Source organism: Mesoplodon densirostris, chromosome X, assembly GCF_025265405.1.
Source record: "Mesoplodon densirostris isolate mMesDen1 chromosome X, mMesDen1 primary haplotype, whole genome shotgun sequence".
NCBI lineage: Eukaryota > Metazoa > Chordata > Mammalia > Artiodactyla > Ziphiidae > Mesoplodon > Mesoplodon densirostris.
The window spans coordinates 4,953,458-5,097,636 of record NC_082681.1 but is presented as its reverse complement, the minus strand read 5'-3'; the positions used below and the strand labels follow the sequence as shown (position 1 = coordinate 5,097,636).

General features: G+C 41.6%; 2 protein-coding genes across 2 annotated transcripts; both read left to right on the top strand.

The window, feature by feature from the left end:
* The first annotated feature begins 51,645 nt into the window (after window positions 1-51,645).
* PASD1 (PAS domain containing repressor 1) lies at window positions 51,646-133,101 on the top strand. The gene is made up of 18 exons (XM_060087960.1): window positions 51,646-51,716; window positions 56,236-56,341; window positions 60,141-60,163; window positions 65,423-65,574; window positions 68,018-68,106; window positions 70,246-70,335; window positions 77,709-77,808; window positions 78,232-78,342; window positions 80,281-80,408; window positions 82,101-82,183; window positions 107,942-108,014; window positions 117,091-117,217; window positions 122,775-122,956; window positions 128,346-128,528; window positions 128,881-129,078; window positions 129,428-129,627; window positions 130,924-131,185; window positions 132,976-133,101. The coding sequence occupies exons 1-18, from the start codon at window positions 51,646-51,648 to the stop codon at window positions 133,099-133,101; spliced, it is 2,304 nt and encodes a 767-aa protein (XP_059943943.1).
* On the top strand, window positions 118,186-119,686 carry LOC132482251 (stAR-related lipid transfer protein 7, mitochondrial-like). The gene has a single exon (XM_060087408.1). It carries the CDS (start codon window positions 118,201-118,203, stop codon window positions 119,086-119,088), a length of 888 nt encoding a protein of 295 aa, XP_059943391.1. The 5' UTR covers window positions 118,186-118,200; the 3' UTR covers window positions 119,089-119,686.
* Window positions 133,102-144,179: the final 11,078 nt, after the last annotated feature.

The following is a 144,179-nucleotide window of genomic DNA, read 5'->3' as shown; positions in this document are numbered from 1 at the left end:
ATAAAATAAAAACCTGTTGTGAAAATCTGTGTGTGTCTCTAAATTCTCTGATGGTTGGGAGGGAAGAAGGGAAGAGGTAAGTGTGTGAGAGACAGGTGGGGTTCTGTGAGGTTGGGGGATAGACAGAAGGTCTACAATTAGCCAGAAATTGAGAATAAGAACCAGGTGAGGTCTGAGAACTTAAGACAAATTTCTCAACACCATCCCCCAGGCAAGGGGATATGGCCTGGTGTTTCTGCATGTGCTTGCAAGGGGTCGGACAGTAGCCACATTACTTCATGGTGGAGATTGCAAGAACCTATGTTAGGTGAAGTGTACCACCCCCCAACCCCCAAAGGCAGAAAGATACATCAAATAATCACCTCTAGGCCACCTACCACTCAGTGGTGGTTGTTGCATCCTACCCTGTCCTATAAGCAGCTAAGGCCTCCAAAAGGATCAAAAGCCTCACTCTACTAAAAGTCATTGACAACACCCCCAAGAAACGAATAGTGTTTGGAGGCTACAAACCCAACACTGATTAGGCCACTTGTTAAGAATACTTGGGATGGAACAGTTGGCTACCAAGGGTGGGGCAGTGGGAATGATTCCTCCCTGGTGCAGGCAATAAAGGGGGCCGTAGTCGGCAGACAATTTTTTAATTAAACTTTTTATTTGTAGATAATTATAAATTCACATGCAGTTGTAAGAAATAATATAGATAGATCTTATGTACCCTTTAGCCAATTTTCCACAATGGTAGCATCTTCCTTCTAAAACTATATAGTACAATGTCACAAGCAGGATTTTGACGTTGATGCAGTTAAGATACAGAATATTTCCTCCAAATGAAGCCTCATGTTGCCATTTTATAGACATTCACTTCTCTCCTGTTATGAATTGGAGTTTTGTGTCCCCCTAAAATTCACATATTGAAGACTTAAATCCCCAATGTGATGGTGTTTGGAGGTGGGGCCTTTGGGAGGTAATTGAGTTTGGATCAGGTCATGGGGTGAAGACCCCATAATGGAATTGGTGCCTTTATAAGAGGATGAGGAGACCCAAGCTTGCTCTGTCTGCCATGTGAGAATACAGCAAGAAAGCATCTGTCTTCAAAGCTGGAAGAGGACCCTCACCATGAGCCAAATCTGCTGGTACCATGAATTTGAATTTCCTAGCCTCCAGAGCTATGAGAAATAAATTTCTGTTAAGCCATCCAGTCTGTGGTATTTTGTTATAGCAGATTGAGCTAACCAATACATCTCCCATACCCACGTCCTCCTCTTTAACCCCTGGCAACCATGAATCTGTTCTCCAATTTATAATTTCATCATTTCAAGAATACTATATAAATGGAATGATACAATATATAAGCATTGGGGATTTTTTTTCACTTAGCATAACTGTCTGAATATTTATCCAGGTTGTTGTGTGTATCAACAGTTCATTTTTTACTGTTGAGTAGTATTCCATGCCATGGATATACCACAGTTTGTTTGCCATTACCTCATTGAAGGACATCTGGGATGTTTCAAGTGTTTCGTTATGGTGAATGAAGCTGCTATGGGAATTCCCTGGTGGTCCAGTGGTTGGGATTCGGGGCTTTCAATGCCAGGGCCAGGTTTGATCCCTGGTTGGGAAACTAATATCTTGCAAGCCACATGGCATGGCCAAAAAAAAAAAAAATTTAAAAAAGCTGCTATGAACATTCATATACAGGTTTTGGAGTGAACAAAAGTTTTCATTTCTCTCAGGTAACTGCACAGGAATCTAACTGCTGGGTTGTGTGATAGTTGCTGGGTTGTGTGATAGTTGCATGTTTAGTTTTTCAATTATTAGACTTTATTTTTTAATAACAGTTTTGGATTTATAGAAAATTGAATACATACTACGTAGGCATCCCACATACTCCCCTCCTTGCCCCCAGTTTCCCATACTATTAACATCTTACATTAATATGGTACACTATTGAAGAAATAATGACTGAAAACTTCCCAAATTTTGTGAAAACATACATTTACAGATTCAAGAAGCCCAATGAATCCCAAGCAATATAAACCCAAAGAAAAGTGTGCCTAAACAAATTGTAATCAAACTGGAAAAAAAAGGCAAAGAAAAAATCTTGAAAATAGCCTGAGAAAAGTGACATATTACTTATGGGGAAACAATCATTTGAATGACTGTGAATTTCTCATCAGGAACCATGGAGGCCAAGATATAGAGTGGAGCAAAATCTTTAAATAGCGCATCCAGAGCCTGTGCTCTGCAATGGGAGAGGCCACAACAGTGAGAGGCCCACATACCGCAAAAAAAAAAAAAAAAAAAAAAAAAAAAAAAAAAAAAAAAAAAAAAAACTTAAAATAGCTGATATAAAAGAATGGTCAACCCTAAATGCTATCCCCAGTGGAAATATTCTCCGGTAATGAATGTGAAATAAAGGCATTAACAGATGAAGGAAAACTAAGACAGCTCATTGCCCACAGACCTGCTCTAAATGACATGCTTGGAGGGACTTCTTAAGATGAAGCTCTTTAAAATATGAATGTCAGTTGAAGCAAAAATTATATCTGGAGGATTTCAATGTATACAATTCATATAATACAATACATATAATAACTACACCATTAGAAAGTACAAAGAGGCCTGTACAGTTGTGTGGCTTCTACATTTTACTTGAAGTCATGTGACACTAACTTTAAGCACACTATAGAAGATTACATGTATACATTATAATCTCTAGAGCCACCATTAAAAAAATAAAAGTTGGACTTCAGGTTTCTGGTTGACATGTAAGGATTTTGGAAGTCACCACATTGTCCTAGCAAGTAAAAAGCTGAACAAACTGAAAAGTCAATCCTTCTTGGATTCTTAGGAGAGAATCCAGGGCAAACCACTGTCCCTAAGATTGGAGAGACAGGCAAATACAGGGAGTTTCAGCTTACTAGGAGAGAGAACCAGTAACTGAAACTGCCATGGGAACCAGTGAGGGGTAGGAAAGATAGAACTGTAATTGCTGCATTGCTGGAGGCTCAGTTCAGGCAACTCTAAGAATTAACTCCAGGGAGACCCAGTCACAGGGTGGAGGGGTGGGGGAGGGAGCGCAATAATGTGAGATCTACCTCCAGGACCTCAATCAGTTCCACAGTAAATATCAGAGAAAAATTCCCTTGTGTTTCTGGTAGGGGGAGGGGAAAAGGAACCATTTTAAAATACACCAGAGCACTCTGTTATTAACAAGGCCTGCTCTTAGCAGACCCTAGTTAACCAGAGCCTAACTGACCTAAGGGCAGGAAAATACCCAACTCCAGTAAACTCTAGCTTTCCATGTGGGAAAAAGGAAATACCCAACTCCAGTGCATTCTAGCCATCCTGTTCCAGTTGTCAGGGAACCGTTGACCAAATGACACCACCTTCTTTGGCCAGGCAGGATGATAACCACTTGCATAAGCTGTCTCACAACAGGAGGTCCTGATAAGGAACATGGTGCTGCTGCCAAAACTTTTCTTTTTTATGGCTGAGTAATATTCCATTGTATATAAATACATACCACATGTTCTTTATTCATCTGTGGATGGACATTTATGCTGCTTCCATGTCTTGGATACTGTAAATAGTGTTGCTATGAACATTGTGGTGCATGTCTCTTTTCAAATCAGAGTTTTAATCTTTTCTGGACATATGCCCAGGAGTGGGATTGCTGGATCATATAGTAGCTCTATTTCTAGTTTTTTAAGGAAACTCCATACTGTTTTCCATGATGGTTGCAGCAATTTACATTCCCACCAACAGTGGGAGTATATAGTAGTGTGTGTATGCTAATCCCAAACTCCTAATTTTATCTCCTCCCCCCCATCCCCTCTGGTAACCATAAGTTTGTTTTCTATGTCTGTGAGTCTATTTTCATTTTGTAAATCAGTTCACAGACTCACAGACATAGGAAACAAACTTAGGGCTTTTTTTTTATATTGAGCTGTATGAGCTGTTAGTATATATTGGAAATTAATCCCTTGTCAGTTGCATCATTTACAAGTTCTTTCTCCCATCCTGTAGATTGGCTTTTTTTTTAACAACTGTATTGGAGTTTCATTTTGTTGATGGTTTCCTTTGCTGTGCAAAGGTTTTCAAGTTTGATTATGTCCCATTTGTTTATTTTTGCTTTTATTTATTTTGCCTTGGGAGACTGATCAAAGAAAAAACTGCTACAATTTATGTCTGAGGATGTTTTGCCTACATTCTCTTCTAGGAGTTTTATGGTGTCATGACCTATATTTAGGTCTTTAAACCATTTCAAGTTTATTTTTGTGTATGGTGTGAGGGAGTGTTCTAAGTTCATTGATTTACGTGTGGCTGTCCAGCTTTCCCAACACCACTTGCTGAAGAGACTGTCTTTTCTCTGTTGTATATTCTTACCTCCTTTGTTGTAGATTAATTGATTGTAGGTGTGTGGGTTTATTGCTGGGCTCTATTCTGTTCCATTGATCTATATGTCTGATTTTGCCTGCATGTGTTTAATATATACCATTTGATGAATTCGGACATATGCATACACCCATGATACCATCAACATAATCAAAGTAATAGATACATTCAACACTTCCCAAAGTTTCTCTGTGTGCTTTCATTTTTGTTTTTTGTGTTTTTTTCTATGTGTGTGGTAAAAACACGTAACATATCTACCCTCAAAATCTTTTGAGTGTACAATAGGGTATTGTTAACTATAGGCACAATGTTGTATAGCAGAGCTCTAGAATGTATTCATCTTGAATAATTGAAACTTTATAACTCATTGAATAAAATCTCCCCATTTACTCTTCCCCCAGCTCCTGACAACCACCATTCTAGTCTCTGCTTCTTTGAGCTTGGCTATTCTAAATGTTTCACACAAATGGAATCATGCAGTATTTGTTCTTCTGTGACTGGCCTATTTCACTTAACATAATGTAAAGAAGAACCATCCTTTACAGTAGCCCAAAATAATGGAATATTTAGGTATAAATCTAAAAAATTATGTGCAGGACCTGTATGCTGAAAACTACAAAATACTTGTGAAAAAAAAGATCTAAATAAATAGAAAGTCATAATGTCTTTGTAAATTGGAAGACTCAATACTGTTAAAATGTCAATTATTGACAAATTGATATATGGGTGATGTCCCCATGAAAAATCACAGCAGTTTTTTTTGTAGACATAAACAAACTTTTTCTAAAATTTATATGGAAAGGCTTTTGAAATAGAAGAGAAAAAGTTTTGGAAAAGAACAAAGTTTGAGGACTCACCCTACCTGATTTTAAGAGTAAGCTACAGTAAAAAAAAAAAAAACAGTGTGATACTGGTAGGGAGATAGATACATAGATCAATGGGAAAAGACTTTAGAAGTTAGAAATTGACCTACACAAATATGGCCAATTGATTTTTGACAAAAACTGCAATGGTAATTCAATAGAGAAAGAATAGCTTTTTCAAAAAATGGTGGCTGTACAATTGCATACCCATGTAAAGAAAAAAAAAAAACCTTAAACCTTGATTTATACCACAAATCTCATACATAAGTTAGCTCAAAATGGATTATATACCTAAATGAAAAGTTTTAAACTATAGGACTTCTAGATGAAAATAAGAAAAAAAATCTGTGTGACCTTAGGTTAGACAAAAAGCTTTTAGATACAATAGCAAAATCATGATCCATAAAATAAAAATTATACTTTATATAAATTAAAAACATTTCCTCTGCAAAAGACACTGTGAAAAGAATGAAAATATAAGCCACAGGCTGGCAGAAAATATTTGCTAATCACATATCTGACAAAGGACTTGTATTTAGAATTTAACAAGAACTCTCAAAAGTCAAAAGTAAGATCAAACAACTCAATAAAAATGGGGAAAAGATTTGAAGAGACATGCCACCAAAGGAGATATAGACAAATAAATACATGAAAAGGTACTCACCATCATTAGTTGGCTTGGAAATGCAATTTAAAGCCACAGTTAGAACCACTACACATCTATTAGAATGACTAGCATTCAAAAATATATAAAAAAGAAAAAACTGACAACCCAAGTGCTGGTGAAGTTGTAAGACTACTAGAAGCCTCATACAATGCTAGTGGGAAGGCAAAATGGTACTGCTACTATGGAAGACATTTTGGCAGTTTTTTTTTTTTTAAGTTAAACATACTCTTCTCATATGACCCAGCAACCTTACTCCTAGGTATTTACCCAAGTGAAATGAAAACCCATGTTCATACAAAAACCTGTACATGAATATTTATAGCAACTTTATTCATAATTGTCAAACAAAAACCGGAAACACTCAAACATCCCTCAACTGGGGAATGGATAAATAAACTGTGACACATCCATTCAATGGAATACTACTTAGTAATAAAAAGAACAAGTGATTGACAGTCACAACAACATGGGTGAATCTCAAATGCATTATGCTGGGTGAAAGAAGCCTGTGTGAAAAGGCTACATACTCTAAGACTTCATTCCTATGACATCCTGGAAATGGCAAAACAATAGGGATGGAGGACAGGTCAGTGGTTGCCAGGGGTTATGTGGGTGGGACAGAAACTTTGATTATGATGGAGTAGCATAAGAGAGCTTTTGGGGGGTTAGTTATGGAACCGTTCTGTGTCTTGGCTATGGTAGTGTGGCATGACTCTGTGCTTGTGGCTGTCAAACTCATCAAACTGTACATCAGAAGAATGGATTTTTCTGAATGTAAATTAGAAAGTTTTTAATTTAAAAAAATATAAACTGGAAAAAATCCCTCCAGGTGTTTTATGGGTAAAAGTTTATGAGGGAGCAAGGGCAGATGTGAGTAGATCAGTTCTCTAAGTTATTTCAATTTTCCACTGAAAGATACAGGTGTACTGGGCCAGGGTATTGACAGAAGAGTTAGATCAGAGTGGACAGATTTGAGAGCTCTAAGTAGGTAGAATAAACAGTGCATGGTGATTGATTAATCATGTGGCAGTGGGAGTGCGATGAGTCTAGAATGACTCCTAGATTTATAGCTTGATAACCAGTCAGTATTGCCATTTATAAAATAGAGAGCAGAAGAGGAAGGCAAAGAATTGGAGGAAGGATACTATGTTCATCTGGGGACATAGGACATGGCAGAACAAGTTCTATCTGTGTATGGATGTCAAGGTAGAGATGGTCAGCAGTGACCTGGACGTTTAGGCTTGGGGCTCAGGGGGAAAAGTCTGGACTAGAGATCAAGATTTGGGAGCCCATCAGCTTGGAAGTATATCACTGGTGTATGCAACATGTTCCTTTCCTGATTTGGCCCTCAGTTGCATTTGACAGTTGACCTCTGCCTCCTTTTTGATGCCCTCCACTCTCTTAAGTTCTGGGACACCTCACCATCCTGATTCTCTTCACATTTCTGTGTCTTTTTCCCAGTTTTCTTTGTGGACTCCTCTTTGTCCATCCAATAACTATTTCTTGAGAACCTACTACATGCAAGGTGTCATACTAGGTGTTGAGGATGCAATACTAAGTAAGAGACAATTTGTGCCCTGAGGACTATATGGTCTAGTGAACTCTTCCTTGGCCTGCCCTTTATTTATTTATTTTTCCTCTTTGCTTTTATTTTATTTTTTTATTGGAGTATAATTGCTTTACAGTGTTGTGTTAGTTTCCACTGTACAATGAAGTGAATCAGCTATATGTATACATATATCCCCTCCCTCTTGGACCTTCCTCCCACCCCACCCATCTAGGTCATCACAGAGCACCAAGCTGAGCTTCCTGTGCTTTATAGCAGGTTCCCACTAGCCATCTATTTTATGCTTCATAGTGTATATATGTCAGTCCTAATGTCCCAATTCGTCCCACCCTCCCCTTCCCCCACAGTGTCCACATGTCCCTTCTCTACGTCTGCGTCTCTATTCCTGACCTGGAAATAGGTTCATCTGTACCATTTTTCTAGATTCCACATATATGCATTAATATATGATTTTTTTTTCTCTTTCTGGCTTCCTTCACTCTGTATGACAGACTCTAGGCCCATCCATGTCTCTACAAATGACCCAATTTCGTTCCTTTTTATGGCTGAGTCATATTCCATTGTATATATGTACCACTCTTCTTTTTTTTTTTTTTTTTTTTTGCTGTACGCGGGCCTCTCACTGCTGTGGCCTCTCCCGTTGCGGAGCACAGGCTCCGGACACACAGGCTCCGTGGCCATGGCTCGCGGACCCAGCCGCTCCGCGGCATGTGGGATCTTCCGGGATAGGGGCACGAACCCGTGTCCCCTGCATCGGCAGGCGGACTCTCAACCACTGCGCCACCAGGGAAGCCCTGTACCACTCTTCTTTATCCATTCCTCTGTTGATGGATATTTAGGTTGATTCCATGTCCTGGCTGTTGTTTTGACCCACCTCCAAGAGTAATGAAAATAATAACAAAGATAAATAAATGTGACCTAATTAAACTTAAAAGCTTTTGCACAGCACAGGAAACCATAAACAAGATGAAAAGACAGCCCTCAGATTTGGTCTGCCCTTTAAATTATGGCATGCCTAGACTCCTGCCCACCACTCTTCCTGGTATCCATACACTGTCCTGCCTGAGCCAGGCCAAATAATTCGCCATGTTTACCCCCCTAGACTTCTTTTTAGACTTTGACTAATTGAGCACTATTTATCCTGAGAATATTTGAACCTGTGCTCCAAGTGGTGGCCTAAGAACAGAATAAATTGATTTCAGCCCTGGTTCTGCCATTCACTGGTTGTGAGACTTCAGTATGTCCCTTGCCCCTCTCTTGGCTTCCAGGCCCTATCTGTCCAAAAAGAGGGCGGTGCTAGGCAGTATCTTTTTAGGACAGGCTGTAATTCTGTTTGCTCAGGCTCTTCTCCAGACCTTTATTTAGCTTGCTCTTATCCTAAAATTCTTTAAACTTTATACCATCTATTATATCTTAGAGCCTGAAGGGCACTTACAATTCCAAGATTCTAGGTTATCTCCCAGATCCTGGGCCTTTGGCCCAGTGTGCAGTCATCTCTTGGCCAAAGTCAGCTCATTCCTTGAGGAAGATATTGGAGCTCCTTCCTTATAACTTTATCAATTAGCACCCCTTGAGCCCCTGATGCCAGCCAACCTGAAACATGTCTGCCTCGCCCTCCCCACCTCCTGCCTGCTTTCTGCCTATCCCCACCTTTCCAAGAATATAGGTATGCCATTGGGAAGGAGTCCTATTCATCACCAAGCATGATATGTCTGTTCTCAGACCCCAGTTCCCACCAGGAACAGCCTTCCTGCCTAAGGTGGAACTTTTAGCCACTTAGGCACAAATACCTTCGGACACATGCTGCTCTGTCCATATGGCACTTAGCTTTTGTAACATCATCTTTAATCCTCTACAAGCTATGTGTACCTTTTTAGTCAGGGCTCCCCAGTCTTCCAGAACCTTTTCTAACAAGGATTTAAGATTTCCATTTTTGTGGAAATCCAGCTGACTTGGTCCACGGTTTGAAATTGCCACCTCAAAGAAGCTCCACTACCAATTTCTGGAGGGTAAAAAGAAGATTTTCATCATACAGGGATGAAAATATTGGGCTCATCTATTCCCCAAGTGGTCTGGGTTCCCAACTGTGGACTACATTATCAACAGCCTCAATTAAAAAGTACCTGCAATGCAGCCCTGTTCTAAATGTATTTAGATCATCCAGTGGAAAGAAGCAAACTAATGGACAAATTAATTCCCCCATCATCAAGTTGTGCTTATTTATTTTCCTGTTTTAGGCGCTAACACCAGAGAAGAGAATATCTGAACCTTGTTATCTCCCCAGCTTGCAGAAATGTCTCCAACCCCCTCTTCCTCCAGGGCGCAAACCATTTTCCCAGGCTTGATGGAGCCACAGGCATGAGCAGAGTTGCCATGCATTTGGGCAACTTCCTGAAGACATAGTACACTCTTTTTTTTTTTTTTTTTTTTTTTTTTTTTGCGGTACGCGGGCCTCTCACTGTTGCGGCCTCTCCCGTTGCGGAGCACAGGCTCCGGACGCACAGGCTCAGCAGCCATGGCTCACAGGCCCAGCTGCTCCACGGCATGTGGGATCCTCCCGGACTGGGGCACGAACCCATGTACCCTGCATCGGCAGGCGGACTCTCAACCACTGCGCCACCAGGGAAGCCCTAATAGTACAGTCTTATTCAGGTCCCAGGTGAAGACTTCTCTGTGTAACTGAGGTTCAAGACTCATTGGCCTTGGAAATTGCTCAGATGGCTTTCACTTCGATTTTTTGCTGCCAGAAAACAAACACGATAAACACCATAAAACCCAATAAGCTTCCCTTTATGTCTTGACTGCCAGGAAGCTGCCAGCAAAGGCCAGTGCTCCATGTAACCCCTGAACCCCTGTCTCCATAGCAGGGAACACCCTCTGCCTTTCTTAGCCTTAACTGCCCCACTGGACACTGTGTTTTGCCTCTAGGTGGCCCCAGAGCATCTAAGATGAAGGGAATGGGGCCTGAATAATAAATCCCTAAGCATTCAAAGGGTCCTCAGGAATCTAGCTCTCAGCCAAGTACATTCAAAGTAGGCTCAAAAGGAGGTTGTCCCTGGCCTTCATGATCTGGCCTCTGTTCACCTTCCAGGCTCATCTTTCTCCAATTTCTCTTCACTCATTCCATTCTGGCCACGTGCTTCTTTTCTTTCTTCCTCTAATGTGCCAAGCTCGGTCCTGTCTTAGGGCCTTCACTCCTGTTATTCCATTTGCTTTGTTCACCCCTCACCCCTGCTACCTGACCATCCTCAATCAACTCTTTGGGTGACTCCTACTCCATCTTTTAGATTTTAACTTCTTAAATATGCTTCTGTCCGAGAGGCTTTCTCTGACCTCCCCAAACTGGATCAGGTTCCCTTTTTATTCTCTCTCATGGCACCCTAAACTCTTCCTTCATAACACCTCTTACAATTTATAATTATTTTAGTAATTTTCTGTTCAATGGATCTCTCCTCCACTAGGCTATAAGATCTAGGAAGTCAGCAACTGTGTTTGGTTTTATTTTCTGCTGTGCTTGCAATTCAGGAAAAAATGTCAGTCCTGGAGGTACATAACCCAGGAGCAACTATTTGTACTTACCCCTACATTACCCAGGCACCCTAGGTACTCAGGGCTCTTGTAGTTCCATTTCAGCCAGAAGGCTTCTTTGTAGGAAAATACGCTCAGCAGGAAACCCCTTTTCTTGTTAAGCAAAGCTACACTGTAACGTTTCAATCAGGTGTCCTCTCTGGCCCTAGCACACTTTTCAAATCTTTTGATCACACAATACCTTGCTTAACCTATTGGTTCTTTCCTTAGCTCAAAGAAGTAGAAATGAAGAATAAGTAATTAACAGATGAGATGACCTGATTTCTTCCCTAGCTTCCCCTTCAGTAATCTCTCAAACAAACTGTGTGAACCAACTGTGTGAACAAGATAGCATCCAAAGAAAGATCATGAGGAGCTGACAAACCTGCACGCGGTGGGGGATGGCAACGACTGACCTCCTATCCCAGTGATTAACTAAGATTACTTCCCTGTCTCCCTTTAAAAACTTCCATGGCTGAGCAGAATCTTCAGAGTTGGTTTTGGGGGGACACAAGTCCGCCTTCTCCCCAGATTTCTGGCATTCTGATTAAAAGCAACTTTCTCTTCTACCAACAACTGCCTCTCAGGTATTGACTTTCCAGTGGCGAGTGGCTGGACCTGAGTTCAGTAACAACAGGAAGACTTTCTCCCTCTGAACTCTGGCTCAGAGGTCAAAAATCCTAGATTCTTTTTCCAGATCTTCTATTTACTAGTTTTGTGCTCCTAAACAAGCCTTTTGCCTCCCTGGGCCTCAGTTTCCACCTATGATAAATGGGAATAGTAATTCTTGTCCTGCTTACCTCACATTACTGGGGTGATTACCAAGTGAGATAAGATATCCTATGGCGCTTTGTAAATAATGATACACTTGTATATGAAAGATAGCTATCGCTATTAATATTTCACCTCAATTGTTACCGTTATTACCATCAAAGATTTCCTCAAAACTCTTCAACACCAAGCATTGTGCAATGCTTTGGGACTCTGGAGCGAGTCAGTTGCTTCCTGTGCAGCCAAAGGAGTTGCTTGTTAGAGAAAGCACATGTACCAGCCCAACCCAGCCTTCTGGAGTAGGTCACACTGTTTTTCTTTCCTGAAATGCTAGATCATAGCAATTTAATGGAGGATGGGGCATTTGGAAGCCACATCTCACTCTTCCTGTGGCAGCATGCTTATAATGGATCCAGGGATGGCCTGCATGGACTCACAGCTCATCCATGATATGCAGAAAGTGGGCAGTGGTCAAATTCCGAGGATGGGTCAAGTCACAAGGGGATTGGGTGTTCATTTGTTACACACAACAGAGACTCCAGGAGACATCTAATCCAAGAAGGGCTACACTCAACCATGCCACACAGTAAAGAGGGATTTGTAGCCCAGGCTTAAGGAGAAAAAAATTAAAGAACACCTAGCAGTTTTCAAGGATCAAAGCCCCTTTGCCCAGCCACAATCCATCCCCTAGGCCTGAGGAATTTTTAGATGGAATAACAAACACCATTTGTAACAGCAGCACCTGTTTGGCTTACGGTGGTCATTTAAATATTTGTTAAACAGAAACCAAATTTCTTTGCAGAATCATAAAGAGTGAGACTTGAAAGAAGCAAGTTACTCTGATTTTCCATAAACAAAAAGAAGCAAATTCCAGAAATTAAAGACTGGGTAATTTTGAAGGCTGGTAGGACATCTGTTCCCAAAGTGAGCTGATTAAAAACTTGCTCTCAGGGGCTTCCCTGGTGGTGCAGTGGTTGAGAGTCCGCCTGCAGATGCAGGGGACACGGATTCGTGCCCCGGTCTGGGAGGATCCCAACATGCCGCGGAGCGGCTGGGCCCGTGAGCCATGGCCGCTGAGCCTGCACGTGCAGAGCCTGTGCTCTGCAACGGGAGAGGCCACAGCAGTGAGAGGCCCGCATACTGAAAAAAAAAAAAAAAAAGAATGTGCCAGAGAGCAGGGAGGAGGGGCTGTTAGGAGAGTCGTGGTGCAGTTGCTGGAGTGGAATGGGGTGAGGGTGGGAGTTAAGGGTTCAGTCAGATGTGTTCTTTAGATGAGTGCTGCCAAAATGCCTGCCCATGGTCCAGTGCTTGCTGTGTGACTGTGTACCACAGGACAATGTGAAGACTTTTTCATTAGTAAAATGTAGTCAAAATGTTTTACTGCAAGATTTTGAATTTTCCTACTTTCCTGATGATAAATACCCATCTTTTTTTGAAACAGTGTTGATTGAGTATATGGGAACTGGACATCTTTTATACGTCCTTAGCTGGCAAGAAGTTGAACCTTACATCACTCCCTCCCCAACTGGCTTGTCATGCCCAGTGGGTGCCTTCTGGAGCATGGCAGATGCCACCTTAGAAAGTACATGGGCAGCAGCAGCGAGAAGAATGGAAGTGAAAGACACACAGCCTAGTGAAGACAGAAGGAAGGGGAAGCAAACTGCAACCAAAATCAAGCTGACAGGAACAAACCAGGGGCTCTCCTGGCCCATGCCTCCATGACACACTGAGGCAAAGAGGGTACAGAGAGCTGGACAAGTTCAGGTAGGACCAGTGCAAGAAAGGGGGCTCATTTTAAATGGAAGAGATTCGTCTGGGTATCAAAAGGATACAGCCATTTAAGGTGTCTGGAAATTCAGAGAGTGTTCAACAAATAGGGGAACCTTTATTTTTAAAAATCTACTAAACCTTAGTAAGAACAGTGGCATGCTCCCTTACCTAACCCCCAGCTCGTTATGTTGGACGCTCAAATTCTCCCAGCTGCAGCTCAGGACCAGTGGGGTCCCTGTGCCCCCAGCTTCCAGGCCAGAGCTAATATTTCTCCCCAGGGGAGGCAGGCTGTCAGCATTTCTTATCCAGCTCCATGTTGTAGAGATTTGGAGCTCAGGGAAGGGGAAGGGACTATTCAAAGAAGCTGGTTCTCTGAAAACATCAATAAAATTGACAAACATTTAGATAAGTAGACCAAGGAAAATGTAAGAAGACTCAAATTACTAAAATCAGGAATGAAAGAAGGACCATCACTACTGATCTGATAGAAATCAAAAAAGATTATAAAGGAGTACTATGAACAATTGTATGCCAACAAATTAGATAGCCAAGATGAGATGGAAACATTCCTAGAAAGACACAAAATATGAAAACTGATTCAAGAAGAAATATGAGATCTAAATAGACCTATAAAAAGTAAATAGATTGAATTTCATAGTTCAAATGATTTCCCACAGTGAATAAACCAGGCCCATATGGCTTCATGGGGTTGAATTCTACTAAATGTTTAAAGGAGAATTAACACCAATCCTTCTTAAACCTCCAAAAAATAGAAGATGAGGGAACGCTTCCCAACGCATTTTATAAGCCGAGTATTACCCTGATACCCAAACCAGACAAATACATAATAAGAAAACTACAGACCAGCATTCTTTGTGAATATTAATGCAAAAAACCTCGACAAAATGGTAGCAAACTGAATCCAGCAACATATAAAAAGGACTATATTCCACCATTAAGCGGGATTTAGACTGGGAATGCAATGCAATGTTGAGATACACACACACTGTGAGATATATATATATATGCACGTATATCTGTGTATTTTCTACACTATTCTAATTTTCTCTGTAGAGTACTTCACAGATTTTATTATATTGTATTGGGTTGGACAAAATGTTCAGGGTTTTCCGGGACTAAATCTGGCCTCAAGTTGCCTGTTTTTGTAAATAAGGTTTTAGTGAGACACGTATGACGTGGCTACACTCATTATTACATATTGCCTATCCTGCTTTTGTGCTACAATGGCAGAGAGGAGTGGTTGAGACAGAGACAGAGACTATATGCAGCCCTCAAAGTCTAAAATATTTACTATCTGGCCCTTTATAGAAAATGTTTGGTAACCCGATATTTTTTCAGAGCAGAAAATTAAATTTCCGAGAAGTTCAATAACCTGCCCAACTCATAGTGCTGTGAATGGGATAGCGTTGAAATTTGGATTCAGGCCACCTGATTCTATGGCCTCATTTTCCTAAAGTGCTTTTGTTATCCCACCATATCCAACAGTGGCCCTTCTGATTTAATGTTTCTTTTCCAAAATTTTGCTATTTCATTTTTTAAAACATTTATTTTATTTATTTATTTTTACTTGGCTGCACCATGTGGCTTGCAGGATCTCAGTTCCCCGACCAGGGATTGAACCTAGGTCACGGCAGTGAGAACCCAGAATCCTAACCACTAGGTCACCAGGGAACTCTCCTATTTTCTTTTTAAAATTAAAAAATTAATTTTTATTTTATTTCATTTTTTAAATGATAACCAAGTCACAAACCAATTTTGCTGTACAGCAGAAATTAAACACAACATTGTAAATAAATTCAGTAAAATTTTAAAAAATATTAAAAGGCATCTATTTACCTCTGAATACTTCTTCACATACATTTCATAGATTTACTATTAAGTGTATTGGTTCTCATTCTTGTACAATCTATAATTTATCATTTATTGCCTATCTGATCTAATTGTTGTGAGTCCTTCTTATTCCTTCAATTTTCAGGTGGATGCAATTACTTCTTAATTAAAATATAAAACTTGTAATATTTTGTCTTCCAGTGAGTATATAGACAGTTTTCCTTGCCTGCAAATGAAAGAATATTTTTTGTCCTATACCTGACTTACTGAGTTGGAGATTTCTTGCCTCTATATAATATATGAGTTTTAAATGTGTTCAGTGTAATATACTTAGAGAAGAGTGCACAAACCATAAGGTACAGATCAGCAAAGTTTCAGAAAGTGAGCAATCATGTAATATCCATTCCAGACCCCTTGCTCTATGAAATCTTTGGTTAATAGTAATAAAAGTATCTAGCTTGTTGTTATTGAAATAGAGTGAAATGGACTGGGTGGTCAAAGTTTAAAATTGTAGGGATTTTTAATATTAAAAAATCCCCTGCCATCCAGTACAGTGCCATGAGAAGAACGCTGGGTTGAGACCGGGGAGAGTTACAGCTTAGTCTCAGCTGTGTCAAGATTCCCTGTGTCACCTGGAGCATGTCCTGTGCCCTCTTTGCTAGTCAAATCCCCTTCTGTAAAATGAGTTGAAACGAGATGCTCACCAAGATGCCTCCAAGCTCCGACCATTCAGAAGTCTAGCAATATTGTCATATGTATTAAGCTATTTGTTATTTGATAGCAGAAAGTTCAGGACTAAAAGAGAAAAACAAAGCTCAGCTGTAAGTAAATATGCCCCCTTTTAAAGTTATTCAAATTCTATTCTACTTCAGAACTGGCCAGAGAAAAATCTAACTGAAGAATTTAGTCATGAAAAGTAGTTTTTAGTCATCTTAAAACAATTTGACAATGTGTATCAAGAGCCATAAGACTTTTCTCGACCTTACAATTAATTCCATTTCTTTGACTCTATTCTAAAGAAATAATTTCATGCACATCATTTCTTTGACATTATTCTAAAGCAATTCTCTCATACACAAAGATGATAATCACATTATAATAGGGAAAAGTAGAAACAACCTAAATGTCCAATAATAGGTGTATGTTTAAATAAACTATGGTATCTCCATATGATATGTTATTATGCAGCCATTAAAGTCAGGTTGTAGACTTTTATTTAATTACATGAGGAAGAAACTTATTGTAATATTAATTTCTAAAAGCAGAATATAAAATTGTATGTGCAACATGATCTCAATTATGTAAAGGAAACATAAATGAAAGGAAATGTACCAAGAGAGAATCATGATTGCTTCTGCCTGATGAGACTGTTTTTTAAACCTGTTCTTCAAACTTTTCATTTTTCTACAAAGACAAGCATTGCTTTTATAATCATAAAAAGAGACAAAGACGATGTATGTTCAATTGTTTCAAAATAATTGGAATAAGGTACTTCACAATGTTTTCTTTCTGATGCATTACTTATAGGGAAAACAATTCCTATTAGTCCCTGTCTTCAAAAAGCACAATGTAAACTCTTCATGCAGTTGCCAAAACAATATTGGGGTAATACTGGTAAAAAGCACAAATGATAACCCCAGAGATATCTCTGTTGATTAGGTGACCCTTTGAAATTACTACATGAAAAGGCCACTCACTCTCTAACAAAAATAACATTTTGTTCATGTCCTCTAATTTCACACAATGAGAGCGTAATTTAAATATATATATTTTTGAAAATTTCAATTTCGTTTGAAGAGGTATTATGTAAATATTTTAAATATTCAATTTAAAGTTCAACACAATGGAATGGCACCTATTTAACAACCAGGCTATTCCACCAGGGGACAAAGACAACTTTCACAAGTTTTAATTGGCAGGGACCTTTTTGCACAGAAAGGTTACCTTCATTTGGATACTCTTTGTATTTCTGTGGCCCTAACTGCCTTAATAGCTCACGAATCAGCTGATGGATCATCTGTCCCCATTTGATAGATACATCCCTCAGATGCAGATCAATCTATTTTGAAGTGAACAAAGGGGCAAGGGTCCTTTCTGAGCTGTTGCAGAGTAGATGAGTCTGGAAATGAATGCTCTGAGGGCCCTTCATGCACCAATGTGCTGCTGACTCATAGGCAGTATGTTCTGTTTGTCCAGCCGTGTGGATGGATGGAGGCACATTCAGCCTGCACATTCTCTTCTCACCTTGGTTTTGGTTCAAGCAGGTGCATTTCCAAAATAGTAACTTGATAGTGTTTGAGTAGTGACCGTTCCCAGGGAAATAGTACACAAGTCCCACTTGTACCTCATTGTTATAGAAGGTACCAACCAACTAAACATCAAGCTTGATCTGGCCCTGATCTCAGCCCATCCATACACTTAGTTGTTGTTTTAGCGCCTGTTTGCCCTCACCCCCCTGCATCACCTCTTCCGTCTGTGTTCTATTCCTACCTTCTAACTCCCAGGGTGACATCTTTCTTTCTCAGTTCAGGACCAGACCCTGGCCTGTCTCTGGTTTGATTCTGCTTTCACTCTTTTGGAAGCTGATGCCAGTTTACCTATGACCCTGACCTCCAGCTCCTTCCCCCTCATCCTCCACAGGGGTCCTGTCTAGAGACTCCCTGCAGAGCTCTCTGCAGAGCTGCCTTCAGACATCTGCTGATATTAGCCCTTCGCGTGTCACCACCGACCACAGCTAAGACTAGTTCAAATAAACAAAGAATTAGAGTTGAAAAGAGATACGTGAATGTTCAGCAACAAACCATCAGGCAACATTATCCAGAAGGGCCATCTAAATTAGAGCTTATTTGACCACAGCAGCAAGGAAGTATACAATTTGAAAACAGTCAAAGGGAATCATTTTCCACTCTTTTGCCTGACACAGAACATTATCCAGTCACCCGGTCCAATGTTGCACACGAATCCGTTTTCAAGTATTAGGTGTGAATAAATAGTTAATTCATTTAACAGAAGTATAAAGGTTAGAGTCCTGTAAGGTGAAGCTGATTGGATCCTATGGAACGTAAAGCCATGAAGTGTAAGGGAATCTGTCCCCAAAGGAGACTTGAACATTTTGGTTAAGGCTCTGTTTTGAAGGGTCCTATTGTTTGGGTGCACTCGGCAGCTTATGTCTTTTCGGATGCTTGTTAGTTTTGAGTGTTCTCTCTCTCTCACAGACCATTAAGTGATTTTTTTTAAACAGTGGGATGCAGGGTGCTAAAACAAGCTGAGTGTGAGTTTCCACCGCTCCTGATGTATCTGTGAGTCTGGGTGATCAACTCATTTCTCAACAGGCAGTGAATATTAGCAAGTTCATTAACAATTTTCAACTAGCTGTGTAAATCCAAGAAGCAGCTAATTGCTTGTTTGCCAGGCAGGGTGGGCCTTGTTCTTTGGTTCTTGGTGATGGAGATAACTGAAACTTGTTTGTATTTTTCCAGCCAGAAGCTATTCCACTTAATTCTTTCAATATGAAAACACTCTGGTTAAAGTATTGAGCAGAATTTAAAGGAATTGTTGAGCCTTCGAAAGTAAAGTATAAACAGAGGGCAATTTTAAGAATTTGTAAATCCTTCCTGGTTCTGAAGTCTTTCCCTGGGGCTGATATTAGGCTGGACTTGATCAGTTTCCTTGAGGGGAAAACACTAAGTTAAGCTCCCCAGGAGACGTTTTTGACTTGACTGGATGTGAGTTTCTTTTATAGTCAAACTTTACAAAGTCTAAATTTATGATAGATCGAGGCAAGAAAGACTGAAGTTTCATATTTGGTAGCTCTCAAGGTGACCTTTGCTAAGTAATGTGTGTGCATGAATTTGCAGGGCAGGGGATGGTAGGGAAGGGACAGAGGTGAACACATCTTAAGGAAAGTAAGTCTTAAAGTAAATTTAAAATCATCCAGTTCCAAGGGAGTAGCATCTTGTTTGCATAGCATTCCTATCTTTTTCTCGGTGCAGACTCCTGGTAATTGTTTTCTCACCTTCACGTGTGTTGCTGGTGAACACAGAAATCAGAAAATTACCCGTCTTTTAAAATATTCTTTAAGCTCAACTTTTGAATGTTTTAGGGCAACTCCCAGCCTCTGCTAGGATTTCTGAGACTTGACTGCATTTTTGAATGACTTTCATGGCTTTTCCAGATTTTTAGAGAGTTAATATGTATATCAATTGCTTTCAGTAATTTCTTTGCAGATTTACTGCAGGGTTAATCAATACACATTTACTTTTTGTGTTCTCGTGGTCTGCCCAACAGTAAAAAGCATTGAACTAGCAGGACTGGTCCCCATTTCTTGCACAATTACCATCTGGGTGGAGAAGTAAGTCTTCGAGAATGTTTATGATCAGAAATCGGTAATTCAATACAAAAACATATGTATGACAGACGATTGATATTAAAAGTCAGAAGAAGGGACCTATATTCAATATCCTATGATAAACCATAATGGAAAAGAATATAACAAAGAATGTATGTATATGTATAACTGAATCACTTTGCTGTACAGAAGAAATTAACACAACATTGTAACTCAACTATACTTCAATTTAAAGAAGAAGTCAGAGAAGAGCAAAAATCACAGCTGGACTAAATGGTTGGGGGGCTTAATTAAACAGGTGAAGCAAGTGAATTTAAAGGAAGTAGAGAATGTGGACACAAAATGAACAGTTATATCAAGCATTGGAAAAATGATGCTCCTTCCGATTTAAAAATAGTTTCTTTTGACTAGAAACTGGAAAGTGGGGTGGGGGTGTGGGGAGAAGTTGAAGAATGGGGCGTTTCACTTGATTAATATGTAAATAGCAATTCCCCCAACCTAAACACCATTGTATGTAAAGTAGCAATTCAAATGTTCACAGGCTATGTATTTCCCCGAGGAAATAGCTCTGAAATGTTGCTGCTGAAATATTTCTGATGAAATATTCCTAATAAAATATGTTGCTTTGTGTATAGTAGTCAATATGTATTTATAAAATTTAGCTGAATTGAGAATTAAAGCCACTAGCTTAATTTGTATGGTTATGAACAAATTAGTGGAGGAAAAAATGGACTCAGCTTCAGAAATATTCAGTAAATAATACTAGGCATGAATTTATTCATTAGGATATAGTTTTTGCTTTTCAGTTAATAAAAGATATAGATGAAGATAATGTATATATAGATTTTTGTTTAATTCATACTCTTATTTGGCAGGTAAACTGTGCCCCAAATATATGGTTTGTCTAAAACACAGCAGGATTTAAAAGAATAATCTGCATGCTAGTCTTAAAAATCAAACATTTTCAAATATATTTGGTTTGATTTCATTCAAAATATTTGAAACTGCATAGTTGAATTAGGAGTTAATGCTGATTAGGAAGTTTAGTGACCATGAAAAGTCAAGTCACCAGAACAAAAAAATTGCCAAAAATACGTCTTGCCTCTAACCAAGGTGTTCATTAACTCTTTTTCCTCTTTATGTCAAAGTAGAAGATTCAGGATGAGAAATGACACAAACATTCAAATTGGCTTTAACTGTTCTCTGAAAATGTCTCAACATGATACCTCATTCAGGCAGCCTTTTAATTTTCCTTATTTATTAAACTCTTCATAACTTCATCTATTTATTTTGTATACTCATTTTACTTTATTTAGTCCTGGAGTCATTCATATAGTGTGTAAAACTATAATGAGTAGCTTTATGTCTACATTTGTGTTCTTTTGGAAATTATGATCAGGAAGGAGATGACTGTGCCATACATGCCACCATATTGTTTTCTGAGGATTGCCGGACTTGCTAGCCTAATGAGTCACCCAATGTTTAGCTACAACACAGAGCTGCAAGATATATTTTATTTCCCCCAACTTTGCATACCTGGGGCTTCCAAATCCTTACTCGAGTTATGCAGGTTTTTTTAGCTCCCTTTCCTTACCTGTTTTTGTTTTGGTTCTTCCTCATTTGGGCCCCCAGCATATATAGAAACATCAGGCATGCATTCATCTACTTCACATTGTTTTTCCTGTTTTTGTTTCACTTTCTGTGAATGTTTTCACATCTTCTCCCATTGGATTTTGTCAATCTTATGGAATCTGTTCACTGCGACAATAAACACAGTCCTAAATTCCATCTCATCTACCCTCAAACGTACATTAATTAGTGTTCTAATTAGATTTTATTCCACATAGTATTCCTCTGCGTGTTTTACAAAATCATATTATAACCTTTCGCTTATGTGTTCTCTTTTTTTAAATTTAGAGCAAAAATTTTTAATTAAAAAAGATGTAATCTAGTTTGAATATAAAATGAGTCCAGAAGTTGCTAAACCTACAATTAGGTAATTGTGAGCACAATTAGCTACCGGCTGTTCGTTGTAAAGTAACAAGAGTTTGCCTGTGTCACTAATTATTTATAGATAAAATTTTGCACTTTGCAATTTTGCAATTAATTACATCATGCAGTTAAATCACGCATGATAATTGGGCATGAAAGGACAAAATGCAAATAGAGAAAACTTAGAAAATGTAGCCCTCATGAAGAAAATATTTTCTAGCTATATAGGAAGATGCGTGTTGAGTAGCCATCTGAAATGCCTTTTTATGAAACTAGTTTTGCAGTTAAGGGGAGAGATTTGCTAGAAAGTCTTTCCCTTTATGCTGTATGTCCTGGCTTCTCCCAGGAATTCCTGGGGACCCAGGACAGGTTTGGGGGTCTCTGAATGCCCTCCTGTTTAGCTCTGCCTGCTGAGCACCCCCGCTCCCTTTCCGCTTCAAATTACAGAAGTCTCTGGGAAGTGACTTGTCATCTCTTCTAATACCCATTTTCCTGATCTGGCTGTAGGCAGCAGGCACTGTTCTAAGCACTGGAGTTACAGCAGTGAACAAAACAAAGTCCCTGCCCTCATGGATCTGACTTTCTAGAGTGGGGAGACAAGATAAATATACAAGTAACTGCACACAATTTTAGGTTGTGATAAATCCTGTCATAAAACAATAAAGTAGGAGAATGGACTAGAGATAGGGAATTGAGGTCTATTTCAGTGGTTGTTGGGAAAGAATTCTTTGAAGAGGTGATATTTGATCAGAGACCAGAAGGAGGTGAGGTAGTGAGTCATGCAGATGTCTTGTGGGAAGAGGTTTCTGAATGTAGAAAGCAAAGGGTAAAGCCCCCAGAGTGAAAACATGTATGGTTCAGTGACCACTAAGAACACCAGTGTGGCTTGAGCAAAGAGGGTGAGGGGAAGAGTAAGATGAGTACAGAAGTCCTTCAGATCAGAGGATTTTGTAGGCTACAGTAAGCACTTCTTTTGGATTTTACCCTGAGGGTCCTGGGAAGTCAAGGGAGAGTTTTGAACTGTACAAGCAAATCACCAAATAGAGAACTTTTTATGGGGCCAGACCCTTGACCTCACCCAACTGCAAGGGAGGCTTGGTCCTAAAGTTCTGGTGACAGAAAAGGAGCATGTTTAACACAACTTATCTTCTGGATTAGTTAACAACTGCTCTACTGTGGCATTACAAATTACCACCAAACCTAGTGGCTTAACACATGTTTATCATCTCATGGTTTCTGTGGGTCAGGTATCCAGGCATAGCTTAGATGCAGTCTCTGCTATAGAGTCTCTAACAAGGCTACCATCATGGTGTTACCTGGGGCTGTAGTCTTATCTGAAGGCTCATCCTAGGAGAGATCTGCTTCCAAGATCACTCACATGGGTAGGTAGCAAAATTCAGTTAACTATAGGTTGTTGGAATGAGGCCTGAGTCCCTCATGACCTGTTGACTGGAGGCATCTCTTGGTTCCTTGTCATGTGTACCTCTCCACAGGGCATCTCACAACATGGCAGCAAACAAGCAAGAGGAGGAGACAGTGACAATGACAAAGAGAAAAAGAGAGAGCTAGTGAGATGAAATTCAAAAATCACAGTCTTTTGCAATCTAATCATAGAAGTGTCATCCCATCATTTTTGCCATATTCTATTAGATAGAAACAAGTTACTGGATCCAGCCCACACTTACTGGGGAGAGGATTACACAGGTCATGAATACTAGCAAGTGGGGGTCAGAAGTTGCCTACCATATCCTTTATCTTCAGGGGGCTCTGATTAGCTTACAGCATCTGCAGTGTGGTTCAGACCAAGGCCCAGCCCAGGCCCAGCATGTGAATAGGAGCTAAGGACCTGGGACAGAGTGAGCTGGAGCAAGTCAAAGGAGAAGATAATATGTTCAAAAGATCTTACAGTATTCAGGAATATTAGCAGTCAGAAAAAAGGAAGTAAGTAACAAGCAGAGCAAAGGGCTGGATTAATAACACTCTTCTGGGCACATTCTCATCATAAGTCTATGCAAAGCCCTGCTTACATTTTTATTTACTTATCTATATCATGTATTCATGCATTCATTCATGCATTCCTTTTTTATTTAAAAAATTTAAAAATTTTTTTTATTCTTTTTGGCCACACCATGCGGCTTGCAGGATCTTAGTTCCCTGACCAGGGATCAAACTCGGGCCCTGGCAGTGAAAGGGCCAAGTCCAAACTACTGGACCACCAGGGAATTCCCCATGCATTCCTTTTTTAAATAACAGATTTATTGTAATATAATTCACATACCACAAATTCACCCATTTAAAGGGTACAATTCCATGGTTTTAGTATATTACAGAGTTGTGTAACCATCACTACAATCTAAGTTTAGAACATTTTCATCACCCGAAAAAGAAATTCCATACCCATTATCAGTCAAGTTCCTTCTCCCCCCACCTCTAGCACCTGGCAACCATTAATTTACTTTCTGTCTCTGTTGATTTGCCTATGCTAGATATCTCATTTAAATGGATTCATACAATATTTGTCCTTTTGTCTGGCTTAGCATGAATCAGTACTTCATTTTTATGGCTAAATAATATTACATTGTATGGATAAAGCACATTTAAAAAATTCGTTCAACAATTGACGGACATTTAGATTTAGACTGGCTGTTATGAATAATGCTGTTATGAACATGTGTGTGCAAGTTGAGATTTTATATATATGTATGCACATATATATACATATAAATACATAAAAACATACCTATGAAAGGAAAATTGCTGGGCCACTGGGTATACTTTTTAACTGAGTAATGCTTGACTGCTCTCTAAATGACTGGCCGTGTTCTGTATTCCGACAGCAAAGCATGAGGATTTCAACAATATCTCAGCTTTGTCAACACTTGGTAATCTTTAGCTTTCTAATTTTTCTGGGCCAACGGGTGATATCACACAGATGTTTTAATTTACATTAATCAATGAGTAGGAACATCTTCTTATATGTTTGCTTTTAGAGTCGCTTCTTTTATAAATGTCTTGGTCCTTTATCCTTTGCCCATTTTCTATTAAGCTTCCTATCTCTTTTGTAATGCTTTAAAAATATTTTTGTAATGCTTTTAAAATATTAGTCTTTGTTGGTTTTAAATATTACAAATATTTTCTCCCAGACTACCATCTGTCTTTTTTTTTTTTTTGGTGTGTTAGTTTCTGCTTTATAACAAAGTGAATCAGTTATACATATACATCTGTTCCCATATCTCTTCCCTCTTGTGTCTCCCTCCCTCCCACCCTCCCTATCCCACCCCTCCAGGTGGTCACAAAGCACCCAGCTGATCTCCCTGTGCTATGCGGCTGCTTCCCACTAGCTATCTACCTTACATTTGGTAGTGTATATATGTCCATGCCTCTCTTTTGCTTTGTCCCAGCTTACCCTTCCCCCTCCCCATATCCTCAAGTCCATTCTCTAGTAGGTCTGTGTCTTTATTCCCGTCTTGCCCCTAGGTTCTTCATGACCATTTTCCTTTTTTAGATTCCATATATATGTGTTAGCATACGGTATTTGTTTTTCTCTTTCTGACTTACTTCACTCTGTATGACAGACTCTAGGTCCATACACCGCACTAGAAATAACTCAATTTCGTTTCTTTTTATGGCTGAGTAATATTCCATGGTATATATATACCACATCTTCTTTATCCGTTCATCTGTTGATGGACACTTAGGTTGCTTCCATGTCCTGGCTATTGTAAATAGAGCTACAATGAACACTGTGGTGGTACATGACTCTTTTTGAATTATGGTTTTCTCAGGGTATATGCCCAGTAGTGGGATTGATGGGTCGTATGGTAGTTCTATTTTTAGTTTTTTAAGGAACCTCCATACTGTTCTCCATGGTGGCTGTACCAATTTACATTCCCACCAACAGTGCAAGAGGGTTCCCTTTTCTCCACACCCTCTCCAGCATTTATTGATTGTAGATTTTTTGATGATGGCCATTCTGGCTGGTGTGAGATGATATCTCATTGTAGTTTTTTTTTTTTTTTTTTTTTTTTTTTTTTTTTTTGCTGTACGCGGGCCTCTCACTGCTGTGGCCTCTCCCGTTGCGGAGCACAGGCTCCGGACACACAGGCTCCGCGGCCATGGCTCGCGGGCCCAGCCGCTCCGCGGCATGTGGGATCTTCCGGGATCGGGGCACGAACCCTAGTCCCCTGCATCGGCAGGCGGACTCTCAACCACTGCGCCACCAGGGAAGCCCTATCTCATTGTAGTTTTGATTTGCATTTCTCTAATGATTAATGATGTTGAGCATCCTTTCATGTGTTTGTTGGCAGTCTGTATATCTTCTTTGGAGAAATGTCTATTTAGGTCTTCTGCCCATTTTTGGATTGGGTTGTTTGTTTTTTTGATATTGAGCTGCATGAGCTGCTGGTAAATTTTGGAGATGAATCCTTTGTCAGTTGCTTCATTTGCAAATATTTTCTCCTATTCTGAGGGTTGTCTTTTCATCTTGTTTATGGTTTCCTTTGCTGTTCAAAAGCTTTGAAGTTTCATTAGGTCCCATTTGTTTATTTTTGTTTTTGTTTCCATTACTTTAGGAGGTGGGTCAAAAAAGATCTTACTGTGATTTATCTCAAAGAGTGTTCTTCCTATATTTCCTCTAAGAGTTTTATAGTGTCTGGTCTTACATTTAGGTCTTTAATCCATTTTGAGTTTATTTTTGTGTGTGGTGTTAGGGAGTGTTCTAATTTCATTATTTTACACACAGCTGTCCAGTTTTCCCAGCACCACTTATTGAAGAGACTGTCTTTTCTCCATTGTATACCCTGGCCTCCTTTGTCATAGATTAGTTGACCATAGGTACATGGGTTTATCTCTGGGCTTTCTATCCTGTTCCATTGACCTATATTTCTGTTTTTGTGCCAGTACTATACTGTCTTTTTTTTTTTTTTAATTTTTATTTATTTATTTATTTATTTATGGCTGTGTTGGGTCTTCATTTCTGTGCCTGGGCTTTCTCTAGTTGCGGCGAGCGGGGGCCACTCTTCATCACGGTGTGCGGGCCTCTCACTGTCGCGGCCTCTCTTGTCACGGAGCACAGGCTCCAGACGCGCAGGCTCAGTAGTTGTGGCTCACGGGCCCAGCTGCTCCGCGGCATGTGGGATCTTCCCAGACCAGGGCTTGAACCCGTGTCCCCTGCATTGGCAGGCAGATTCTCAACCACTGCACCACCAGGGAAGCCCCTATACTGTCTTGATTACTGTAGCTTTGTAGTATAATCTGAAGTCAGGGAGTCTGATTCCTCTAGCTCCATTTTTTTTTCCCCTCAAGACTGCTTTGGCTATTTGTGGTCTTTTGTGTCTCCATACAAATTTTAAGATTTTTTGTTCTAGTTCTGTAAAAAATGCCACTGGTAATTTGACGGGGATTGCATTGAATCTGTAGACTGCTTTGGGTAATAAAGTCATTTTCACAATATTGATTCTTCCAATCCAAGAACATGGTACATCTCTCCATCTGTTCGTGTCATCTTTGATTTCTTTCATCCATGTCTTATAGTTTTCTGAGTACAGGTCTTTTACCTCCTTAGGTAGGTTTATTCCTAGATATTTTATTCTTTTTGTTGCAATGGTAAATGTGAGTGTTTCCTTAATTTCTCTTTCAGATTTTTCTTCATTAGTGTATAGGGATGCAAGAGATTTCTGTGTATTAATTTTGTATCCTGGAATTTTACCAAATCCATTGATTAGCTCTAGTAGTCTTCTGGTGACATCTTTAGGATTCTCTATGTAAAGTATCATGTCATCTGCAAACAGTGACAGTTTTACTTCTTCTTTTCCAACTTGTATTCTTTTTATTTCTTTTTCTTCTCTGATTGTCGTGACTGGGACTTACAAAACTATGTTGAATAATAGTGGTGAGAGTGGACATCCTTGTCTTCGTCCTGATCTTAGAGGAAATGCTTTCAGTTTTTCATCATTGAGAATGATGTTTGCTGTGGGCTTAATTTTAATCTAATCAAGTTAATTAATTTTCACCTTATGTCTTTGGTTTTAGAGTCTTTTTTTTTACATTATTGATAATTGTGTATTGATTTGTAATTACATATACAAGGATACACTCAGACTATTTGTCCAAGATAAATTTCACACACTTGTTTTTCCATCAAGACACCTTTGACTCACAGTTGAATTCTCAGCACTTCCAGTAATGGTCTGGAAAATTAGACTAATTTGCCGTGGGATTCTGTGGGATTACTTCTTTTTTTTTTTTTTTTTTAATTTATTTATTTATTTTTGGCTGTGTTGGGTCCTCGTTTCCGTGCGAGGGCTTTCTCTAGCTGCGGCGAGCGGGGGCCACTCTTCATCGCGGTGCGCGGGCCTCTCACTGTCGCGGCCTCTCCCGTTGCGGAGCACAGGCTCCAGACGTGCAGGCTCAGTAGTTGTGGCTCACGGGCCTAGTTGCTCCGCGGCATGTGGGATCTTCCCAGACCAGGGCTCGAACCCATATCCCCTACACTGGCAGGCAGACTCTCAACCACTGCGCCACCAGGGAAGCCCTTACTTCTTTTTATATATATAAATTTATTTATTTTATTTTTGGCTGCATTGGGTCTTTTTTTTTTTAATTTTATTTTACAAATTTAATCAGTTATACATATACATATGTTCCCATATCCCCTCCCTTTTGCGTCTCCCTCCCACCCTCCCTATCCCACCCCTCCAGGCGGTCACAAAGAACCAGGCTGATCTCCCTGTGCTATGCGGCTGCTTCCCACTAGCTATCTACCTTACGTTTGGTAGTGTATATATGTCCATGCCACTCTTTCACTTTGTCACAGCTTACCCTTCCCCCTCCCCATATCCTCAAGTCCATGCTCTAGTAGGTCTGTGTCTTTATTCCTGTCTTACCCCTATGTTCTTCATGACATTTTTTTTCTTAAATTCCATATATATGTGTCAGCATACGGTATTTGTCTTTCTCTTTCTGACTTACTTCACTCTGTATGACAGACTCTAGGTCCATCCACCTCATTACAAATAGCTCAATTTCATTTCTTTTTATGGCTGAGTAATATTCCATTGTATATATGTGCCACATCTTCTTTACCCATTCATCCGATGATGGACACTTAGGTTGTTTCCATCTCCGGGCTATTGTAAATAGGGCTGCTATGAACATTTTGGTACATGTCTCTTTTTGAATTATGGTTTTCTCAGGGTATATGCCCAGTAGTGGGATTGCTGGGTCATATGGTAGTTCTATTTGTAGTTTTTTAAGGAACCTCCATACCGTTCTCCATAGTGGCTGTACCAATTCACATTCCCACCAGCAGTGCAAGAGTGTTCCCTTTTTTCCACACCCTCTCCAGCATTTATTATTTCTAGATTTTTTGATGATGGCCATTCTGACTGGTGTGAGATGATATCTCATTGTAGTTTTGATTTGCATTTCTCTAATGAGTAAAGATGTTGAGCATCCTTTCATGTGTTTGTTGGCAGTCTGTATATCTTCTGTGGAGAAATGTCTATTTAGGTCTTCTGCCCATTTTTGGAGTGGGTTGTTTGTTTTTTTGCTATTGAGCTGCATGAGCTGCTTATAAATTTTGGAGATTAATCCTTTGTCAGTTGCTTCATTTGCAAATATTTTCTCCCATTCTGAGGGTTGTCTTTTCGTCTTGTTTATGGTTTCCTTTGCTGTGCAAAAACTTTGAAGTTTCATTAGGTCCCATGTGTTTATTTTTGTCTTTATTTCCATTTCTCTAGGAGGTGGGTCAAAAAAGATCTTGCTGTGATTTATGTCATAGAGTGTTCTGCCTATGTTTTCCTCTAGGAGTTTGATAGTGTCTGGCCTTACATTTAGGTCTTTAATCCATTTTGAGCTTATTTTTGTGTATGGTGTTAGGGAGTGATCTAATCTCATACTTTTACATGTCCCTGTCCAGTTTTCCCAACACCACTTATTGAAGAGACTGTCCTTTCTCCACTGTACATTCCTGCCTCCTTTATCAAAGATAAGGTGACCATATGTCCGTGGGTTTATCTCTGGGCTTTCTATCCTGTTCCATTGATCTATATTTCTGTTTTTGTGCCAGTACCATACTGTCTTGATTACTGTAGCTTTGTAGTATAGTCTGAAGTCAGGTCGCCTGATTCCTCCAGCTCCATTTTTCGTTCTCAAGATTGCTTTGGCTATTCGGGGTCTTTTGTGTTTCCATACAAATTGTGAAATTTTTTGTTCTAGTTCTGTGAAAAATGCCATTGGTAGTTTGATAGGGATTGCATTGAATCTGTAGATTGCTTTGGGTAGTAGAGTCATTTTCACAATGTTGATTCTTCCAATCCAAGAACATGGTACATCTCTCCATCTATTTGTATCATCTTTAATTTCTTTCATCAGTGTCTTATAATTTTCTGCATACAGGTCTTTTGTCTCCTTAGGTAGGTTTATTCCTAGATATTTTATTCTTTTTGTTGCAATGGTAAATGGGAGTGTTTCCTTGATTTCACTTTCAGATTTTTCATCATTAGTATATAGGAATGCCAGAGATTTCTGTGCATTAATTTTGTATCCTGCAACTTTACCAAATTCATTGATTAGCTCTAGTAGTTTTCTGGTAGCATCTTTAGGATTCTCTATGTATAGTATCATGTCATCTGCAAACAGTGACAGCTTTACTTCTTCTTTTCCCATTTGGATTCATTTTATTTCCTTTTCTTCTCTGATTGCTGTGGCTAAAACTTCCAAAACTATGTTGAATAAGAGTGGTGAGAGTGGGCAACCTTGTCTTGTTCCTGATCTTAGTGGAAATGGTTTCAGTTTTTCACCATTGAGGACGATGCTGGCTGTGGGTTTGTCATATATGGCCTTTATTATGTTGAGGAAAGTTCCCTCTATGCCTACTTTCTGCAGGGTTTTTATCATAAATGGGTGTTGAATTTTGTCAAAAGCTTTCTCTGCATCTATTGAGATGATCATATGGTTTTTCTCCTTCAGTTTGTTAATATGGTGTATCACGTTGATTGATTTGCGTATATTGAAGAATCCTTGCATTCCTGGAATAAACCCCACTTGATCATGGTGTATGATCCTTTTAATGTGCTGTTGGATTCTGTTTGCTAGTATTTTGTTGAGGATTTTTGCATCTATGTTCATCAGTGATATTGGCCTGTAGTTTTCTTTCTTTGTGACATCCTTGTCTGGTTTTGGTATCAAGGTGATGGTGGCCTCATAGAATGAGTTTGGGAGTGTTCCTCCCTCTGCTATATTTTGGAAGAGTTTGAGAAGGATAGGTGTTAGCTCTTCTCTAAATGCTTGATAGAATTCGCCTGTGAAGCCATCTGGTCCTGGGCTTTTGTTTGTTGGAAGATTTTTAATCACAGTTTCAATTTCAGTGCTTGTGATTGGTCTGTTCATATTTTCTATTTCTTCCTGATTCAGTCTTGGCAGGTTGTGCATTTCTAAGAATTTGTCCATTTCTTCCAGGTTGTCCATTTTATTGGCATAGAGTTGCTTATAGTAATCTCTCATGATCTTTTGTATTTCTGCAGTGTCAGTTGTTACTTCTTTTTCATTTCTAATTCTATTGATTTGAGTCTTCTCCCTTTTTTTCTTGATGAGTCTGGCTAATGGTTTATCAATTTTGTTTATCTTCTCAAAGAACCAGCTTTTAGTTTTATTGATCTTTGCTATCATTTCCTTCATTTCTTTTCCATTTATTTCTGATCTGATTTTTATGATTTCTTTCCTTCTGCTAACTTTGGGGGGTTTTTTTGTTCTTCTTTCTCTAATTGCTTTAGGTGCAAGGTTAGGTTGTTTATTCGAGATGTTTCCTGTTTCTTAAGGTGGGATTGTATTGCCATAAACTTCCCTCTTAGAACTGCTTTTGCTGCATCCCATAGGTTTTGGGTCGTCGTGTCTCCATTGTCATTTGTTTCTAGGTATTTTTTAATTTCCTCTTTGATTTCTTCAGTGATCACTTCGTTATTAAGTAGTGTATTGTTTAGCCTCCATGTGTTTGTATGTTTTACAGCTCTTTTCCTGTAATTGATATCTAGTCTCATAGCATTGTGGTCGGAAAATATACTTGATACAATTTCAATTTTCCTAAATTTACCAAGGCTTGATTTGTGACCCAAGATATGATCTATCCTGGAGAATGTTCCATGAGCACTTGAGAAAAATGTGTATTCTGTTGTTTTTGGATGGAATGTCCTATAAATATCAATTAAGTCCATCTTGTTTAATGTATCCTTTAAAGCTTGTGTTTCCTTATTTATTTTCATTTTGGATGACCTGTCCATTGGTGAAAGTGGGGTGTTAAAGTCCCCTACTATGATTGTGTTACTGTCGATTTCTCCTTTTATGGCTGTTAATATTTCCCTTATGTATTGAGGTGCTCCTATGTTGGGTGCATAAATATTTACAATTGTTATATCTTCTTCTTGGATTGATCCCTTGATCATTATGTAGTGTCCTTCTTTGTCTCTTCTAGTAGTCTTTATTTTAAAGTCTATTTTGTCTGATATGAGAATTGCTACTCCAGCTTTCTTTTGGTTTCCATTTGCATGGAATATCTTTTTCCATCCCCTTACTTTCAGTCTGTATGTGTCTCTAGGTCTGAAGTGGGTCTCTTGTAGACAGCATATATATGGGTCTTGTTTTTGTATCCATTCAGCCAGGCTGTGTCTTTTGGTGGGAGCATTTAGTCCATTTACATTTAAGGTAATTATTGATATGTATGTTCCTATTCCCATTTTCTTAATTGTTTTGGGTTCGTTATTGTAGTTCTTTTCCTTCTGTTGTGTTTCTTGCCTAGAGAAGTTCCTTTAGCATTTGTTGTAAAGCTGGTTTGGTGGTGCTGAACTCTCTCAGCTTTTGCTTGTCTGTAAAGGTTTTAATTTCTCCATCAAATCTGAATGAGATCCTTGCTGGGTAGAGTAATCTTGGTTGCAGGTTTTTCTCCTTCATCACTTTAATTATGTCCTGCCACTCCCTTCTGGCTTGTAGAGTTTCTGCTGAGAGATCAGCTGTTATCCTGATGGGGATTCCCTTGTGTGTTATTTGTTGTTTTTGCCTTGCTGCTTTTAATATGATTTCTTTGTGTTTAATTTTTGACAGTTTGATTAATATGTGTCTTGGTGTATTTCTCCTTGGATTTATTATGTATGGGACTCTCTGTGCCTCCTGGACTTGATTAACTATTTCCTTTCCCATATTAGGGAAGTTTTCAACTATAATCTCTTCAAATATTTTCTCAGTCCCTTTCTTTTTCTCTTCTTCTTCTGGAACCCCTATAATTCGAATGTTGGTGCGTTTAATGTTGTCCCAGAGGTCTCTGAGACTGTCCTCTGTTCTTTTCATTCTTTTTTCTTTATTTTGCTCTGCAGCAGTTATTTCCACTATTTTATCTTCCACCTCACTTATCCGTTCTTCTGCCTCAGTTATTCTGCTATTGATCCCATCTAGAGTATTTTTTATTTCATTTATTGTGTTTTTAATCGATGCTTGATTCATCTTTAGTTCTTCTAGGTCCTTGTTAACTGTTTCTTGCATTTTGTCTATTCTATTTCCAAGATTTTGGATCATCTTTACCATCATTATTCTGAATTCTTTTTCAGGTAGACTGCCTATTACCTCTTCATTTGTTAGGTCTGGTGGGTTTTTATCTTGCTCCTTCTCCTGCTGTGTGTTTTTCTGTCTTCTCATTTTGCTTATGTTACTGTGTTTGGGGTCTCCTTTTTGCAGGCTGCAGGTTCGTAGTTCCCGTTGTTTTTGGTGTCTGTCCCCAGTGGCTAAGGTTGGTTTAGTGGGTTGTGTAGGCTTCTTGGTGGAGGGGACTACTGCCTGTGTTCTGGTGGATGAGGCTGGATCTTGTCTTTCTGGTGGGCAGGTCCACATCTGGTGGTGTGTTTTGGGGTGTCTGCGGACTTTTTATGATTTTAGGCCACCTCTCTGCTAATGGGTGGCGTTGTGTTCCTGTCTTGCTAGTTGTTTGGCATAGGGTGGCCAGCACTGTAGCTTGCTGGTCGTTGAGTGAAGCTAGGTGGTGGTGTTGAGATGGAGATCTCTGGAAGATTTTTGCCGTTTGATATTATGTGGAGCTGGGAGGTCTCTTGTGGACCAGTGTCCTGAAGTTGGCTCTCCCACCTCAGAGGCACAGCACTGACTCCTGGCTCCTCAATTTGGGATGATTTGTTGTCTATTCATGTATTCCACAGATGCAGGGTACATCAAGTTGATTGTGGAGCTTTAATCCGCTGCTTCTGAGGCTGCTGGGAGAGGTTTCCCTTTCTCTTCTTTGTTCTCACAGCTCCTGGGTCTCAGCTTTGGATTTGGCCCCGCCTCTGCGTGTAGGTCGCCGGAGGGCGTCTGTTCTTCGCTCAGACAGGACAGGGTTAAAGGAGCAGCCTCTTCGGGGGCTCTGGCTCACTCAGGCCGGGCGGGAGGGAGGGGCACGGAGTGTGGGGCGAGCCTGCAGCGGCAGAGGTCGGCGTGACGTTGCACCAGCCCGAGGCGCGCCGTGCGTTCTCTCAGGGAAGCTGCCCCTGGATCCCGGGACCCCGGCAGTGGCAGGCTGCACAGGCTCCCGGAAGGGCGGTGTGGACAGTGACCTGCGCTCGCACACAGGCTTCTTGGCGGCGGCAGCAGCAGCCCCAGCGTCCCACGCCCGTCTCTGGGCTCCGCGCTTTCAGCCGCTACTCGCGCCCATCTCTGGAGCTCCTTTACGCGGCGCTCTTAATCCCCTCTCCTCGCGCACCAGGAAACCAAGAGGGAAGAAAAAGTCTCCTGCCTCTTCGGCAGCTCCAGAGTTTTCCCGGACTCCCTCCCGGCTAGCTGTGGCACATTAGCCCCCTTCAGGCTGAGTTCTCGCCGCCAGCCCCAGTCCTCTCGCTGTGCTCTGACCGAAGCCCGAGCCTCAGCTCCAGCGCCGCCTTCCACGGCGGGGGAGCAGACAAGCCTCTCGGGCTGGTGAGTGCCGCTCGGCACCGCTCCTCTGTGCGGGAATCTCTCCGCTTTGCCCTACCCAGGTATGTGGGGAGTTTCTTGCCTTTTGGGAGGTCTGGGGTCTTCTGCCAGCGTTCAGTAGGTGTTCTGTAGGAGTTGTTCCACGTGTAGCTGTATTTCTGGTGTATCTGTGGTTTTAGAGTCTTATTCAAGAAATCCTTCCCTACCTCCAGACAAAATTTATTTTTAGAAATTTCTTCGTTGATGTTACTATTTTTTCCTTTCATAATTATTCTTGAAACAATCTGGAATTATCCTTCATACAAGTTGTTAAATGGGAACATATTTTGATTTTTCTGCTCATAATGAGACAATTTTCCCAGCACCACCTACTAAATAATCTATCCTTTCCCATAAACTGTGATGTCACTTTTATTGTATCCTATAATTCCGTATGTACCTCTGTCTCCCTCTTAACTCTATTCTATTCCAATTGCTACTGAAATTTGATAGTTATTTCTAGCCATGCTTTTAGCTTGGCTCCATTTGCATTCACCTTGGTAATTTTCTTCAGTGCTAGGAAAATAATAACTTTCCTCAAAAAAAGAAAAGAAAGAAAGCCAAGTTTGGAAGACAAACCTGAGAAGAGGCTCAGCTGCTGGATTCAGTGTAACAACCCCTTTGGGGAAGAATTAGGTACACTGTGAAGAATATTCACTCCAGTGTGCCATTAGTTCCAAGGAAGGGCTCCTTGTAGAGCTGAAGGCTCAGTTAGGTTTCCAAGAACTTCCTCACTGTTCTTCATTCTAAAAGGTTTGTGGCAATTCCTTGCCCCATGAGGCAGCCAGGAACTTGTGTTATAAACTGCTATCAATCAAGATCTTTGATGCTGTTCTGAGTAATCCAGTAGGAACCAGGCTTTCTCAAATAGTTTAACTAAATGATGCTTATTGTTAATTTACCCTAGCATCCCATTAGCTTTCCACAGAGATTTTTATTATCCAACATAAATAGTGAGAATGAGGTGGATCTTATTTGAAAGACATGGGGTTAGGGTATATAATTACCTTCAGGTGGTTTCAAATAGAGTATTAGTATATATTTATATTATACTTATTTTTGAATCCTCTAGTTAGCCATTATGACTAGTATCAACTGTGTTTTACAGTGATTTTGTGTCATGTTTAAAATAATCATAAGGATGTATATATATTTTGCTCAAACATTTGATCTCCAGATGAAGCCCACCCTTGGTTTGAGCCAACTGTGGTTCATGATTGTGTGCGAGCAGAATACGATGAGATCTTTGTAGCTGGGCATAATCATCAACTTCCTACCCTTCTCAGTTTCATGTCTGCCATACACACCAGCTCCCACTCCTAGACTTCTATTTTATCATATAAAATTTGTAATCGATATATGATTTACTTATCCTAAAATATACCCTTTAGAAGAGTACACTTTAGTGGTTTTTCAGAGTGTTCAAAAGGTTGTGCAAACATCACCATTATGTAATTCTAGAACATTTTTGTCAGCCCCCCAGGAAACCCCTTACCCATTAGCAGTCATTCCCCATTCTCCTTCCCCCTAGATCCTGGCATCAGTAATCTATTTTCTGTCTCTATGAGTTTGCCTATTCTGGACAGTTCATTCATTATAAATGGAATCTATTTTTATTGTGGTTAAATGCACATAACATAAAATTTCTATCTTAATCATTTTTAAATGTACAGTTCATTAATGTCAAGTACATTCATATTGTTGCATAACTAATCTCTAGGACTGTTTAAATCTTGCAAAACCTAAGTTCTATACCCATAAATGACAATTTTCCATTTCCTCTTTTCTCTAACCTCTGGCTACCAGCCCACCATTCATTCTACTTTCTGTCTATATATATTTGACTACTCTAGGTACCTCATATAAGTGGAGTTATACAGTATATGCTATTTTGGGAGCAGCTTATTTCACTTAGCATAATGTCTTCAAGCTTCATCCATTTTGTATCATCAATTAGTACTTCGTCCATTTTTATGGCCCAATAATATTCCATTTTATGGATATTCCATATTTTGTTTATCAATTCATCAATTGAGTGACATTTGGGTTGTTTCCATTTTTTTGGCTCTTCTGAATAATGCTGTATGAGCATTCCTGTACAAGTTTTTGTATGGACGTATGTTTTCAATTCTCCTGGGCATATACCTAGGAGCTGAACTGCTGGGTCCTATAGTAACTCTATGTTTAACCTTTTGAGGAACTGCCAGACTGTTTTCCAATGTGGCTATATTGACATTCCCACCAGCAGGGCATGAAGGTTCCAATTTCTCCACATCCTTGACAATATTTCCTCACCCACCACCCACCCTCATAATTTCTGATCCAACCCAGGGCAGAGGGAGCCAGATGAGAGGGGACTATAGCTGTTCCCAAGGTATACTGACAAGAAGGCCAGTAATTGGATCAAAAAATTTTTTTAAACAAGAACTCTTCGTTTTCTATTTTTTTTTAAAGCTCATTCTGAACCCTCAGTTTTTGACTGATTACAATCATCAGGTGATTGTACTGCTGGAGGTAGGCTGGGTGGAGCCAGTCCACTCTGGGTTTGAATGCCAGTTCTATCTCTTGGGACTAGTTATTTAACTTTCCTGGGTCTGTTTCTGTCTTCTGTAAAGAGAGGTCAAATCACACTTACATGAAATGTATGTGAAAGAATCTACACACATCTGGTGCAAAATAGGTACACAGTAAATCTCCATTTATTTGTTTTTTGATTGAATGTTAAAATCTTTTAAAAATTGAATGTTTACTAAAATTTCCTTTGATTTCAGCCCTTGGGTATTTCTTGTTGAGGTCTGCTGGTTTTTCATGACAGGTAACACAGAGAAAGTGGTGAATACTCGGGTGGCTTTTCTGGAGAGAAGAACATTTGGTTGATGTTTTAAAAAGGAGGGACATGAAACCCTTACACATTTCAGTATTTTTGAAGCTTCATGGCCTGAGACGAGCTGTGCACCTTAAGCGGCTACAGTTGTCACAGTAAGTGGTGTTTTCTTTCCATAGCAACGGAAGCCACAAATAATTACACAAATGCTGAAAAAAAAAAAGAAAAAAAAGACCAGAGGGCAAAAGATTGCCTCGCTCACAGTCTTTAGGTGAGGATGTTTTCTCCTACGAAGTCATCTTAGGTTCTGCACCAGAAGCCTGTGCTTTTGGTTTCAGCTGCCCCAGGATGGCTCGGACAGTAGTAACTACTTCAGAACAGAAAGGAGTAGAGTCCCAGGGCTCTTTACTTGGGGTGGGGAAGTCAGCTCTAGGGTCTTTATCAGCCACCTTAAAAAGATGGAAGAGGTCAGTGATGGCCCAACCTTCCTGAGGTCTCCCATAAAAAGAGAACTGAGCAAAAAGGCTGGAACTAGGGTGAGCAAGGGAGGTGCCTAGGGCACAAAATTTAAGGAGGCACTCAGTCTCAGGGTTGTGGAAGACTACATGGGCTGTTTGGAGATATGAAAGGTGGGACTCTGAGGCTGCTCAGAGGAGAAATTTATCTGACCTATGTAGCATGAAATCACAAATTAAATTCACCCCCGCACCCCGCCCTGTCCTGTTCCTCTACCACACATGGGCTTGATGCTGTAAACCCCCATGGGATCTCTGGTCTCTGGAGTTGCAGACGGTTGTGGTGGAATGGAAGAGTGTCAGACTTGAGAAGCTTTGGGCAGGTGAACAATGTGGCACGGCTAGCACAGAGGTAGTACCACTGCAGGAACCAGGAAGCTGGAAAGGAGTCCTCGGGCTAGATTGGGGAGGCAAAGACAAACTAACATCTATCAAGTCCAGTATTTGTCAAACAAAGGGAAGCCCCCCTCTCTCTGCAAGCCCCAGCCACTGGTTTGGATGGCTAGAGAGGCCAGAGAAAACCAGGACAGCTAAAGAACCATTGTCATGGTCTAGCACCAAGGTCTACACTAGGGGTCAGAACAATGACCAAGATTCTCAACTGAAACTGACTTGAATGCACTGGAATGGGAGGTGTCTTGTGCCCACTATATTTATTTCTTTACCAAAGAAGTTACTGAAAAACTGCGTATAGTTTGGAAGGCAGCTTTTGCCAGAGACCCCTTTCTTTTCTTTCCTTTTTTTTGGTTTGGAAAAAACAAACAAAGACAAATGAACCAATGAACAAAACTTGTTTGCTTTTATTTTTGGCTTCTTTATTTTTAAAAAAGAAAGGTTGATCTTAAGAAATTGGGATAGCAACTCATCCTGTCATGTGAAGTCCAGGCCACCTGTAACTCCCCCAAATCCCTGACCACTTGGCCATACATGGGCATGCACACACCACGTACCCATACGAGAGTCCTCTTAGATTCCGATAAGAGGAAAAGATGGTGTCAGTGGCACAGAGCTGGGGACTCTCTGGTCACCTTGAACCAGAGTGTTCCCTGTTGCAGATGTCCCAGAAACATGCCCTTCTATTCTTTCTTTTGTTTTCTTTTAAACTAGATTATCAGTTTATTATAAAAGGATATAATTCAGGAACAGCCAGATGGAAGGGATACATAGGACAGGTATGTGGGAAGGGGGACCTCCTTGGTTAAGTTTATTTCTAAGTATTTTATTCTTTGTGAGGCTGTTGTAAATGGAATTGTTTTCTGTTATGTCTTCTTAAATTGACTCTTTTATTATTATGAAATGTTACTCTTTATCTCTGGTAGTATTACTTGCTCTGCAGTCTACATTGTCTAATATGAATATAGCCACTCCATTTTTCTTATGACTAGAATTTGCATGGTATCTAGTTTTTCATCCTTTAACTTTAAACTGCTCTTCATCTTTGTGTCTAATTGTCTTTCCTGTAGAAAAGAGTAGAGGTCAGCCTCGATTTATTTCTCCAGTCTGACAATCCTAATCTTTTAATTGAGGTTTTTAGACTATTTTCATTTAATGTAATTACTGATATGCTTCTGTTTAAGTCTATCTTTCTATTTGTTGGGGATTTATGAAGAGCTTTAGAAGCCCGTTCATCCTCTGTTTCAAAGCAACCTTTTTGTAGGGGCAAAATACATGTGGGCATGATAAAGTGGCAGCAGCCCAGGCTTGCCGTCTGGGCACAGCTGAGCTCTAGCCCTCAGATTCTGCACTATCCTTCTCATGGGATTCAATGGGCCTCAGTGTCCTCAGTTAGAAAGTGATGGGCTGGGGCCGGGCCACCTAGGAGGCCAGCCTGGATATGCCAGCATCACCAAGGCAGGAGCCCCAGCAAGTTCCCTACTCACACCCACCCACATCATTGTAGGAGCCTTTTGGGAGCTTCACGAACACTCTGTAGGTTGAAGAACATAGGTAATGTCAATGTTCTAAACTGATTCTTTAAGTTGGAAGTAGAGGAAGAGGGAAGCATGTTTGTTTGAGCTCTCTGAGAACATATTTTAACATCTTTTTGTTTTCTTTTTAGTTAATGATCTCCCAGAAGGAACCATTATTTTTTTCAGGGTTCCAATGTCAAAACATGTCTTTCCATAGTTCGTCACATCAAAATATTTAGTAAAAGTTATAGCAAAGTTATATGTATATAAGATATATATATATAATATATAATAAATATCGTGTATATAGTAAGATCACCTATGTATATGTATATAATAAGATTATATATATATCTTCTAACTGTTGTGGAGTGAGGACAGAAAAGTAGCCATTAAAACTGGGATGGGGGCCTCCCTGGTGGCGCAAGTGGTTGAGAGTCCGCCTGCCGATGCAGGGGATACGGGTTCGTGCCCCGGTCTGGGAGGATCCCATATGCCGCGGAGCGGCTGGGCCCGTGAGCCATGGCCGCTGAGCCTGCACGTCCGGAACCTGTGCTCCGCAACGGGGGAGGCCACAACAGTGAGAGGCCCGCATACTGCAAAAAAAAAAAAAAAAAAAAAAAAAAACAAAAAAAACAAAAAAAACTGGGATGGTATTAGAGGAGGTGAGGACGGGATTGGGCCTTCCTCAATAGCCAGGAATGAGGGAAGCCAACAGCATCCCTGCCATGGGAATGATGTGACATGAACACTTTTTAGAGGCCACTCTGGCTGCTGGGGGGAGAACAGTTTGGAGGGGCCGAGAGCGTGGGTAGTGAGGACTCTAGTCAAGAGTGCAGGTTAGAGCTGACGCCGTCGTGGACTTAAACAGGGCTAGTGATGGGGGAGGACAGTTCACGCACCTTTTTCGCCTAAAGAGCATTTTTAGCACCAGAAAGTATGACTCTGTTTTTGGAATTTTTGCACGGTTGTTGTCCAGAGCAACAACCATGCTCTATAGGAGGGGCCTGGCATCTAGAAGCAGATCTTTTTTCAGGCACATACTCCTGGATTAATGGAGAATGTTGTACATAACAAAATAGCGGCCATCCACTTTCTATTTGATGGATAGAATGGAAAAGCATAAGGATATTAAGGGAAGATCCTTCCAGAATTCCTTGATGGATTTTTAAAACTTCAAAATGAATTAAAATAGCACTCCTTAAATTCCTCTCATGTGTTTATCATTGAATTTTCCGAAAAGTAAAATAGACCATAATTCATTAAGGTATACTACTCTATATTCATATCATACCAGGAAAAATGGGGGACTTTTAATGGAATCTCAAATCACACACTGATCAGTGTATTTCAGATGTAGTAGAAATATTACCACAGCTCCACAAAATGGCCTCTGAATGAACTGGAGATGGACGAGTGTGTGGGTGTCCTTACAAGCCAGGAGTGACTTGATGTCGGTTTTGTACAAGCGCCTTCTCTTTTCCCTTAAGCGATGTGAAAATGAGATACTTATCTCCTTTGGGGATGAAACAAAGAACCAGCAGTTTGATGACCACACAGAGATAAAACCTTACATCACTTGTTTTTTTTTTTTTTTTGTCTTCCAGAGAAATTCTTTGGAGACTCCATGGAATTTGGGGGCTTGCTATAGAAGCCACTCATGGCTGTCCTTTCTTTGCAGAGGAGTGCTTACCTAATGTCTGATATCAACTGGTCCCCTGTGAGAAAGACCAGAGATAAGGTGGTACCTCCAAGCAAGACCAGTGGAAGTTCCTCAAATCCTGAATGCTGTGTCCAGGGGGGATGGAAGCCCTCCCTGGTTTGGTGAGCATTCTATTGTGATTCCTGATGGTAATTACAGCCGCACTGACCAGGGCCTCCTTCCTCCTAGGCCCTGTGCCAGGCACTCTGCATGCATCATCCCATCAAATCCTCCCAACTCTATGAGGCAGGTATTATTTATTATTGGGCCTGCCATGGCTTCAGAGATGTTAATTACCTTCTCCAGGACCGGCCAGGATTTATACTCAAGCCCAAGCTCTTCCTGCTCTGCTACTGCTAATCTCTCTGCTTTGGGGGGCGAGTTATGCCTCGTTTCCAAGGAAGCCTGGCTGATGGTTATTAGGATTAATGCATTTAATAATCGCTCTCTTTTGAATGTTGTCTCTGACAACTCAGCACTAATTGCATAATTAAAGTTAATTAATGCTAATGATGTGCTCTACAAATGACAAGCATTACATACCTATATGCTATCATTACCCCCTTGCATGCAGTCTGCCACTGAAAGAATCCATTTATTTAAGGATAAAAAGAACATGAAAGTTGGTGAAGATGGGACCTGACCTTTCTGCCCCCCTTGCAGCATTGTGCTTTAGGACTTGGGAAGTGTTACATAAATGCCTGCCTCACTAAGCATCTTTTTGCTCTATTGTTTCCTGGTTCTTGCAGATGTAATGCCATGCTGAAGCTTTTAAACTAAATAATTAGAGTTTGTAGTGCTTGAAAGGTGTAATACAGCTACAAATCAGAATGGTCTACTTAAAATACACTTCGGGAGGACTCATGCTGTTTCAAAATTAGTCCCTCCTGAAACTGAGTTCAGGAGCTTCTTTCTAAACTCCATAACCGTTCAGGATTTTTATCTTTAATTTTAGCATGGAGAAAAGAATACATCCAAAGACTACTCCACAGAGCGGTGCATCCCACCTCCCCGAGTTTTAATGAGATATGATTGACAAATTAAAAATACATATTTAAGGTGTACCACGTGATTTTTTATTTTATTTTATTTTTTTCCGGTACGCGGGCCTCTCACTGTTGTGGCCTCTCCCGTTGCGGAGCACAGGCTCCGGACGCGCAGGCTCAGCGGCCATGGCACACGGGCCCAGTCGCTCCGCGGGACGTGAGATCTTCCCGGACTGGGACACAAACCCGCGTCCTCTACATCGGCAGGCAGACTCTCAACCCCTGCGCCACCAGGGAAGCCCCCACGGGATGTTTTGATATGTGTATACATTGTGAAATGATTGAGTGATCCAGTTTTTTGTTTGTTTGTTTGTGGGTTTTTTTTGTTTTTTGTTTTGTTTTTGCTGCACCCTGCTTGGCTTGTGGGCTCTTTGTTCCCTAACCAGGGATGGAACCCGGGGCTTGGTGGTGAAAGCGCAGGGTCCTAACTACTGGCCTGCCAGGGAATTCCCTTCAGTGATCCAGTTTTTTTTTTTTTTTGCGGTACATGGGCCTCTCACTGTTGTGGCCTCTCCCGTTGTGGAGCACAGGCTCCGGACGCGCAGGCTCAGCGGCCATGGCTCACGGGCCCAGCCGCTCCGCGGCATGTGGGATCTTCCCGGACCGGGGCACGAACCCATGTGCCCTGCATCGGCAGGCGGATTTTTAACCACTGCGCCACCAGGGAAGCCCCCAGTGATCCAGTTTTGAAATCAGAAGGATTGCATTGGAGATAGAAAGCTCTGGAGAACTTTTTTGTGGCATATCCTCCTTGTCTGAGGGGCAAGGGTTGTCACTATTATGAATTAAGTTTAATATTAGTGGTGTTAAATTCATAATTTCTTTGTTCATCGAGCACTGCATGCTGGGTCTGGATTAAAGTTGGGTACCCATCTTTCAACTCACTGAAGGTCCTTTTCACTTGTCACAAAATTGGCCAGCTTGAGAAAACATCTAGTGGTAAATCTTTCCTCAGGCAGGGTTATTCGATTCTGGAGGGGCTGACTGAGGGAGGCTGTGAAATTGTCTTCCCTAGAGAGTCTTTAGAAACAGACTAGATGCATTAGATAACGTAATAAAGGGCAACTGGGCAAAACTCTGCTGGGAGTCTCTCCAGAGAAAGGCAGGAAATGAGCGCAGATGGGGGAGGGTGGAAGAAACTTTTGACCTTTGAATGGCCGCGCTTTTAGCAGGTAAAATGCAACCTTCATTAGTTGCTCTACCTCTGACCTCTCGGGGTTCTAGGCACAGCTCAGCCCACCCTGCAGAGCAGTGAGCGGCGAGCAGCGAGTCGAGCGGTGAGTGGCGAATGGCGTCAACCGGTCAGGACTGAATACTCGACACTTAGCTACGGACGAGATTTTAGTTCCTCTCCAGGTACAGCAGCCCTTTTGATTAGGAGAGATGTGAGCTTGTTTAGTTCCACTTTGGAGCCCAGATTAGACCTGAAAAGCCTCCATCTTCTGGCTCCACGCCCCTCATCCGGCACTACTTGGTGGGAATCCGGGTATCCAGGAAGGGCGGAGCGTTCCGCCCCTCAGGCCCCCAAAAGGCCTCTGGGACCCAACAGCCAAGAGCCCCCGCCTTGCACCCTGGGAGTTTCACTTGGGAACCTTTAGTGACGACTGGAGGCCACGGAGGAGCTTCGAGGGCTCCCCGTGCCCACCTCTTATATAAACCCCTGGCTCTCAGCTCCCTGCGCACGGTGGAGACTTCGGACAGGTTGAGTGCGGTGGGCTGGGACCTTGCTGGTGAGGGCTGCTCTAGCGGAATGCACCTTGAGTGGCGGGGATACCATTTTGTCCCGTGCTGTGTGAACCTCTTGGAGAGACGTCTCCCCTGGGCCTTCGTCTTCCTGAGCACCCCGGCAGGGAGGGCTGGTTGGGAGGCCCACGGGGTGCCTCGGTGTGAAGCCAGGCATTTTGAGGCTTCCATGTAGCAGACATTACAGGTGTCATGGCAGGAGGCACTCTTTGATTCCTCTGCAGAAACTTCGACAAAGTTCCCAGCATCAGCCTAAACTTCAGAAACAGATTTTTGAGTAAGGAACAAAGCCAGAGGCTCTCCTGGGCTCTCCTGGCTCTCTGATGGACCCGGTGGGCCTCCATTAGCACAGTGGAGGGGGTATGGAAAGCAAGAGACCAGCCTGCTGTAGTAGACCAAGCAGTTGGTCTGCTGGGAGGCTGTACACTTTCTGGTTCTGAGGGCCGCTTTGCAAGGGTAGCTTTTCGAAGGAGCCACTTGAGGGTTTTGTTTGCTTGTTTTTGTGAGTTTTTTAATATTAAAAATTTAAATATTCTATCATTTAAGTGTTTTTTTAGAGATTGAAGTACAGTTAATTTATAATATTGTGTTAGTTTCGTGTTTACGGTGTAGTAATTCATTATTTTTGCAGATTATATTCCTTTATAGGTTATTGCAAGATAATGGGTATAAGTTGCTGTCCTATACAGTACATACTGTTGCTTATCTATTTTATACCTAGTAGTTTGCATCTGTTAATCCCATACCCCTAATTTGCCTCTCTACCCTCCTCTTTCCCCTTTGGCAACCTCTAGTTTGTTTTTCTGTCTCTGTGAGTCTGTTTCTGGTTTTTTTTTTTTTTTTTTTTTTTTTTTTTGCGGTACGCGGGCCTCTCACTGTTGTGGCCTCTCCCGTTGTGGAGCACAGGCTCCGGACGCGCAGGCTCAGCAGCCATGGCTCACGGGCCCAGCCGCTCCGTGGCACGCGGGATCCTCCCAGACCAGGGCACGAACCCGCGTCCCCCGCATCGCCAGGCGAACTCTCAACCACTGTGCCACCAGGGAAGCCCTGACCCATGACTTTGAAAGTACTTGGGCCAGTGTGGCCAGGTGGGAGAGGCCTCTGGGCTTAGTGATGAGAAGGCCTGGGTACCGACCCTCTCATCAGTCAGTCAGTACACAGGGAGATACCTGCCTCTGAGCATGGGCCTGGCACTTGCGGGGAGAGGAGGGAACTGGACCCTTCCATCTGCCAAGAGCAGGCTAAGCTGGAAACAAGACCCAGAATCGTCGAGGTTTCTGTGGACTCTTGGCATCTCTTGATGGCTCTGGTGTGGGAAAACTGAGTCATGTCTACCTGCTCTACCCATAAAAACTGCTCTGTCTGTCATGCCCTGGTCACTTGGGCTATGTCTGAATGTTGATAGGTGCCAGCTACGTGTGGCAAAGGTTCCCACTGGGTTTTCAAGGTGATAATCCCAGAACATCAGTCTCTTGAAAGACAAGAGGTAAATAATTGTCAGGTTTTGTAACAGAGCACATAAACCTCCTTTGAAGTTGGCCTCCCTGTTTAGGCTCTGCAAAGAAATTTTACATTTTCCCTTTGTCCTTTATCAAGAGCTTAAGATCTCTGGCAGGCTTTTCCTAAACACCACATAAATATTAAACTGACTTACAAATATTGTTTATGAGAAACAGAATATTGTTCTTGCTGTTTGATATATATTTTTGGGTATGTGTCTTGACTTGAGTCTAGCTAATGTCCCACTAGGGAAGGATGCTTTGGAGGTTGATGAGTTTTTCGTCTGATTCTATTTCTAACTATTACGTGGACTATTTAAGTAACAGGTTGTTCTTTAACTATACAGTGTGCATGACCACTAATAAATGTGCCCCATATTTAAATATACAAGTGGTACCTTTGGGAGGGCAGAGAGCTAAGGGCAGTCAGCCTTTCGTATGCTAATACCTGAGATCAAGGCATACTAGATAGTACTCAATCAAGCCATAATATTTAGCTTTGGAAATTAAAGCATAAATTCATGAATTTGATTAGCATTCTTCTCTCTGCATTATATATTTAACCATAATATATGCATGCACCAATGTTCCAAGATTTTTCCTTTTTGTTTTTAATTTTTGGCAATGTATCTTTTACTTCCTACAGTATTTGTTGAATTTGTGAAGGCTGTTGTTTTTTGGGACAAAACCAAGAGGTTTTGAACTCCCAGTGTGTCTTCTTGTTGCTTGTCCCCTTATTAATGTAAACCTTAGACTTTCCATGGAGCTGCTCCTCCTTTATGGTATCTGATGCTCCTCAGAGAGACCTTATGGGTTCGTGGTGTTAGGGCTTAGCACCATTTTACAGGTGCTCAGAGAGGCCAGGTGACTTGCCTAAGGACACACAGCTACTGCAGAACGGGGACTGGATTCTAAGCATTCTGACTTCAAGAATGTTGATTTCCACTTTTTTTCTACTTTTTATTGAAGCATAGTTGATTTACAATATTCTGTAAGTTTTGGGTGACAACACAGTGATTCAACATTTTTATTGATTATACTCCATTTAATGTTCTTATAAAATATTGGCTATATTCCCTGTGCTGTACCTTGTAGCTTATTTATTTTATACATAGTAGTTTGTACCTCTTAATTCCCTACCTCTTTTTTGCCCCTCCCCCCTTCCCTCTCCCCACTGCTAGCTACTAGCTTGTTCTCTATACTTGTGAGTCTGTTTCTGTATTGTTATCTTCACTAGTTTGTTGTGTTTTTTAGATTCCACATGTAAGTGATATCATCCAGTATTTGTCTTTCTCTGTCTGACTTATGTCCCTAAGCATAATACCCTCCAGGTGCAGGAGTGAGCAAGCTTGTGTGCACACTGTTCATGAGTGGAGTCTAGGTCTCCTGCAGCCCCTGTTGTAAGTGCCACTGGTTTTCATACTAGCTAAGAGGTCTTCGAACTGCTCACTCACCGGGGGGCATCTCTGAGCCCATGATATCCCCCTCTTCTCCTGTGTCCCCCAGTAGGGGAGTGGGTCCTGACCTGCTCGCTTCTCTTCCCTTCCTACCTGACTTCGTGTGGCTATTTGTAGCCTTAGTTGTAGAAGGGTATTTCTGCCAGTCTCCTGTTTGTTTTCAGTGAGGATTGCTTTTCATGTAAATGTAACTTTGATGTGTTTGCGAAGGGAGGTGAGCTCCAATCTGCATCCTCCTACTCCACCATCTTCCTCCTGTCTGATTTCCATTATTTTTGCAACCTTGTTAAGCCACTTGAGTAATAATTTTTAAAGCGTGGATTAAAGCAAGTTTTTTTTTTTTTTTGGCTTGCTATATACTCTAACTTCAGGTCTCCCATTTGGGGGAATGAACTTGTAAGTCCGTTGCTTCTTCATTGAAAGCAATAAATATATTCCTTAGTCTAGGCATAAGTTGTGAAAGCTTCACTATGCTTCCCAGGCTGGGTCAAGACCACTTTTAAGCATTCCTGGGTACCATGCAGACAGAACTTAGTCAAGGCTGTTTATTCTTTGCCTTCTCTAGTATCGGCTCTGTTTCCTGATCTTCTCAGGAAACCTAGGTGCGAGCTCTGCTGTATAGCATGGACCACACAGCGCTTTGAAATGAGGAAGCTTTAAAGTCACAGGCAAGAGTTTGACTGGGAAGTTGAAGGTCGGTCTGCAGGAACAGATTGTACTTTGAGGTGAAATTCACAAACAAAGGCAATCAACATGAAGAATCTGGAAACTCCCAGTGCGAGCTGTTTCATTTTTCTGTGCAGTCCACAAGAAACAAGTGGAAACTTTTTGTGTAAGGTTCCAGCATATGTGATCCCAGAAGGTATTTGAAGTGTATTGCGCATGGGAGGATATTGCAGCTGTCAGCGAGGGCATTCGCAGAGCTTCCCTTTAACGTGGCTGTATCTTAACCATAAATTCGGAGAAAAGGAAATGTGCGAGAGTGGAGCCGGGAGGAGGGTGTTTGGCGTGGGCACAGCCAAGAGTCAGCAACAATGAGGGAGATCATTTTAAGTGAGGAGGTCCACAGTTTTTCATTCAGGAAATGGAAGGTTACTTTGGCCCCTCTTTCTTTCTTTTTTTTTTTTTTTTTAAAGAAGATGTTGTGGGTAGGAGTTTAGTAATTTATTTATTTATTTCTGCTGTGTTAGGTCTTCGTTTCTGTGCGAGGGCTTTCTCTAGTTGCGGCAAGTGGGGGCCACTCTTCATCGCGGTGCGTGGGCCTCTCACCATCACGGCCTCTCTCGTTGCGGAGCACAGGCTCCAGACGTGCAGGCTCAGTAGTTGTGGCCCATGGGCCCAGTTGCCCCGCGGCATGTGGGATCCTCCCAGACCAGGGCTCGAACCCGTGTCCCCTGCATTAGCAGGCAGATTCTCAACCACTGTGCCACCAGGGAAGCCCCTGGCCCCTCTTTCTAATTTGAGAACTGTGTAGCTAATAAACTGAGAAAATTTTTAGTAAAGTGGTATGTATATATTTTAATCTTTTATGTGATAGTGGCACATAATTCATATATAGATCTTAAATTATTTTTGTTGTATATGGGTTTTCATTATTGAATATGGCCCCTTTTAAAGAAAATGTTCAACAGCTTCTGGGAGACAATTTCCCTGCTTTATTGGGTAAGGCAGCCTAGGGTACACAGAAGAATGGAACAGAATTCAGGAAAACTGGGGAATTACCTTAAGGTAAGGGGGTTAAGATAACTTAGGAGAAACCACTTCAATTTGAAAGGGCTTATTTGTTAGTTGAAAAATAGGGATCAGTTAGACTTGCCCTGAGAACAAACTGTATTTACAGAATTTTCAGAGCTACATTAAAAAGACTGGAAAGAAATCATCTGAAATGGCAGTATTTGCCTCTGAGTGGTAGAATTGTTTGCGTTGAGTCTCCATTCTGTTTTGTAAATTTCACACTCTCAAAAGGAAGAAAACAAAAATCAATTTCTTTAAAAAAAATGAAATCGCAAAAGAAACCAGAAACCTGGCTCTTTCCCAGCGTTCTAATAGGAAATGATTATAGATTTCTATGAAACTGTCGAAGGGGCTTCACGGTGCTGAAAGGTTTTTGATCTCTTTAGGAAGTATTGTAGGGCATGGCTTTGCCGGAGCTCCCAGCTCCCTCAGCCCCTTTCCTCTGTGGAGGTCAGGCTCCAGGACCTTTGTCTTGAGTGGTGAGCGCCCAACATGCAGCCAGGAGCACTAGCAGTACGCACTCCCTCATGGAGCACCTTTTGGGTCTGAGGCTGACAGTTGTCCTGCCTCTTATTGGGTAAGCCCTCAGCCTGTGGGCTGCCAGCTGCCTGAGTGTTACCAAAAGGAGACGGTTCATTCATTCTTTCACTGTGGATTGTCAGCTGAATAAAGCGGCCCACCACAGCCTGGGGGACAAAAGCTCTCCATTAGGATTACACTGCCAGGTTGGAGAATGGCTCTTTCAACGCTGCAAGGCCTCAAATAGGGGCTGTACTCAGCAGACCACCTTTATGCAAATCCCTCTTCTTTGTCCAAAGGCCCCCGTGACAGAGGCCAGCTAAGCCTTTCTGGGCAGATAGGCTTTGTGCAGGGCTGGGAGGGAGATCACCCAGGTTAGGTGTTTCCAGGAAGAAAAGCAGATAGAACTGGTTTTGTAAAATGCTAGTACTAATAAATTGAATGTGTCTGTTGTTCCCAGTTCTCTCCTGGTTTCTTTCCTGATCCTGGACTTCCTCCTAATTGTCCGGGGTGGAGAAGCTGCTTGGTCTGTGCTCCTTGCTTGCTTGGGCTCTCTTCTCCTGGCTGCTGCTCACTCCCTCTATTCTTCTCATTGAATATTTCCAAGGTTTTATCTTCCCCTCCTCAGGTCACTTCCTTGGGGCACTATAGTGATGGGTCGAATTTCAAATATTCTTCATGTGCCTCTCGTAGAATAGACTAGAAGAGATCGCCAAGTCATGTGTCCAACTATTGCTCTTATCTACGTGGTCGAATCGATAATTCTTATCAAATAGAGGGTGGGTTTTCCTACATGTTTCATTGATGCCTAAACAAGCAAGAGAACCCACAGCTGGTGAATTTTCTCTCCAGACTCTTCCATAACCCAGTTTCCCTCTAGTAAAGGACACCTTTGGCCTTGTGACCTTCAGCCTCTTGAGCCCCCGCTGCCCCCAGGCCCATAACGGCAGTATCACATCTGCCTTGTAACCCATTATTTGTCTCTTCTCATTTTTGTCTGCCTCCTTTATGCCATGTCTGAAATCTGTCCTGTCTTGCAACTTTCTTCTGTTCCTTCAGCAGACCTGCTAAACTCATGGCTTTCCTCAGCCTGTCTGCTTCAGCCCCTGGTATCATCTCTCTTAAAGTTGCTTTGATTGTATTAGTCCCTTCTCAGAAATTTGCTGTAGTGCCCAACTAGCTTACAAATTAAATTAAAATGTTTAACATCTTCAGTTAGAGAACCCAGCCTGTCTGACCACATCAATTTCCCCATTTGATTCCTGTACTTTTCAATATTCCACCTTCTCAATTTTTTATTTTCATTTAGTTTTGGCTGCGTTGGGTCTTCGTTGCTGTGCACGGGCTTTCTCTGGTTGTAGCGAGCGGGGGCTACTCTTCGTTGCAGTGCGCGGGCTTCTCATCGCAGTGGCTTCCCTTGTTGCGGAGCACGGGCTCTAGGCGCATGGGCTTCAGTAGTTGTGGCACACGGGCTCAGTAGTTGTGGCAGGCGGGCTTCAGTAGTTGTGGTTTGTGGGCTCTAGAGCGCAGGCTCAGTAGTTGTGGCACATGGGCTTAGTTGCTCCACAGCATGTGGGATCTTCTGGGACCAGGGCTCAAACCCGTGTTCCCTGCATTGGCAGGTAGATTCTCATCCACTGCACCACCAGGGAAGTCCCGAGATACACTTTTAGATCTGACTTTGTTTCTCTACGGATCTGGGTTTGCCTTTGTTTGTTTTCTGTTTCTTGTTTTTTGTTTAACTCATCTGTCTTTTAGGAACAGGATTAGCTGGGTGAGAGGCGTTCAGCAACGTTTGGCTGCTCATCAGCATTTTGGCAGTTAGGACTCGGTGCTTTTTCATTCATTTATTCATTCAACAAGCATATATGCAGCATGCATTTTCTACCAGGAACAGTGAGGGGTACCCGGAAATACAACAATGGACACAGTTGACCTGGCCCTGTCCTCAGAAGAGGCCAAAAAATATGCAGAGAATGAGCCTCAGCTTCGGTCTGGGAAAGAGTGGACGTGTGACCTGTGTAGATGTGTGTGTGCCTGTGCTATTGGGCTCATTTCCTTCATTGCTGCCTTCCCCCACCACCTCGCCCAGTCCAGTGCCCAGGTCTGTGCAGGGAGAGCCTGATGAAAGAATTTGTGTTCAAGAAAAGAAAAGCCACTCATTAGGGACACCCCAAAGGAATCAGGAAGTCTGATCCTGTTTCTGGATCTCATTTGCAGCGTGACTTTGCCACTTGCCATTCTGGGCTTATTTGGCACTGTACATGGTACATGAACTACATAATCCACTCTAGTTTAATTTCCATTCTTGATTTTATCCATTGGAAAATTATGTTTCCTTCAGATGGATGAATAAGTGATGAGATATAATCTTATGAGTTGTAATTTTTTTAACATCTTTATTGGAGTATAATTGCTTTACAACGGTGTGTTAGTTTCTGCTTTATAAAAAGAGTGAATCAGTTATACATATACACATATCTCCATATCTCCTCCCTCTTGCATCTCCCTCCCTCCCACCCTCCCTATCCCACCCCTCCAGGTGGTCACAAAGCACCCAGCTGATCTCCCTGTGCTATGCAGCTGCTTCCCACTAGCCATCTACCTTACGTTTGGTAGTGTATATATGTCCATGCCTCTCTCTCACTTTGTCCCAGCTTACCCTTCCCCCTCCCCGTATCCTCAGGTCCATTCTCTAGTAGGTCTCTGTCTTTATTCCCGTCTTGCCCCTAGGTTCTTCATGACCATTTTTTGATTTTGTTTTTTAGATTCCACATATATGTGTTAGCATACGGTATTTGTTTTACCCTTTCTGACTTACTTCACTCTGTATGACAGACTCTAGGTCCATCCACCTCACTAGAAATAACTCAATTTCATTTCTTTTTATGGCTGAGTAATATTCCATTGTATATATGTGCCACATCTTCTTTATCCATTCATCTGTTAATGGATACTTAGGTTGCTTCCATGTCCTGGCTATTGTAAATAGAGCTACAATGAACACTGTGGTGGTACATGACTCTTTTTGAATTATGGTTTTCTCAGGGTATATGCCCAGTAGTGGGATTGATGGGTCGTATGGTAGTTCTATTTTTAGTTTTTTTAAGGAACCTCCATACTGTTCTCCATAGTGGCTGCATCAATTTACATTCCCACCAGCAGTGCAAGAGTGTTCCCTTTTCTCCACACCCTCTCCAGCATTTATTGATTGTAGATTTTTTGATGATGGCCATTCTGACCTGTGTGAGCTAATATCTCTTTGTACTTTTGACTGACATTTCTCTAATGATTAATGATGTTGAACATCCTTTCATGTGTTTGTTGACCATCTGTATATCTTCTTTGGAGAAATGTCTATTTAGGTCTTCTGCCCATTTTTGGATTGGGTTGTTTGTTTTTTTGATATTGAGCTGCATGAGCTGCTTGTAAATTTTGGAGATGAATCCTTTGTCAGTTGCTTCATTTGCAAATATTTTCTCCCATTCTAGGGGTTGCCTTTTCGTCTTGTCTATGGTTTCCTTTGCTGTGCAAAAGCTGTTAAGTTTCATTAGGTCCCATTTGTTTATTTTTGTTTTTATTTCCATTTCTCTAGGAGGTGGGTCAAAAAGGATCTTGCTGTGATTTATGTCATAGAGTGTTCTGCCTATGTTCTCCTCTAAGCTTTTGATAGTGTCTGGCCTTACATTTAGGTCTTTAAAGCATTTTGAGTTTATTTTTCTGTATGGTGTTAGGGAGTGTTCTAATTTCATTCTTTTACATGTAGCTGTCCAATTTCTCCATCACCACTTATTGAACAGGCTGTCTTTTCTCCACTGTATATTCTTGCCTCCTTTATCAAAGATAAGGTGACCATATGTGCGTGGGTTTATCTCTGGGCTTTCTATCCTGTTCCACTGATATATGTTTCTGTTTTTGTGCCAGTACCATTCTGTCCTGATTACTGTAGCTTAGTTGAAAATAAACAAATGTTGTAACCTCAGTAATAGCCAAAGATGCATTCACCCCTATATTCTGCTTTTTTTCAGACCCTCTCTGGTTTTCTTTAAAATTCCATATAAACATTTAAAGTGATGTTTACTTGAGCCAACCACTTTCTGGCCATTATTGTGTGGAGGAGGCCACAGGGGCTTCCTTGTCTCTGTCAGCCTCGCTGAGCTGACTGACAGACTGGCAGGGGGCTGGGTGGAGGAAGCTCAGCGCAGTTCTGGCTGCTGCTGAAGTAGGACTAAATCTGCGTGACTAGCTCACGAGGCCTCCCAGCGACTGCCTGGGATTCAGGCAGCCCCGCAGAGAGGGCAGTTTTTCCTTGGTGATAGGGCACTTACTAGTTAACTTCAGCCCCTTTGGGGGTGTGGAAGGGTGAAGATGTGCTCGCTCTCTCGCTCGCTCTCTCTCTCTCTGTGAAAAACAATATTTTTCATGATTGCATTTGGTATTACCAGAACCGCTGGTGACATTTTCTGCTCATTCTCCCCAGTGATGCCCCTAACCTCCTCTTCTTCCACTGCCCTTTCTGTGATACGTTTAGTACCCTTGCTCTTCTCCCTCTTCTAATTCATTCCAGCCACTTGACTGCTGTCCTTTTTCCTCAGGGAACCTCCCCCATCCCTGCCCACAGCTTCTTTACTTAGTTAATCTTTACATTATGGTCCAAGACTTCAAGAACTTTTTCTGGCCAATATCCTTAGTGCCTCTTGTCCTCCTTGGTGCCCAGAAAAACTCCGAGCAAGGGTCAATCTCTTCATCCCCGCCTCCATTCCTACAGATGGGCAGCTGCACACTGCAGGAGGGAATGAGGCTTCTGTGCAGCTCGGTACCACTACAGAGTCAGGCTCTTCCGCCTCATGTTGCTGTTGATGAGGACATCCATTAGGTGTCCTGATGCCCTGACTCTATACCCAGACCTGAGACACCACTTGTCCATGGCATGTTAGATTTACCCAGCTTGATCTCAAGGTTCTCTCCTTCTTGCCCCAACAAGTGGCATCAAGAAACCTCCCTGTATTGCCAATTTTTTGCCATTGCTTCCCTCTCTGAGAAGAATGGAACTTCTTCAAAGTCCTTTAGATTTCTTTCTTTCTCTTTTTTCCCCGACCAGGATCGAACCCGTGCCCCCTGTAGTGGAAGTCTTAACCACTGGACCACCAGGGAAGTCCCAGTCCTGTAGATTTTATCCTGCTGCTAATACCTTTAATTAAAGCTACAACTTATTGAGTGGCTACCATGTGCCACTTTATATATATATCAACTTAATTCTTATAAAAACCTTGACATGTCAGTATTATATTCCAGATTTTACAGTTGAGATACTCGAGACTCATAAAGGTTAAGGAACTCACCAAAGGTCACACAATTATAAAGAGGTAGAATTGGAATTTGAACCCAGGTCCACTTGATTCCAAAGCCCAGACTCTTCACTGTTCAACACTGACTCTCATATTATTTTTGAAAGGTGTTTCTTAATTTTGAATGCTACACATACTAATTAGAGCAAACTTTAAACATGCAAAAAATGTTTTAACCTTCCAAAGTTCCATCACCCAAGGACACCTCTGAATGTTTTTGCCCCCAGTCCCATTTTTACACAGTATTTTATTTCTTCATTCATATATCATGCTTTAAATGATTGGGCTGATATAGTATATACAATATTGTTATCTTTTCCAGCTAATACTATAACAATTATTTTTTCATAAGACAGATTCTTCACAAACATGCTTTCCAGTGGACTCTGCATTGATTAAAAAAAATATGAAAAATCTACTGGGGAGTGTCACAAATGCTGAGACTTTCCATGAAATAAGGAATGTAATCTTAGGAGGAGAAGGATAAAGGGAGCTTGGACTCCTAGTTCTGGGCAAATGTTACTCTATTTCAAATTGCAGAATGCAACAAGTGTAGATATTTCACATGGAACTTCATTAAAATTCAAATATATAAATCCTCAGGCAGAACAGGCAAAGGTGGCTGAGTTCCTGTATCTGTCTGAACTGTGGGAGAATTTGTTGGAAAGGCCATCAACCTTGAGATATGTAAGTAAATTTGTTACATTACAGTGTTGTAGGCTTTGTTCTAAGGCTTTCTGCTCCCCTAGGTTTGCAGCCAGAGAGTCATGCTCTTGCTACTCTGGTGCTTGTTAGCCCATTTTCTCTGCTTTGGCAGCTGCAGAGTGTAGCAACTCTGAGACTCTTGAAAGTAGTGCAGGGATGATGGAAGATTGAACACACACGGGGACTAGCTGAGTCCTGCAGTAGTTCTCAGGATGTGTTCACTTTAATTCTAATTCAGGATTAAACTTTTAGTGTCGTTTAGTCTTGAAGTATTTGTACTGGGAGACGATGGCACATGTTATGTGTGTCACATAAGCCCCAGACATGGCCCCTGCAATATGTTTTCAAGAGCATTAGCAGCAGAAGCCCAGATTTGATCAGCAAGTCACTTGTATCCAGAGGTGAATACTGCAACGGAGCCTGAACTGTGAGTATGTTAATTTATTTGGTTCTGGCAGGTATGAGACTGAGAAACTGAGTGAAGATTCCTTTGACTGTGAATTTTATCCCAACAGAACATTGATAACCTATGCCATCATAATTGTCACACTAGAAAGTATCTGCGTAAGTGATTCCCAACCACAGAGAGCTGATCATAACCCATCTATTCAGTGTGCTTTCTTGTGAACTAAAAATATGTGTGTATGTGTGTGTACACACACACACACACACTCACACCAGAAAATTGAAAGTGCCTTGCCTTCCCAAAAGAAGAAATCTTTGCAAGCATGACCTGCTTGAGTTTTGACCTTTATATTATACTTTAGGAATAAAATTTGATGAGGTTTTAGGTTATTTCCCATTGATTTTGGAAAAAGGCACTCACACTCTGCTATTCTGAATGAAATAATTGTTACTTTGCATAGGAAGGCTGGCTACTTCTGGCCTGAGAACTTTTAATTAACTGTATTCTTTTTTTAGTCTTTGTATGTTCTCCCCCTCCCCCAGACCCGTGTAAGTTTTTAAGTCTTTGTTTTAGAATGAATTACTGAGTGGAACAGGCCAGTAATTAACAGGTGTCTGTGCTGACCCTGTCCAATGGATAAGGAAAGTCGTTAGATATTTAGTGGCGTGAGCTTTTTAAAAATAATGATTAACATTTATTTAGTACTCAGCATTTATCACTATGCCAAAGTGATTTACATACTCATTTAACCTTTACAACAAGCCTATGAAAGTGGGTACTATTATTATCCCCATTTTCCAAACAAGGAGATTGAAACTTAGTTTAACTTGCCTAATCAATGGTGGAGCCAGTATCAAATCCTGCCCCTTATACTTTATATAATCTGAGAATTTATTTGGAGGTTCTGGCAGGAGAATTTAATGGTGTGTTTTGAGTGTCTTCTCTGTGTAGAGCTGGGTGCTGTTGGAAATAGCAAAGACATATAAGGCGTGACGCTTGTATTTAAATAGCTTGCAAACAAATTTTGTTGCCTCAGTATACAGAAAGGACTATATTAAAACACACACACACACACACACTCCATGGTAGAAATTTCAAAAGTATAATGCTTCTTTTGTTACAAATCAAATTTCAATTTATGCATCGATCTGTTCCTAATGGGTCTCTTCTGTCCTGTTTTTCTCTACTTATGCTTTGCACCATTATCCATTTACCTAAGCACTACATAGCTTTACAAGAAGCCTTGATGTCTAGTAGAGCACATCCTTGTACATTGTTGTTCTTCAAAATTATTGTGGATATTTCTGACTTTTTGCTTTCCATGGGAATTTTGTAATTAACTTTTGAAGTTATATAGAAAACCAAACCCAAAGCAAAATATCTACTGAGTTTTGATCAGTTATGTTAATTTGTAGATTAGTTGGGGAGATCGGATAAATTTATGATATTGGGATTTCTGTCCAGGGATATGACCTACCTTTCCATTCATTTAGATCTTCTTTTATATTCATCAATAAAGACATTATTTTCTGTGAAATAATTTTGCACATTTTTGTTAAATTAACTACTAAGCACTATATAGTTTCTTTTCTATATGAAGAAACATAAATGTAATTTTAGAACATGAAAAAGTGATTTGAGCAATTATATAGATTTGACTTTTCTTGATGGAAATATATGATACCATAAATATGCATAATTCAATTTTAATACATTACAATTAGATTATTGAAGTTTGGGGAATTAAAAGTTAATATTATCATTCAGTTAGAAATATTGTCTAATTTTCTTTGTTTAAACCTTTTCCAAAGGTTTCTTCTTTGACTCAGAAATGATTTAGAAGTGTGTTATTTAATTTCCAAATATTTGGGGGTTTTCCAGAGATTTATTTATTTATTATTGATTTCCTTTTTTTGTTTGTTTTTATAAATTTATTTATTTATTTTTGGCTGCATTGGGTCTTTGTTGCTGCACGCGGGCTTTCTTTAGTTGTGGTGAATTGGGGACTACTCTTTTTTTTTTTTTTTTTTTTTTTTTTTTTTTTTTTTTTTTTTGCTGTACGCGGGCCTCTCACTGCTGTGGCCTCTCCCGTTGCGGAGCACAGGCTCCGGACACACAGGTCCCGCGGCCATGGCTCGCGGGCCCAGCCGCTCCGCGGCACGTGGGATCCTCCGGGATCGGGGCACGAACCCGTGTCCCCTGCATCGGCAGGCGGACTCTCAACCACTGCGCCACCAGGGAGGCCCGGGGACTACTCTTCATTGTGGTGCACGGGCTTCTTACTTGGTGGCTTCTGTTGTTGCGGAGCGCAGGGTCTAGGTGCATGGGCTTCAGTAGTTGCAGCACGCAGGCTCAGTAGTTGTGGCTCGCAGGCTCTAGAGCACAGGCTCAGTATTGTGGCACATGGGCTTAGTTGCTCCGCAGCATGTGGGATCTTCCCAGACCAGGGATCAAACCTGTGTCCCCTGCATTGGCAAGCGGATTCTCAACCACTGTGCCACCAGGGAAGCCCTACTATTGATTTGTAATTTAATTGTTTTCATCAGAGAACATAATCTGTATGATTTTAATGCTTTAAATTTACTAAAACTGGTCTTATGGCCCAGCACATTTTGAATCACTATTTCTGTTACAAATTGAATGGAAAATGTGTGTTTTACAGTTGCTGGGTGTAGTATTCTGTCAACAAATGGGGCCAAGTTTGTTGGCACTATAGTAAGTCTTCAATATCCTTAATTATTTTCTGTTTACTTGTTCTACTGATTACTGATAGAAGAGAGTGAACTCACCAGCTGTAATTGTGGGTTTGTTTATTTCTTCTTTCAGTTCTTCATTTTGAAACTTTATAATTAGGTGTATACCTATTTTGGATTGTTTTGTCTTCTTGATTGACTCCTTTATCATTATGAAAATGATAAAGGAGTCAGGTCAATCTTTTTCTCTAGGAACATTCTTTACCTGGAATCTTTGATACTAATTAGCCACTCAAGCTTTACATCATTAGGGTTACATAGCATATATGTTTCTAATCTTTTACTTGCAAGCTATCTGGGTCTTTATAATTAAAGTGAGTATCCTGTAGACAAGATAGTTGGTCTTACTTTTATACCCACTTTTAACAATCCTAGGCTCTACATTTGTGCCTTTAGTCCACTGACAGTTAATATAGTTATTAATATGGTGAGGTTTAAATCTACCATCTTGCTATATGTTTTCTGTTTGTCTCATTTGATCTTTGTTTTCTTTGTCTTTTTCTGCTTTCTTTTGGATGAAGTGAGTAATTAGTATTCCATTTTATCTATTTTGATTTATAATCTATATCTCAGGTGAGTTTTATTTGTTGCTCTAGGCAATTTATAGTATACATCTTTAATTTATTACTGTCTCTGTGAATTAATATTGTGCCACTTCATGTATAATGTAAGAACCTTGCAACAGGAGATTTTTGTTTTCCATCCTCCTGTTTTCTATGTTATTATTGTCATAGGTTTGATGTCTACATGTATTATAAAGCTTACAGTTCTTTGCTTTTATTTCAGTTATCTTTTAAAGAAATTAAAGATAAAAAATTTATTTTTATTCACATATATATTATTTCCAGTGCTTTTCATTTCTTTATATAGATCTGAGTTTCTATCTGGCATCATTTTCCTTCTACCCGAAGTCCTTCCTTAACATTTCTGGTAGTGCTAGTATGCTGGCCTTGACTTCTTCCAGATTTTATTCATCTGAAGATGTCTTTATTTTACCTTCAATTTCTTTGAAGGGTATATTTTTGCTGGATATAGAATTCTGGGTTGATCTCTGCCCCCCAGAACTTTAAAGATGTTTAGTTTTCTTTCGGCTTGGGTTATTCTGATAAGGAGTCAGACAGAGGACATTCTTCCCTACTCTGTATTAAATGTATCTTTTATTTCTGTTTGCTTTTAAGATTTTCTCTTTGTAATTGATTTTCAGCAATTTGTTTACGATGTGCCTTGGTAAGTTTTTCATTGTGTTTATTTTCTTGGATTCATTGAGCTTGAATATATGAGTTTATATTTTTCATCCAGTATGGGAAAAAGATTGGCCATTATTCAAATATTATTTTTCTTGCCCCTTCTGGGAATCTAGTTACATATATTTTAGATTGCCTGATACTACCCCATACCAAAGCTCTGTTAATTTTTTCAGTCTTTTTCCTACACTCTGCTGGATGAAACTCAAATGACTTCCAGCCATGTGTAAGCTGTGATTGTTATTTAGTTTTGGATTTATTGTATTTGTTCCTGGTAGTTATTCTTTGACTGGTCTTGGAGAGTGTCACCTTGCTCGGGCAAGCTTAGTATTCAGCCAAAGGTTCAAGAGAATGGATATTCAGATTTCTGGAGGATTCTACCCCACCCCCACCCCCACAGGTTCTTTCTTTCTGGTGTTCTGCTCCACAAATTCCCTCCATCTTGGCCTTCCTGAACTCTTATTTCTGTCTCCTAATTTTAGCGAGACTGCTGTGCTCTGCTTAGGATTCTGCTCCCTGAACCATGGTCTGGATGTAACTTTAGGTAGGGCTGCTCTCATTTTTGTTCTTACCTCAGTGATCACAGTCTTGAGCCGCCTACTGTACAGTGTATCCGAATAGGTATTTCCTATGATTTGTCCAGTTTCTTAGCTGTTCATGGTAAGAAGACTAGTCCCATATCAGTTATTTCATGGCCATAAGCAGTAGTCCCTATAAATTTTGGTTGTTATTGTATCTTTAAAAATATTTTCTAATTTTGGTTGCCAGTATATAGAAACAAAATTAATTTTTAAATATTTTTCTTGTATACAGTAACCTTGCTGAACTATTTAATTATTTCTAGTAAATTGCAGAATCTCTTGGATTTTCTATGTAGATAATTATAGTATTCATGACTGAGGACGGTTTTATTTTTCCTTTCCAAGAGTAATTCACTTTATTTTTTTATATTAATGCATTCGTTTGTACCTTCAGCACTATATATTAAATATTTTAGCAACCACTCTTGTTTTTTTTTCCTGAATGTAAAGAAATCTTTAATGTTCCACCTTTAAGTATGTTTTTAGTTGATTCCCTTTACCGGGTTAAGAAAGTTCCTGTCTATACCTAATCTGTTAAGAATATTTTTTAAAGTCATATATGTATGTTGAATTATATCAAATGCATTTTCTGCATCTACTGAGGTGATCACATTCTTTTTCTCTTTTTGTCTGATACGTTGAATTATATTTTTTCTAATGTGAGATTATCCTGGTATTTCTGGAATTAGCCCAAATTTTTAAATACTATGCTGATTTGGGTTTGATAATTTTATTTAGAATTTTGAATATGAATCACAAATAAAATTGGCTTATAACATTTTCCCTTTTTCCCATTTTCCCTTCCCAGCTTCCCTTTTCTGGTCTGGTATAAAGAATATACTAGCAGTATAAAATGAGTTGGGTGGGTGGCTTCCCTCTTTATCTGTTTTCTGGCATAATTTGCATGTAATAGGAGATACCTGTTATTTAAATATTTGGAAGCATCCATTTGTGAAAACATTGGGGCTGTTTTGTTCGAGTTTGGTTAGGTTATTATTCTGTGGATAAATTTTTAATTACTGAATTTCTTTCCATTTATAGGATTTATTCAAATTTTCTTTGTATTATTAAATAGGTTTGGGTAAAATACATTTTTTTCTAGGAAAAACTCCATTCTGTCTCTGTTTTCAAATGTGTGGGCACAGAGTTGATAATACTGCTTTTACCATCTCTCTTATTCATAGGTATGCATTTTTCATTCCAAAATGTATCTTCTCCCTTATTTTTTGATCTGGTTATAACAATGTTTTTTGAAAATTTTATTTTAGAAACATATTTTAAAAATCTATTATTTTTTATTGCATCATTTTTTGGTCCTATGTTTATTATTTCCTTGCTTCTCCTTTCTTTAGCTTTACCCTTATTTTTACAATTTGTTTTGATGACTGTTTAGCTCATTTACTTTTATTTTTATTTTCTGATAAGCATTCATGCGTATAAATTCCTTGGTACTGCTTTAGGTGCATTTTAGAGGTTTTAATATGTAGTATTCTTGCAGATCTTCATTTCTGAATATTTTCTGATTTCTAAAGCTATTTAGGAAATGTTGTTGTCATTGCTATTGTTTTAAGTATTCAAGTGTAGAGCATTTTATATTATCTTTTTATTCTTGATGTGTAATGCAATTGCATTAGGGCCAGAGCAGATGGTCTGTATGATACTATTCTTTGGTATTAATCTGTTTTATTGCCTAGAATGGCCTAGCTGTCTGTCTTTCGTGTTCTGAAATTTTGCTATGATGTTTCTAAATGTGGTTTTATTTTAGTTTATCCAAATTGGGTCACATTTTACATTCTGGAAAAATTTCAGCTATTGGCTCTTTACTGCCTGTCTCCCATTCTTACTAGTCTTTTCATATGGAACTCCTATTAGATATATTAGGCCTTTCTATTCTGTCCTTCATGTTTCATAACCTCTTGTTTCATATTTTCCATTTCATTATCTCTCTGTAAAGGCAATATGGTAAATTTCCTCATATCTGTATTTCACTGACTAATTTTCTCATCTGGTTTGTCTTAATATATTGCTTAATCCATCCTTTTGAAATTAATTTCATTGAACATGTCTTTACAGAATTTCTCTTTTATTCTTTTTTACGTCTACCTGGTCTTTTCCCATATTTTCAGTACCATCTATTTTGTTTTAAATATTTTTAAACAATTATTTTATAATGGCTTTCAGATATTTTAATTATCTGAAGTTCTTGGAGGTCTCATACTGCTGGAGGGGAAGGGAGTATATGTGTGTGTCCTAATTCTAGCATATGGTAGATTGGTTTCTTTATTTTATTTTATTTTTTATTGAAGTATGGTTGATTTACAATGCTGTGTTAGTTTCAGGTGTACAACAAAGTGACTCAGTTTATATATATATATATATATATATATATATATATATATATATATATATATATACACACTTCTCAGATTCATTTTCCTTATAGGTTATTCCAAAATATTGAGTATCGTTCCCTGTGCTATATAGTAGGTCCCTTTGGGCTATCTATTTTATATATAGTAATGCATATATGTTAATCCCAAACTCCTAATTTCTCCCTTGGTAGATTGTTTTCTTATGTATTTTCTAATTTTGGATGGTGAGCTCATCTTCAGCCGGTGCCTTATCTGTGGAAGTTCTGTGGAACCTGGCTTTAGAGAGTCTCCCTCCGGAATGGGTTTGTCTTTGCTTCTCCTGGAACCCTGAGGTTTACCCAGTCTAATAACACCCCATTTTTTCCCACCCCGAGAATATGCTGAGACAGACAAACTTCCTTGTTTTCTTCCTTTGTTGGTGGGACAATTCTTTAAATGAAATTGTAGCCCCTGGGAGTCTGGGCTATACCTAGGGAGGGGGTGGTAAGTTTTAGTTTCAATTCCCTGCTTGGATTCTCCTTCACCAAAGAGGGCATTTAATGCCCAAGCTCCCCTGTTGCATAGCTATGCTTCCCCATCCCCACAGCATCACAGGTTGGTGTACTAACCAGCTTGTTCTCAGGATCTTCCCAGTGTTTGACCCCTGAGCTTTCTCTTACTTCCTTGCGAGCATTTAAAGATGTTTGCTATGTTTTAAGGGTTCCTTCTTATTTAACACACATGTATTTGAATGTCATTGGCTTCTACCTTGAGGTTTTGACCTTGAGGTGATGTGCGAGTCTAATTATACAATCCAAAGGAGAGGACTGTGGTGATTTCAAGGTCATTTTTATATGCCAAGGATTTCTGTGATATCAACGATAAATGCAGATTTTTGTCTATTGTGACATGATATTGTAGCTAGATCTGAAGCTTTCAACGTACATCTGTCTTTGTTTCACTGTGTTCTTGGAATCAGTGGAAGTTAAAGGAATCTAAGGGTATGCAATTAAACCTACAAATACTTGACTTTGGGATTAAGTTATGTAGCTTCACAGAGTGTTTTTGTAACTTTTTCAAATATATTCATTTGTAATGTTATTGTGACAGACATTCATCGAGGATCACACAATAAAGCAAGTCTTCAACATCTACATAACGTATGAGAAGGTTATTGGTATTTAGTGAAATTCTATCTTTAAAAGAAGTAGGCATTCCTTGAGGGAAAGGTGCTATGCAATTGAGAATTTTGATTAGTCTTATTGCTTTATGTGATTCATCATAGACTGATTTCTTAGTAAAATGTGGCTCCACCTTGATTTCAGAATTCTTTGTTACAGCACTGAATAATGGATGAGGATGGGAAAAAGAAAAAGAAGAGGTATGAATTCCTAACTGACTGATATTTCCATCAAAGCCCTCTCCCCTGCCCTCCGTTCCTATTTCACATCTAGCAAAATTCTCCTTCCTTGGGGAAACCTGACTGTCTGGCGGGTGTTCCATAACCCCAGCCCCAACTCTATTATAATACTGTGTACACTACCTATGTCCTGACAGCCTCCCTTATCAAACTGTGTCCTCCATGCCTTGAACAGTGGCTGCCCAGAGCTGACACTGAATAAATGGTTTATAGTCCCTGATCGGTTGAGAAACCTGTTTGGGGGCCTTGGCTTGCCTAGAGTTGAAATTCATTTACATTTGAGAAGATAAATTACCGTATTTTTCCAGTTCGAGAATCTAAAGTAAATTCCAGTCTACTGATCAAAAAGTTTTGGTCAGAATTTTTCAGAATGGTCTGTGTTTTTTTAAAGGTAAAAAATAAAATCTCAATTAGCATTTCATTGCTCAGCCTTCTCTCTGAGAAGGATCATTGGCTTTTAGAGAGCCTCTTGAATAATTATAGATCATTTAGAAACAATTGTATTTAATCAGAGGTACTCTTGAAAAAGCAGGTAAGAATGTATGGTGGAACAAAGGCCCACCATTACATTCAAATTATTTTGGATTTATTTTATATAATTCATAGGCCACTGTGCCAGACACTGTGTGGGCTTTGGTATGGGAGACATGGAGACAGATACCCTCAAGGACCTCACAGTCTGAGGGAGATGAGATTGGCTTTCATTTTCTTATTTTAATATTGACAGTTTTTGTTGTTCTATGAGTTATCAAGGGACCAGATTTTTGCTCAGATGTTGACATTAACATCTCCCTTTCTCTCTTCTTATTTCTCCCCATCCATTATCCATCATCTGAATTCCTAGCCCTACCCTTATTATTAATAACCTTGATTGTTGTTTTGTCAATTAGGGATGCACCTGATGTATCTGAAAATAAAGCGAAGGACTCCGTCAGGATCTTCACAGCACTGCGTGCTATGCTGCAAAGTCATGGTTATCCTGTGAAAGGAGGCAAAGCTAAAACATCGCAGAGTGCTGCTGCCCTTTCACAGAAGAAGAGAGGTTGGAACTGAGCACCCCGACCCATCCTTATAGCTGTGGGTGGGACAGCTGGGTCTCTCCCTTTACCTCAAACATCTCCAGGAGGGATTAATGACGAGATGATCTCCTGAGGCACCTTCTGATACATGGCTATTTATTTTCTCTCTGTTCATAAGTTTGTTATAGTCAATGCTGAAAATATTATTGAGGTTCATGCAAAAGTAGAAAAAGGAAATGAGAATTAGTAGAAGTATTCTGGGCAATAACAATGCAAATTTCTGTATCTTAGGCACTTGAAGGCATATGATAAATTTTTCGAAGGGAAACAGGACCCCAAGGGTGTCAAACAGTACCTGTAATATTTAAGTAGATTTAACTCAAAACATCTGAGCAGGTTATACCCATAGCATGTAACCATGCTGTAAAGAGCTCTTACCTAAAAAAATGTTTTCTTGACCAGATGATACCTTCAGCTGTTGCCTTATTTTTGTGCCGTCTTCACAGCAGAGCTTTTTGAAGTGATTGTATAGACCCTGTGTCCACTTCCTCACGCCCATTCTTTCCTCAACCCACTTCACTGAGGCTGGAGCTCCCACCAGTCCAGGACAACTACTTTTGTCAGGAATAGCAGTGGCCTCCACATTGCTGAATTCTTTGGTCCCTTAACTGTCCTCATCTTTCCTGATATTTCAAAAACATTGGACAGGTGACCACTCCCTCCTTCTTGAAGCATTTTTCTCTTGGCTTCCAGGATAACTGCATAACTTGATTCTGGTTTCTCTCCTAACTCATTGGCCATTCCTTCTCTCTCTTTCTCTGTCTCTGTCTCTCTCTCTCTCTCTTTTGCATCCCCTATTTCCCTCTTCAACTTCTAATCATTGATGTGCCCCAGGGCTCAGTCCTAGGACCTTTTCTCTTCAATATCTACACTCATTTTCCAGCCCCTTAATTCGAAGGGCTACCTGGATGTCAGTGCCCCCCCACTTTTTAAATCTATCTGTAGCACTGACCTCCTCCCTGAGCTCCATACTTGAGAATCATACTCATTATTAAATCAGCAAGAGAGTTTCCTCTGTGACTTCTTTGCTTGGATATCTAACAGGAAAGTTAATATGGCTTTTCAGGACCTCTTGATTCCTCTCCACTCCATTACCTCTCACACCCCCAGCCTTGGTTCTCCCAATTTCAGTAACAGGTACTACCATTCTTCTAGCTGCTCAAGATAAAAATGTAGATGTCATTCTTGTGTCCTCCACCCCCTCAACCAATCCATCAGCAAATCCTTTTGGCTTTACCTCTAAAATATATCTCAAATCCATTCACTCTGCCCACTTCCATAGCCTTGGTGTACCAACCTAATCCAGGCCATCATCATCTGTTCCTTTCAGAGAAGCTTTCCAGCGAGACTCCCTTGCTTCTACTCTTGTTCCCCAATTTGACCTATTTTTCACAAACAACCATAGTGACCTTTTAAAAACATACGTCACTCTCTTGCTTAAAAGCACGTCCTGTTCCACTCAGAATATTGCCAACTCCATACCATGTACCCTACATAATCTGGTCCTGCCCATCTCTCAGACTTAATTTCCTACTGCTCTATCCCTTGGTCACCCTACCGTAGCCCCTTTGACCTCCTATCTCCCTTTGTACTTACTGCTTCCTCTGTCTGAGATGCTTTTTTGGTCCCAGGTCTCTAACATTTTTGTGAGGAGAAGAAACGAACGTTTATTGACATACATTAAAATAACTGGAGACTGGAGGGCTGTGTTTAGTGAGGTCCCTGAGTTACTGAAGTTAGGGGTGTGGGTGGGATTGGGGGAGGTGGAGAGGGGCAGATGTTGATAGCAAAGTCTCTGAATGAGCACAGGAGCCGGAACACTGCTCATTGGGAAAACCAGAAAACATTGAAGAATGGAGAAGGTTGTGTGAGAGATAGAACATTGTCAGCAGCTTTGGAGAGTTACAAGATATGACTTAAAGATTTTCTAGTTAAGGGGCCTTGCTAAAGCTTAATTCGATGAAACTAAATCATGGAATTCCTTATTTTCGCTACGGATTGAGGAGATTTTAGATGTCTGAATACACCTAGAGCATTCGACACAGCCTGTACCTTATCTGGTTTATTATGAATACTGGGTTTTGATAGAATTCCGAAGACTTAAAGAAGTCAAGAAAAGAAAAGAATTGGGGGTTGAAAATCATAATGTTGTTAGAGAGGTCATCATGTAGATGAGTAGAAATTCAGGTGGATGATCTTCAAGGTCTTTTTCAATTCTGAACACTTCTTTGTTTATGATAATTTATAAGCAATTAGTTAGTCTACTTCAGGTCCTTCATTAGCACTCAGCATTTTCTCATGAGAGTCGTTTCCATAAAATTAATTATAACTTTGAAAAATCTAACACCCATAAGCTAATCATTTTAATGTGACAGTTTTTTATCCTTTCTTCCTTTTTCTAAAAAGGCAAAGTCAATCCAGAAGCCTCTAGAGAGAAATCTAATTGGATTCCATCACTTCCTAGCTATGAAGAGTTCAACCAGGTGGTGCTACAAGTAAGAGGGAGTTTGTTCTTTGATTACTTCATATGTAGAATACGTGCAATAGAAGATAAAGAATAGTGGTTTTTCAAAGTGTGGATAGGAGACCATGCATTCAGAATTACCTAGGGAGCTTGGTAAAAATACAGGTTCCTGGGACCCACCTTAAACTGTCTGAATTGGAATCTCAATCCTGGTAGGGCCAGGAGACTTCATGTCTAACACACTGCCCAGATGCTTCTTATGCCAAATGAACCCACTGATCTTGAGTGACAACACAAATGAAAAACTCTTTCTATAGCTTAGTGGCAAGTTAAGTAATTATCTGGTAGAGTCATTCAACACAGGTTGCTAGACTCTACTGAATAAGGCTTTTAAGTCCTTATTTTTTTCCTCAGTGACATGAGGAAACATGTTCATGGTTTCTATCTCCAATGGAACTGGTAAGTTTCACTGAGTTCAAAGGCCACAAACTAAAGCCCGAATGACCATGGTCTTTCTTTTGAGTGAGACAGACAGGGATATGAATTGTGCCTTTATCGCTTACTCGTTATGCATCCTTGAGAGAATTACTATTACTAAGATAACTTGATTTCTTTCTCTGTAAAATATCTCTGTTTCACAGAGTTGTCATGAGAATAAAGGGAACATGTGTGAAATGTCTAGTTCACTTTTTCACTCTCTTCTCTGTGTCATTTAATTTCTCTTATTTTCCATCCCTTTGTCTCCTTGTGTTGCAGTCTGAGTCACTTCTTCAGCTGTGTCTTCCAGTTCAAAAATTGTCTTTCCAGCTATGTTCTAACTTGCTATTTAACCTACATATTGAGTTTTTATTTTGATGATATTATTTCTAGACATTTTGTTTATTTTTCACATCTGCCTAGTCAGTTATGAGTCTTCCTCCTTCATTATATTTTCAATACCCTTTTAAAATTTATTTAAGCATATTAAACATGCTTATTTTATAGTATATCCGTGATATTTCCAGTATCTGCACATTTAAAATCTGATTCTGCATTTTATTATTTATACTGCCTCTTGTTCACGATGTTTCATTTTTTCCTGGTTGTTAATCATTCATTGCAATCTCATGTTATTTGGGAATTTATCTGCATGAATTCTTTGAGGGCTTTAAAATCATTCTCTAGAGATGATTTCAACTTCTTTTTACTAGATATCTGGGGTCAGGACCATGTGAAAGTAAATAATAGGCTTGGAGTGTTGAGGGCTACACAGGTAGTTTGTGAATTCCAGCTCCGAATCTGTGTGAGTGTAGGCTTCTGTTTGTAATTCCCAGATAACACTCGTTTTTCTTTTCCTTTTCTAGTCTGAGTGGAAGCTGAGGCAGGATGGGCAGGTTGTGAATCCCCTGGCTTCCTTTGCCGGATAAGATCTTTCTATTTTGTCTGCTGAGAGTGTTACCCTTTGGGAGGCCTGGCTTTATGCAGGAGTTTCTGATTTCACCCCCGACCTTGTGCGGGCCCAAGCTTTGCTTTCTGTCCCCCCAGCTCTATGCCATCAGTGTTGTGTAGATATTCCCAAGGCATATGCAAGCTCTGATATCCCCTTACCTCTAATTCTCATGTTCTAGTCATTTCTGATGTCAGATCATTTCCCTTACTTTACCATAAGCTTGGCCCTGTTTTGAAATACAAGTTTTAATATATTTTAATCATCATTTTAGGTATTCTCTACCAGGAGGCATTTGTCTGGATATCTAATCCTTTATATAGTAGGGAAGTGATGACAATACCCATATTTATAAATAGATGACTAAACTAACCACAAACGAAAATGCCCTCCAAAATAGCCGTACAGTTTTTAAAATTAATTTTGAATTAAATATGAAACAACCTACACACGGAAATGAATCTTCATAGCTTGTGTTGGAGAGTTTTGTGTTAATTGGTTATACATTGAAATTTGTCTTAAGTGACACATCATTTGATAAACATCTCATGCTTAAGGTTAAGTAGATTCTGTGTAGGAGGCAGAATAATGGAATTTTAATTAAGTCTGTGCCTGCTTTATTGATATTTAAGGACCACAATACACTTTCAGTGTGTGATCATAATTATTTATGCATTTAGAAATAAAGCTATCATTTTATTATTGTTCCACTATTTAATTACATTATTATTCTCTCTTCATTAGTCATTAGATGGCTTTATGATAATAGTGAGCACAGATGGAGTGATAATTTTCGTGACTGACAACATCTCTTCTCTCCTTGGCCATTTACCAGTAAGTTCTCCCAGCTTTTGGGAAAGGATCATTCGCTTTGTCGTTTAGGGGTTCATTATTTGTTTTCAGCAGCGTATAACTCATCAGAGAAGACATTCTCAGTGTTGTCAAAACGTGCACCTGTTTTACTGTCCTCTCCATTGGTTTCAGTTTTAAAGCTATGAAAACAAACTCTGATATAAGGTAGTGAAACGGTGTGTGTGCATTGGTGTGTGGTTTGTAAACTGCCCCTGAAGGAGAGCTCCAAAGAAGACTCGGGATAATTCCCATGGTGACTACTTTGCAAGACAGCCCTCACAAGATGGATGTGTTTGATTTTGTACATTTCTTGAGTCCACCACATACTAATTAAACAATGAATGTCATGATTTGGTCATGCTGGCTCATGACATCCATTTCCAGGTCTGATTTGCTTTTTGTTTCTTTATATTGAAGAACAAACCCGGATCTCATTTGGAAAAAATTTAGAAATGATTGCCTACTTTAGCAATGTTGTAAATATTGCTGGAGAGACCTACACATGAGTTATAGTCAGAGTCTCTGATGTTCAAATTAGTCACTCATTCCTGAGCCCTTTGGTGTCACTATATCCCTCTCAGGAAAGCTTTCTGTATCTTCCTAGCACCATTGACTTAGAATATATGACTTCCTAAAATTTTTCTGGATCTTCAGGCTGGACACCTACCAGATATATCACTTAAACATGAAAGTACTGCATACCTTCATATTGCATGCATGCCTGTGTGTGAAGAGGGGCTGTGTAGAGTACATCCACCACCACTACTCTTGAATCTCTGTCACTTGGCTGGTTGTGTTAAACGTATCTGGATTGTTGCTTTCATTGCATATTTCTCATTCCACAGAGTTGTCTTAAGAACTTGACCCACACACAGATCTATAGCACTCAAGTTTGAAACACGTAAATGAATAGAAGTTTTGTTTAATTATTATTTAGTTAAGTTAGAAGAGGATTAGGAGCTTATCCCACTAGTTATGCTGTTCCAGCCAGCATGTTCTATGGCCCACTTGGAAACTCAGAGAGCTTTTCTGCTCTTTTCTTTTTATTTAAAGATACTAAGGTCCATTTCTTCATTTCTCATTCTCTTCCTTTCTTTTAGAAAGCAGTTTGGATTTCCAAATTCAGCTTATATTTATAGAATACCAAAACAGCTGAATAAAATGCAAATATTAGAGATATTCATTGCATTGGACCTCAGAGGAGTTATATCATAGGAGAATGGTCTTATTAAATGCACATTAAATGAAAGAATGTAGTAGTATAATCCATTACACATTAAATGTTGTTATAGTGAAGACCACAAAACTACCCAAATTCTTGAGGTATTTGACATTATTTAAACCAAACTGACCATTGACTGAGACTGGTGACTTTTCTCTGAGGATCCACACATGAAGATTTTTCACAGCAATGGTGTTAGTTATATCATTTTCCTTGATTCTTTATGTATTTTGGTTCAGAGTTTTCACTCTTAAGAGACTCTTCCACCCTTCAACATTTGAAGTAACACACAGACACACAGACACACACACACAGTCATCCTAAGGTAGAGGTGTCTGGGACATGGGTTTGAACTGTTAATCTTAAACCATGGACTTGATAACCTGAGACTGGTGTACTTAAAAATAAAGCTATAACTATTATTGATACATCTGTAAGTAAGGCATTAAATGGGAATGAATTTATATATTCTTTTAAAACAGGGTTGAAAAGGACTATACCTGAGGCACAATTTCACACTTTTCCTCATTAAATCCTAACTTGTAATTTTTAACAACATGCAATTTTTCCCAGGCTTTGACTAAAAATTTCATTTTATAAGTCACCCATCTTATATTTATATGCAAACCAAACCATTTCTAGAGTATCTGCCTGGCTCCAGGAATCTACAGTTTCATTAAAAATCAAGGAACCTCTGTCTGATGGGCAACTCTAAGCCAATAGGATGGTGAGGTGGAAAGAACTTGGTCTTTGGAGTCAAATAATCTGGAGATTAAAATTTAACTCTCACTCACTAACGACAGGAGCTTTAGTTTCTCATCTGTCAATAGGGGACAGTATTACTTAGAGAGTGACCGGAGGTGGGATATTACAAATGGTGTGGTTAGTGTCATTGATCAGGTGACATTTAGACAGATACTTGAATGGAGTGAGTATGTGAGTCATGCAGATAAGTGTGTTTCAAGTAGAAACAAACGCAAGTGAGAAGTCTACTTGGTGTGAAAAGCTATGGTAAAGAGGCCACTGGGACGGGAGTGCTGTGAGTAAAAAGTAAAGTGGTAGGAGGTGATGGGGTCAGAGCAGTAACAGAGGTCCACCTTGTTTAGGGCCATTTGCCTTTTCCTCTGAGATGGGAGGATACTATTCGGAGCAGATGCAGGAAATGATCTGAACTTGTTTTATCAGGATCACTCTGGGTCTTGTATTAAGAATAGGCTATGGGGCTTCCCTGGTGGCGCAGTGGTTGAGAGTCCGCCTGCCGATGCAGGGAACACAGGTTCGTGCCCCGGTCCGGGAAGATCCCACATGCCGCGGAGCGGCTGGGCCCATGAGCCATGGCCGCTGAGCCTGCGCTTCCGGAGCCTGTGCTCCGCAATGGGAGAGGCCACAGCAGTGAGAGGCCCGTGTACCACAAAAAAAAAACAAAAAAAAAAGAATAGGCTATGGGGGTAGGCATGGAAGTGGGAAGTCACTTGGAAAGCTGTTACAATAGTCCAGGCAATAGATGGTGATGGATTGCATTAAGGTGGATGTGGAAGTAGTCAGTGTTTTGTAGGTGAAATAAGTTTTGCAGATGGATTGGATAGGGGGTGTGACCAAAAGATGGGAGGAGTCCAAATTATGACGTTACAAAACACACCATGACTGAAATGATGGCTGTTATCATCATCGTGGTATTACACTTATGTCTGAAATCTGGCACCACATTTTCCCAAGCATTTTGTACCTCTTGTTAAGGTATTATTTTATACTTTGCATCAGAATTGTCTGCGCATGTGTTGTCTGCCCTCTGAACTATGCGTTCATTGAAATTAGAATGAACATGTCAGGTTCATTTTTTAAAACTCTCATAAGTTTCAGCAAAAAAATAATAAATTAATTCATGTAGAATGTCCAAAATGCAGAAACTGGCCCAGTAGCAAATTGGCTGCTCTTGGTGCAAATTGGATTCAAGGTAGCTATGTTGTAGTGGAAGGAACAATGGATATGGAATTAGATGGAGCTGGGTGTGAATCTCATCTCTGAACTTGTGACCTCTCAATAATCGGACAAGCCTTCGTTTTGTCATGAATTCAATAGAGGAGAATTCTTCCTCTCACAGGAGATTAGGTGAGCTAGTTCGTGTGAGCACACCTAGCATAATGTTCTGGCATGAAGCAGTTGTTAATCAAGTGTTAGGTGAAGGAATAAATGAGTGGTCTCCACTGACCAGAGATAACTTGGTTTGGTACCTAAAGTGTATTTTTTATAACTAAATCAATAAAAGCATTTTTATTGAAAAAGTTAAAAGTTGAATGAAAAATACCTTTTTCGGGAAGTCAGTTTCTTACTATGTGACTTTCATTGTCAAAATCTGTTGCCTGGCACTTCCCTGGCAGTCCAGTGGTTAAGACTCCATGCTTCCACTATAGGGGACAAGGGTTCAATCCCTGGTCGGGGAACTAAGATCCCACGTGCTGTGTGGTGTGGCCAAGAAAAAAAATCTATTGACTATTAATTTCATGTTTTCTTTGCTAAATTAGGGTTACATTTCTGCCCTGAATTGAGCCAAGACTTCTCTTGATTGAGACAGGATCCATCTGCTAATTTGAGCGTTGGCCAACTCGTAGGCTGGCTTCTACAAATGGGCCATAAAAATATATTTGTGTATTTTGACTGTAGATTATTAATATTAATCAATTAAAAATCATTTGAATTTGTGGTTCATCAACCAAAGCCATAATTAAGCTACAAAGAGTACTTTGTTTATTATTTTGTTCCTATCATATTAAAAACTCATTACTTAAAGGCTGATATTCAGTTTATTCATGTGTCACCACACTTCAACTACGTGGTACAGTATTATTCACCCATTCAACTAATATTTATTGGGTGCTCACTTGTGCCAAGCTGTGTTCTAGGTGTTGAGGATGTAGCAGTGAATAAGACGGCCAAAGTCTCTGTTCTAATGCAACTTACATTTTATTGTGGGAGACAGATAATAAATAGGTAAACATATACATGTGACTATGATGTCAGGTAATGATAAGTGGTATGAAAAAAAGGCAGGAAGATAATGTCAGGGAATTGATGCTATTTAAAATACTTTTGAGTAGAGACTTGAATGAAGTAAGGGAGAAAGTCATTGCAAATATCTGGGAAAGAGTGTTTCACATTGAATGAAGAGCAAGCTTAAGGGCCCCAGGATGACTGTTTGCTTGCTGTATTTGAACATGAGCAAGGAGTTCAGTGTACTTGGAATGCAGTGAGCAAGAGGGAGAGTAGGAGAGGCTAAGGTCAATAGGCAGCAAAGAGCCAGAGCATAGAGCTGTCAAGGACGTTGGAAGTATACTTTGTCTTTCACTCTGAATCACTTGGGTAGCCAGTGGAAAATGTTGAGCAGAGGAATAACTTGATCTGACTTAAGTTTTAAATTGATGACTCTAGCTGCTCTGTGGAGAATGGAGTGGGAGCAAGGGTGTGGCAAAGATAGATGCAGGGAGACCACTGAAGGCTATTGCAGGATCCAGGATAAGAATGATGGCTTAAACCAAGTGCTGAGAAGTGGACCGATTCTATATGTATTTTGAAGGTAGAACCAACAGAGTTTGCTGATGGACTGCATTTGGGGCTTGAGAGAAAAAAGGCAAGTAAAGGACAAGCATGTGGGTAAATGGTGGTGCCATTTACTGAATTGGGGAAGATTGAGAGAAGAGCATGTTTGTGAGGGGAAAATATCTGGTGCACTTGTTTTGGATGTCTTTTTATTTTTATTTTATTTTTTAAAATTTATTTTATTTTTGGCTGCATTGGGTCTTTGTTGCTGTGCGCAGGCTTTCTCTAGTGGCGGCGAAAGGGAGCTACTCTTCATTGCAGTGCACGGGCTTCTCATTGCAGTGGCTTCTCTTGTTGCAGAGCACAGGCTCTAGTCGCGTGGGCTTCAGTAGTTGTGGCTCATGGGCTCTAGAGCGCAGGCTCAGTAGTTGTGGTGCACAGGCTTAGTTGCTCCGCAGCATGTGGGATCTTCCCAGACCAGGGATCGAACCCGTGTCCCCTGCATTGTCAGGTGGACTCTTAACCACTGTGCCAGCAGGGAAGCCCTATTTTGGATGTCTTAAAATTGAAATCCTATCAGACATCCAAGTTTAGTTATCAAGGTGAGTTCAGGGAGAAGTCTGGACTGGAGGTGAGAAGTTGGTAGTCATTAACAGTTAGATGGTATTTGATGAGGTGGAACTGGAAGGACACCACAAGAGACAGGATAGTAAGAGAAGAGGTCCAGTGACCAGGCTCTGAGCACTCTTGTGCCAAGTGGCCAGGAAGAGGAGAAAGATCTAGCAAAGAAACTGTGAAGGAGTAGCCTTTGAAGCAGAAGGATATCCATATGTGTATGGTGTCCTGGAAGCCAAGTAAACAAAGTATTTCAAGCATGAAGGAGAGGTCAGTTGTATCAAATGCTGAGATGTTAGGCAAGATGAGGGTTAAAATCGACTATTGAATTTGGCAATATGACATCATTGGTAACCAGAACAGTGAAGTGGTTAGGGTAAAAATCTGACTAGTGTGGTTTTAAGGGAGAGTGAGAGGTGAAGAAATGAGAGACAGCAAGTATAGTTCCTTTCAATGATTTTTGTTCTAAAGTGGACCAGAAAAGTAGTTAGAGATGGAGGAGAGGATGTAGTGTCAAGGAAGATTTTGGATTTTTGTGTTGTTCCTGTTTTGCTCGGTGCTTTGTGACCGCCTGGAGGGGTGGGATGGGGAGGGTGGGAGGGAGGGAGATGCATGAGGGAAGGGATGTGGGAACAGATGTATATGTATGACTGATTCACTTTGTTATAAAGCAGAAACTAATAAAAAAATTTAAAAAAAGATGACATATTATAGCATCTCTGATTTAGCATTTGTGTGCTAAGGGAAAGACCCAGCAGAAAGGAAAAGCTTGAAGATGTGGGGGGTAGGGGGAGAATTTCTGAAATGATGTCCTTGAATAGTCAACAGAGGATGAAGGACAATGCACTAGACTTAGGTAGAAGCTTATTTGGTGCAATAGGAGAGAAAGCAGGTCTCTGGCCACAGGAGCAGATAGGTCGGTAACATTTGGTGCAGGGAGATATTGACATTTCCTTCTCCCTTTTTTTTTTCTTTTTTTTTTTTTTTTGCGGTACGCGGGCCTCTCACTGTTGTGGCCTCTCCCATTGTGGAGCACAGGCTCCAGACGCGCAGGCTCAGCGGCCATGGCTCATGGGCCCATGTGGGATCTTCCCGGACCAGGGCACGAACCCGCGTCCCCTGCATCGGCAGGTGGACTCCCAACCACTGCGCCACCAGGGAAGCCCTCCCTTTGTTTTTAATTGAAATAAGAAATGAGATCCCAGCTGAATATGAGGAGGGTGGCAGGGGAAGGGGCGGTTTCACAGGTTTGAAGGAGGAGAAGGCAAGAAATAGTCATATTGAAGAGTAGAAGAGTGAATTATCTAGGGAAATGTGGAATGATTTCTAGGCAGAGCTGAGTGCCCATTTAAAATAATACACAGTATGGGTGTGGGGTTTTCTCCATACACATTCAGTTGCTTGGGGGAAGGTACGGGGTAGATGAAGAGTTGAAATTAAGCAGAGGTGGGACTTCCCCAGGCAAATAAGAGCTCATGGCAGTGATTAGAATGATTGACTATGGCATCTGAACTGGGTAAGGAGGGATGTGACAATTTGAAGGAGATAATGTTCAGTGAAAATGGGATGCGAATGGAGTGGAGGTCTCAGTGGGTGGGATAGTTGTTGGAGAGGTGGGGTACTTGCATGAGCACACTGGAAAGGTAGGTGGTGATGGTCATAGAATGGGGTAATGTGAATTGGCACTTTAGAAGTCTAACAGGTCTGACTGTAAGATGGCTGACATGGGGCAGATGATAAGCTTTTTTTTTAATTTTCTTATTTATTTATTACTTTTTAAAACATCTTTATTAGAGTCTAATTGCTTTACAATGGTGTGTCAGTTTCTGCTTTATAACAAAGTGAATCAGTTATACATATACATATGTCCCCATATGTCTTCCCTCTTGCATCTCCCTCCCAGATGATAAGCTTAAGTAAGGAGACAGAGGAAGTAAATATAGTAGTACAGATAACAAAATTTATTCCCTCTTTCCCTCTTCAGGGTGACATCATGGGTAAAAAATTATTAAGCCTTCTGCCTGATGAAGAGAAAAATGAAGTCTCCCAAAAGATTGCTGTCCAACTTTCTTTGTCAAACTCAGGTACAGACTGTTTGTTTCAAATAGTAAGTTCTTAGATTTTAAGAGACAGATACCAATCACTTAGAGGAATAATAAAGACATTTCACAAATTATATTTCTAGTATGAAAAAATCTCTCCTCTATTAAATCTTTTTTTTTATATTAGTTTCTGCTTTATAACAAATTAAATCTTGTTCTTAATCACGAACCCTGATTATTTCAGCTTTTGTATAATTGTATTAGTGTTCTATAAATTATGTTCTAGCTGATACCCCACTCTACAGATACAACATAGATAACTGTGCAAGTGGTAATGTTCATGAAAAGAAAAAAAATATTTTTGTAAAATCTAGTCTAAATAAGACAATAATCATATGAAAGAATCCTGCAGAATATAGTTAAGTACAAATGTAAGCACATTTTGTATCTGTTTTCTTTTAGTAGAAAAACATATTGATTTTTGCTGTCATTTAAAAAGAGGAGGTGCTGAACATGGTAGCAGCCCTGCTTATGAATATGTGAAATTCATCCTGAGTATAAAAGATATTTCTAGTGGTAAGCAAAACAGTTTTTAATCTTATCTAGATGAAGTTCATGAATTATGCAGCCCTTCATTGGTAATATAAATGGCTTTCTACTATTGGTACTCTCACACTCTCTCCTACTCCTATGATCACAGGTTTTGGTGGACCACAGACATTAATTAGACTTTAAAAAATTAATAGCAGAATTTACAAGGCGGGGTTATATGGTAACATGGTGGACTGATCTGATAAGGATGGCTCTTTCCTTCTACAAAAAACAAGGAAATTATTGTTAAAACACAATCTAGAAGTTTATTGCATAGCCAGTGTTAAAAGAAAGGGAAATCCATGGGTGCTAGAAATTAAAGGATAAAGTACAAGACCCAGTGATAAGAGGGAGCTGATTTTGTGCTGGGCCTAAGTGAGTCTTAAATCATACATCGGCTCCATTGGCTGGGGTCTGGAGTTCTAACACTCATTCAAGGACCAACACATAAAAGCCAGAGACTTAAAATGATCAGTAAAATTCTGTCCACTGGCCTAGAGGAAGAGTAAGCTTGTTATCTCTCTCAGAGTTTAAATGGAAAAAATGTGTCATTTACAGGAAATCAAAACCCAAATCTGTGTGTCTTACATGTGGATATGGGATCTGAATTTGTAATTTTTAAGGTTTCAGGAACCACAAGCTGATAAGTTAACATAAACACTGATTTGGGGCCATTAAAAGATCAAGGGCTTGAATCAAAGGTAAATAGCCCAACAAATATGTGAAAAGATGCTCCAACTCACTAGGAAGCAAAGAATGAAAAGTTCAAAAACCAATGAGTAGCACTGTACACACATCAAAATGTAAACAATTAGGAGTGTGAATAATACCAAATATTGGTGAGGATGTGAGAAATGAAAACACTAATACGGTGTCGAGAGGAATGTAAACTCATGAAGCCGTCCTGGAAAACAGAATTAACTGAAGTCAATTATCTTGTAACTCAGCAATCCTATCGCTGGGTGGAAATATCGCAGAGGCGAAGTTGCAGAGAGATCTGTGTCTAAGGGGACGTTCTATGTATGTCATAGTGTTGTTCATGGTAGGAGGGAGGAATGATGCACAGCCTAGGTGTGCATCATTAGGGGAATGGACAAGTAAAATCTGGGGAAATATACAATATGGAAAACTTTGTAGTAGTCAAAAGCAGTGAACTCTAGATATACATAGTACAACATGGTTAGACCTTAAAACCGTATTGTTGATTGACAAACAGATGAGATCTATAGCACAGTGCCACTTTTGTAAATTGTAAAAGCATATAGCACATAGAACCAGACTACATGTTGTACAAAGTTATATATTAAATGTGGTAGATGACAGTGGGTACCTGTGGGTGGGGAAGGGACAGAGAGAAGAAAAAAGTAAAACCAAGAGTGGGAATTTTATCTGTGTTCATAATATGCCATGAACTAAGAATATAATTAACTCAGTTCTTTGCCAGTGAGGTCTAAAGATTTAACAAATGAATGAATGGGTAAATAAATAATGAAAATTAGCTCACACATGGTTGTCTGATATCTTTGTCACGTGCCTTTGGAAACCAAAGGTCAAATAACTTTAAAAAAACTTGACTATATACACACACAAATTATACACACATTTTTGATACCCACATGGTCTATGTAAAGAAGGGGAGCTGAACTTTTTTGGAGACTGAAATGTCCATTCACAGGGTAAGAACAGAAGACTGACAATCACCCTGAACTCACAATTATTTCTCAGTAATTACTTCATGTTTTGGTGGAGACTAGGGTGGGGAGGGTGACTGGGAAGGAAGACAGAAAAAACTGGTGGTTCAGAATTCTGAAAATTGTCAGTGGGTTGGCAAATGGCACACTGATACGGTAGGTGCCCATCCTCTTGTGTAATTGCCCCACCTTTCTATTAGATTGTCACATGTGTGTCTCTTGTCTCCCTTAGAGCCTTTGGTGCTCTTCTCTAGCTCCTTCCCCAACCAGTCCTGTGAGTCGTCTGCCACAAATCTTTCTTTGGAGGATCGGTTTTATCTGGTGGGGACCGTTTGTATCCTCAGGACTGAAACTCTAAGGGTGAGTATGTTGTGTGTGTGCCTCCCCCATTGTGACCATGTGGGCTTCCTTTAAAGGGACATGTCCCCTTTGGTCTCTCAGCCACTGCACGGCACTGCTAAAGCACCTGATGTGTGCAGAGGGTTGTGTTAGGATACGTGAATGAGAAAAGATCAGCTCCTGTGTTTCAGAAGTTGAACATCTGAGTGGAGATCTGGACATACCCAGAAGAGATGCACACTCATTGACAAATGGTTTTGATATAATATTAAACAGGTATACAGGGGCTGCGGGTTGGGACATAGTAAGAGAAGAAGTGACCATTTTGGCAGGTGGATAAAGAAAGGCTTCTCTCACCAGGTGAGAATGGAAGCAGGTGGAGCTGTGTGAGAGGTGATAGGGGTTGGACTAGGACTGCAGTAACAGAGAGAGAAGCTCACCGATTTGGGTGACATTTTGGAGGTAGAGCCCTAAGTCCTTGCTGATGCATTGGAAGTGGGTGGGAGAAGACAGAGAAAGGACTCAAGGATGACTCAGCTTTTAGGCCCGAGTAGCTCAGTGGATAGAAGTGCCACCAACTGACTTGAACAAGACTGGGACAGTGTGGATTGGGCAAATGAGGTGGAGGGCATGGGGACAAAATCAGAAGGTCTGTGTGAGCCCTGTTAATATTGTGATGAAGTTGTAACACACAACACATTCAACTGCCTTACAAGAGATGCCTCTGGATCCATATTTCACATCCTTCCTTACTAGCTACAGGACCTTACCTAAGTCACTTACATCTTTTAGCCTTAGTTTCTTTTTCTATAAATGGTGATAATAGCACCTCCTTGAGGGTTGTTGTGAAGCACAAATAAGACAGCACCCCGTATCACTCAGTAAGTATGAGCCCTTACAGTCATGATCATTGTCATTATTATCATTATTATTGTTATCATTACGATCCAGAGAGGGCAAAAGACCTGCTTTACTTTTCCTCTCAAGTTTAAAATCTGGGCTTTAACTGACCACATTTCAGAAGCTGTGAAGGACCCCTTTACATCCAATTTTAGAATAGTGATCTATGTCATCATTTTTCCAAATTTAAGACAGTAAGAAAATTGGTCGAGAGAAAATCAGCTGAAGGAAGTTGCTGGGTCTGATGGCCCCACTCAGTATCCCTCTCCGGCAACTCTCTGGGATTTGAGCTCTCATATCTGCCATGAGAAGGCAGACATCCCATCTAGAGGATCACCCCCCAAATCTTCCTCCTCTGAGAAAGAAGTCTCATTTGACACACCACCCTCACCCTAGGCCCCCTCTTAGCACAGGGATCTCTATTTGTGATCTATGCCAGTTTTTCTCTGGGTTTCTGGGATATTTGTTCTATACTAGTGGTCATTTTAGAGAACAAATCTTGTGAGAAAAGAGGGCTTTTTGGAGGAAGATTTTGTTCACAGGGTGGCTGTGTAACAGTGGAAGGGAAGTGAACTCAAGAATTCAACTTTGAAATGGACCTACTTTGATCCTGCATGTACTGGCTGTACGTGCTTGACCAAATCATTCTATCTCTAGAATCCTCAGTTTTCACATCTGTAAAATCAAGTGCCTTTCTCACACTGGTGTACAGATGAGTTGGATTTTCAAATTTACTACATCCTACACAAATATGTCAGGTATTTTTACTCTATAAGTACATTTTAAGTATCTAAAATGCCACTTTTTCTGCAGGACCTTTTCATTGTAAAGGAGTCCGGTGAAGATGTTCTGCTGGCCCCAGATTCGGATGAGGAGCATCAACCTGTGGACCACAGGTGAGAGGCTAATGTTGACATGAGTAATGGAGACCTAGGGCACAGTTTCATCAAACAAAACTGAAACAAGACAAATCACTATGAATATTTTTCCTTCAAAATTAAAATAAAAAAAACAAACAACTGAATCCAGATGAGCAATCTACTAGTTTGAATTTCCTTTCCCAGCTAGTATAATTCATATTTTTCTAACTGAATATAAATACAAGTGATTGGCTTTCTATAAAAGAAATGAAGCAATAAATAGAGCAACCTTAACTGACACAGACATTTAATTACTTTCAAATTAAGACAATACGTTTACAAACAGACTTGATTGCTTCCTTTTCTTGAAACACTTTAAATGGTAGAAGAACAAATAAGCATTGTGGTAACTGCTATTATGCAGGTGTCCCTCTTTTTTTGTGAATCTAATCTATAACATTTGTTTGTTAGCAAATTTTCAGAGAACAAAGTGAGTAATTCCATTATTTTGAGTGGGAAGAAACAAAAATGCATTCCTAACCCACAGGAAAATGCCAACTTGCTAGGTATCACTAAAACCCCTTAATACGACTATTTAATAATCTACCAAGAATTTCTACAGAATAGAAATTACTTTAGTACTATCTAGTCATTGCATATTTGATACTCATTAGTAGGTATTTTGTATGTAGTAAGCCATAATAGTAGACACTGCTCAGTGTAGAATATTGAGAATGGATTACATTTTCCTTCTATATTACAGTGTACATGGATATGTAAATAAATAACAAAACAATACATTAAAGATGAGCACTAGATGCCAGTAATACTTAGCAAAATAAAATAAACTAGATGATGTTTTGAGAGGCTTCTTCTGATTGAAGGCATGTTTGTGTGAGGTCTGGTGGGAGGAGGAAGCTGGAGGCTGTGCTGTCTGTCACTGGAGGCTATGGGGGGACGAGGTAAGGAAGAAAGAGCTGGTGGAGAAATGAGTTAAACAGGAAATGTCTGAGTTTCATCTGTGTCTGGATCTGAGGAACAGGGGAGAATCTTCCCTTCCTGGCAGGAGAGCTCAGAGGTGTTTGGCTAAGAACCGTTGTCTGAAGCTACACACAGAGCCATGGGATGCAAAACAGAGCTTGAGGTGGCAGTCTGTTTGCATTCCCTTTGCTGGGTGCACTACAGCTCTTGCTAACACGAGACCGAGTTTGTAATTGTGTGTTGAGTGTCACATGTCTGCTCGTGCCACCATCACACTCACTTGCACCGGCAAGATTTTTTTTGCAGAATCTCAATTTCTTGTAAATATTCACCATTGTATTTGTGGTTCATAGGAGTTAGGGACATGTGCACCACCAAGCTTAAGACTAATAGCCATTCAGCTCTCTTAATGTGCTTTATCATTCCCAATGGTTCTTGTAGTGTGTGCGCTTCTTTGGGCCTCTTAGGCTTACCCATTTCCATTATTAGTTCCTCTACTTTATTAGAAGACCTTTTATTGAATAAGGTGAGAGAGAGACATCTATAAAACATAACGTGTTTAAGCAACGTGAACTCTAGGCACTATTCTGTGAGAATACCTGAGGTACAATAGCAGCCCACCATATCCTTTTCACCCAGGAGCACATGACTTAAACATATTCTTGCATGCAACCTAAAACAGATTTGTTTAGTAGGTTTGTGTAGTGAATTTTGTGTAAATTAGCAGATAATTATAGCAAATCTTCAGAGAGTGAGAGTTCAGAGACAGAGGAGACCTACATTTTATTTTTAAGTAGAACTTAATTGGATGAAAAATATTCTGATGCAGAAAAGAGCCAGTTACTACATCTGTGCCACTTGGTCTTCACACAATACAAGAAAAGTGTTTTCTTAAGGCTTAAAATCATATCCTTTCTAATATAGTAAGAAACTATCATTATTGGGTGAATGCACTACAATTTTATATATTTTAAGACTTTCATAAAATAGTCCTAGTTTTCTTCAAATATTAGGCAATGGATTGTTTATCATGTAGACAGTAACATGGAAAAATGACACTTAGGAAACAACTGATGGATTTGATGAAGAAAATTCTGTTTAATTCCAGCCCCCTTCTCTTCCCTTTTATATCCCTCTGCTCTCCTCAACACCATGGCCGCTGTTCTGGCTCCAACGACCTCAGCTCTCACATGATGGATTGTTGGTGGACCTGACTCGTCCACTAGTCTGAGGTCCATAAAGGAGGGCCAGTCAGCCTCATCCCTGTCTAACACAGATCTTGACATTGAGCAGGGAGAAATGAACATCTGCTCAGGGACTGATTGATTGATCCTATCAAAATGGTAATCCATTCCATGCCATGAGACCTCGCAAACATAGTGCAGTATTGTTATAGCTCAGTGCAAACCAATATTGCATTATTTTTTTTCATAGACTTACTCCTTGTCTTCAGGATATTTTCAGATAACAAGAAGAAGAGATTGTGGCATGTTGGATATTAGTTTGTAGGCACCCTGAGCAGTCATTGATAACCTGGCTCCCATTTTACAGTCTGAGGGATGGTTAAAAAAGTAATCAGGCACAAAGGTCATAGGGACCTAGAGCTCCCCAGATGCTTCTGGAACTTTCCTTGGTAATTCTCAATGTTCTTTGAAAGGGAAGAAGCATCCTGCTAAGAGGCTTGAAAGTTTTGTCTGTGCCTATGAAAGAAACACAAAGAGGGGAAGTTAAAATGTTTAAAAGAAAGGGTAGGATGTCCTGTCCTTGCATGTTTCAGATTTGAGGCTAAAGAACCTTTCATTTCAGGAGAGGGACTCAACAGCTGGGTTTTCCATTAGAGCCAGAGATGCACTGGAGTAGAAGGTCTTGCTTGAACATAGAAAGAAGTAAGGAACACTTCAGAGTTGGTGAGGAGCAGGCACAGAATTGAATACCTCAGAGTCCTTTCCCATCTTCCTACTGCTAGAGTCAGAGGAAGCAGCGAGCTACTCTTAGTTTGTATGTATAAGTGAGGCCCAGAGTTCTGTCACAGCATCATCTTAATAGAATTGCATCCTGTACTTTATTCTTCATGATGCGATTTCATGTTTATTGGCTTACTCTCCACAAATCAACAACATAGATTTTAGACCCATTGTAAAGATGAAAAAGTGCAGTCACAGAGGATGTATGATTTCCCCAAAGTTACCCAGTTGGTTAAGTAGTAGAGCTGGAATTGGGACCCAGATTATCCTGGGCTCGTTTCTCTTAGGACATCAGTTTCAGGAGCTGTGGCTGGTAGGGGATTCCAAGGAGAAAACTCAAGAAGTCTTTGGGAAGTACTTGATTGGGGATGTTAATGTGAGAAAACTTGTTTTTTCTTTAATTTCATCTTAAATGTAAGGAGAAGAGAAGAATTATTAGGGAAGGCAATTACACTGATTAGCCCTAACACTTTTTACAAAGATAGTATCTTTTCACCCAAAAGTAGAGTAGACAATACTGGAAAATCAAATGGCAGGTATTTCCGAGAGTTCTAGTAGCTCTTACCTTTGTTTGCAGTCTTTAGAAACTGCTACAGAGTTGGTCCCCCGGGAGGAGACTCCACCCATCAGCAACTGCACCGAAAAGAATGTTCCTGGCTAATTCCCCTTTCAGCTTGTTTCAGAGAAGCGTTATCTTGTACAAAAGTGTGAGGAGAATTTTGCAAAGATGCACAGTGGTCCTCATTAGTGAGGTTTTGTTGTATGGAGCCTTGGTACTATTCTGTACTGACTTCATCCCTTATGTCTGCATCATCTAGACCAGGGGGAGGGCCCTGTACCTCACTGTATAACATGCCATTTGGTTTGGTTTCTCTAGCACTAGATATTTAGCTTGCCCAGTCTCATCACTCCAGCCCAATGAAACTTATTCATACAGCAAATATTTAACACCTACTATGTGGGAGTTTGTGTTCTAGGCTCTGAGGATACAGCAGTGAACAAAAGTCCTTATCTTCCTGGGAAGCTTATATTCTAGTGGAGGAGAAAGAAAATCAATCAATAGACCAAAATAGGTTAAATGGTGAGGAGGACCGAAGGAAAATATTAAGCATTGAAGAGAGATAGGGAAGGTTGTAGGGGAAATTAAATTGTATTAGGTTTTGCCATATGCAATTGACATTTTTTTTTTGTTTAAGAGATGGTGCAGGGCTTCCCTGGTGGCGCAGTGGTTGAGAGTCCGCCTGCCGATGCAGGGGACACGGGTTCATGCCCCGATCCCGGAAGATCCCACATGCCGCGGAGCGGCTGGGCCCGCGAGCCATGTCCGCGGAGCCTGTGTGTCTGGAGCCTGTGCTCCGCAACGGGAGAGGCCACAGCAGTGAGAGGCCCGCGTACAGCAAAAAAAAAAAAAAAAAAAAGAGAGATGGTGCAATATTGGCAATTTCCAATGGTCAACATGATAGGGTGGCCAGCTAAGGCCTCAACAAGAAGGTGACTTTTTAGTTAACACCTGAAAGGAGTGGAGGAGCAAGCCTTGTGGATTTGGGAGGAAATATTCCAGACAGAAGGAAGAGCAGATGCAAAGTCCCTGAGGCAGGAGCACATTGGGTATGTTTGAGAAGCCAGTGTGGCTGGAGCAGGTTCAGCAGTGGACGACTAGTAGGAGAGGGGGGCAGAGAGGATTGGAGGATTAGAACCCACAGAACTTGGGGAGGACTCCAGCCAAGACGGCGAAAGCTGCTTTTCGGGAGGAACTGGGAGCACACCAGCTCACCCCTGCACTGGTGGAGTAGCCCGGAGACAGCCTTGTTAAGAGTCATCCACCATGAACCAAAACATGGGATTGGGATTTTTAAAGCTACAATATTTGTTTTTGTTTTTTTCTTAGCTTGGCCAATTATAGGCTGTGTAATCTTAGAGAAGCCTCATTAAGTCTTTTGCTCTTTATCTATAAATGGTGAGGATAATTACTGCAGAATGTGCATGACCATGAAATCAGGAAATGAGATCTATCTGTTTTGATAAGTAAATGAAAACTATATGCTTTGTAAAGTACTATACAAACTCAAGTTATTATCAGTTAGGAAGTACTTCCAAATTATAGAATAGTTACAGTTTTTGTTTGAATAGTTAAAATTTAAACTGTACTCAATCCTGGGAATTCCCTGGTGGTCCAGTGGTTAGGACTCCATGTTTTCACTGCCAAGGGCCCAGGTTCAATCCCTAGTCGGGGAACTAAGATCCCATAAGCCATGTGGCCAAAAAAGCAAACAAACAAAAAACCAAAAAAAGTACTTAATCCTTACTGAGCTATAAAGACATTATTAAGTGCAAAGGGCCACCTGTGAACCCGGCTTACGGACATGATTCGAAGTCTATATTTGGTGATTTCTTCAATACTCTTACTACTTTTCTGTTAATTTAAGGTTGTTCTCCTTTTCTGTTTCAAGCCAGCATCTTTAAACCTCCATCATTATGAGACGGTTCTGTATTCATTAACACCCAAATTGTTCCATGAAAAGTGTCTATGCCTCCTCTCTGGGTGGAGGAGGTGTGACCCAGTCTAAAGGTGATGGAATTCTCAGCTTGGAGGCTGCATGCAGTCAGATGATTCTGGGCCCTCACACCCACCTGGGAGGCGGGCTGACAGATAAGGAAAGGAGTTGGGGATTTCCAGCAGCCTGGTGTCAAAGGAAATAGCCCCTGAGCTATTTAACTTGTCCTATTGTTATGTTCAGGGTCTGGTCCTTAAGAAGGGCAGACATAAAACAAAAGACAGAAGAAGGGGTGCAGTCTCAGGATTCCGGGGTTTTAGATTTCATCGTGTTTCTCTGACCTCTAGCCAACCGGTATCCCATCTTCAACTACATAACAAATTATTTTGATCATCTAAAAGCATAAAATCATTAGACAGTCTTATTAGATTTACGATTGATAAGAGCAGTTTCAATGTTAATATTTTTATTTATTTATTTATTTGTTTGTTTGTTTGTTTGTTTGTTTATTTATGGCTGTGTTGGGTCTTTGGGTCTTTGTTGCTGTGCGCGGGCTTTCTCTAGTTGCGGCGAGCGGGGACTACCCTTCGTTGCGGTGCGAGGGCTTCTCATCGTAGTGGCTTCTCTTCTTGCGGAACATGGGCTCTAGGTGCGTGGGCTTCAGTAGTTGTGGCTCATGGGCTCTAGAGCGCAGGCTCCATAGTTGTGGCACATGGACTTAGTTGCTCCATGGCATGTGGGATCTTCCTGGACCAGGGCGCGAACCCATGTCCCCTGCATTGGCAGGCGGATTATTAACCACTGTGCCACCAGGTAAGTCCCTCAAAGTTAATATATTTTGAAAAGCTCAAAGTAAGTTTTGTACTCCAAACTCATGGAAGCAACCCTGAAATCACTGAGGGTTTAGACCCTAATGAAAAGAAGGCTAATAAATATCAAAGTTTAGAAAAATCTGGGTTGAATTATCTGAGTATTAGCCTATTTAGGAAAAGTAGTTTTGGAGAAATATGCTGGCAGCTGCTTGTTCTACTCAGACAATTAACAATGTAATATTTTTCCCTGATGGTATGCATTTGTCATCCTGTAATGAAGATGTCAGGCTGTGTATTAGGTATCTGAAGAAGTGGTATAGGATCCTGCTCTCTTTCAACTTAATACTTTTTGCTTTATCTTTTTTTAAAATTGAAGTATAGTTGATTTACAAGGTTGTGTTAGTTTCAGGTGTACAGCAAAGTGATTCAGTTATGCATATATACGTATATATTCTTTTTCATTATAGGTTATTACAATATACTGAGTAGAGTTCCCTCTGCTATACAGTAGGTCCTTGTTGGTTATCTATTTTCTATACAGTAGTGTGTATATGTTACTCAAACTCCTAATGCTTTACCTTTTTTTAAATCCCAGGATATTCTTTTGCTTTAGCTCCATTAAATGTATTTTTTTAACTTTTAAACTTTTTATTTGAGTCTGACAGGAACTACCATATGCATCCTCCTTTACTCACAACTGTTTACATTTTGCCCCATTTGCTTTATCATTATCCTCTCCTTCTCTTTCCCCTCTGTCCCACTTCTGCACTCCCTTTCCTGTCTCTCCCGTCTCCTCTCCTCCCCTCTCACCCCTTTTTCTCCCTTCTCTTCTTTCTCTCTCTCCTCCCCTCTGCCTGATTCATTCATTCATTATTTATTCATTTGTCTATTCAGTGGATTTTAATCTTTTGCTATTATTATTTATTTCAATGCTCTGATTGTCCTAGCATCGACCAGTGACAGCCCCTTCTGTCTGGCTCTTGTGTCATTTTGATACTTCACACCATTCTTGGAACATTCCTTCCTTTCTGGCACTATGTGATGTTCCAGGTTCGTTTTGTACTATCTCCACCTCAGCCATGAAATCAGCTTATTCTCTAAGACTTAGTCAAAGGGGAATCCTGGCTTCCTTAAGGGCAGCTATTTAGAAACTCTCCGTGCTACTTGTACTCATTGCTACTGATTTGTTACTGCTTATAGGTGCTTTTTGAACTGGGAAACAAATACACACACAATACACATATTGTATACATAGGCATAAAGATCTATATCTATATTTATTTCCATATCTACCCATCTATATGTATGTATACCTTTGTGTATGTGTCTGTATCAAATAATACATGCCATGACTTCATACCGATACCTCCAATCCTGAGCCAGCACTACAAGGTTCATTCCAGTCTTCCCGTTTCCACTTTTGCAACACTCTTCTCCACTAGTCAGAGAGGCCTGGGCTCATTATCCTCCATATATTTACTTATTTGCTCAAATCAGGGATGCACAGAGAGTAATTGTAGGGTTGCCATGTCATGTCATTGTGGAAAGCAAACCTCCTCAATTAAGTTCATATTACTTCCATTTTTTAAGGTGAAACTTACACATAATGAAAGGCACAGATCTTAAGTATATTTGACAAATGCATAAACCCATGGGACCCACATTCCTATCAAGACATACAGTATTTTCAACACACTAGATAGCTGTTTTGTACCCCTTCCCTGTTATCCCCACACTTAGAGGCAACCCCCGTTCTGATGTTTTTAACCATAGATTAATTTTTCCTTTACTAGAATGTCATAAAAATGGAACCATATAATATATAGTCTGTTGAGTCTGCCCTTTTAAACTCGGCATAATGTCCCTGAGATGCATCATGTCACATGTATCAGTAGTTCATTCCCTTTTGTTGCTGAGGAATATTCTGTTCTATGGATAGACTATAATTTGTTAGGCATTTTTCTTTCAATGAACATTTATGTCTAGTTTGTGGTTACCATGAATAAAGCTGCAATGAACATTCTTTTACAAGTATGTTTGTGGACACATATTTTCATTTTTAAGTTATTAAACACATTTGTTCAATTATACAGTAAAATTAATTTGTTTTCTCTTGGTGTACCATTCTGTATTTTCTAATGCATGCATTGATTTGTGTAACCATGAACGTAGTCAAGATAAAGACCAGTTCCGTCACACCTCCATAAGTTCCTCATGCTGTCCCTTTATAGTCAGTCTTATCTCACCTCACCCTTAACCCCTGTCAACCACTAATTTATTCTGAAGCCCTATAGTTTTGTCTTTTTGAGAATATCATATAGAGTCATACAGTGTATAATCTTTCAAGATTGGCTTCTTTCCCTTAGCATAATTCCTTTGAGATTCATCTGAGTTGTTGCATCAATAACTGTGTATTGTTGAGTGGCATTTTGTTGTATGGATGTCTCACAGTTTAGTCATTCACCTGTTGAGGGACATCAGAGTTGTTGATGGGTTTTGGCAATTATTAATAAAGCTGCTATAAACATTCGTGGACGAGTTTTTGGTGTGGATGTACGTTTTTATTTCACTTTTTCAGGGTATTGAATTATGCTTTTAACTTGCATTCCAGGACTTCCCTGGCGGTCCAGTGGTTAAGACTCCACGCTTCCACTGCAGGGGGCATGGGTATGATCCCTGGTCGGGGAATTAAGATATTGTATGCCACACGGAGTGGCCGAACAAACAAACAAAGAAACAAAAACACTAACTCGCATTCCACTAATGACTAAAGATGTTGAGTATCTTTTCATCATTTGAATGTTCAAATGTCTTGCCTATTTTCAAAATTATGTTGTTTGTTTTCTTATTATTGAGTTTTGAGAATTCTTTGTATATTCTGGATACAAGTCTTTTGTCAGATATTTAATGTGTGAGTACTTTCTCTAGTCTGTAGCTTCTTTTTTCATTCTATTAACAGTGTTCTTTTGCACAACAAAAGTTTTTAATTTTGAAGGAGGATAATTTTACCATTTTTTTTCCTTTGATGGATTCTGCCGTGTCATGGTGCCATGTCTAAGAATTAACTGCCAAACCGAACGTCACATAGATTTTATCCTATTTTTTTCTAAAAGTTTTATACTTTTATATTTGGGTCTATGATCCATTTTGCATTCATATTTTTATAAAGTGTGAGTTTTAGGTTGAAGTTCATATTTTTTAGCATATGGATGACCAATTGTTCCAAAACCATTTGTTGAAATATGATCTTGTCCCTCTTCTACTCAAAAGCTTTCAATGGTTTCCCCTCGCTCTTAGAAGAAAATCCATAGTCCTTTTGTATGATCTGTAAGATATGCTGCTCTCATGCCTGTCTAGTCCTCAGATCTCATTTTGTGCCACACTCCCTCTTATCTATCCTGCTCCAGATGCACTGGCCTCTTGTCCTCTGTGAATTCTCCAAGCTCTTTTCCAGTGCAGTGCCTGTGCACATGCTTAGGTCCTCAACCTGAAACACTCTTCAACTCTGCTGTCACGTGGTTGGCATGATGCTCTCCTAGGTCCATTTTGAGTTCTCTTCCCATGGCACCCTGCCCTTTTACTTCGTCATGCTTTTTGCAATTTGTAAATGTATAGTTATCTTTGGACTATTTGTTCATTGTCTGGATCCCCCATGAAACTATAAACTCCACAAGGCTGCGTTCTCCGTGTCCAGCACTGTGCCTGCCCTCAAAACTTACTGCCTTGTGTGGAGATGGACAAGTAAACCAGAAACGATAATAAAGTCACCATTCCATGGAAATGCTGTCGAACACCTTTCACTGTACCTCCATTCCTGTTTTCTGCATGAACTAAAATGTCTTTTCCCTCTGTGCTTTGTATGCTCACACCCTCCTCACCATTCAGGAACCAGTTCATTCCTCCTCTCAGAAGTCCTTCCTGCCACCCAGGTTGGAAGAGCTCTCCCCTCTCTACTTTCTACTTTCCTACTGACACTCTCCACTTTGCCTTGCAATCACAGGGACTGGCTTAGCTCTTCTTCTAGAGAATCAAAAGCTCCAAGAGGGAAGTATCCAAATTGCATTCAGCTTGTGTCTCCCTCAGTTCAGAGAATAGGTCATCTTCTCCAGTTAACTCACTTTCTGATTTCTGGGAGACAAGCGTGTGATAGGCCATGTGTCCATCTGGCCACTAGAAGCTAAGGGGTCTAATTTGCAGGATGAAAAAGGAAAAGGAGGCCCAAGTTAAAGTCATATCTCATATCTACACAACCAACACTTAGGCCACCAGTGCTTTAATAAGCAGCAAAGACACATAAAAAGTTTTTTTTCTTTAACGTGTGTTGGGACTTGACTGATTTCTGTTGCTTTATTTCCACAACTGGCTCAGTACTAGTCCTATAAAAGTGACAGAAGGAACACACAGAATGTCACCTTTGAGAAATGACTGAGAGAGTGGATTTTAAAGTAGGAAGATTGGGATGCCAAATAAAACAAGGCTGTTTGGCAAAACCTTACCATGAACATGTCCCCAGGCCCGGCCTTCTGGAGCCACTGGCTGTATTAAAAAAAAGTTGGTCCTGCTCTGTTTTGAGATGTAGAAATGTTATGTGTGTTTCCTTCCTTTGAAGTGCTGTGTCAAGGGAGTCATTTTGACTGAACAGTGATGAACTTCAATTTTTTTAAATTAATTAATTTATTTTTGACTGTGTTGGGTCTTCATTGCTGCGCATTGGCTTTCTCTAGTTGCGGCGAGCGGGGGCTACTCTTCGGTGTGGTGCGTGAGCTTCTCACTGCGGTGGCTTCTCTTGTTGCAGAGCACAGGCTCTAGGTGTGCGAGCCTCAGTAGTTGTGGCACATGGGCTCAGTAGTTGTGGTGCACAGGCTTAATTGCTTCACGGCATGTGGGATCTTCCAGATCAGGGCTCAAACCTGTGTCCCCTGCACTGCCAGGTGGATTCTTAACCACTGCGCCACCAGGGAAGCCCTGATGAACTTCAATTTCTAAAAAAGTTTTTAGAACATTTCACGCTGGAAGAAATATTTGATAGTAGATCAAAATTTTTGATCATCAAATATTTGATAATATGAAAATAATGACATCTGCAAGTAAATATGGTAGCAGATGAACTATAAAAACACACCTGAGCTGTCAGTTCTAGTGTTTCAAATACTTTGGTCTCTTGGAGTAGGAGATACATCCGTATAGAACACTCTGTCCTCTACTGAAAGGCTTGGCCTAAAAGGCTTATTAGTTAGTGGGAACAGAGCAAACTCTCTTTATATCTTACCACACAGTGCTTAGTATAGTCTCTAGTCTGATTTATGCATTTCTCCTGGAATGAATTTTCCACAAATATATGATGGAAAACTGTAGCCTTGACATTCATTCTGCCTATGAATGTCTTTAGTGTTAGCAGCTGGCATTCAGGCTGGGTTCCAGGCATGCTCCAGTGACTCACCAACCAACACTATATGTCACCTTCTCTACCTTTGAAAGAGGATCAGACCACAGAACACTAATCAGATTCTAAAGGTGCCTTCTTATTTGCTTAATATTTCTACAGTGTTCAGAAGAGGCCAATAACAGCAATATTCTTTTCAAGATGATAAAATCTTGCAAAAAATATTTTGGTAATTGATAGCCTACCATTATTTTCATAGCAATAGGGTTTTTGTTTGATTGGTGTTTGTCTGTTTTCTCTTGATTCTTTGGCATCAGAACACTTCTCATCATAGACTACTTGCCCTTTGAGGTGTACAGGGGACATGAGACTAGGATTCTTACTGTGTTGATGATTTGTATTACTTTCGAAGTGTTATGAATGCTATGCATTTCTTGTTTTTCCATTCTGGTGAGGAAATACCACTGAGTGCCATTAGATGTTTTTCCTCTTTTGATGTGTTTGTGGAAAACTGGCGTAACCAAAAAAGCACATTAAAGAAGTTCAAACTGGCCCTTTAGAGAGTGATGTTTTCTATGAAATGGATGGAGTAAGCCTCTGGTGGAAACTTCCCCATTTGGACTCCATCCTTTGTAAAACATCGAAATATATGAGGGTTGGAGCATTTGAGTTTTGTTCCTTTTTAGTTGTGTATGAGTAGTGTTTTGAAGCAAGTCTGTTAACATATAACTAAGACAGGGATTGAGTTTTCTTAGCTGTGTGATAAAAGTAATTACCTACCAGATAATTTTAAAAGCGACTCCATATTTTAAATAGTTTAAACTCAACATTTTGTTTTAAATCTTCATAATCCAATATGTAACATCATCTGGACTATTCTATATAAGTTCAGTTATATATCAGCTTAGATATATTAGCTTCAGATCAGATATATATCAGCCCACACAAACAGTACGATTTTTAAAGCCCCAGGAATCTATGTCCATGGCTTGAGCAGGAAGAATGGAAGGTGCTATTGGTAAAGTACATTTGGCTTGCAGACCTGATGTCATCCTCTAATGGGCACCAATCCTCTCTGCACTTTGGTCAGGGAGCAGTGAGGGATGTGGTGCTCATAGTAGGGAGTCTGAGAGAAGAGCCGAGTATTTCCCAAGCCACCTTATTTCATTTTCTGCCTATCTCCCAACACACACACACACACACACACACACACACACACACACACACACACACACACACACACACACACACACACACACACACACACACACACACACACACACACACACACACACACACACACACACACACACACACACACACACACACACACACACACACACACACACACACACACACACCCCAAACATTCTCCTGCTTTACCCTTTTTGACCCTGGAGTAATGGGTCAGAAAATGCATATTCTTTTTGCCAGAGCTTGAATCTAAAAACTGCCAGAGGCTTTAATATCGGATAGTCAACAGTATGAATTTCTCTACTGAAGAAGAGTCTGGTAGATTCAGATAATGCACTCCTTCTATTCAGAATATCTGAATAAGATATTATATTTTACCCTTCCCATCAAAAAAAGAAAGAAAGAAAACCTTTTTGAGACTGAAAATGATCATTTAATCCAAAAATATTTCTGGAAGCAGCCACTCAGAAAGTGTTTGTATATTCAAATGCTAAAATGCTTTTTTTTTTTTAAAGGGAGGGTGGATTTGTTGTCTATTTGTTAGCAGGAAACTATAATCTTTAACAATTTCAGATCCTTCAAGATCTTTCCCAAGTGAGAATAGACCGGGCTTCTTTGATGGGACTCTGAGTTTTCCACTGGCTTCCATAGTCATTGGGGGAAAAGAAATCCTTTACCTACTTGTGTTTTTTGAAATTGTGATGTGTTTATTCAGTGTCTTTCATTTGGGAGAAGTCATGACCAGCTCCAGGTGAATTCGTCAAAAACAAGTTCTTAAAAAGCTTTCTGCTAAATGGTCAATTTGTCCAGTGGCGAAATTGCAAAAAATTAATTTATCCAAAAATAATCCATAGAATGACCAATGTAAAAAATTTACCCAAATTTATTGATTCATCAAAAAGCATGTCTTAAGAAGTACTCCTCCTGAATGTATTTCAAAGATTGAAAACATTTTTCTGAAAGGGACCAGATAGTAAATATTTTAGGCTTTATAGACTACATAAAGTCTCTGTAGCATATTCTTTGTTTGTTTTACAACCTTTTTAAAAAGTAAACATCATTCTTACCTCGTACAAAACCAGGCTGCTGTCAGTTTTGGCTCACAGGCTGAGCCCTTATATATTCAAATAATTTGTATTTTTTCATATGAATGTTATTCTTAATTATATGCAATGACTACATTCTTGAATATATTCAATGACTATATCCTTGTGTTGATCTAAAACAAACAGATGGCCAGATGTTTCTCCAGCAAAGATGCGTTTATTTGGGATCAGCACTGAATTGCAGTCAGGGTCTGCAACCATGACTAGTCACATGCAAGTCCCTGCATATCAAGGAAAGGGGAGCACATTTCTAGAGAGGAAAAGGAAGTTGGGAGGGCCATAGTAAACATAGTCCATGGCTTCTCATTGGCTGAGTCCTTGCCAGGAAATAAAAGTCTATTCCTTTCAGTCTGGTGGCACAAGGGTTGGTTAGCAGTACTTCATAGAGGCCTTTCCAGCAAGGTTGAAGAAAGTTCTTCTGGAGTTGTCTTTTCTAAAAGATAAAATCTCCACATTGCAAAGTATAATGCTTAAGGTCTTCATTTCCCAAAGGTGCATGGTAAAAAGATTGCTTGAACAAAACATGGATATTTTTAATGGAAACAACTAGGCCTTTGCAATTTTGGAATATCTCTCCTTTTATCCATTGTGAGTTAGAAGAAGCAAGAGTCAAGTGCATTGGGTGCCCTGTGACTATCTCAAAGGGTGAGAGTTTATATTTCCAAAAGGGATGGATCTGAGATTTAGAAGGACCAGCAGTAGTGCTTGTGGCCAAGGTATTTAGAGGGCCTCTACATATTTTGCCAGTTGAGTCTTAATAATGCTATTAGTGCATTGGACTAAACCAAAAGATTGAAGGTGGTAAGCAGAGACAGTGTTGTAAAACCAGCCAAACAGCACAGACTTGTCAAAGCACCTGGCCAGTAAAATGGGTTCCCCAATCACTATGAAGTTCAAGAGGAGTTTTCCAGGTAAGGATAATCTTTTCCAAAAGAACATAAGCCACCGAGATAGGAGTAGCCTATCTTCAAGGGAAGGCTTTAGTCCAGTGTGAAAACATGCAGACCATGCCTAAAACATGTTTATATCCATCAGATGGAGAAAGTTGTGTGAAATCCGTTTGCCAGACCTCGAATGGTCTGTTAGGCAGTTTAAAATGTCCAGGAGCAGTACGAACAGACTTAGAACAAGTGGGATAAGTGATGTGTAGGCACTTTTTGTGACCTTATTGATGTTTCTCCACCAATATTGGTTCATGAAGACTTATCATTTTGTTATTAGACCAGTTATTTAATCCATGTACAGTGGTGAGCAGTGGGAATTTTAGAGTCTCCAGTAGGACTGGGTCATTATTTGGTCCAAACCCAGAGCTTTCTCTTTTTATTAAACCAGCAACTGTTGAATTTCCAATCTTGTCTTTCCTTTTCTGAGGCCAATTTTGGGGCTTCTCTAGCCAGTTTTTCTAAACTATCATTTGGGGAAACATCCCTTTGAACCATGACAGAGGTTTGGCTGCTGTTGGTCCCTTGAACGGCGGCAGTCCTTGCAGAAATATCAGCAAGCTGATTTCTCTTAGCTTCCAGAGAGTCAAGTTCAGAATGCCCCAGAATCTTAATAATAGCTAAACTGACAGGTAAAAGTATTGCAGTGACAGTGATGGCTCTAAGGCAAGGGGTGTATCCCTGTGACTCAGGGTCCACTTGCTGTGGGTTACTGGTCATCCCATGTTTTGGGGTGAGTTCCCCAAGGGCATTCCCTTCCTTTTCATATAAAACAAGGAAAAAAGGGAATCTGGTAATTGGGATGCCCAAGGGCAGGTGGATTCATCAGACTCTAAGGCTTTGAAGGCTGTGCCATCCAGTTCATCCCATAAAATTGTGTCGGGGTTGTTATTGTTTAGTAATACATCCAGAGGTTTGACCATAAGGGAGAAATCTGGAATTCAATTTCGGCAATAACCGACTAGGCTGTGAAAACCTCACAGTTGGTGCTTAGTTTTGGGTTTGAGGAAACTTAGGACACCATGAAGTCTAGCTGGATCTAGGTGTAACCCTTGTTCTGATATGAGATGTCCTAAATATCAAACTGGGCAAACTGTAATTTTTCTCTGGCGCCTTATGTACCTTTAAGGCTAAAAGCTTTACAAGTGGATGGTGTCTTCCTGTGAGGAGGCTTGAGAAGGAGAATAAAGAAGCAAATCATCCATATAGTGCAATGAAGTAGAACCTTTAAGGAAATTCATATCATCCAGGTCGGCCTTCAGGATCTGTGAGCAATAAGGACTCTCAGTAAAACCTGAGGTGTTACTGTCCAGGTGAATTGTTTCTCTTCCCCAGCGAAGGCAAAAAGGTATTGGCTAGCTTCATCAACTGGAACACTAAAGAATGCACTGCATAAATCAATTATAGTAAAGAATTTACTTCTGGTAGGAATGTATGTTAGTAATGTATGAGGGTTAGGAACAACAGGGTGTCAAGGGATAACAGTGTAGTCTATTGCTGGGAGATCCTGGACAAACCTCCACCCTCAGCCATTAGGTTTTCTCACTGGTGAAATGGGAGTGTTACAGGGGCTAGAACAAGGGATAATGAGGCCTTGAGCCTTGTAAGCTTCTATTATGGGCTCTATGCCTTCACTGGGGTTCTTTACTTATAGGATATTGGTTAATTCTGAGAAGAGGTTTTGAGGGGTCTATTTTAATTTTGATGGGAGGTGTGCTGTGAATTTTGCCAACATCAGTTGGAGATTTTGCCCATAAAGAAAGTGGTAGCTGATTCAACAGGGATAAATGATCAGTGTTTCCAGAATCTATTTTATTATCATCAGAGATGAAAAATAAAAGATGCCAAAGGGTCATTTAATTCATCTGGTGAGTTACTTTGATGACCGCTATCAATTTCTAGAATTATTTCCCCCTTTTGTGAGACAGAAATTCTAGCATGATACTTCCCTAAGAGGTCTCAGCCTAGTAAATGGATAGGAGCAGAGGAACTAAGGAGAAAAGAGTATGTATCTCTCAAAGGGCCTAAACAAAAGGGAATCAATTCAGAGACAGGAACCTCTTGAGGTTCATTAGAGACACCCACTATTTGAATTGTTTTAGTACTCTGAAGCAGGGGCTGTTTTACAGCAGTGGACTTGAGCACTGAGAGTGTGGCTCCGGTGTCCATTAGGACTGGAAGAGATTCACTCCTCATCTGGAGAAATATTTCTCAAAGATGATTAAAAGGCCTCCCTCTTTTTTTTTTTTTTTTTTTTTGGTGGCACGCGGGCCTGTCACCGGTACGCGGGCCTCTCACTGTTGTGGCCTCTCCCATTGTGGAGCACAGGTTCAGTGGCCATGGCTCACTGGGCCCAGCCGCTCCGCGGCATGTGGGATCTTCCCGGACCAGGGCGCGAACCTGTGTCCCCTGCATCATCACGCAGACTCTCAACCACTGCGCCACCAGGGAAGCCCAAAAGGCCTCCCTCTTAATGGGATTAGGAAGAGCCCCTGTAGTTAGTTCCTCAGAGCCCATCACTGGGGGTTAGGAGAGCATTGAAAAGGCTGGTTAGAGGGCTAAAGGTGCCTAAAATGCTTAAATTTGTAACAATCTGTTTTCTAGTGTCCTGGCCCTTTTCAATAATAGCAGAAACTAGGAGGGTTTTGGTTTCATTTAGGAGCCTTCATTTACTTAAGTTGAAGATTAAGAATTTTGGTGGCCTTCGTTTTAGGTGAGTTATTTTAGAGTGTGAGAGAGCTGGTTTGCCAGATTAATTAAATCTGGAGTGGACATAGTTTTGCATTCCATCCTGGTCCTTTTTACTAGAAGGAAAACGTCCCAGTTCAGTCCATTGATAAACATAGAATTAAAAGCTACCCAGGTGGAATTGACATCTGAAGGAAGACAAGAATTTGTTTTTAATAATCTGATATAATATTCATGAACAGGTTTGTCATATTTTTGTGTTCATGCCTGAATTTTGTTCCAATAAACAGGCTTTAGCAAAGCCCTAGGAATTGCTCACAAAGTTGCCTAGTGATTGCCTGCGCCTGAGCATATAATAAGTCAGTGGGTTGGTCTCCCCATTGTAATTCTAGAGACCTTTCAGGATTTTCCCCATTAGTGGTTTTCATCTAGTGTGGGGCCTGGCCTTTACAGACAAGCATATGAACTAGCTCATGTAAGCAGAGAAACCAGGTTGATAAGTTTGAATGACTATATTAAATTCTTCAGAAAATCTGTGAGGATCTTTGGTTACTTTGGGAAGGTCTTTGACTATGGCTCACAGTTCAGCTTTTTTTTTTTTTAGATGTTGGGGGTAGGAGTTTATTTATTTATTTATTTATTTATTTTTGCTGTGTTGGGTCTTAGTTTCTGTGCGAGGGCTTTCTCTAGTTGTGGCAAGTGGGGGCCACTCTTCATCACAGTGCGCGGGCCTCTACTATCGTGGCCTCTCTTGTTGCGGAGCACAGGCTCCAGATGCGCAGGCTCAGTAGTTGTGGCTCACGGGCCTAGTTGCTCTGCGGCATGTGGGATCCTCCCAGACCAGGGCTCGAACCTGTGTCCCTGCATTAGCAGGCAGATTCTCAACCACTGCGCCACCAGGGAAGCCCTCACAGTTCAGCTTTAGTCCAAGGAATATGAGAAATAAATGATTTAAGCCTTTGTATCCTCAGAAGGCTTAACTTTAAAGGGACAGGTCCTGACAAGTTCAGAGGAGAAGAGAGTGGAGAGAGTTTCAGAGAAAAGGGAAAGTTTGGTGGGAGAACTGGTATGGGAGATTTGAAGGTATAGAGGAGGCGTAGGTGGTGTAGAAGGGAAGGAGGAAGATGGCGCTGGAACTGAGGCTATGAGGAAGTGAGGGAGAGAGACAAGATGGTACCAAGGCAGAACCTAAGACAAAGAAGCCAAGGAAGAAGAGTCCAAGGCTTAGGGAGCCATTTTATCTGTCCATAATCCTTTGTTTGCCTCAGTTAATCTTAAAATCTTATTTTGCAGAGAGGCAATTTTAGACTCCTGATCATACTGGGAAGCCTCAAAATACCAATCAAAATCAGCATTCCACTCAGTCCTGGAAAAGTTTTGAGCTACTATAGTCCAATTCAGTTTTAAGGAAATTAAGTTTGGGGATTTCAAAAGTTCCCCATCATGGCCATGGATATTCTAAATTGCCTTTGGTCAGGTCAGTCCATTCAGTTAGAAATGTGCATGAGGAAGGACCAAAGGTTTTTCAACATAAAACGGGCCAGAATCCCTGTCGGCGGGGGGTGCCCACAAAATACTTAGATAACTGGGACCCATTTCCTAGAGGTTTTTCCTCTAAAGAACAGTTTTCAAACAGCTAAACAGCTTACAGCACAAATGGCTCAATGCATACAGCTTGCAAGCGAATCCCAGCCAATCTTAAAGAAATAGCTTGGTTTTGGAGGAGCCATGCTGAAGGTTTTTTTTTTTTTAAAGCCAGTCTCCAGAAGACAGCCCTTTCAAAGGAATAGGCTGAAGGCTGAACTGGCACAGTTTTATTTGAAGCAGCCCCTTCCTGATGGAATTGGGCCAAAAGCATTTTCATTGATTAGCTCTAGTAGTTTTCTGGTAGCATCTTTAGGATTCTCTATGTATAGTATCATGTCATCTGCAAACAGTGACAGCTTTACTTCTTCTTTTCCGATTTGGATTCCTTTTATTTCCTTTTCTTCTGATTGCTGTGGCTAAAACTTCCAAAACTATGTTGAATAATAGTGCTGAGAGTGGGCAACCTTGTCTTGTTCCTGATCTTAGTGGAAATGGTTTCAGTTTTTCACCATTGAGGAGGATGTTGGCTGTGGGTTTGTCATATATGGTCTTTATTATGTTGAGGAAAGTTCCCTCTATGCCTACTTTCGGCAGGATTTTTATCATAAATGGGTGTTGAATTTTGTCGAAAGCTTTCTCTGCATCTATTGAGATGATCATATGGTTTTTCTCCTTCAATTTGTTAATATGGTGTATCACGTTGATTGATTTGTGTATATTGAAGAATCCTTGCATTCCTGGAATAAACCCCACTTGATCATGGTGTATGATCCTTTTAATGTGCTGTTGGATTCTGTTTGCTAGTATTCTGTTGAGGACTTTTGCATCTATGTTCATCAGTGATACTGGCCTGTAGTCTTCTGTTTTTTGTGACATATTTGTCTGGTTTTGGTATCAGGGTGATGGTGGCCTCGTAGAATGAGTTTGGGAGTGTTCCTCCCTCTGCTATATTTTGGAAGAGTTTGAGAAGGATAGGTGTTAGCTCTTCTCTAAATGTTTGATAGAATTCGCCTGTGAAGCCATCTGGTTCTGGGCTTTTGTTTGTTGGAAGATTTTTAATCACAGTTTCAATTTCAGTGCTTGTGATTGGTCTGTTCATATTTTCTATTTCTTCCTGATTCAGTCTTGGCAGGTTGTGCATTTCTAAGAATTTGTCCATTTCTTCCAGGTTGTCCATTTTATTGGCATAGTGTTACTTGTAGTAATCTCTCATGATCTTTTGTATTTCGGCAGTGTCAGTTGTTACTTCTCCTTTTTCATTTCTAATTCTATTGATTTGAGTCTTCTTCCTTTTTTTTCTTGATGAGTCTGGCTAATGGTTTATCAATTTTGTTTATATTCTCAAAGAACCAGCCTTTAATTTTATTGATCTTTGCTATTGTTTCCTTCATTTGTTTTTCATTTATTTCTGATCTGATCTTTATGATTTCTTTCCTTCTGCTAACTTTGGGGGGTTTTTTTGTTCTTCTTTCTCTAATTGCTTTAGGTGCAAGTTTAGGTTGTTTATTTGAGGTGTTTCCTGTTTCTTAAGGTAGGATTGTATTGCTATAAACTTCCCTCTTAGAACTGCTTTTGCTGCATCCCATAGGTTTTGGGTCGTCGTGTCTCCATTGTCATTTGTTTCTAGGTATTTTTTTTTTATTTCCTCTTTGATTTCTTCAGTGATCACTTGGTTATTAAGTAGTGTATTGTTTAGCCTCCATGGTTGAAGCAATCTGATCTCAAGATCAGACCTAAGTGCCAAACGAATACTCGCATACAGAACAAGGCCTTTACCAGAAAAATGAAAACTTAATGAAGATACTGAATACAGCCTGGAGAGCTTCAAACGCAAAGAGGGTGTGAACCCAGATCCAGGAGAAAGACATACTTTCAAACTCCAGGGTTGGTGAGAAAAACAGTGAACAACAATGGGCTCAATGTAGGTACCACACCGGCTTGCTCACCAGTCCTGGAGCCGTTGTGAGTATTCTCTGGTCCCTGCAAGAGCAAGCAAAGTGTTGACCTGAGACAACTAGACAGCCAGATGTTTCTCCAGCAAAGATGCATTTGTTTGGGATCAGCAGAGAATTGCAGTTTGGGGTCTGCAACCATGACTAGCCACTTAGAAACCCCTGCACGGCAAGGGAAGGAGAACCCTTTTATAGAGGGGAAAAAGGAGTTGGGGTGGTTACAGTAAACAAAGAGTCCATGGCTTTTCTTTGGTTGAGTCCTTGCCAGGAAATAAAAGGAGTCTTTCTTCGTCTTGTGCTCTGTTGTTGTCACAGGATGTGAGTGCGCCCCCACCTTCTTGTTTCCCAACTCTACTTAAATGACCTTTCGTTTATTAATTTTTTACAGACCTTATACATTATTCACCTTATGGAGCTTTATTTTCCTCATCTGTAAAGTGGGAATTAAAACAACACACATACCACTGACTTACTTTAGTATCCAGAAAGATAATATGTGTGAGATACCTACCACATGATAGGAACTCAGTAAATGATGATATCTCCCCTGCCAGTCAGAGGTGAGATTGGTGGTGGGTAAGGAGTAGGGTTACTTAACAGTTACCTTACGATAACTGAAGGTGATGGATGAGCACTCACTTCAAGTTATTGATTTTCTGAACTGATCAAAATCATCTCCTTTGCCTATCTGCCTTTGGATAAGGTTCCTGAAATAAACTAGTTAAGTCTTCGGATCATGTAAGTCTATTAAGATGACATTTTCCAATGATTTCTTTACTGAAAGAAGCTATATTAAAAGAGAAGAAATATTTTAAAAGCAGAGTAGGGCTCCCCTGGTGGCACAGTGGTTGAGAGTCCGCCTGCCGATGCAGGGGACACGGGTTCGTGCCCTGGTCCGGGAAGATCCCACATGCCGCGGAGCGGCTGGGCCCGTGAGCCATTGCCGCTGAGCCTGCGTGTCCGGAGCCTGTGCTCTGCAACGGGAGAGACCACGACAGTAAGAGGCCCGCGTACAGCAAAAAAAAAAAAAAAAAAAAAAAAAAAAAGCAGAGTAGTTATTTTTCAATAGGGGGGATCAGTTTGTACATTCATTCAGGGGGTATTGACAAGAGTGAATTGTATGCAGAGCCCTGTAGCCATAAAACACCCCTCTTCCTCCCTCCATCCCTGCCCAAAGGAGAGTACAGGTCTAGGTGGTGGATAGCAATATCAACTCTTGATCCCAGTCTGCTTACATGAGCACTGGAGAGTCTGCTGCTTGGCTCTGAAGGAATAAATGATAGCACATGCAGAATTCATCTCTGAGGAACACATTTTCTCGAGAAGAGAATTAAAGTCGTAGAAGAACCATTTTGAAGCAAATTACAGTATTATACGTCCTAAATCATATATTTAAGTGGAGAAGAAACTTAGAGGAATGGAGCGATCAAAGGGAGAATGGCTAATGAGGGCGTTTGAGAGGCTCATGTTGGACGGTACAGATTACCAAGCACTTTTTTCCAAACACTATTTTATCTTTACAAGACACCTACAAGGTGTGTATTATGAGTCTCACTTTAAGCACTGGGAAACTGGGGCTCAGGGAAGTTAAGAGGCTTGCTCTAGGTCTCACAGCTAGGAAGTGTGAGAGCTGAAGTTTGAGCCCAAGTGTGTGACCCCCAAATTCTCTCCATCTTCCATGGCAACTCTGACATACTAGGCACAATGATGGGGGCTTGGAAGAACAGGAGGCCATTTCAGGCATGATCCCTAAGGAACCACTTAAGTGCATAGTGACTCTTGGGGACAGGTAGGCTCTGGAGATGCTAGTACTAATGCAGTTGCCAGGGATGGCTGAGATGCAGTTGGGCCTGAAGGAAAAAAGGATACCTATAACTTGACTCAAGATTTCACATTTCAGACGTGGGGTGGTAGTGGGTTTCTTCTGTGAGCCTACGGAGTAGCTTTGGTTAGAATAATCTTAAAAATTAGCTCCTTAAACTTTGGTCACAGCCTGTAACCAAGAAGGGAAATCTGATTTGCCTTTCTTCCATTGCTTCAGATTAGATCATCTCGGCTGTAAATTAAACAAGCAGAGACATTTAGGATTATATTTTTACTGTCATCAGTTTCTTGACTCTGTGCCACAACTGTTCAAAACACACCTTAGTTTGTGCCTCATTGATGTATGAAAGGACAGTATTCATTGGGGCGTCTTTTTCATATTTACAGTTTCATTTATATAGCAAGTAGAAGTAGATGCTTTTCTGAGCCAAGAACAGCCTTCCATTAAAGTAATTCAGCAGTGTTGACTACTTTACCAATGAATATCAAACCTTGGGGAAAGATTCAAAAAGAGTAAAAAACATTAAGGGCCCAATTTAAGAGTAACATTTTGAGATTTTACATAATGAGACAGAGGTACTTTTCTTCGTAAAATTAGAAACTGTTCTTTTCATGTAAATATAGCTAGGAAAGTGTTCTTTGATCGTTTTCTTTCTTTTCGAGAATTAACTGATGCAAATTGGAAAAGGAAAGTTCTGTTTGTATCCATTCCTAACCAAAGACCAGCAATGGATGTGACTGCAAACCCTCTATTTTATACATGCATAGACTGGTTAGGTATGAAAGAGTCCTCAATACTTTTCATTAACAATGTATGTGTTTATTGGTTATTTGTACATTCTGATTTTAAGTCAAATATTTGCCATCTATATTGACACCTAGAGGAGTATGAAATGTAAAGTCATGGAAGAACTTGGAAAATTTTGCTTTTCTTTATTTTATATTTTCAGTATTCAAGCCAGTGGATTTAAAGCAAAACCTAATTGCCTCATAATGTTTTCTTGTCAAAGTTAGCGTCTTGTCCAGTAACACCCACTGCATCCTTTGATATAACACTGTTCAATAGAACATTTTGTGATGACAGAAATGCTCTTTAATCTGTTCTGTTTAATACAGTAGCCACTGGCCATATATAGCTATGGAGCACTTAAAATATGTCTGCTGTGACTGAAAAAGTAAATTTTAAATTTTATTTAATTATGATTTTAATTTAGCCACATGTAGTTAGTGGGTACCATATTAGACATTCATTCACATGCTGCTTATCTCAGGCATAAAGATATTTAGTATTTAGAAGTCAATATGGAGTCATTTAATTGCTCTTAAGGAACAGATGGAAACCTCAGCTGGTCTTTGAAAATAATTGTGTCAAGCTGAGCAGGCCTGGGATGAGGGATGTGCAAATATTTTAATGAACTAACTGGTCAGTTTGTTTATTCCTTTATGCACTCAGCAGATATTCATGAAAACACCTAGTAAGTGCTCTTCACTGTGGTAGGTGCTGGGGATACAAGAGGTTCAAAGGAAGTGCACCGCCTTCAAGAAATACACCAGGTAGAAAAGGCAGACAGAAAGTAATAACAAACTTTCATACAAATCAGAAGAGAGTTGAGAAAGAGGGAAAAGTCAAAGATAACTACCATACGACCCAGCAATCCCACTACTGGGCATATACCCTGACAAAACCATAATTCAAAAAGAGTCACGTACCACAATGTTCATAGCAGCTCTATTTACAATAGCCAGGACATGGAAACAACCTAAGTGTCCATCAACAGATGAATGGATAAAGAAGATGTGGCACATATATACAATGGAATATTACTCAGCCATAAAAAGAAATGAAATTGAGTTATTTGTAGTGAGGTGGATGGACCTAGAGTCTGTCATACAGAGTGAAGTAAGTCAGAAAGAGAAAAATAAGTATCGTATATTAACACATATATGTGGAATGTAGAAAAACGGTACAGATGAACTGGTTTGCAAGGCAGAAATAGAGACACAGATGTAGAGAACAAACGTTTGGACACCAAGGGGGGAAAGTGACTGGGGGTGGTGGTGGTGGGATGAAATGGGAGATTGGGATTGACATATATACACTAATATATATAAAATAGATAACTAATAAGAACCTGCTGTATAAAAAATAAAGAAATAAAATTCAAAATTCAAAAAAAAAACATCATTCTAATGAGGGTCCAAATGATTTACTTTATTATCGATATGGTGCAGAACAACTCTCTCTGTAGGAAAAGTGACACGTCAAAGATTGATGATGTTATGTATTAATAAAAATAAAACAGATTTTTCTTTCTTATTTGAACTGTTAAAAACCAAATTTTAACTGAGTAAATTTGAAAATTGAATTGGCTTTATTAGGCTATTCATGAATTGGGCAGTGTCCCATCTAGCAACGGGAAGAGTGCTCCAAGGGGTTGTACAGAATGGAAGGTTTTTATAGGAAGAGGGGTGGGGCCAGGGAGTTATTAGCAAAAGAAAAGAAAGGATTATTTTTAGGCTAGGACATCTTTTGGGGGAGAAGAGTAATGTCAAGAGTTTAATCCTGCAGGTTGCCTCTTCTTCCCTTGGGGGATAGAGAGGACCCATGTGACAGATTACTTACTTGGTTCTGACCAGGAAATTCCAGACTATAAATAAGATTACGTTTGTGGTGAAGGTTGAAACTACAGTTAAGTTAGGTAGGTATTAAATCTGGGTTTGGTATCATGGACTTTAGCACAAGTGATGCCATTTGGGGCCTATGGTTTTTCTCTTTAACAGAACCTCATTTTTATTGTATTATAGAGAATTTAGATTTAAATGGCAAGTGAGATGTGTTTACCATCTCTCTTTTCACTTATTTATAGAAGTGTTCAAGGCCAAAGAAGAAGTTCTAGAATGGAACACCTGCATGCCGAACCTGATGCTCCTGCCTCAGAAGTACGTACACTGAGTACATAGAGTAAAAGCTTGGACCCTTATTCCCATAATGTTGATTCTTTAGTAAATGTGTGCTGCCAAGGTGGGGGAAGAAAACAAATTTCCCTTTACGCTTCTAGGTTCTTGGCTGAGATGCCCCTGTAATTAAAAGACAGGATTAACAGGAGAAAAACAAACAGATGTTTAATAACATGTACATCTCCTTGTATACGTGGGAGAGACCCCAGAATACTGCATAACTCTCCAAAATGGCTCAAGCTACCAGCTTAAATGCCATTTTCAGCTAAAGATAAAAGAAGATGTTGGGGGCGGGGAGTCAGTTGTGGGGAAGCTTGCTATGCAGATTTGAGTCCTGGCTTTCTGCATTGATAAGAGCTCCTAGAAATTTCGACTCATCCTTTTCTTCCCGGTGCAAAGAGGAAGACACACTTACAAGTGGAAGTATCTCTTACAGTAGAGTAACTTCCGTTGGTTTTCAGAGCTTCTCCTCTGTCTGCTGTTTCTTAAGCATAACCAGCTCGAAATAATCCTTATGCCAAGGAGGCATATTTTGGGGTGGCAAATTCAGCTTTCCTTGTCCTACATAGGTTTTAATTTCAAGAAATATCCCATATGGGCATAGCACCTGAGCGGTGTTACACAGTTGCCTTTTTGTAGCCATTTCTTATTGGGAGCCAGTAATGGCCATGCTTAGAATGATCCCTGTAGTAGCTTTAAAAAGAATTAAGCTGTGCTGTACGCCAGACATTGTTCAAGGTATTTTTGACTTGTGAGTGCATTTTGAAATGAGAGGTTAGTGACCTGCCTGCTACTGTAGGCTATGTGAGTAGACCCATGAGATGGCAGAGTCATTTGCCCATTATGGGCAGAACCCAATTCCTAATTAATCTGGATTGTCCTCCATCCTTTCCTTTTCTTTTTTATAAACTTATTTATTTATTTATTTTTGGCTGTGTTGGGTCTTCGTTGCTGTGCACGGGCTTCTCATTGTGGTGGCTTCTCCTGTTGTGGAGCACGGGCTCTAGGCACGCGAGCTTCAGTAGTTGTGGCACGTGGGCTCAGTAGTTGTGGCTCGCAGGCTCTAGAGCGCAGGCTCAGTAATTGTGGTGCATGGGCCTAGTTGCTCCGTGGCATGTGGGATCTTCCCAGACCAGGGCTCGAACCCATGTCCCCTGCATTGGCAGGTGGATTCTTAACCACTGCACCACCAGGGAAGTCCTGCCTCCATCTTTTTCTTAAGCCATTAAATGTATCATCCAATTATCCATTCACCAGACGTTCCTCTAGAGAATCCTATAGGGATACACATTAATAGAAATATGACACCTGGTTCTGCCCTCAATGATCTAAATTCTAGTCTGGGAGATAAGTTCAAACTGCAAGAAAAACAGATATAGAAGAACAGAAAAAGCATCCTAGGAAACCTTCCCAATGGATAGTCTTTCACCTTACCTGCCATTCCATGGGTGCATGCAACATAGCTGCTAGGCTGGTTCGCTGTGGTGGTGACAGTACTACTGAGAGAAAAGATGACCTAGACATCAGAAGATAAGGGTTCAATTCCTGATTCAGCCATTTACCAATTATGTGACTGGGGGAATGTTATTTTACCATGGAGAGCCTCAGTTTCATTATCTGTAAAATGGGAGTGGTAATAATCTCTGCCAGGCTACCTCATAAAGATATATGATAATGCTCAAAGGAACCTCATTTATTAATATATTGTCTGTATTCATGCAATAGAATGAAACTTCTGTGAGAGCAAGGGTTCTCTTGTTCATCAGCATATCACCAAATACCTTGAACAGGGCTGGCCACACATAGTAGGTGCTTATAATAAATATTAGATGCACAAATGAATATTGTATGTTAAAGCACTCTATTATTTTTATAGCACTCTTTAAATGTCTGGTAAAGGGATTTCAAGAGCAGTATCAACAGGTTGGATGTGTAGACTCTCACTTTGGTTTTCAGTCTTCCATGTGATTTTGCTTGAAAGGATTTTCATGTTCCGTGGACTATGCAGGTATTTAAGTTCTTCTGTAACATGGAGATGCTGTGAACACATATTTTCAATATGAAGTGCTGATTTTTCTATTGTATTTTCCAACTCTTGCTCATTCAACAAGCTACTTCTGTGTAGATAAAACTTCCTCCCTTCTGAAGACGTACCTCTGCTTAATCTAGCATTCTGTTCAAGACAGTAGGAAACAGTGAGGAAATTAGGTAGAAGAAGGTTAATTTAAATAGAGCAGTGCTCTGTTTACACACAAACTAATTTTCAGCTATGCTAGGAAAAAAGGCCAAGGCATCCATATAGCTCTGGCCATCAGTCCGACATCTACACAGCTGACAGCAAGACTTCATCAGTCAGTCAACAGATATTTACCCAGGATCTGTAGTGTGCTATGTGTGAAGAATCCATTCCTTCAACTTAATGTTCTGAGGAAAGTTGGATTAAAAAAATTCTCCCTTTATAAAATTTATAAAACCTAAGTAATTTTAACATTGAAAGGTAAGTTTTTTAAAAGAAATTCATAATCTTATCACAATGGCACAGTTGCTATTTAATTTTGCTAATTTCCATTCAGTCTACCATCACATCTGTTTTTTACTTAGTTATAATGATAGCTTGCCTGCTACTCCATTCCCTTTGGTTTTCACTTATCACTAAATTCTACCTTTGTACAGTCCCAAGTTTAATCATTTCAGTAACTGTACAATATACTATGGAATTGGGGGACTTCTGTTTCCAATTAAGATGGAGTGACAGGGACCAGATTGACTTTTCTGCCCAAAACAGCCAAAAATAAAAGACAAAAATATATGAAATAACAGCTTTCAAGATAATGGACATCAGGCAACAAAGGACAGGGACTCTTAAGAGATGGGAAACGAATGAAATGAGCCCTACAATTGCCCTAGCTTATACCTAGTGAGTTTTCAGGCCATGTAGCCAAGAGGGAGAACACACAGGGATCCCAGTGGAATTCCTGAGCTGAGGAGATTGACATGAGACTAGGTAGTCTAAAGTTGCTAGCAGAGTACCAGAGGGGAGAGGGCTGCATGGGTAGAGGATGCCAGGGATCTGTGAGGAGAAAGAACCACCCAAGAGGATTAGAGGGAACAGTGCCAACATTCATACAGGGCTGGTGGTACTTCCTGTTCTACCAGCCACACTAGAAATCCTCATAATACTCAGGACATGAGGTATAAATGTACACAGAAAGGTCTTGCCTTAGTTATAGGGAAAAATTAGCCCTAGGCTAACTATTGCTCTGGTTCTGACTATCACATCATTAAGGCAAGACCAAAGGGATCAAATCAAGTAATTTAACTACATTCCAGAACAAAGATGAAGAATGTTTATAGGAATGCAAAATTATCCAATACCCCTAGAAGGTAAAATTAACAATATTTGGCATTCAGTCAAAGATTACCAGGCATTCAAAAAAAGCAATAATAATATGTAACTCTTATTGAAGAGAAAGCCCAATCAATAGGAACTCACCCAGATCAAACACAGGTTTTAGAATTAGTGGACAGGAATATTAACATATGTGTTACGTATGTTCAAAATTTTAAGTAGAGACATGGAAGATGGGGAAAAACCTCAAGTTGAAATTTGAGCAGTGAAAACAACACCAGATGGGACTGATGGCAGATTAAACATTGCAGATTTAGTAGATTGGGGGATTTAAAGACAAAGCAATAGAAATTCTCCAAAATTAAAAAAGTTTTAAAAGAACAAGCAAAAAGAAAAGAGCATCAATTAGCTGTCAGAAACTCTTCAAGTGGCGAAATATATGTGTAAATGGAGTCTCCAAAGTGTAGAGGGAAGTACAGAAATATTTGAAATAATAATGGCCAGAGAATTGTCCACGTTTGATAAAAGCTATAAACCCAGAGATTCAAGGATCTCAACTAAACCTAAGCAAAAGAAACATGAAGAAAACCACACAAAGCATACACTGGCCCCTGCCAGGGATCATCATATTTTGATCTGTCACCTGTTACTATGGACAATGCTGTATTCAAAAAAAGGCATGTTCTGTTGAGAACAGCTGTTAACTGGCAAGGAGTTGAGAACAAGGCAATGTATTGAGAACAAAGTTCTTTCCACAAAACCACCATTTGAACAGCAGTGGCTTTAAGTAGTAGCATCAATGCCAATCCAAAACAAATTCTTCCTAATTGACTCTGTCCCAAATACTTTATTTTAAATGATGAGTTTAGGTGACTCGTGCTGCCAGCTTCTGACATTCTGTCATCCATCCCTAGAGATCTGTTGTTCCTGGACTGTGTTGCACTACGCAGGCATTTTGGCAAAATTGGAGCTTGTACATTATCAGGTTGCTTTTACACTCATATCTATTGTGCCTGGAGCTGGTAGGCTGTTTTGTAGAAGGAGCTGGCTTTGAGCATGTACCAGGGGCTGGGTGGGGCAGGAGAGCCATAGTATATATCAGACTCAGAAGCACTCTGCCCAAGCTGATTATGTGTTAATGAGGAGGACAGGACAAACCTGAGTTAGGGAGCAATCATGAAAGCATCTTCCGTTGATTTTACACCTACTGCGTGCTAAGCACTTAATCGTGTTCATTCAACAGATACTTATTTTATCCAGAAAGTGGTCTAAGAAGGTCAGCCCTAACTCAGTCTAGGGGTGTTTGGAGTGGGGGGTAACATGGTACTTAGGATTAAGTTTTATTGAGGACTTACGTGTCAAGCATTGGGCTAGGTGCTTGACCCCCACGATAACTCTACGAGGCGTTATTATTCCAGTTTTACAGATGGTGAATCTTGGATTCTTGCTGTTGAAAAACTTGCCCAAAGTTACATAATAAGTGGCAGAGCCCAGATTAAAACCAAGGCCTGTCTGGTCCCAATATCTATGCCCTTCCTACACAGTGAAGCATCTGCCTTCAAATCAAAGGTCTTTGTTTTCTCATATTGTCCTATTCTTTGTTTTATGACTTCCTTTTCTTTATATTTTTGAATATTTTAAACATACCTATTTTAAAGGCCATTTTAGATTCATTTATTAATTCATTGACCAAATATTTATTCAGTACCTACTTTGTAACATACACTGTTTTAGGTGAGGGGAGTAGATACATCAGTTAACAAAACTGAAAAATTCCTGTTCTAGAGGAGCTTACATTCCAACAGGAGGAGATACACTTACATAATACACTTACATAAACAAGATAAGTATAGTAAATAAACAAATCATATATTAGAAGGTGAGAAGAGCTATTGAAGAAAGTAGAGTAGGAAGCAAAGGGTTGGAATGCAACAGATGAGGGAGTGCAGTGTTAAGTATGAGCAAAGATTGAAGGAGGTGAGAAAGCTAGCCATGAAGATATCTGGGGGAAAATTCAAGGAGAGGGGAAACCAGTGCAAGGCCTTGAGGTGGAAGTGTGCCTGGTATTTAGAGGAATAGCTGGAGCAGAGTGACCAAAAGTGAGAGTAGGTACGGATGAAGTCAGAGATGTCATGGCAGTCGGGTCAAGTAGGGCCTTGGAAGCCATTGTATGGATTTTGGATTTTACTCTAAATGAAATGGGGAGCCATTGGAGAGTTATGAGCAGAAGAATGATGTGATATGCTTGGTTTATTAAAAAGAGTCACTATGTTGAGAATAGGCTGTGGGGAGCAGAGGCAAAAGTGGAAGCTGGGAGCCTAGTTAGGAGGTTATCTCAGCAATCCAAGTGAGAGATGATGACGATGGCTTGCACCAGGGTAGTAACAGTGGAAATTGTGAGAAGTGGTCTCTTTGTAGATATATTTTGAAGATAGAGCCCTTGGATTTGCTGACATCAGATGAAATGTGTGAGAAAGAGAGAGAGAAGTTAGGGATGACTTTAAGGTGCTTGACCTGAGCAACTGGTATTGCATTAACTTTGAAAACTGTGGGAAGAATTTGAAGGCTTAGGAGTGTTTGTTGGGAGGTGTAATACAGGGTCTCCGCTCTGAAAATGTTTGAGAAGCCTACTACATAGTTAATTGGAAATGCAGAGCTGGCCTGGAGATAAGGATATGGGAATCATCAACACGGATGGTCTTAAAGCTAAAAGCTTGGATGAAGTGACCAAGGGAGGAAGTAAAGATAGAGATAAGGACAAAGGACTAAGCTTGGAGCACCCCCAACGTTAAGAGATCAGACAGAAGAGAAGGACTCAGCCATGGAGACTTGAGAGGGAGAGACCAGTGAGGTAAGAGGTAAGCCAAGTGAAGAAAATATTTCCAGGAGGAGGGAATGATGACGGTGCCAAACACTGCTGATATATTAGGTAGGTTGATGACTCAGAAGTGACCATTAGATTTAGGACCTGGAAGCCACTGCTGACTTTGAGAAAAGTTTTGGTGGAGTATAGATGGGGGCAGGGAGATAACATCTGATTGAGTAGGTTTAGGAGAGGATAGTGGAACTGGAGATGTTGAGGACTTCCCTTTGAGACGTTTTGCTGTCAAGGGAGTCACATAAACAGAGCAGTAGGTGGAGAAGAGGTGGGATCCAGAGAGAATTTTTAAAATTTATTTTTATCTTGTTTTGGCTTAGTTTTATTTTATTGTATTTTATTATTATTATTATTATTATTGCTACACTGTGTGGCCTGTGGGATCCTAGTTCCCCAACCAGGAATCGATCCCGGGCCCTTGGCAGTGAAAGCGCCGAGTCCTAACCACTGGCCCACCAGGGAATTCTCCAGAGAGAATTTTTTTTACCCTATTTTTAAAGAAAATTTATTTTATTGCCATAAGAGTCATAACATGAGATCTACCCTCTTAACAAATTTTAAGTATACCTTATTGTTGACTATAGGTACAATGTTGTCCAGTAGACCTCTACTCTCTAGAGCTTATTCATCGTGCTTTTGATCATTCCTATGACTTTTAATTTATTTCTGTCCTTTTTTTTTAAAGGAGTGCATTTGTAAAATTCTATTCTATTTTACCTAGGGTTTTTCCCATGGCTATTCAATCTGTCATCTGACTGCAAGCCCTATGGCACTTTTTTTTTTCCAAAAAGTAAAATGCAAGCATCTCTTAAAAATTAGGCAGAGCACTTTTGACATTAAGCTAATCAAGGGGAAAATGTGAAAATTGGGGGACATACTTCTGGAGTGCCGCCCCCACAATGTACACTCCCTTCTAGGTCACAAGAGCATCAGATATTGGAGGCTGCATTGGAAGCCTGCTCTGTGTCTAGCCTCAAAGGCCATGCTTCTCTTTAAAATCCTTTAGAGTATTGTTCATGGAAACTGTTACGGAGTAAAAGTGAATCCAAAACTCCTATTGAACTTGTAAAAGCTTATTGATTGCCTTCCTGCCCCCATGTATGCATGTTCATTTCATCTTTCTTTTTAGCATCTAGCTGCCTCTCTTGAAAGACTGTCTTCAGGCCTTCATCCTAATTGTATTTTAAACTGGAATCTTTTAGCTTTCAAAATAGTTTCTTCGCGTTGTTTTTTTCCCAAGCCATTTACTATTACTGCACATGATTCCATCAGTTGAGATCATTTAAGCTCACTACATTTATATTGATGGGCTAAAAATTATGAATGCACAAAAATGGACATCTTTTTTTTTTTTTTTTTTTTTTTTTGTCTTTTTGTGGTATGCGGGCCTCTCACTGTTGTGGCCTCTCCCGTTGCGGAGCACAGGCTCCGGATGCGCAGGCCCAGCGGCCATGGCTCACGGGCCCAGCCGCTCCGCGGCATATGGGATCCTCCCAGACCGGGGCACGAACCTGTATCCCCTGCATCGGCAGGCGGACTCTTAACCACTGCGCCACCAGGGAGGCCCCAAAAATGGACATCTTAACACCCAAGTATATACATTTCTATTGAAAATCATCCAGGAAGCAAGGAGCTAGTGATTAAATTGACATATGGCTATGATAAAGAGCAGAAGCAAGAAGACAGAGAAAGAGAGGTCATATCCTATCTCAATGAATACCACCCCAGCAGAATATCTTTCTAAATAATGAAAAGATTGCCACATCCCCAGAAACATATTGCTTATTTTGAAGAGTACAAAGCACAGTGTACTTGAACAGTGAAGTTGCACAATTTCCTGAAGTTCAAATGCTGGGATTTGATCTGGATGAAAGTGCTCCAACAAACAGCTTCCTTAAGGAAAAATGAGCATGAGTCTATGTCTTAATCCAGTCCCAAACAAACAAACACACAAACAAACAATTTTTTGGCAGAGATGTACAAGATTTCACTGATAAACCAGGTATTTAAATTTCATATGAGCAGTGAGCCCCAGCCTATTCAGAAAGGATCCAGTTGTTACAGAAATGGAACTGCATCACTAAATGGGAATATAATGTATATGGTTTAAAGCAACAAATGGCTTAAATTGAGGTACTAGGGTTAGGGAAAGTGGTGCTGAGTTTGAAGTCACTGGATTACATCACTCACTCTGCTCCTAACTTGCTGTATGTGCTTCTCCTCTTTGACACTATCAAATGGGGAAGTTGCACTAGAAGCTCCCAAGGGCCACTTCCATCTCTCTGCTACTATATATTAAAGGTACTTTTGCTACTAATACTTTCAACTTTAATTTGTGTAAAAAACATGAAGTGGTTAAACAGCCCCCAATCATCCTCTCCTTTCTCTAAGCCTAGCCTGTACGTGCAGGACCTCTAGAAAAATGGCCCCATCAGTGGGGGTAGTTCTCCTACAGCCTTCCCACTTCTCTGAACCGGCATGCTACCAACACCTCTGCAGTGCATATATATATATATATAGCCACGGCCTTTGGTTGGCACACATTTTTCTTATGCTTGTGCTTTTAGCACATCTATACCGTATTTCTCTTCTGAGTTTTGACGTTGGATAGCATGTGGCACCCATAATCTTTGCTTGTTGTTATCTTCCAGCAATTTTTTTCAAGTACGTGTTTCATGATGGTTTTGTGTTAGGTATTCAATTTATTGAAACAATCTTAGAAATGAAGTGAAATGCATCAAAGTTTGTGTTCTGCCAGTTTCTTGTTGTTTTATATATCTTTGTCGCCAAATTGAAATGTCATCTTCTCCGTCCCTTTTGGAAATTCATAGGGTCAAGTTGGTGGTGTAGAGGTTGACCAGTATGGATCACAAGAATTTGTTCGTGTCATTAAAAGAAAGTCTGTTATACATTATGACTCCAGCACATCCACCTCGGAAACCATACCTGAATTGCCAGGTGGGTACATTTGGACATTTGGATGGGGACTCTCAGAAGAAAAATACTGGCCTACAGAGTAGTTACAGTTTTTCAAATGAAGATAATGTTCTATTTATAATGGTGTGAACTTGCAAGAGTGATTTCTAACTTCCTTCATCTTCTGTAAATTTTTTGAGATGATGATGTGAGAGCAGTGAAAATGAATATCTTCTCAATGGTTCAAGTGCTTGGGAAGGGTATTATTCTCTCCCACTTAATTTTTTAAAGTTTTTATTGAAATATAATATGTGGAATCTAAAAAAATGATACAAATTAACTTATTTACAAAACAGAAATGGACTCACAGACATAGAAAACAAACTTATGGTTACCACCGGGGACTGGGGGAAGAGAGAAATTAGGAGTATGGGATTAACTGATAAGACACCACTATATATAAAATAGATAAATAACAAGGACTTACTGTATAGCATAGAGAGCTATACTCAATACCTTGCAATAACCTATAATGGAAAAGAATCTGTATATATACATATACATATGCATATATATATAAATTATATACATGTAAATTAGATATATATATATATATATAATAACTGAATCACTTTGCTTTACACCTGAAACTAACAAAACATTGTAAATCTCCCATTTAATTTTAATCTAAAGATTGGTGCTAGATCTCAGTCCTAGGAGGAGTAGCATCTTATCTTCTCATACTTGTGCAGCCTCTTCTGCTATGGTATAGTAGTTGCAGTCCAAAGAAACCTCTTGTTTTTTAAAAACTGTACTATACAAAGAATTCTTAGTAAAGGGCGAAGTGATAGTCTCTCAAAAACAGTGATACTTACTACAGGAGTTTCAATATTAAAGACATTTCATAAATATAATTGTATAAAAAATACAAAACCTAAAGCAGTGGTGGGGAGAGCTCGCACCGCATCCTCCTTGGTCGCCTCTGGCACCAGCTGCATGGACTCCCAGGCCATGCCTCTGCCTTGATGGCGGCACTTTCCGGCGCGTTCGTGTGGGACGAGGAGAGGATCCAGGAGGAGGAGTTGCAGAGATCCATTGATGAGATGAAACGGTTGGAGGAAATGTCAAGTACATTTCGGAGCTCTGGAGTTGACCACCACCCTCCAGAACCAAAATCCCAAACAGAAAGGGATGAAGATTCAGGAGGCAAAGAGCACCTGTGGGAAATGGGGATGGATAAGAAACACTTCAAGCTGTGGCGGCGCCCCATTACAGGCACCCCCCTTTACCAGTACAGAGTTTTTGGAACCTACACAGATGTGACACCTCGGCAGTTCTTCAGTGTTCAGCTGGATACAGAGTATAGAAAAAAGTGGGACGCCCTGGTGATCAAGCTGGAAGTGATCGAGAGGGATGTGGTGAGTGGTTCTGAGGTTCTTCACTGGGTAACCCATTTTCCTTATCCAATGTACTCATGGGATTATGTTTATGTTTGGCGGTATAGTGTGGATGAGGAAAACAACGTGATGGTGTTGGTGTCACGGGCCGTGGAGCACCCTAGTGTGCCAGAGTCTCCAGACTTTGTAAGGGTCACATCATATGAATCCCAAATGGTTATCCGTCCCCACAAGTCATTTGATGAAAATGCCTTTGACTACTTGCTGACGTACAGTGACAATCCCCAGACGGTGTTTCCTCGCTACTGTGTGTGTTGGATGGTTTCCAGTGGCATGCCAGATTTCCTGGAGAAGCTGCACATGGCCACTCTGAAAGCCAAGAACATGGAGATCAAAGTAAAGGACTATACCTCATCTAAGCCTCTGGAAGTGGGTAGTGAAACCAAGGCCACCGCCCCATCTTCTGAGCAGAAGAGCGAGGGTAGCTGTGGCCCTGCCCGGATTGAGTACGCCTGAAGGACTTTCAGATAAGCAGGGACAGGCTGCTTCTAGCCCCGTCTCCGTGTCTTATCACTCACTCTGTTGCAGAACAAACAGGACGTGTATTTGAAGGTGTCTGCTGTAACCACCAGTGCAAGATAATTCAATACTGGTGTCTGGTCTTGTTCAGAGCCCTACTACACTTTATTAAAACAGAAGAAGGAGGCATCCGAGGGGGCATCGTCATATTCTCAGGCCAAGCATTTGGAAATTTGGTGTTTCGCTGAGCTAATCTGGAACAAGCCTCTCACCTCAGGCCAGAGGGGACAACATCTTTTACTTCCTCTGTGTGGTTTCCTCTGCCCACATTCCATTCTCAGCCTCGGTTCTGCAGCACTCTGGGTTTCCTTCGGTTCTGAAGGTCCAGCTGGCCCACCTGGACGGTTGCGTCTTCAGTGAGGGATAGTGGGGGGTGCTCTTGCTCACAGTCCTGGTGTTGAGTGGGTGTGAACTGTTGCTTGGCAGTGTAAGTGCCTTGTCCTCACCTTCTCCTGTCTTTAGGGACATAAAGTTTGTACCAAGAAATATCACTCTTGGCCTCCCGTTCACACCCCATTGACTCCCTCTACCCAGAGCAGTTTCCTTTGAGTTGACCAGTTCTTCTGTATTCGTGTGCTGTATTCATCTGGGTCGTTGCCTCCTCCCGCAGGCCGTTTACCAAGAACACTGGGGAGATGGTGGCTCTCTGTATCATCAGTGGTTGCTTTTTATTTTTTTTTTTTGGCTGTGTTGGGTCTTCATTGCGGTACACAGGCTTTTCATTATGGTGGCTTCTCTTGTTGTGGAGTATGGGCTGTAGGCACGTGGGCTCAGGAGTTGTGGTGCACGGACTTAGTTGCTCCGCAGCATGTGGGACCTTCCCAGACCAGGGATCGAACCCGTGTCGCCTTCACTGGCAGGCGGATTCTTAACCACTGCACCACCAGGGAAGTCCCCTCATCAGTGTTTTTGATGGGGTCAGTGGAGATGCTCGACACATTACACTTTAGCTCTGTTTTTTTTTTTTAACTTTGTGTTAAAAAGTGGGAATTGAGGAGTTGAATAGGATTTTTCCATAGTCTGTATAGAAAACACCATTTTGATTGAGGCCTAATTTTTCACACTTCAGGTTTGACTGGATGCTGAGCATTTGCCCATCCTGGAAGGCTAAAGGCAGAGGAGTGGGGACTGGGTGCCTCCCTTGGAGCTCTCAGAGCTGTAGACAAGCTGTATGAACAGATAGATGGAACCTTGTCCCAAGTGCTAATATAAAGGGGGATGTGGTTTATGTGACCCTCTTGTCCCTCTGAAAAGCTTTTCCTCCTCTTCCAAGCTAAAATAAGAGCAAACTATGCTGTTCAGATAAAGTCACAACCAGATGGGATCAGTCTGACTGGAGAATCGGGAACAGCTTTCAAATCCTCCTCCGTCCCCTTATTTCTTAGAATTTGAATGACCAGATTGCTCCCCACCCCACTCGCTACCCTTTTGCGTTGTTGAAAGGGGAGCTAAACCTGAGACAAACTTTAAGCCCCTCGACCTTTCTGTTGCCTAAGTACTGTGCCAAGGAAATGCCTGCCCTGGTGTTTAAAGTCTTGTGTTCTCTGCGTCATTGGCAGATCAGGGAGATGCATCAGGCAGTCCCAGCTTCTTTTCGTTGATCATGTCTCTTTCCTCATCCCCAGGACCTGACAGACCAGGAAGAGTCCCTCGGTTATGCTGGAAGTTAGCGCCTGTGATTGTTGGGACGTGGGTGGTGTGGACGAGTGGTGTGAGTGCACATGTGATAAGGGGCTGGGCGTTGCCCATATGCTTTTTGGCAATTTGACTCTGCACTTGGGGCTGGTCTCTACAGTTACTTATGTCATTGTAACGATTTCACTCCTGTGACACTTTTATCAAATGTGTGAATAAATACATAAAGATTGGTATGAAAAAAATAAATAAAGCAGTGGTGGATACATAATGCAAATCATGTCCTCCAATTAGCTGACCTTATCATACTTGTATTGTGGAATGTCCACATATAGAAGTAATGCTTCTATTTTTGAAATATTCTAGTTAACAGTTCTTCCATTATTGCTGTCAGTCTCAAAGCTTTGTTTAAAAAATCCTTTCAAAACAAAATGGGGACAAAGTCCATGAACCCATTATTGTGATTTCAAAAATGTATAAGAGCAATTTACTTTACACACAGTAAAATCCACTCTTTGGGGTGTGCAGTTCTTGACAAAGAGTCATACATCCATCACCACAGTACCAAACAGAACAGTTATGTCACCCCCTAAATTCCTTTGTGCTGCCTCTTTGAACTCAAACTCTGTCCCCCATCCTCTGGCAACCATTGATCTGCATTCCATCTCTGCTTTCCTTTTATCAGAATGTCATGTAAATGGAATCATACAATGTCTAGCCTTTTTTGGTCTGGCTTTGTTAAAAAATAAATTTAAGATTCATACATGTGTGAATCAATGGTTCATTCCTTTTTTCTTGCTGAGTAGTACTTAATCTTATGAATGCACTACAGTGTTTTCTGTGTGTGTGTGTGTGTTTCTTTTTTTTAACTCATTCATCTGAAGAAGGACATCTGGGTTGTTTCCAAGTTTTTGGTGATTATAAATAAAGCTACTGTAAACATTTGCATAGAGGATTTTCGTGTGCCTATATATTTTTAATTCATTTGGGTAAATTCCTGGAAGTGGGACTACTGGGTCATATGGGAAGTGAGTGTGAAGAGAACTGCCAAACTCTTTTCTGAAATGATTCTATAATTTTGCATTATTCAAATAATGTTCTCCACTTTGCTTTTTGTGGCTGCCGAAGGAAAGTCATGTCACAACACCTCCAAGAGCGCTTCAGGCACTCCCAAGATCCCACATTCTGGGGAACCTAGTTTTACAGAAGTGATTTATGACTAGGTTTGATTTGGTTTTATCAGTTGGAAGGTACCAAATTCCAGAAGCAGAGCCAAAAGAACTTTTATAAAGAAAAGACACTTAACACGAATGGGTTGGGTGCCTGCTTATGCTTGGATGGATGGAGGTAAAGTGAGACATTCCCTTCTTTTACTTCATTTTCAAATATGAACAGATTTTTTTAACAAATTTTTTAAATTAATTAATTTATTTATTTTTGGCTGTGCTGGGTCTTCGTCGCTGCACACAGGCTTTCTCTAGTTGTGGCGAGTGGGGGCTGCTCTTCATTGCAGTGCACGGGCTTCTCACTACAGTGGCTTCTCTTGTGTGGATGGAGCACAGGCTCTATGTGCACAGGCTTCAGTAGTTGCAGCACGTGGGCTCATTAGTTGTGGCACACAGGCCCAGTAGTTGTGGCTCGTGGGCTCTAGAGCACTGGCTCAGTAGTTGTGGCGCATGGGCTTAGTTGCTCCGCAGCATGTGGGATCTTCCCGGACCAGGGCTCGAACCCATGTCCCTTGCATTGGCAGGCGGATTCTTAACCACTGCGCCACCAGAAAAGTCCCTCAAATATGAACAGATTTTTAAGTAGTGTTCTGTATTACTCCTGGTACCTGGCACACCTAATCATTAATATGGAATAAAACTGGACTTTCCTGTTTTTATAATTTATAACAGGAAATAAACAGAGAAATTTGTGTAATCTGTTTGATAGCGTTAGTACTTTTGCTTTTTTCATCATGAATTCCACTGTCTTTTCTTCCTCAGCAACACCATCTTTGCTGAGCTTTGAATTCAGACGTGAGGTGGGACATATGGAGCAGGTGGACCAGATGGGTGAGATGGAGCAGGTGGATGAGGAGGAAGAGGTGGACGAGGTGGACCAGGTACACCAGGAGGACGAGGAGACCCTCTCGTCCCAGAGTGTCACTACTGACATCACTGATGAGGTATCTCCGGGAGCCTTGCTCCACATATTTGTCTGAACCACTAACCTGCAAAGCCCGTCTTACTGTGAAATATGCAAAGACACTTTGTGCTTGAAAGAAAGTTCAAGCCAAATAGGAAGCTTAACTATTAAGAAAAGGCCCTATTTTTAAGAGCTGTGCTCATCACCTGTGAGGGGATGCTAACTATCCCATGGGAGGATGACTTTCCTGCCTACCCATACCAACACTTCCCCACCATGAGCTAGGTTTCTGCAATGGAATTGTTATTAGGTTAGAAGCATCCCTTTCAGAATGTTAGATATATCCAACCTTCAACTGTCAGCACCAATGTATGGTTCAAGGCCAAATCAAAACAGTTGGATTAACTATTGTGTTGCTCTTCTACCCCCAAATTTGTGTACATAATCACAGATTTGGGTGATCGTCTTTTATATTAGACAGGATTATTATAATCAGGATTGGCAACCGAGATAATGAGTTTATGGTCTGTTATGTGGAATTGTATGCATTAATTACCAAGCCTTAGACGAGGCTCTTCATTCCTAATGCCAAAGGCATCCTTTTCTAATGAGAAGAAATGAGGGCTGGAAAACAGTTGTTTGAGTTTGGCCCCAGTACTGTGACCTTGGCACATCTCTGAGCCTCAGTTTCTCCAACTTGAAACGGTCTGCTTGCCTTGCAGGGATGTTTAGACTGCTATGAAAATTCTTTGAAGTATTTAAAAGAAAATTTCTGTAGAAATACATTTGTCTTTATGTCTCTATCATGCTGAAAAGTTGTAGTTCCCCTTTCACTGTTGATAGGTTCCTCTTCTCCTTCTAATTAATTTATATTTAAACTTTAGATATAACTTTAGTTTAAAATAGTCAAAATAACCAGCAATGAGTGTGTGTAGCCTGGCTCTGCATGTGAGAGTGTAATAGGCTTGTTTCTGGGCGCCATGGATTGACAGACTGGAGTGTACCCAGAAGATTGAGAGCAGGGTGGAGAGGGGCTGGAAAATGTCACATGGTCTTTAGTGGAACGCACTGGAGAAGGGAGACTGGGAGGGACAGGACAGCTTGATCCAAATAGCTGCAGGGCCGTCCTGCTCATTAAGTGGAAGATATGTCTCCAGTGGATCAAACTGTGGCAAAGAGCGAGCAGCTCAGGGCGGGCAGCTTTCTTGCTCCCTTCAAGGAAGTCCTTCTAGATGCTCCCTCCTGGGGAGGTTCCCTCCCCAGGTGGTGAACCCCCTCCCCTTCAGTGGAAAGGTTTGAGCCAAGGCTTGGTAGCTCATCTGCCAGGGACAGCAGAGAAAAGATTCCTACCTGGAGAAGTGAGGGTAGATGTGATGACTTGTAAGGTTTGTCTCTTCCAGTCCTGAGTTAAGAGATTTTCTTTTGTCTAATGAATGCCTGCTTTCTTAGAGGAAGATAGACACTATATTGTGAAAGAAGGACAATTGGGCAATTTTCAATGGATTAAAAATAACATATAACTTTTTACTACAAATGAGAAAAAAACAACTTGAATGTTTTTTTTCTCTCTCTAATAACTCAGCTGTATGTTTCCACTAACCATAAATAGGTTGAAGGACCACAGTCTATCTTCTTTTTGTCTTTAGCGATTGCCATGTGTATGTACCTTTTTCTCATCATTAATATGGGGATTGTGGGTTGGGACTGTGGCTCTCTCATCTTGTTATACACAGAGTGTCTAGCACAGATCAAGGCAAGCAACCGTTGTTTCTAGGTCCTACTTACAGCTCTGACAGCTCTTTTCCAAGAATCTCACCTCTTTGCTGTCTCCCTCAGCCAGTCAGTTGAGAAGTCCTATCCACTTCCTTAATTTCTCTAAAATGTGTCCCTGCATTTGGACTTTTAAGTTGTCTTTTTTTTACTTCCAGTTTTATTGAGATGCAGTTGGCATACAGCACTGTAAAAGTTTAAGGTGTGCAGCATAATGAGTTGACTTAAATACATCATGAAGTAATTACCACAATGAATGTAGTGAACATCCATCATCTCACATAGATACACAATTAAGGAAATAGAAAAAACTTTTTCCTTGTAATAAGAGGCCTTAGGATTTACTCTCCTAACACCTTTCATATATAACGGACAGCAGTGTTCATTATATTCATCATGTTGTACATTCCATTGTAGAACTTACTTATCTTTAACTTGGAGTTTGTATCTTTTGACTGCCTTCATCCAGTTTCCCCACCCACCCCCTTACCCACCTGTGATAACCACAAATCTGTTTTCTTTTTTTACGAGTTTGTTTCTTTGTTTGTTTTTGAAGTGTAATAGACCTACAACACTATGTTAGTTCCTGGTACACAACACAGTGATTTGATATTTCTATAAATTTCAAAATCATCACCACAATAAGTCTAGTTACCATCTGTCACCATAGAAATATATAATTATTGACTGTGTTCCGCACACTGTACTTTTCATACCCGTGACTCATTTATTTTGCAGCTGGAAGTTTGTACTTCTTAGTCTCCTCACCTTCTCCTCTAATCCCCCACTCCCCTCCCCTCTGGCAACCAACTGTTTGGTCTCTGTATCTATGACTCTGTTTCAGTTTTGTCTTATTTGTTCATTTGTTTTGTTTTTTAGATTCCACATTTAGCGAAATCAATGTATTTGTGTCTCTCTGTCCTGACTTATTTAACTTAGCTTTAAACACTGTAGGCCCATCCATGTTGCTGCAAATGGCAAAATTTCATTCTTTTTTATGGCTGAGTAATATTACAGTTGTATATACGCTCCATCTTTATTCATTTATCTGTCAGTGGGCACTTAGGTTGCTTCCATATCTTGGCTATTGGAAATAATGCTGCAGTGAACATAGAGGTACCTATATCTTTTCAAATTACTGTGTTTCTTTCCTTCGGATAAATACCCAGGAATGGAATTTCTGGATCTTATGGTAGTTTCACTTTTAATTTTTTGAGGAATCTCCATACTGTTTTCCATAGTGGCTGCACCAATATACATTCCCACCAACAGTGCAGGAGGGTTCCCTTTTCTCCACACTCTCACCAACACTTTGGTTATTTGTTGTATTTTTGATGATAGCCATTCTCACAGGTGTGAGGTGGTATCTCATTGTGGTTTTGATTTGCATTTCTCTGAAAATTAGTGATGCTGAGCATATTTTCATGTGCCTGTTGGCGATCTGTATGTTTTCTTTGGAAAAATATCTATTCATATCCTCTGCCCATTTGGGGGTTGTTTGTTTGCTGTTTTTTTTTTAACATCTTTATTGGAGTATAATTGCTGTATAATGGTGTGTCAGTTTCTGCTATATAACAAAGTGAATCAGCTATATATATACATATATCCCCATATCCCCTCCCTCTTGCGTCTCCCTCCCACCCTCCCTATCGCACACCTCTAGGTGGTCACAAAGCACCGAGCTGATCTCCCTGTGCTATGCGGCTGCTTCCCACTAGCTATCTATTTAACATTTGGTAGTGTATATATGTACATGCCACCCTCTCACTTCGTCCCAGATTACCCTTCCCCCTCCCCGTGTCCTCAAGTCCATTCTCTATTAGGTCTGCGTCTTTATTTCTGTCCTGCCTCTAGGTTCTTCAGAACCATTTTTTTTAAGATTCCATATATATGTGTTAGCATACAATATTTGTTTTTCTCTTTCTGACTTACTTCACTCTGTATGACAGACTCTAAGTTCATCCACCTCACTACAAATAGCTCAATTTTGTTTCTTTTTATGGCTAAGTAATATTCCATTGTGTATATGTGCCACACTTCTTTATAGATTCATCTGTCGATGAACACTTAGGTTGCTTCCATGTCCTGGCTATTGTAAATAGAGCTGCAGTGAACATTGTGGTACATGTCTCTTTTTGAATTATGGTTTTCTCAGGGTATATGCACAGTAGTGGGATTGCTGGGTCATATGGTAGTTCTATTTGTAGTTTTTTAAGGAACCTCCATACTGTTCTCCATAGTGGCTGTACCAATTCACATTCCCACCAGCAGTGCAAGAGTGTTCCCCTTTCTCCACACCCTCTCCAGCATTTATTGTTTCTAGATTTTTTGATGATGGCCATTCTGACTGGTGTGAGATGATATCTCATTGTAGTTCTGATTTGCATTTCTCTAATGATTAATGATGTTGAGCATTCTTTCATGTGTTTGTTGGCAACCTGTATATCTTCTTTGGAAAAATGTCTATTTAGGTCACCCACCCTAGGGGTATGGGTCTTGACTATCCTGTGTCTCCATCCCTGCCACCCATCTCTTGATGGTTCCTTCTTTATATATGTAGCTGTGGAAGATCTTTTCTGCTGGTCTTCAAGTCTTCTGATCAACAGTTGCTCTGTAGACAGTTGTAATTTTGGTGTGCCCATGGTAGAAGGTGAGCTCAGTGTCTTCCTACTCTGCCATCTTGGACACTCCCCTGACCCTTCCTTTCTGTTTCCTGTCTCTGATCTGTTTTAGGCCCCTGTTATCTCTACCTTGAATTACCTCTACAGCCTCCTAACTAGCTTCTCTCTGACTCTAAACTTACTTCCTCCTGTCAGTTCATCTTCCACACAGCTGCCAGAAGGCATGTTGTACAACATTGATGTGAGCATGTTACTTCCCCAATCAGATTTGTGTTTTAGAACACTCCTCCTGGAAGCAGTGCAAGTTGGCTGATGAATAAAATTCAAGTTCCCCGGCCACCTAAATGTGTATGGTTTGCACAATGCTCTTTTCCTGGCTTCCCTTCCACATGTGATTTGCCTCATCCTTCCTTTCCAGCCAATCCGAAGCATTAGTTTGTCCTCCAACACATTCTCTAATTTTATCAACCAGTACATTTGTTTATTTCCAGATCTGAGGCTGGTACTCAAGTTAAAATTAAATTTCTAGGGCCAAGCAGAGAGTATTCCAAGTACTATGGTTGTGTATGGACAGTACCTACTTGATCAGGGATTGTGAAAATCGGATCTGTGAATTCTGTACAGTGCTTGGACGAGTGCCTGGAATAAAGGAAGTGCCAGTTGAGCATCCTTCTTCTTCCTGCATTGCTAGCAGAGGCATCGATAGGTGTTTCCCCATGTCTCGTTTGTGATCTGACCTGTTTCACTCTGACTCTTTCACTAAGGAATTTGAGAAGGTTACTTCATGTCGCTGGGCCAATTCCACAGCTTTATGTTTAGGGGGAAAATTAGAGTAAATGATCCCCGTAATCCATTTCTGATACAGAATTTCTGGATTCCCTAACCACTTCTTTAAACTTTCTAGTAGTGAATGAAATCAGGGTTGGAGTGTCATTTTTTTCATTCTCAGTATTTAAAAACTTGGAAATAAAACAATATGGTAGAATTTGGAGAACCCAATGGCCCTGTGTATGAACCATAAGTGATTCCTTCCCACAGTCACTATGCCTACCGCCATCCATCATACAGTACATCATCAGACGGGAGCGGAAGCTGAGGAAGAAGTTCTGGGAGCATCTGGGGAAGATGGCGCAGCTGCTGCAGAGTGAGATCCAGAGCCAGAGCCAAGTGCTGGAAATATTGAAGGAGGAGCTCCAGGAAGTGCAGGATTCCAAGTTGCATGTCAGAGACCAGTTCTATGTAAGTGGCAGAAGGGAGAGGAGAAAGGGACCTTGACAGTCTTCAAGGAGTTAGTCAATAGGGCCTGCTAATAGTAACAGCTGCTGCCTCCAGGGCAGCATGGGACATCTGGAATGATCTTCAGCAGGGACTTATGGCTTTGCCCCTTTTCTCTTGGCTGCAAGAGCTGAGATGGGCCCAGCCAGGCCCTGGCAGTGGCAGATGTGGCTCATGTACAGCCAAGGCTTCCTGTGGGCTGGCCTGTAGGCAGTCTTGCTCCATGACCAGCATGTCTTGTGCCCTAAGGAAAGCTGTGGCCTCAGAATAAGACCTTTGTGGTACTGTGTCCTTACAGATGCAGCCGTTTACCTCACGCCACATTCACAGTCCTGACCCCCAGTCTTTGGAGCCAGTGCCCAAGAAACAACGCATTGAGCCGATGAACAGGCCCTTCCCAGACCACAGGGAGGCCAAGCATTTCTGTGGTTCATGTTCATCCCACTGCTTCCAATTTCCTGAGGAGCTTGAGGAGCCCTGTGACGCCTCTTCCCAGGTATAGAAAGCCTGTTTCATCTGTGTAGCTGAAAGGCGATTCATTTTCATGAAAATGTGTGCTCAGCTGTTTCTCCTTGTGGGGTCAGTGGCTACCCAGTTGGCTGCAATTCGTTTGCCTGAGATAAAAAAATATCCTGGCTAACCAGACCTGGACACACATGCACATGTGCATGTACATATGTGCTGCACCGCAGCTTCTCACAGCCGGGAGCACGACTGCAGCTCGTGCCCAAACAAGCAGACAGTCACCCAGAGAGGCGGCATTGCTGTTGTCTTCCACCTTGGGAGAATGGAGTGTTTGTGTTCCATTTCTGAGAGGCTCTGTTATGTCTTTTCTTTTGACACAGCAGCCCGCTCAGGAGGTGGTGCAATACATGCAACAGCAGGAGAGGCTGCAGGAGCAGTCAGAGCAGCATAATGTTACTGTGGAAAACCCTGTGCTGCAAATACTCCTGCCATGCGAACCTGGTCAATTAGTAGCTGAGCAACAGCTCTCCAGCAGCTCTCATGGTGAAAACCCTTGGGGCCAGGAAGACAGGAGTCATAGGTAAGGAGTGCATGGAATGGTAATAAGGGTTGAGGTCACTGCTTTCCTCTCGTGGCTGGACACCATACCTGAAACCATGGGTGACTTGCCCACGGGCACCAAAAGTCCCCTCAGCCCAAGCAGTGTGCTCCCACTCATCCTGCTCTGTGGCCACTGAACCCCGCCTCCACAGGCATGGTGCATAGCCGAGCATGCCTTGATGGAACAGAGGCATCTCCGTGAAAATAAGAGGACTAGATCAGGAAGTCTCCAAGCTAGGGAATTAGCATGGCACTCTTGAAATCACTTGACTCACCCACCCAAGCCGAGTCTCACAGCACAGGGTGTCTATAGTAAAGTCTTGAGTGTCCCCAGGTGAATGACTCCTGGCTCCTTCTTCCACTTCCCTGGGATCTGGTGGTCACAGTAGACCAGGTGAAGGGGTCTGCAGGGCACTGACGAGCTCTATGGGGGAAGCAGGTGTGAAAGAATTGCTAGATTGCCATTGGATGCCTAAAGAGCCAAGAACACAGAAGGACCAAGTCCTGGGAGGCAGTATGAGCACATGAACACATTTTCTGCTCAGGGATAAAATTTTTGGTCCCAAGTGCCAGAAAAAGAAGGTTCTGCTCAGCAATGAAGTGTTGTGTAGCACATTCTTGGCACCCAATAACTATTTTTGAATGAATGCCAGTTCTCTGAGCGGGTCTCCCAGAGCTCTCTGAGCGGGTCTCCCAGAGCTCTCTGGATGTTCTTCTGCATTCCTTTAGGATCAGTGTCCCTGACATGTGGGGTGGGTTAGTGCCATGTTTCCCACTGGCCTGATGATCCAAATCAACCTGAAGAGGTTGTTAACAGTACAGATTCAGAGTTTGGGATGATGCTCAAAAATCTCTGTTTATCACACGACCTCCAGGTTTAGGGTGATAGAGGGAGCCCTGGACTTAGAGAAGGAGAACAGACCTTGCAGGCTCCTCTCGGCCATGAGCTCCTTCAGTGACGAAGGGCAAGTTCCTGAATTCGGGGTAGGTGAAACGACACAAGGCCACAGAAGTTACCATCGTGGAAGAACCAGGACTGTCCACGTAATAGAAATAAAACCACTTGATATAAATGACTAATTTTTCTTAATATTTACATTTGCTTTACTTTGGCAAATTGAGACTTATTCGGGCCAAAGTGAGAGTCCAAGCAAATGAATCCTGATTTAGCCACTCGAAGCAAATGTTGCTTGAGCACCTAGTGATGAGCAAGACAGTGTCTCCTGGGCCATCGTTTCTAGACCCGTGTCACTGTAACATGTTTCTTCTCTTACAGTTTTCTTCCTGAGGACCAGCAGGGTCCCTGCCTGAATCCAATGCTCTTGGTACATAACCAAAGCTCTGAGATGATTTCTTCTACCACCATCCCTCAGTTTCAGATAAGTTCTGACCCAAACTTAGTCACGCTGCGGATCCCAGAGTGTTTTATCCAACTTCAGCAACAGCCACAAGACCCACAGCATCACGCTTACCTCCAAGTTAATTCTTGGCCTTCCAGTGAGCAGGCCTCCCTGCAGGACCAAGTTACCTGGATCCAGGTATACACCCCCTTCTCCTCTGCCCCCCGGCCAAGGTCAGGAAGTTCTGCACCGAGGCTGGACCCTTCCCCATATGTTCCGTGTGTGAAATCCACACTTCAAAGCTCAAAGAAATCTGAGGGTGGGTACCCACATGGGGTAGCAGTCACGCCTGAGCAAAAAGATTCTCTAGGCTTCCATGAAAAAGTGAGCTGTCCTCGGTGATATTAAAAGCAATCAGATTTGGAAACCTCTCACAAATATGTTTCCTGGGCAAAATGAGTCCTGCCATATGCTGAGCTCAATGCCCCAGCCCAGACCCCTTTCTGAACTTCTGGATCTTTAGTTGTGCTACAAAATCCAAGGCCTGGTGTGGCATGTTTCCTTGTACTGATAATAAACCAGGAGTCCTTCCACTGAATGACTGTGCAAGGTATCCATCCATGGGGTGCCCCGTATTTGGCAGGGCAGACCCCACCTTGGGGACCATCTGTCTTGGCTGTGTTGCTAGGGCAGTGGCGGGAGCTGGTCCAGATGGCAGTCACATAGCAGGTTTTACTTCCCAGGTACACTCCCAGCAGACCCCTTGGGGACCACAAACTCTCAATCTGCCTAACAGCATTTACAAAGGGTGTTTGGATTCTGGCTTCAGAAATCTTAATAGAACTTAACCTCTTTTAAAAAAAAACTAACAACAAGAAAAAAAACAGTAAACTAAGGCAGAATGAAGGGGATTGGATGTTTTAAATGTCTATGATTAACTTCATATAGACCCTTTGACCAGCTGGGCCACCAGCCCTCCAGAAAGTTGGCCCATTAAAGGGACTGCCCACACGAAGACATCAGATGGTCAGTGAATCCTGTGGTTCACTTACCAAGCCGGGCTCTGGTGAGAGCCTTCCTCATGCCTGCTCTCAAGGCACTTACCCTCTGGACGGGCCCTGAGAGGCAGAGCAAGCTGAGCAGATGTCCCAGGGAAGTGGGGAAGGGAGGACCCCGCGAGGTTACACAGATGGGAGAATGCAGTGGACCAGCCAAAGGTAGGACTGTGTTGGAGGCTCCCTGTCCACGAGACTTAGGGGCTCCCCACACCCTGCTCTGGTTCGTCTTCTCCATGCTCTGGACCCTCCCTCTCCCCGGGTCCCCAGACACCTTTGGCTTCTGCCCACAGTGCAGCCCTGCTCCTTCTGTCTCCTCTACCTTCTCCTCCACCCTCTTGAGTTCCACTTGTTGAAACCTTATATCACCTTCAAAACCCAGCCCAAGGGGTCCCTTTTTCTCCAGCAGAAAAGATTCACACAGCCCACTCCTTGGAACACCATCTGTGTGTCTGTCCTGCCTCCCCTGTCCACAGCCCAGAGTGCATTGTTACCTCTCTCTGTCTCATTGCTCTAGTGAGCCTGGTAGCTGCCAGTCAGGCTCAGTGTGGAAGTCACCTAGCCTGAGCAGAATGGTGAGGGCCAAAGGTAGGGGCAGGGAGAGACCTTTTAAGGCCTCGGCTGGCCATGGCTGGTAGGGAACTGGACCGGGAGGCCAGACACGGGGCCCAGTAGCCTTAGGCATTCAGACAAGTTTGGGAGAGCCCAGGACTGCTTCTGCTGGCCTTTAAGGCAAGATGCCATTTGGAGAGAGAAACGGGGGTGATCCCATTTCCTCAGCTCCAACTTCTACCGGCACCTTGCAGGTTTGTGTTCCAAAGACTTGCTTCTCACTGGCTTGCTGACTCGGACTAAAGGGATTCTCCCACTGCTGCAAAATGGGCCCAGGAACTCTAGCAAAGGACTCTACTTTGTACCCCTTTTTCCCGGCAGGCGCCATCCACTGAGGCAGAAGTCCCGGACCCTACAGGTCTACAGACTTCCCAAGACCACGCGGAATACGAGCCAGGCCAAATCTACTACTACATTCCTGTGGAGGAGTCCAACTTGCACGAGTAGCAGCACCACCTGTATTTTCCTCTCCAGCCTCGAGAGAAGAGGGGGAGACAAGCTGATGAGGCCTGCATGACCAGGGGACCTCCAAGGTTCACAGAGTCCCCTGGAGTAAGGGGTAGGGGTGGGATGGATCCTTCATTTTCTTTCTGGTAAGTTCTTTTCGTAATTGTTAGTTGAGCACAACCTGTTTCTTTGAAGTTGTGCTGCAGAGGCAGCCTGTGATCCCTAGCGTGCGCTGCCCAGCCTCGCAGACACCGATTCTACCATGGGCAGGCAGGCTGTGGGGTCTGCTCAGGGTAGAATAGCCTCTTGCTGACAAGAAGTATTTTCCAGCATGATTTGCAATCTAGTAGGAGCTGTTCCACATCAGGCTGTGAAAATTCCGAGGCCTTGGCCTTGACAATCAAGGCCGGCACTTCCTCCACAGTCAAGCTGGGAAAATGCGTGGAGAACCGCAATCCAACTGTGGGAAGCTGAAACCAGGTCAAAAGTTTTGTGCTTAAAGTAATCATAGCTTTGCTGCTTAATAAAAATTGTGTTTTACTACAACTCTCTGTGAACTTATAACTGACTTTTGGAACCTAGAAATGGTACCTGCCTTCCCAAGTGGCTGTGTGCCCAAGTCTTCTGGGTAGCTGAGGCCCAACACAGTTGGCCTGGGGCTACCCACTCTGTGTTGACTGTGCCAATGCCTAATACAGCCTGTGAGAGGTGAGCCTGGTTGCTCAAGGGCACAGTGCCCATTTGCTTTACGTGCAGGTTCCTTCTCTTCTTTCTGGCAGGGGTACTTCCTGGATGAAGAGTGATTTGCTCTCAGTCAAGCACCAAGGAGAGCATCTTCCCAGCTGTCTGCACAGAGGCGGGGAAGCCGGGGTAGGGGGGGGCTTGGATAACCTAACCTGAAGTCATCATGTGCCTTGAATGTCAGTCTTAAAGTAATGAACCATTGCAGGAAGAAGGCAAAGGAAGCTCCAGTCCCCAGTGGCAAGTTACAATAAAGGGGACAGTGAGGCCACATACCCACAGGAGAAGCTTGACACTCCCCAGGTAGCCTGATCTCTGCCAGGGTGCTATGGACTGAATGGGTTCCCCTCAATTCATATGTTAAAGCTCTACCGCCAATAGGATGGTATTTGGAGGTGGGGCCTTTGGGAGGTGATTAGCTTTAGATGAGGTCGTGGGGGTGGTTCCCTTATAGTGGAATTAGTGCTCTTAGACACAGGGAGCTTGCTCCCTCTCTCACCTTGTATGCACAAAGAGGCAGTCACATCAGCTCACAGCAAGATGGTGGCTACCGACAAGCCAATAGAAGAGGTCTCAGAATAAAACCTACCTTGCTATCACCTTGATCTTGGTCACCTTGACAGCCTCTAGAACTGTGAGAAATAAAAATCTGTTGCTGAAGCCACCCCCACCCCCCAGCTGTAGTATTTTGTTATGGTAGCCTAAGCTGAGCAAGACACGGGGGCTGTTTGATTTCTGGTACCACCCTTCGCAACCATTGGGAAGAAGCAGCTGCAGGCCCAGTCACTTGTCAGAGTGCCTCCTTGGTACGTTCAGGTACATCTCCCATTGTGTCAGCACGTGCAGAGCATTTCCAAGAGCCAGTTCTCTTGGACTGCCACACAGAGATGGAAGCAAAGGTCAGGGTTATTCTTGGTACCCTCTTTGACTTCGGATGGGTAGAGTTGGAAGTGGCTGGTGTTCTAGGATGTTGGCAGAGACTGTTGCCTCCTTGTCTCGGGAGGCCATGGGACCACCATACCCCCTCCTGCCCAACACTACAGGAAGGACCATATATGTACATGACCATGCCACACTCATTAAAGAGAGTGATGAGAGATCACAAGGGAGCAAGAGGCACTGCTTTGCTGGCATGCAGAGTGGCCCAGGCTCGGGGTCAAGAACTACCTCTAGACCGTGGGGGGGTGGGGCGGGGCATTCGGGAAGGCAGACTCCTTCCAGCTACTCAGCTGGTAGCATTCCAACCTTGGGGACAGCTCAGGGGCAGCTCACAGGCTGACTGCAGCATCAGAAGTCTCCATAGCCAGATCTGGTGTTTCTAACAGAAGGATTTGGTCCTGCTCTGTTTTTCCCTTTACATGGAAAGGAGAGGTGGTCAGGCAGGCCCTAGAGTAGCACACTCCCGAGACACACAGCTGAGACCACTTTCTACCGTGGACAAGCCACTGAAGCTCTCTGGCCTCTGTTTCTCCATCAGAAAAAAAGGAGAGAGGAGGAGACAGTGCCTTTCCTACGTAGCTCCCAGAGGAGATGATGATCAATGGCCTTGTAGAGCCTTCAAGAGAGGCCCTATAAGAGCTGACTAGGCTGGATGCATTCAGTTGGGGTTATTGTTTGAATTCCATGTTTAGGATTTGTCCGATCTGGCCCAGCTTACTCTGGCTTCACCACCCTCTGGATTTCAGACAAGGATCCTGAGCTGAGGAAGTCTGTGGTCCCCTCAGGCTCTGCCTCAGTCACCAGCTTAACTCCCGGCTCAGCCCCCAAGCCAGGTTGCCAGAGGGTCAGAAGGGCCAGCTGCCCAGCTCTGCTGTTTTCCAAGGATCCCCACAGGAGTAACTACAAGGCTGCCCCATCTCAGAATGGGGAAAGTTGAGGGCAGAGGGGCTAAAAGTCCAGAACCAGTGCTCACATGCTGGCAAGTCCCATCATGAGTTTGGATACGACTGAAGTCAGTGTGCTGAGTGTGTTCTCTTAGTCAGTTCCGGGCCCAGCCCCTGCTCCAAGGCATTCTTGGTACTCCTGGCCGAGACCTTAGACTTGGCTGCCTGGGCAGACCAGTGGCTTTAACTGGGATCAGTTGGTACTTTCTTTTCGCTTATCTTCCCAGGCACGAGCCCTAGAGTGTCTCCTGATGATTGTAGCCCAGGAGAAAGTTGTCCGCTCTCAGGCTCTGGGAGAGGCAGGGCTGACCAGGCCAAGAGATGCCAGTGTCCTCAAGAGGGTCAGGGGTGGCTTTAGCAACAAAGAAATGAGAAACTGGTGACACTTGCACGCACTCCAGATCGTGAACTGAGTGAGGGGTGGGTTCTGTCCCAGCCTTGCCCAGGGCAGGAGAGAAGTCTGGGCATGACTTGTGTCAAGAAGACTGGTCATGGGACAAGCTTCCAAGGCCACAGTTCCATCCAGAATAGCTGTGGCTGTCCCTATGGTCTGTGCTAAACTGCTCCAGGAGGTTCTGGGGACTCTGCAGCCCATACCACAAGTGGACACTACATCCGGAGCTACTCAGGACAAATGTTTTCTCTTCATCACGCTCCCTCCTGGTCCCACAGGCCACACACACACACAGTGCACAACTCACACAGCTACCTCGCCTTTACTCTCAGACTCTTTTCAGATGAATAAGACCAGACTCTTCCAGCAGCCCTAAAGCAAGCAGATCCCCAGGAAGGGGACGCCCACTCCTAGCACCCCAGCCACGGCCACCCAGCTCCCCTTCCTGGGTGGCCTCAGAGAGGCAGCAGCGTTCAGCCTCAGGCCCTGAGCACCATGACCCACATAGCACTCGATGGCTGGGCACGTGGCTTGGGACACGAGGGCTGCTATCCCCAGAGTTTCCTGGCCTTGCTGCATGTGTCTGCTGGACAGCCTTGCCCTCACCCCAGCTGCCTGGCCCGCACCAGCTTCGTCCTTGGGGGAGGGAGGGGTGGAGAGACAGAGTGCCCAGAGCATCACGATCTTGTGGGCACGGGGCTCCTACAGCAGAAGTGGGCCCAGACACAGTCCAGGACCCCAGACCTTAGCCTGCCTTCCCTCGACACTGGCACCAGCAGCCCGAAGATGCAAAGCGGGCAGCCCCTCGCAAGGAGGTCAGCAAGGTGGACCCTGACCCAGAGCATCATCGCCTTACCGTTACCCCACAGGACCTCAAGGTGGCTTGGTGAGGATTTCTTTACCCCTCTAGCATGAAGTCAAATTGGCATCCCCTATCTGGAATATTATGGGAGTTGCATTTCTCTGGGGGTTGATAGGGTGGAGGAAGTTGGAGGAACATGACAGAGCTGCCCCTGCTGCCACACGTGGCAGACCTTCCAGACACAGCTGCCATGGCCCCCGCCCCCATCAGCTCACCCCCAGGTGGACAGCACAAGCTCTTCACTGAGCAAGACTCAGTCAGGACGGAATAGAATATTCCAAGCCCAGACTTTAACGGCTGAATATTCATGTGGTTTCTATGTCATCAAATATTTATAAATGTTCCTATTCCCAAATGATTTTGATAATAAAGAAGGAAGAGTCATTAAAACCCCAGCCCTGAGCCATGTTCTTCCTTGCCTGCATCGGCAGGACACAGCACAGCACCGGCCAAGGCCCTCTATGGTGTCTTGAGTGTCCCAAGTACTTTGAAGGCAATGAAAGTGAAGGCGGCCTCTGAACGTTCTGGGCTGTGAGTGTTGTCCACTTTTGCCAAAAGCTCTGGGAAGGAAAGGTTGAGGGAGAAACGTCAGGCAGAAGCGAAGGGGCTGAGGTGGGCCTGGGGGCTTAGAGCTGCCGCAAATTCCGTCCTCATCTCTCAAAACGGGCCCCAACAAACATAACGAAGACTCCAGTTTGTAGCTAGGACCCAATTAAATGTTCCATAGGGCATGGGAAATCTTTGGAGTGTTCTTCTGTTTTCACGACTAAGCAAGACAATGTTGAATGGCTCTCCATTGCTTATCAAATAAAACCCGAGTTCTCGGCCTGCCGTGGCCCGGCCTCACCCTTCCTCCACAACTGCACGGCCCTCTGCCCATCACACACTGCCCCTGGCCTCGTGGAACCGCTGGGTTGGACACAAGCCAGGGCCTTCCTGCCCTCATGGATTCGTCTCTCTTCTCTACACCTGGAATGTCCTTCCCTCCCGTCTCTGCATTTCTGATCTTTGCCCATGAGGCAGAGCCTGGCTGGAAGGCCCTCTCTGCTCCCTGTCCTCCTGTCCCTGCCTGGGCTTCACCTGGAGCACAAGTGTCCCTGCTCAGCCCCTGCTGCACGTGTGCCATTGCCTCTTCTCGTTTGACTTTCAGCGGGCAGAGAAGCTGGGGCCCCCAGAACACAATACCTGGCACACCGAGCCTTTTCTCTACACATGTTCCAATGAGTATCTTCAGCCAAGGTCCTTCCAGCTACCTGGAGAACGTTTCACAAAGAAAAGCAGCTGCTTGAGGCAGGATCTTCAAGTGACAAGCCAAGCTGGTGAGGCCCTCGAGCCTTCTTGGGCAAACTCCCAGCAGGCCGTCCCTGGGGCCAAAAGGCAGCCCACCTTCTACTGAGCTCAGGTGTAAGTTTTCTTAAGCTCCTGAACATTAGCCTGCCATCTTGCCGCCCTTCCTCAGGCTTCGTCCTCAGGCAGGGACTCAGAGATGAGGGCGGGCAGAACCTGCCATGGGGCCACAGTCTTGGCCCCTGAATCACCATTTTCCAATGGGACTCAGCGGAGGGCTTGGTGGATGAGAGAGCCAGGAGGAAGTCGTGAAGTGCGAAGCATTGCCCTGAGTTGGCACGTCCCTTTGTGGCCCAGGCGAGGCAGGAATACTGCAGGGAGATGGGGGGGAGGAGCACAGGGCAGGGTGGCAGTGACAACTAAATGCCAAGAAACTCCCGGAGCCGTGGATGTTTCCTGCCCAGATGGAGGCCCTGACCCCAAAGGTCAAAGGGTAATTAACCACACAGTCACCTTGTTGATGAAACAAAACCCACAGCCCTGGAGAATCAAAACATGTCAAAGGCATGAAGGCAAAGGTCAACAGGCAGGACAGACAAATTGTAGTATTTAGTACTGCGCATGCAAGTGTTTGTGCAATCTATTTAGAGGTTAGCCTGCCAGCCTGTGGGGAGGGTAGCTGGGAGAGGGGCTGGAAGTTCAGCTGAACTGCAGTGTGATTTCAGCTGAGAACAGGGTGCAGGTCTCCGGGAAAGAGCTGGGCTCACGGGGAGATTTACACCCAGAACCTTGGAGCACGTGGTCCACCAGAAAAGCCAGGCTTCGTGCATAGACGGACGTCTATGGACAGCAGGGCACCCGGGAAGGACAGCAGCCCCCTGGCAGCCACCCTTGAGGCCCATCTCCACCTTGACTACTGCACTTCCCCCTCCCCAGCCCCTAGCCCCCACTTGGGAAATGACCATGACTCCCAAAGCCCAATACCCCACCCTGTTTTCCCCACTGGCCACCGAACCCTTCTATCCAACTGCATATGGGACGTCTCCCTGTGGATGTCTCCTGGGCACCTCAATGTCAATGCAGCCAAAAACAGGCTCTTCAGCATCTCCGGAAACCAGCTCCCCTCTCAGGGACAGGCACATTCATCCTCTCAGTTACCCACGCCAGGAGTCAGACATTGGTCCCACTAACACACAGTAGGGGGCAGGGAAAGTGTGAATGAATGAGGGAGTGAATGGATGAACAGATGACTGGATAGTTGACGTTGTCTTGTGTTCCCAACATGAGCTGGGCACATAGGAGGCATCAGGGAAGACGTACTGAGCAATGGGCTTCTCCTCTCCTCCAGAAACTTCCCAGGCCCCTGCTTCAGCAAAACACCTTTCCAGGTTCTGGGTACGTAGCTCTAGGGTCCTTCTAGGGTCTCTCTAGGTCAGGGGCGGCATGTGAGGCTATATCCCATGGTACTAGTCTCAGAGGGAAGGTGGGATGGCTCCACAGGGCCAACACATAGGTTGGGCTTCTTGGTACCAGTTTTCTGTACCTTAGGGTGCCCAAGAACACTTAGCGTGTGATTGCATTTCCCAGAGCCCAGACGTGAACCAGGAGCACAGGACAGGAACGCACGAAGGAGGTTCCTTTATCTCTGTCTTAGGGCTCATGGTTTCTTCAGTTCCTGCCCCACACACTCCACCACCAGCCACCTGGTGGTGCCTACAGTAGACTCCAGCTTGGGTAGGCAGCATCATTTACCCCCAAGGCCTTGGGAGGCATAGAGCAGGCAGGAGGGCCCCTGGACCTCTGGCCACCCAGCCCCCAAACTTTAGGCAGGGCTTGGTCAGACTCATTTCTTGTCCTCTCTTGCCCCCTGGTGTATAGTCGCAGTATTGCCGCTCCCCAGTGGGCTCCCTTGTGACCAATTCAATTAATATTTCCGGAGCACCTACATTGGGCCAGGCTCTACGCCAGACAGAATGCTATTCTCAAGATTTCAGTCCAGCCCTTGGACAGCTCCCTGGTATATCTCGCTTCTGTACTCTCCAAATGCCCTCGGAGTCATGATCCATCATATCATCACTCCCTGTCCCCTCTTTCCGTCTTTCACAATTGACTGGCAAATCCCCAACCTTGGATGAACCCAACTATTTGTACTCTGTGCGCCTGCACTTAAGCACCTCTGTGTTGCTAGAGAGAATCACACAAGCTGGCAGATTGTACAGCCCTATAGATTTATGATCTCCAGCCTCACCCGGGCACACCTCACTGTGCAGAAGGACTTCTGTGTTTTGTGGTCTTCCAGTCCATTCTCAGAATGGTGATTTGCTCTCTCCTCCAAGTCCCCATGTCTTTCCACTTCCCTCCTGCTTGCCTTGTCCATATTCAATTTAGAAATGAGAACATATGGAATGGAAATTCCCTCACCATACCATCACCAAGCATATTAACCCGCCTTCCTCTATAACCAACATTTCCTCCTCTCCTCAAGCTAAAACAGTGGACATCTCCCTTCTCTTTTCTAAGGCTGATGCCTTCTCTGTAGTCTAGATCCCACCCCCTCCCACTTGCCACTCCGTCCAGCATCACTGGATTCCCTCTCTCAACTAGTCCCCTCACCATGCAAACGTGCTGTCATCGTTCCTGTCTTAAAAAGAAAATCATCTCTTGACTCCCACCACCTTCCCCAGAAAGTGCCACATTTTTTTCCTTCCTTTCCAGGCACTTGTCTGCAGGTACTGTCTTCAATTCCTCTCTCTTCCCAGTGTAGTCATCAACACACTTGAATTCAGCCTCAGCTGCCACCACTCCACTGAAATTTCTCTTACCACGGTCACCTATGAACTCCATGTTGCCAAGTTCACCCTTCATTTCTCTGCCCTAGTGTTACTCTGGCTCTCAGAAGTGTTGATTCACTGGACAACATTTCCTGTTAAACACTCCCTTCTCTAAGATTCTAGGACACCTCACTTCTGTTTACCCCACCTACTACCTCACTGGCTCTTGCTTCTCACTCTCCTTTGCTGGTTCTTCCTCCCGACTCGTAAACTTGGGTCTTGGATTTTTCTCTACCTCCTCTCACACACTAGGTGATCACATCCAGTCCCATAACTTTAAATCACACACACACACACACACACACACACACCACACACCCCACCACACCGCATTTCTTCACTGAACCAGACTCATATATGCAACTGCCCCATAGTCTTCCCTCTTTCGGTAGCTGGAACTCCTCATTCCCCCAGTTCTATAAGGCAGCAATCTGATGTTATGGGCTTAGCTGTGTCCTCCAAATATTCATATGTTGAAGCTCTGACCGTCAGGACCTCAGAATGTGACCTTATTTGGAAATAGGGCCATTGCAGATGTAATTAGTTAAGACGAGGTCATACTGGGGTAGGGTGGGTCCCTCATCCACTATGACTGTGTCCTTATACAAAGTGGAAATTAGAGCACAGACACACAGAGAGAGAACACCATGTGAAGATGAAGACAGAGATCAGGGTGACAAGTCAAGGGACACTCAAGATGGCCAATAAACCATCAGAAGCTGGGAGAGAGGCCTGGAACACGTTCTCACTCATGGCCCTTAGAAGAAACCAATCCTTCCCACACCTTGATCTTGGACTTCAAGCTTCCAGAACTGGGAGACAATACATTTCTTATTTAAACCACTGTTGTGGATTGAATTATGTACCCCCCTCCAAATTCATATGTTGAAGCCCTAACCCCCAATGGGACTCTTTTTGGAGAGGAGGTCTTTAGGGAAGGCATTAAGGTTAAATGAGGTTGTAAGGGTGGGGAACTAATCCAATAAGGCTGGTATCCTTAGAGGAAGAGGAAAGGACACCAGAGATTCCTCTCTCACTGTGCTCACACAGAGGAAAGGCCATGTGAGGACACAGCAAAAAGGTTACCATCTGCAAGTAAGCAAGAGGGCTCTCAGCAAGAACCAAATTTGCCAGCACCCTGATCTTGGACTTCCCAACCTCCAGAACCGTGAGAAAATAGATGCCTACTGTTTAAGCCCCGCAAGCCTGTGGTATCTCATAATGGTGGCCCCAGGTGACTAAGACAGTCACCCAGTTTATGGTACTAATGCTCTTGGGATCAGCCTTAACTACTTTCATTTTCTAAACTCTCCATATCCACTCAATAGCCACGTCTTGTTGGCTGGGCTGCCGAAATCCATCTGGAATCCATCTGCTGCTCTTCACCTGCCAACTTCCCACCACCATCTCTCCCGTGTCTCACTGCTAGGATTTCCTCACTGGTCTCCTTACTTCCATTCTTGCTTCTTACAGTCCATTCCCTACACCACTTCCAGAGTGTTCTTTGTAGAATGTAAAACTGATCACATCACTTGCTTACTTCAAACCCTCCAATGCATTCCATTGTACTTAGAGAGATTGTGAGCCCCTTGCCAAGTCCTCTAGGGTCCCTGCCCTCTCTTTGAACTCCTCTCCTGTCTCTGCCCCACCCTTGCTCGCCAGGGCCCAACCACGCCAGCCTCCCTTATGGCCCTTGAACATCAAGCACTCTTCTGCCTTGGGACTCTGTATTTGCTAGTGCTTCTGCCAGAAATGCTTATCAGCTAATACCCCCTTACATGGCTCACTCCACCTCTCCCTTTAGGTCTCAGTTTAAATATCTCCTCCTCAAAGCGGAAGTTGCAACTGTGAGTGGGATCTGTTTCCATTATATTTTCTAGCTGGTTATTGCTGATTAAGAAAAAAGTTGAGTTTTTTTGGGTAAAACTGTCTTGTATCCATCCGCCTTGCTAAAAAGATTTCTTAGTTAATCATCTTTAGCTTTCCAAGCAAGCAATCATAGAATTTGCTATTAATGATACACCTTTGCCATGTATCGTTTTCCATATGTATGCCTCTTGTTTCTTGTTCTAATGTTACTATATTATTTTAACTATAATCCTCTCCCCTCTCACAAATGCTCCTAACAGCACTAATTATATCCATGTGTACTTAGATATTATTTTGTTGAATAAATAAGCGAATTAATGGACTTAAACATATTGAATAAATAGCTATTTGCCTTCTGCCCCTGCTTCTGAACTGCAAGTATCATAGAGTGGGCTCAAGGCTGATTTCCCACTCTCTTCAGAGCCCAGGAAACAGGGTGGACAAGCATTAGATGTATATTGAAAAAAAAAGTGGAAGACATGGAGATGCTCTAATGGAAGCATGTAGTAGTTTGTTGAGTGGAGGTAAAAACGATGACAAGATCCTTTCTAGCTAGAAGGGGGAGTCCAGGTGCAGGCCTCTACTGGATTTCAGCTCCAAATGAATGTCACCAGTTGGAGAAGGGGGGCTGGTGGACATTACAGGGAGAAGAAACCTCCACAGCAAAGGCCTGGGAAATTTATTTTTTTCCTGAAACTATAAAGCCATAAAAAAAAAACCTAAGAAAAAAAATGTATGAAATATCTTTCTGATCCCTGGATGGATGAGGTTTTCTATGTTTAAAAGAAATAGAAAGGATCACAAAGGAACAACAAGAAGATATGCAACAATAAAAGGCAAGCGAGAGTGTAAATATGTACAAAGGGCATATGCTCATCAAAGAGAAAAAAAGGAAGATTGCAGCAAAAAAATGAGAACATACAGATAATTCACAGTAAAGAAAAGGAGAATGGTGAAAGAAAGTGTGAAAAATTGAGCATGATAGAAATGTAAAATAAAACTATGAAAAAAAATTTAAATTAATTAATTAATTTATTTTTGGCTGTGTTGGGTCTTCGCTTCTGTGCGAGGGCTTTCTCTAGTTGCGGCTAGTGGGGGCCACTCTTCATCGCGGTGCACGGGCCTCTCACTGTCGCTGCCTCTCTTGTTGCGGAGCACAAGCTCCAGATGCGCAGACTCAGCAGTTGTGGCTCACGGGCCCAGTTGCTCCG

Coding starts and splice junctions, on each gene's coding strand:
- PASD1 (XM_060087960.1), top strand. CDS start 51,646: ATGGACACAGTTGACCTGGCCCTGTCCTCAGAAGAGGCCAAAAAATAT. Junction 77,809..78,231: donor ACTTTCTTTGTCAAACTCAG/GTACAGACTGTT, acceptor TTCTTTTAGTAG/AAAAACATATTGATTTTTGC. Junction 80,409..82,100: donor TCAGGACTGAAACTCTAAGG/GTGAGTATGTTG, acceptor CTTTTTCTGCAG/GACCTTTTCATTGTAAAGGA.
- LOC132482251 (XM_060087408.1), top strand. CDS start 118,201: ATGGCGGCACTTTCCGGCGCGTTCGTGTGGGACGAGGAGAGGATCCAG.